The 110,127-nt window shown below is 36.3% G+C and overlaps 1 protein-coding gene across 2 annotated transcripts; it reads right to left on the reverse strand.

Moving 5' to 3' along the window:
- Nucleotides 1-24,580: 24,580 nt before the first annotated feature.
- Nucleotides 24,581-100,025, reverse strand: Jwa (PRA1 family protein Jwa). Of its 2 annotated transcripts, none has more exons than XM_090387596.1 (5): nucleotides 99,777-100,025; nucleotides 77,480-77,628; nucleotides 57,356-57,427; nucleotides 40,187-40,307; nucleotides 24,581-24,774 (listed from the first exon to the last, which is right to left on the reverse strand). In XM_090387596.1, exons 1-5 carry the CDS (start codon nucleotides 99,959-99,961, stop codon nucleotides 24,753-24,755), a joined length of 549 nt encoding a protein of 182 aa, XP_090243722.1. In that variant the 5' UTR covers nucleotides 99,962-100,025; the 3' UTR covers nucleotides 24,581-24,752. The 2 variants fall into 2 exon arrangements, with proteins under 2 accessions (XP_090243722.1, XP_090243721.1); XM_090387595.1 differs by lacking the exon at nucleotides 24,581-24,774 and adding an exon at nucleotides 33,109-33,404.
- Nucleotides 100,026-110,127: the final 10,102 nt, after the last annotated feature.

The following is a 110,127-nucleotide window of genomic DNA, read 5'->3' on the forward strand; positions in this document are numbered from 1 at the left end:
GGGCGCCACACAAAGTCACCATTTGAAAAACTCATTGCTGTTTTTCACTAATATTTTTTAAATGATTTTTATCGGAAACTGAACTTTCTACCTGCCAAGGTCAAAGAACTTTACTTGAAGATTAATTTTAAAATTACATTTTTTCAAAAATTGTTTTAGCATTCGCAAGGGCACATGATGCAAGGAGGCAAGCTTATATGGCATCAGCGAAAAAAAAAAAAAAAAAACACTTATTTCACCCATCCACTTGCTCCAAATGTTTGTCAAGTTCTGCCTTGAATCTATTTAAGCTATCAACTTCTACAATGACGGAAGTTTGTTCCAGCAATCAACCACCTGCTAAAGGCAAACTTCTGCACATCTATCCTACAACCTTCTTGACTCAATTTGAATTTATGCTCTCTCAGGCGATTATTCTGAGCAAGAGGAAGAATCCCATCAGCATTGAGCATGCTCAAACCATTCAAGGCTTTATACACCTCAATCAGATCACCTCGCAGGAGCCTAGTCTCCAGACATTGTAATTTGCAAAACTTAAGCCTTTCTTTGTAAGAGCAACTTTGTTCCATTCACTAATCTTGTTGCCCTCCTCTGTACTTGGTCCAACAGCTCTACATCATTCTTAAAATGAGGCCTCCAGACCTATATACAGAACTCAAGGTGTGACTTGACCATTGCCTTATACAAGGGTATAATCACCTCCTTATCCCTGCTAGAATAATTCCTGTATATATCATTGACAAGAGACCATGAACTACTCTTGTAGACCGTCTGCACTCCTCAGTAAACTTCATATCTGCCTGCACAATTACCCCCAGGTCCTTTTCATTCTCTACCACTGTCAGTGTGGTACTACAGAGTTGATACGTTACTCTGGGATTACTACTTCCCATATGTAGTACTTTACATTTGTCAATGTTAAACTTCATTTGACACCTCTCAGCCCATTTGCTCAACTTTTCTAGATCCTGTTGCAGCAGCGTACTGTCATTAGTGTTATTAACAACCCTGTCGACCTTCGTATCTTCTGCAAACTTGGACTTTAAGCCCTGATATACCATCATCAATAAATACAGAAAACAACAATGGACCTAACACTGAACCCTGGGGAACTCCACTAATAACATTAGTCCACGAACAGCAGTGTCTATTCATTACCACTCTCTGTCTTCTCCCACTCAACCATACCTTTATCCATAGCAGCAATTTGCTTCCAATGCCACACTGCTCCAATTTGTGCAACAGTATTAAAGACTTTTCTAAGATCCAAATATATGATATCAAAGTTATTCTTTGCATCCAGTTCCTTTCTGACTACATCATAGTATCCTTTTTTTTTTTTTTCTTTTTTTGAGAGTTATTGGCGCATCGGCTTCTGTGGCCATATTGCACCTCCCAAGGTTTTTGCAGTACTTTGATCCAAGCCCGAGGCGGGAATCGGACCCGCGACCTTTGGGTTGCCGGGTAGGTACTTTACCCACTCGGCTAGCCCGGTCGGCTTCATAGTATCCAATCAAATTAGTCAGACAAGACTTCCCCTTAACAAACCCATGCTGTGTCCGAGCTATAACTGAAGTCTTGTCAAGATGATTCTGCAATGCTTCATTAACCAGTGCCTCCATTAAATTTCCCTGGAACAGAAGTTAAACTAACAGGTCTGTAATTACCTGTCTCCTCCTTTGTGGATTAGGGTCACATCTGCACATCTCCAGTCCATGGGTACCTCCTCTGAGTCCAGGGAAGCTCTCATAATTATGGCTAAGGGTTTGCTTACTTCCTTTGCTGTCTCCTTTCATATATAACTGGATAGATCCCATCCATCCCAGGTGCCTTTCTTGTGTTTATCTTCAACAATTTCCCCTCCACTTTACTCTCAGTTATTACAAGATTCTCTAGCTTACTGCCAGAGTTGAATACACCTCTGGCATTCACCTCCCTAAATAACTCATGTATGAATGTCGAAGCAAAATATTCATTTAGTTTGTTAGCTACCTGAGCAGGATCATCAACAGTTGACCCATCGATATCAAGTGGGCCAATCTGATTCATCCTCTTCCTCCTAGAGTTTCCATAAGTAAAGAACTCTTTGCTGTTTTTCTTTGCATCCTTTGCCAATGATTTTTCATAATCTGCCTAACTTCCTTTGTAACTTTGTTACAGACCAGCTTATATCTATCATAGGCTTCTGTGTCACATGTTAATTTATATGTATCCCATGCATTTTTCTTCACTGTCACATGTCTAATTAGTTCCTCTGACATCCATTTAGGCCTAAATCTTGAACAGTATTTCTTTGTTGGTATGAAAAACCTAGTAGCTTCCAAGATTACTTCTTTGAATGTTTCCCATTTTGAATTTGGTAACATCATCAGTTGGTTCCACCGTATAGAATTTAAATACTGTCTCAGACCACCATAGTCACCTTTACGAAAGCAAAAAACCCTTCCCTTTACCCTTGATAGTAGTTACCTCTTTCAGTAAATCACACTTCAGCACACTGTGATCACTGCCACCTAGTGGTTCCTTTATCTGCAGATTCTTGATGCACGAAGAATCACTACTGATAATCAGATAAAGAGTATTACTCCCTTTAGTTGGCTCCCGAATATGCTGCTGGAGAAAACAATCATCCAATAAATCCACAAAAGCCTTGCTAGTGTGTGAATTACCAATCCACAAATTCCAGTCAATATCTGGGAAATTAATATCCCCCATTATAAGACACTAATTACTGGCCCACTATTTCTCTGCACAATTGCTCATTATACTTATCAGATTCTTTAGGCTTATAACACACACCTACTCTCATTTTTCCTTTCCCAGTGCTTATGTAACACCAAACAGACTCAACATTGCATTGTCCCCCCCCCCACATCAATTGGATGCACTTCCTTAGATTTTTGTGTTTCTTAACTAACAGCATAACCCCTCCTCCCTTCCTGTCCTGTGTATCCTTTCTGTACATATTGTACTCCCCAAATTCCAGTCCTGCACTGTTTATGTCTGTGTGACACCATGACTCTGATATCCCAACAATATCTGCCTTTGATGTCTTGACTAGCATTTCAAGCTCATCGAATTTATTAACTATACTCCTAGCATTGGTGTACATGCAAGTATACCACCTGTTTCTACTCTTAGTTACCCTAACACAGCCCATGTATTTACTTGTTCCACTATGACTCCCAGCAGTCCTGGAAATTCCCATTGCCTTGCTTTCCAGGCTGCTGCTCAATTGCATTTCAATAAAAGTAGTGCAAGAATCACTTTTATCTCTGCCAGCGGCTACTGTTAATCTATTAGTCTGTGTATCCCTCCAAGCTAGCAGTTTTCCGACCCACTTAACTCCGCCTCGATAGCATCAGCAAATATTCTTGCACCCTTTATATTAAATGTATCCCATCCCTGTAGAAGCCGTCTCTCCTGTTAACAAGCACAGACCAGGTTGAGGAAAATTCTACCCCTTGAGCCTTGCACAATCTCTTCAGGGCCGAATTGATCGAAAAGGCTCTCATCATATACTCCCTCTTATCGTGTCTGGGCCGAATTGCAGACACTTTCAAATTCAAACCCTAACTCACAGCTTTTTTTCAGCATTGTCTTATACTTGTTAAGTAATTTTGCCAGTCTCCTACTCTTAATATCATTAGTTCCAACGTGTACAACAATATCACCCTTTGTGCTCTTAAAGGATGATATCTGCCCTACAACGTCATCAAACTTTGCTCCTGGCAGATATACTCTGGTCCTGTTCCACCTATACTTTTTGCACAATATGTTCCCCGTTTCCCTGACAATAGACACCTACAACTAGTTCCTTTGCGACCAGCGCATTCTGCCTTGGGGGTTGCCACTGTGTTGCATGATGTGCAAGCTTTGGCATTAATGTGGGCAGTTGAGAGCTTGATGGGCCCCTCAATTTAAATCCTTCAAGGGCATCCACCATGTCCTTCAAGCTCTCATATAAGCCCATAACAATGCAGAGTTGGTGTCTGATTTCCTCGCACTCCTTACATTGTGCCCACACAAAGACATTCCTCTTGGCAATATCATGTCCCTTTCCTGATTGTCCACAAACATCAAGCAAGCAGTGCATTTCAAAAGACTGATTCAGAGGACAACCGCCCCCACCCCCTCAGTTCTCCCCTGAGCCACAGCACTTCCACTAGTTTGAACCTTTTGCTTTGCAAGTCTGGTCTGAGTCATGATTTCTATTCAAGTTCAATAAAATTCCAATACAAAATATAATCCTAAACCTATATCCCAATGCAGTTATAACATTATATATATGTATTTCGGTATCGAATATTATCTCCGAGTTACGTTATATGACTTTCTTCTCCCCTGTCAACTTATTTGTATTAATTTATGATGTTACGTTTGTAACAACTAGGTCGCTATATTTATTTAGTTAAAAAAGTACAATTCAATTGACAATGAAATTTAATAAGATTAATAAATTTTACTGATTAATTGATACTACTATACTCGCTATCTAGTTTTCCGTTAAACCTTCATTTTCTTCATCACCAACATTTTCTGTACTAGAGAATTTCTTTATATTGTTAACAGAACCAGTACAAGCTGTTAACTGTTCAGAGCTTTATGAATCTACAATTATCTCCATATTAGAATTGATTCTTTCTAATCTCTTGTGTAGCTCATTACTGTATACGGTAGTAACATTTTAAACGTGTCCTTTAAAAGGGCACTGCAGTATGTTATTTCAAATGTTCCAAACACATTTGCTAATATGTGTATAATTTTGTAGATATCCTAAGTTCTGACTTGATAAATACCAATGATTCAGCACCCATTTTTTGAATGCAATTTTTATCTTATTGACTAGCTTTTTCTTTTTATTACTGATTTTTAACTGTATAAATCTGTTAAATTTTTTAGCCATTACATAAGAGAACACGATACTTACACATTACAATGTTACATTGAAACTAATGCGAGTCGTGAAAATTCATAATGTAGAACTTTACTTCTCTTGCTTTTGTAGTTCTCCACAGATATTTGATCATGTAGCCCTTAGCATGTAATGTAGTTGCCATTTAAAGGAAGGAATATCCTTTAAAGATACTGCAGTACGGTTTAGTTTTTACTACATTCCAGATCTTCCAAACATGTTACAATACACATTGCCGGCCTGGCTAGCCGGGTGGGTAAAGTGCCTGCCTAGCAACCCAAAGGTTGTGGGTTCGAATCCCGCCTCGGATCAGAGTACTGCAAAAATCTTGGGAGGTGCATAATGGCCATAGAAGCCGATGCGCCAACAACTAAAAAAAAAAAAAAAAAAACAACACATTTGTATTTTAATATTTGGTAAAGTACACCAGCTGGCATCTGTAATTCCATCACTCTCCTTCAAGCTAGTCTGAACATGTACCTCAACTTATCAACATCCATTCACTGTTCAACCCCAACCACACAGAAAAAAAATTTTCCTCATTTATCCCTTTTACTTGATTTTGGGAACAACCTTTACACATATTTCCCAAAAATTACAATCAACAGAAATTCAAGTCTAATGTTTAACTTCTATATTATTATTATATAGAACAAGAGTGGCCAACTTAATTTGTGATGCGATCTACTTTTTTCCTTCAAAATGTGCTGCAATCTACCATCTCAAAAATTTTATTGCACAAGGTGCACAAATCGAGGGATGACTGTATATTTAAAATTCGTCGTGATCGACCGAAATTAAATCTGCGATCGACTCGATGGCCACCCCTGATATAGAAGATTAACATTAGACTTAACTTCTTATCATAGGTTCTTATACTTTCCATGTTTGGGGTTTATCATAATAAAATAAAGCATGTGAAAGCTAAGATACGCTTACTTAATTTTTGGTTCCAGTTTAAAATTAAGTCTTCTTGTATCTTTAACACCATAATGCAATAATGTATCAAAGCTAATCTGATTGTTTAAAATAACAAAAATTGTTTGTGAAAAGCACTGGCACCTTAATTTTTCCACTGGATTTTTATTCAAAATAGAAAAGCATTACATACATTACTCTATTAAGTATAGTTTGGCACATCATAATTAAAATAAATGTAAAGTACATTACTAAAACATGATTATTTCTGAAGGTTTACTGAACTTTTAAATTTAAAAAAACTTATTTCAAATAATGATAGCAAAGAATCAGCAAGATGCTCAATGTACTGGAAAAATGGCAGCTTTGACAAAATAAATTTTACTAAGTTATAGTACACTTAGCTGATTTAACAAAATAAAATATCACACTTAAAATCTTTGAAGAGAAGGAATTTTAAATGTAATTGCAATTCCTTCTCTTTAAGAGTTTAAAAAGTACACTGATCATGTGGTAACAATGTTCACTTTATGGGAAAATTTTTTTTTTTATATTACCAGCCAAATTATTATTACCACCAAATATAAAAATATTATTTTGATATCTAGTGCACTGCATTAAATGTTGCTTGCTGGTTTTAATTTTGAATTTACAGATAAATCATTCTCAGTAATAAAATTACTGTAACTATGGAATGCTAATGCTATAAACACCAAGTGTAAGCTAAATTCAAAATGAAGTTTTTCATATGAAAACAAAAATCACAGAATTGCATACAGAAATAAAAATCAAACCAGACACATTCTAATATAATTATTAGAAGTGTCTATTGCACAGTAGATTATTAAATTCAACAGCTGTGAGTTAAGTGATACTGGACATTGATTGTGACCAAGATTGGCTTTCCATTATTGTTTCTGAGGGAGATTTATTAAAATTCTTAGGGATGTTCTTCGAAGGTTATCACGAAGATTTTTTATTCTCCTGTATCTTTACAAAATTGGGATGTTGAAGATAAGATGCATGCCTAACAGTGGACTAGACCTACTGTTACTATTCAGGTTCTCTAGATAAAAAGTTCAACTAGTGCCTGTTTTTCTCTGCCTGATGAAGTGTTAAAGTAGCCTGAGCTATGTTGTTAGTTTCTCTGGGGGGCCTTTTGTTGATGGGATAAACAGCTTAATTATTTATAAGGATTGGTGGTGGGAGATAATGTGAAGAAAGGATTGTGTAAATCCACAAATGTAAATCCCAAAGACTAACTAGAGACTGATTAAACCTTCCTACAACAATGGGAGGCCAGTCCTGGATACATCCCAAAAATCCTCATCTTACCACCTGAATGCTCTAGGGTCCAATGTCCCACCAGAAGAGGAAGAAGTAATGGCAAATTCCCTTCACCCATATAAAGAAGGGAATTTTTTGTGAGACATTTCTCATCCAGCCAAATCCAGGTCTGAATACAGAGGAACATTTACCCCACCCCCAACTCATGCTTTTACATCATTACTGCATAACTCCAAACTGACCCCTCAATAATTTCAGTTAATCCTAAAAACGGGTCAAGTTAACACAGCCAAAACTACTTTAGCACTCCTCTACAACCAAGCAAAATAACTGGGCACTAGAATACCTTTTCATTTAGGGATAACCTAGATAGTAACAACAGATATAGTCCAAACTTTGAACCATGCATCCCATCTCTGGAATCTTGATTCTGAGAAAATTAAAGGAGAATTAATCAACTTCACAACCACAGCAATAAAGAAAATATCAAGTTGATCCCTAAAGGATTTTCTCTCAGATCTCTGAGGATTAATAAAGCTCCCACATACAACTACAACAGTTGAGAGCCAGCACTGATTACATCCCAAAAATCTGCATCTCACTACATGAATGCATAATTCTAATGCATAGTTTCCAACATCAAAGCAGAAGAAGAAAGAATGGCAAATCCTTCACCTAATTAAGAGATATAATATTAACTGTTACAATGCCCAGTTTGCATCATTACATCACAGCCACTAAAATTTGACATTGCTAATTGTTCAGCAAGTTTTTTTTCTACATCTAAAATTAAAACATTCAGACATTTCTTTGCAAAATTTCCTAAGTGCTCACTTACGTAACTATCCATTTATTATTTTTGCTTTTTTGTGTGAAAGAGACCCCAAAAGTGGGGCCATAACATACATTGTATTTTCTGCCTCCTTAAATGTATTTTTATACTCAGAGGGGCTTCTTATATGGTAAACTGTCCAAAGGTTTTAAAGAAGGAAGAACATTTTATATATTATATGAGGTGTGACAATAAATGGAAGTGATATATTGTAGTTCATACTTTCTCCAACAGATGGAGGTGAGATTGCCCTGTAGGCTGAGAGTTTGTAAAGTAACAACCAGTTTAAAAAAAAGAATGTTCTTGTTTATACTTCAGAACCACCACCAGGTCAGTGGAGTTTACAATAAATCATCAATACAAATGTTAATCATATTTAGTCACGGCCTTGAATCCCAGTCCACTCCAAGGGCATGTGCTATTGCACTCTCTCTCTCTCTCTCTCTCTCTCCTGACCACTTGGCTATGTCAGGCCTCTTTTGTTAGTAGCATTACTATTCTGTGTCCCAAATTTGCAATGGAGCAACAAACGAATATCAACTTTTGCTTTAAACTGGGAAAATCTGCAACAGAAACATATGAAATGTTAACTATTTATGGCAGTTCGATAATTGTAGATTACTTAAAATACCATTTATAATTGACTTAATATGATAGCATAGCTTAATTTATTATGGTACTCACCTTTTTTTTTATAATCTACAATTGATGTTTGAATAGGGTGGATGATAATTTTAATTAGGAGTAAGTTGGGGTTTAAAAACAGAAGTTAAAATATGCGCAAGGAAGTAGAAGTGCATGTCTTCGTCCTTGGTTGTCAATATTAAAGTTGAAAATAAATGTTTACTACTGGAGGCCAATAGCTATAACAAGTGGCTTTCGTTATCCATGTCTTCAGTTGGCAATGATGGGTTGAGAGTGAACGCGAGTATTTAAGAAAGCTAAGCTCCCATGATGCTCCTGGTTACATGTGGAAATCTCAGGTGCATGAGATTCCAAGCCGGTGCAATGTTGTAAGGTAGTTTGGTATTTAATACTTGGAGATTTTTTTTTTTTGGTAGTTGTTGGCACATAGGCTTCTGTGGCCATAATGCACCTCCCAAGGTTTTTGCAGTACTTTGATCCAAGCCCTAGGCGGAAATCGAACCCACGACCTTTGGGTTGCCAGGCAGGCACTTTACTCACCCGGCTAAACTTGGAGATTGCAATGGCGGTGAAACCATTCTATGACTAGGGCTTCATATTGGAAAATTTTAAAACTGGATTTTAATTTGATAATGGGAATGGCTGAGTCTACTAAGGGGGTGTTGATTGTGAGATTGAACATGTGATGCTAGTTCTGTGTTGGTTTGGCCTGTCTTAAAACTATTGTAGTGGTAGTACGCGCTAGTGTTTGATGTTTTAATAGAACCATATTTTGAAGTTGTACTATCAATGTAACATGCATTGCAGTTAGGTTGACATTTAATTAGGTAAATAATATTGTTCATATCGCTGATATGATATTTTTGTGTGTCTTTGTATGAATTAAATAATGAGCCAAGTTTATTATAAGTTGAGAATGTGAGGTTGATGTGGGTACCTTTGAATATGTGGCGGAACTGATTGTAAAAATTAGTATGGTAAGGTAGGATAATACGTAGATTATTATTAGAGGTGTGTTTAGGTGGATTGTTAATATTATTTTGGGCGGTGAAAATGGTTTGTTGAATTAATTGAGTAGGGTACCTCCTAGATGTGAATTTTGTTGTAAGATATTGAAGTTCATGATTGAGATCGTTTTGTGTAGAACTGTATTTTATAGCATTGTAAATCTGATTATAAAGAACGGCTTTTTTATGTTAAGGGGGTGGTTCGAATCAAAATGTAGGTACTTGCCAGTATGGGTATTTTTTCTAAAAATTCTTGTTCCTAGTTTGGTGAGGTTCAGAAAATTAATTTGTCCGTTTTCTTCAAATTCTATGGTGTATTTTAATCTATTGTGTACCGAATTAAATTTAATGAAAAAATCGTCTATTGTGGATTTTGGTCTTATTAAAAGAATGTCATCTGCATATCTTATAAATAATTTTATATCTGGGGGGTATGGTTATAGTACATAGTTTTCTATTGAAGCTAGGTAAATTTCAGAAAGCGGGGCTGAGATCCCCAAGCCCATAAGGTAATCCGTATATTTGCTGGTATATCTGATTGAGAAATCGAAAATATCTAGCATCTAATAAAAAGGTTTTATTAGACGATTTTTTCATTAAATTTAATTCGGTACACAATGGATTAAAATACACTATAGAATTTGAAGAAAACGGACAAATTAATTTTCTGAACTTCACCAAACTAGGAACAAGAATTTTTAGAAAAAATACCCATACTGGCAAGTACCTACATTTTGATTCGCACCACCCCCTTAACATAAAAAGAGCCGTTCTTTATAATCAGATTTACAATGCTATAAAATACAGTTCTACACAAAATGATCTCAATCATGAAATTCAATATCTTACAACAAAATTCACATCTAGAAGTTACCCTACTCAATTAATTCAACAAACCATTTTCACCGCCCAAAATAATATTAACAATCCACCCAAACACACCTCTAATAATAATCTACGTATTATCCTACCTTACCATAGTAATTTTTACAATCAGTTCCGCCGCATATTCAAAGGTACCGACATCAACCTCACATTCTCAACTTATAATAAACTTGGCTCATTATTTAATTCATACAAAGACACAAAAATATATCAGTGATATGAACAATATTATTTACCTAATAAAATGTCAACCTAACTGCAATGCATGTTACATTGATAGCACAACTTCAAAATATGGTTCTATTAAAACATCAAACACATGCGCGTACTACCATTACAATAGTTTTAAGACAGGCCAAACCAACACAGAACTAGCATCACATGTTCAATCTCACAATCAACACCCGCTTAGTAGACTCAGCCTCCCATTATCAAATTAAAATTCAGTTTTAAAATTTTCCAATATGAAGCCCTAGTCATAGAATGGTTCCACCGCCATTCCAATCTCCAAGTATTAAATACCAAACTACCTTACAACATTGTACCAGCTTGGAATCTCATGCACCTGAGATTTTAAAAAGGTAACCAGGAGCATCATGGGAACTTAGCTTTCTTAAATACTCGCGTTCACTCTCAACCCATCATTGCCAACTGAAGACGTCGATAACGAAAGCCACTTGTTATGGCTATTGGCCTCCAGTATTAAACATTTATTTTCAACTTTAATATTGACAACCAAGGACGAAGATGTGCACTTCTACTTCCTTGGGCATATTTTAACTTCTGTTTTAAACCCCAACTTACTCCTAATTTAAATTAAAATTATCGTCCACCCTATTCAAACATCAATTGCAGATTATAAAAAAAGGTGAGTACCATAATAAATTAAACTATGCTATCATATTAAGTCTATTTATGGCAGTGAATTTTTAAATTGGGCCAGTGTGTTCGAATGGTATAATAATTCAGATGGATGTGAGAATGTTTGCAATGAACCAAGAAGTGGGTGTCTGTCAACCTCTTGAAATGAGGACAGAGTCACAAAAGTTCAGGAAATTATGGTAAGAGATCGTTGTTTGACCCTGAGATGATGGCTGATGAGTCGGATATGAATAAGGAGACAATTCATCAATTTCTGTATGAAGATTTAGGAGGAAGGTGCAAAATTTGTCACATAGCCTCATCAGTACAAAGAATGCTATCATGCAAAGACTTCATCTAGACTTGTCACTGGGGGAAAGTGTTGGGTGTTTCAGTATGACCCAGAGATGAAACATCAGAGCATGCACTGGACTTCAAAATATCACCAAGGCCCAAAAAGTTCTGTTTACAGAAGTCCAGGATTAAGATGATGCTGATCATGTTTTTCTATAAATGGGGTGTATGATTCCCAAGGAATTTGTACCTGAAGGAGGGGGAAGAAAATGTGGCATTCTATGTATAGGTGCTTGAAAGCCTATTGAAGCACATTTCCTTCATCAGGCAACTGCTTCTTCTTGTTGCAAGACAATGCCTCTGCTCATTCCACACCTTTATGAAAACATTTCTAACAAAACATGTTATTGTACAGATCAACCATCCACCCTACTCTCCCAATCAAGTACCATAAGACTTTTTTCTCTTTCTCAAAGGAAAAAAGATTTCAGGATGTTGAGGAAGTAAAGAAAAATGTAACTGCCAAACCAATCCTCATCTCTTTGGGCACCTTCACTGACTCTTTTCAAACTTCTAGAATGGTGTAATAATTACATTCAACCACAGGAGGATTACTTTGAATAAAAATAAACCCATTTTTGAGCTCCTTTACTTTGTGTTCTTTTTATTACACCAGTCTGAACTTTATTGTCACACCTCATACATACATATATATATAAAAATTTAATTACAAATAACATTCAAAAAGTTTATATTTTTATTGCTAAGAAATTAATATAAATCTCCTTTAGTATACCATTTTTTGGTTTTCTTAATTTACTTTTTCTTTCATTGTGCAAGAGATGTCGACATAAAAGTACACAATATTTAGCAGATTAGCACAATTTAAACTGACTGAGCACCACTTTCTGGATCTGGAAAGAAATTTTGAGTTAGTTCAAATCATGCATCCTCTTTTCCAGGTTTCCCAATGATTTTCAATTGTTTCTGAAACTAAAGATACTCCGTGATGGGCAAATATTTTCTGGTGATGTGATGTAGTCTGTTATAAATAATTGCAGGACCAATACACAGAATTTGTTCAGAGTGGAAATCAAGTTTTAAACAAATGCTGGCAGAAGAACCAAGTTCACGAGACTACATTAAAAAAAAAAAATTTCCATACTTAATATACAATTTTTTAATAAGATTGTAATGCTGAAGTGAGATTTAGTATTTATGTGCATTTAAAATATTATATTCAGATCTAGAGACCATACCTAAAATAATGCAGAGAAAGACTTAAATTCAAAGGTGACCAAGATTATTGATGAATGTAAACCAATGAACGTTGATAACTAGACACAGGGAAAGGAAGGGGAGTGAAGGAGATCTGACTATATAAGATGCTAAAGGGATTGAGTAAAATGAATACGTCTCTCTCTCTCTCTCTCTCTCTCTCTCCCCCCCCCCCCTCATAGGAGAGAGAAAAAATAACAGAATGGATGTCATGAAGTTCACAAATGGATAGTGAGCCTGGCTAAGTTCAAAGTGGAACTGGATGGTTACCTTGTGAGAATGGGAATAATGTTTTTTTTTTTTTTTTTTTTGGCTGATGCTGTATGAGCTTGCTTTCTTGCATCATCTACTGTACTAACAGCCATACTACATGTATTATTTGAACATTTATTTTTGGCACTTAATGCAGAAACTGCTTCCTTGTATCATTCGACTTTACTAATACAGTCCATTCCTGTTATTTGGGCCACATCAGGACTAGTGCATTTTGGCCGGATTAAGCGGCTGCCCCAATTATCCGAAGTTTCACGTAAATAGTTAAAAATACAATGTAACCCCCCCCTTTACAATTGGTTCACTGTACAATCAAATCATGTTACGATGGAGTCACCATAGTGAAGTACTGTTTATTATATGATGTGCAAGTAAGCGCCGGTTATTGTGATCACGTTTGTGAATTGAATTTTAATTCTATTAAACAGCAATTCTAATTAACGAAAATAGGAGGAATATTATCCACAGGCTACAAAAGCAAAGATATTAAGCACAAATTCACCCATTATTACCATACCAATTAAAATGTTAAATGATACGTGAAAATCGGAAGAATATATCTGATAATCGGAATAATTAATACGTACTGTAATATGTACATACAAACTAGTTGATATTTGTGGGTGGGGGTTAAAATTTAAAAAGTAAAAAGATAAGCAATCAATAACAAAGAACACGGCACAAACAAATTGCAAGTAACACAACACGCGCAAGTGAGAACGGAGTAACGAGTTACAAAGCTTTAAAAATAGGAATGAAGAGAAGAGCTGAAAATTAATTTTTTTATATGATTGAAGATTTCATGGAAGTGTAAACACATTTCACCATAATAACCCACAGAATTCCAGCTGTCAGTATTATCACAAATCCAGTAAGATTGAGTTTACTGTCCGTTTATAATGAATAAATAAATTTTCTGCTTATACTCCGGGACGACCAAACGGTCAGAGGAGTTATAATTTCACTAACAGAAAAGCCCAATAAACAGGTGACTGCTAATTGTTTTATGGTCGTGACCTCCAGAATTTCGACCAAACCACATGGTACCGTCGGAGACAATCGTATGGTAATCTCCAGTGCTGCAGTCTCCTGCCCCAATTAAACGGCATGCTGTCCCAATTAAGCGAAGTAAACCCTGGCTATTTTCTCAATTGGTTTCGTTTTTTAAGATTTGCCCCAAATAAACGGCTGCCCTGATTAACCGGTGGCCCAAATAACCAGAATCCACTGTACTATGAACCTTGCCCTGGCATTACTTCAAATAATGGATGTGATCTTTATCATGTTTCTTATCAAAATATTCCACACCAAGTAATTTTAAATTCTCTATCAAAAAGATATTGAGCATTAAAACAATGAAAGCTGCAGCAGAACTAGGTCCATTAGAAATTACAAGCAAATGTCATATCAATACCTAGTTTGAGCATACTAGCAGGTTTGCTTATGCTACAGTTTACTTTGAAATCATTTCATGAAGTTAATTTAAGATAAATAATTAAAATAGATTTGCCAAGTCAAAAAATTATAGTATGGATTGTAAAGGGGATTAAAAAAAAAAAAAAAAAAAAAATTCAGTTCACTGGGGCTATACAAAAAAACCAAGGTTCCTTCGAAGTCATAATTAAAGAAAGGGGGTAGGGGAACCATTTAAATATAATGATGACTTTTCATACTCAAAATACAATAATGTAATAGGCAGTATGTAGCATATTAACTATAAATAAAATTAAAACAATTTCCAGCTGACAAATTAGTTTGAAAAAAAACAGTGACTTCTTATGTTTCATAAGAAGCCACCATTGACATAAGTTAAAACATTAACTTATGAAAACAAGTTAAAGATAAAAAAAAAAAAAAACAGCAACTACAAAAAAAAAAAAAAAATTGCAACAATTGAACTTAACACACACACTTCCCCATTATTGTGCATTTTGATATAGCATTCTGCCTGCTAAAGTACCAAGCTCTTCAAACTGCTTAACTAGCTTGTTCTCCCAACTAACTGAAAAGTACCTTCCAAGGAGTGTTCTGCTTTCAGTTAAATGGTGAAATTTTTAATATATAAATTTAATATTTAACCAATAAATAGGTGTATATATTTTAAAGTCTCTGTCAATCCCTGAAGTATTTTTTTTTTTTTTTTCATATCTTCAATAGAAATTTACATCTTTGTTAATAATTTAGAGTTTTGATGATTGCTTTGTTTGTTTGTTATTTGGTTTTTAGGACCATTAGCAACTAAGGCCATATTGCTCCGGGATATGCGGTGGTCATTTCCTGACCTTTCCGCATCCTCCGTATTTGGTGGTGACGGGCTTGATGATTGCAAAAGCATTTCCAGCAGTTACCATTACATATATGGCTGCTATGTGTCAGATTTTACTAGCATCTTGAGTCCACAAAGGTGAAATGCTAGTGGGAATTCAATGCTAGAGCACAAGAAAATACATTTGCTTGTCCCCAATACATTTGATTTTGCCCACTGTAGTGGAAAAAAGTCTATTTGTAACTGTACTAACTTCTAATTCTGGGAGCCTACCATATCACATCCATGCTAACAACCCTTTCAAAATTTAAAGGGTGTTTTTTTAAATAAAATCATTAGAGTATTTCTTCAATATTCATTCAACCAGATTTAAAAAAAAAAAAAATTTTCACTGATTAAACATGCTGTACATTCTATATTTAGCACATAAAAATCAAATTCAGCTTTAATTTGTTACAAATTTTTTTTATTAAAAATTACCAATTACAATATAACATTATAGCATTTATATAATTATTGTCCCTAGAAAAGATACGACGGGAAATGCTTATAAATGCCAAAAATATGGAGAACCTGGTAGACTCCACATATCTGTTAATGTTACAATATTTCATGATATTGTTCAAGTTTCTTGTTATATTTAATATTGCATTATAAGTTAACTGTGCCTTGTAATGGAGATGTGTTACTTTTGAATAATAATAATAAAAACCTTAGAATAGGTACAATTAAAAAAGTTGTATGCCCATCTCTTCTATCTACCAGGGAATTATCCCGTTGATGCTGGCTAACAATTACTAATACAGTTTTCTTCTTTTCAGAGCTGCTAGTAGTTGTTTCAGCTCAACCCAGTCAACATCCCTCCCCTAACTTTTTTTTTTTTTTTTTAGTACACTAGTAGCTTTATGGCTTAATATAATATAATTCAATATTAATATAATTCAAGTAGCTAGTAAAAATAATGTATTATTGATCAAGTTTAATATATAGCAAGTGTGATTATCACATTATTTTGCTAAGCTTTTAAAAATTAATAAAAAATTTGGATAACTAATCCAGTAGAATAAATATGTTCTAGCATGTCATGTATGATATTATGTAGTATACTTTTATATTAATTAATGAAAACTACTTTCATTCTTCTTTTACATATATATAATACATTGTCACCGACGTGCCATGGACATCAAAATTTATTAGTGTAATATTAACATCAATACAATAATAAAGTATTCACTTTACACGTTATTAAAGTATAATAAATTACTTTAAAATACAATATGTGCAGAAGAATGAGCTAACAAAACAGAAATACAGGTGGTAAATAAAATAATGGAAACACAAGCACCAAGTGTCTTACAACGTGCATATAAACCAGGATGATGGTGCACACAGTGTGACCAGCTAGTGCCATGTGCACATAGCTTCATCAGCATCTTCTGGCTATGGATTTGTAAAATAAGGAGTTTACTTCAATATAGTATGTAAAACACTTCCGTATGATACCTCCAGAAATTAAAACGAAAAAATCGAAAACTTACATTAGAGTAAAAAATAAATAATTAAAAACCAATTTAACACAATTCAAATCAATTTAACACAATTAAAAATCAAAAAAAATCTAACGAAGATATTCAAAACGATTTTCCTTCCTGAAGCTGCCAACGCTTTGACCGTATGTTGTGATCACAGGAATAAACGGCGCCTCTGTAGCTGGGTGGGCAGGAGCAGCAGTGTGTAGCGCACACTTCTTGATCAGACCGAGGTTCGAGCCCGTGACCACCAAATATGGAGGATGCGGAAAGGTCAGGAAATGACCACCGCATATCCCCGGAGCAATATGGCCTTAGTTGCTAATGCTCCTAAAAACCAAATAACAACAGGTTATCAAATTGTAGCAGGCTGCAACTGAAATTTAACCTTGACAAATGCAAAGTACTGCATATGGGAAGAAGTAACCCCAGAGAAACTTACCAACTGTGTGGTACTACACTTAAGGTGGTAGAAAATGAGAAAGACGTGGGAGTAACTGTGCAGTCAGATATGAAGTTTTCTGAGCAATGCAGACAGGCTGCCAGGGCAGGTCACAGTGTTGTCAATGATATACAGGAATTTTGCTAGCAGGGAAAAGGAGGTGACTGCCCCTCTGTCAGGCCATGGCCTTGAGTACTGCATACAGGTCTGGTGGCCTCATTTTAGGAAGGATGTAGATTTGCTTGAGCATGTACAGAGAAGGACAACAAGATTGGTGAGGGGAATGAAGGGATCCTCTTACCAAGAGAGGCTTAAGTTCTGCAAATTGCAGTGGCTGGAGACTAGGCACCTGCGCGGTGATCTGATTGAGGTGTATAAGGCCTTGAATGGATTGAGCACGCTGAATTCTGATGGGATCCTTCCACTTGTTCAGATTACGAACCTAAGGAGGCATAAATTCAAATTAAGAAAAGACAGATGTAGAAATTGTGCGGAAGTTTGCCTTTAGCCAGCGGGTGGTTAATTGCTGGAACAAACTTCCATCTGTCGTTGTGGAAGTTGATAAGTTAAATAAATTTAAGGAGGAACTGGACAGGCATTTGGAGGGAATGGTGCGATTTTTTTAAATTTTTTTATTGGCTGATACTGCATAAGCTCATACACTTGCTTTCTTGCATCACATTCCACTACTACTACAACAACAGGAATGAAAATTACCGAATAGGGTTGAACCTGAAACTTAAATAGTGATTATTTGTCTTCGCGCATGTGGGTAAAGGCCCACGCATCGGAGATTAAATATAACCACCAAACATAAACAAAATTCTCGTGTAATTTAATTTCTACGGTTTCTGGAATTAAGTCGCGTATAATTACATTGAACATTAAGTATTTTGGCCTCGTTAAATAAAAAATTGTTTTTCATTAATGGCATGAAGGGCTAATTCTGACGCTGCTGAACGAGAAGCACTAACTGAGGCTTCATGTTGATTTACACGAATATTCAGAGAAAATCGCATCACACCTTGCGTAGATGAGTTGCAATCACAGCAAGAAATGTTGTATACCAGATCATTAATGTGTTGTGAACACGGAAAGAACCGAGCGATTGTTCAGTATAGTGTGTAATTTCCATATTGGCCCGGCCACAATTTTAAATTCAGTATCTTTAAAGAATCTATTAAGCTGTTCGTGCCACTGTTCAACATATGGGACAGAAATAAAGTATTTTTTGATATTACTATTGTTGGTTGGTGTAGTATTTTGTATCCTATCCTTAGTCTGTACCTTAATTCGGTTTATTGTGGCCAGGGGATAACCCCTATTTAAAAACCTGCTAGTTAACATATGTATTTCTGAGCCCAAAGCAGATTCCGTCATTGAATATTTATAGGCATTTAGAAATTGATTAAGATAATTGATCTTTTGTAGGTGAACGGGTGATAGCTATTATAATGTAGAAGCATACCGGTGTTTGTAGGTTTTCGATAGATGCTAAATTGGATTTTATTCGAGTCCTGAGTAAGCGTGAAATTTAGAACGTTTAATGACTTTGTATCCGTATCTTCCCTTTCCAATGTAAATTTGAGTCTAGAATGAATATTATTAAACAAATGTAAAATGTCTTGGATAGTATACTACTATCAGTAATAACTAGAACATCATCTAAATACCTCCCATAGTATGTGATACGGGGTCGAAAAGGTGTCAAATGTATATGCTCAATTGTTGAGAGATAGATAGATCTCTGACATTAAGCCGCTGAGGCTCGAATCCACTGGCAATCCAAAAATTTGTTTGTACACCTTGTCTTGAAAGATGATATAGCTGGCCTCAACTAACAGTTTAATTAAGTGAAAAATTTCCTTAATAAGTAGCTTCGTATAATTAATCGGTATTGAGTTTTTATTTAACATATCCCAAATAATATCTAATGTGTATTCAATGTTTACATTTTTATATAACGAGGTAACATCTAGTGAGAATAAATTGTCATCGTCGCCAAGTCTAAGGTCTTTAAGATTATCGTAGTTCTTAATCCCAAATTGTATTATCTGTCTAAAGGGTTTTATGATTTCATGCTTACTCGGGACTCGAATAAAATTCAATTTAGCATCTATCGAAAACCTACAAACACCGGTATGCTTTTACATTATAATAGCTATCACCCGTTCACCTACAAAAGATCGATGATCTTTATCAATTTCTAAATGCCTATAAATATTCAACGATGGAATCTGCTTTGGGCTCAGAAATACAAATATTAACTAGCAGGTTCTTAAACAGGGGTTATTCCATTGCCACAATAAACCGAATTAGGGTACAGGCTAAGGATAGGATACAAAATACTACACCAACCAACAATAGTAATATCAAAAAATACTTTATTTCTGTCCCATATGTTGAACGGTGGCACAAACAGCTTAATAGATTCTTTAAAGATAGTGAATTTAAAATTGTGGCCAGGCCAATACGGAAGTTACACACTATACTGAACAATCGCTCGGTTCTTTCCGCGTTCGCAACACAAATTAATGATCTGGTATACAGCATTTCTTGCGGTGATTGCGACCCATCTTACCAAGGTTCGACATGATTTTCTCTTAATATTCGTGTAAACCAACATGAAGCCTCAGTTCGTGCTTCTCATTCAGCAGCGTCAGAATTAGCCTTTCATGCCATTAACGAAAAACACATTTATTTAATGAGGCCAAAATACTTAATGTTCAATGTAATTATACGCGACTATTAATTACAGAAACCGTAGAAATTAAATTACACGAGAATTCTGTTAATGCTCGGTGGCCATATTTGAACTCTGATGCGTGGATAGTATGTAGAACACTTCCGTATGATACTCTCCAGAAATTAAAATGAAAAAAAAAAAATCGAAAACTTACTATTTTACTATCTTATTATTTTACAAATATTAATAGCAACGTAGAACGTATTGAGTATTACAGCTCTAATTCATACTATCTGGCTATGGATATAAAAGGAGGCTGTGTCACATGTCATCTGGTAAAATGAGTATGCATGGACACACAAGCCTGTAACTTCTAACACGGCTGACAGGAGGAATCTAGACAAAGACAGTGCAACCTTCAATACCTTGAAGGTTAGTTAGTTAGTTATTTGGTTTTTAGGAGCATTAGCAACTAAGGCCATATTGCTCCGGGATATGCTGTGGTCATTCCCTGACCTTTCCGCGTCCTCCGCATTTGGTGGTGACTGGCTCTAACCCCGGTCTAATCAAGAAGCGTGTGCTACGCACTGCTGCTCCTTCCCACCTGGCTACGGAGGCGCCTTACCTTGAAGGTGATATTGGCATGAGTGAGAGATTGGAAGATGTCATCACTGAAAAGTAAAACCAGCTGACAATACCGACTCCACAAAAGAGATGATTATTCATTAAAGCACAGTAGACAAACTTGGAAAATCAAGTGTGTGCAGAATTCAACATAGGTCCTGGGCAACCTGTTTCAAAACAGTCAAAAGGGAGTTGCACAAAGCTCAATACCAGGGCCAGGTTGCTGTGCACAAACTATTCATAACACCCACTAATGTTCTTCTGCACGTACAGTAATACGTAGAAAAGCATTAGTGCCCATGGATCATGGAGCAGTGAATAGTTTTAATACAGTCTGATATAATTAACACACAAGTGAAGCACTGAAATCACCAAGAAAAGAGGAAGAGGAATATCTACACTGATGGGTTAGCAATTAACTGCACACAGTGTTAGACAATAAATCAGGTTCAGGTGAGTAATCATTCATATATAACGTTAGGTTTATATAAAGTAGATCGATGCTAGCTCTGATCAATGCTACAAAAAATATGCTGGAAGTAAACTGGCCTAAACTGACATATTCTGCTGAATAACAAATACAAGTTACAATGACTATATGACAATCATATAAATAATCTCTTTGAAGTGTTAGGTGATCAGTTCCAAATATATTCAGAGAATAAAATTCAACAAGAACTATGTTCCCTAATCATTATATTAGCAGTTTTCTTTTTCTTCTTCAGTTTTTCTTTCTTTCGTATTTTATTTTTTTTTTTACTAAATGCATTATGAAATAAGTTCAATTTTTGGGTTAGGAGAAACTACTTGTTTCAAACAGTAATTTTTATAACTATAAACTTTATCACTTGAAATAAGTATATACAGAAACTTACGTACAAGTTAGTGTAATTACATCATTTCTGTATGCAGCAATATCACAGTAACTCATTGTGAAGGTACTCACAATATGAGATATACTTAAACGATGCCAATTTTAAACTACTTAGTAGTTAACTGCATACAGAAATGATGTAATTACACTAATTTGTACGTAAGTTGACTTCTTTCGCAACCTGAGGCTATAGCCCTAAATTTGTGCTGTATATACAGAAATTACTTCAGGTTCTGTTATTGCTTTCAGGACGGGCACAAAAAAAAAAAAAAAAAAAGAATAAATAAATAATATAACATTCCTGTATATCTTTAACTGACACTAGCTTAAATCGTATAAGTGAACTGCAAGGAGTTTAAAACTTTATTTATTTTTTATTTTTTTTTTTCAGAAATAAATAAATTTTGTTTATATTCCAGGGTTGCTATGTACAAGAATAGTTAAGGATTTATAAGAATTTTGTGGTATTACGGATATGAGCATGTGATGAGTGCAACTATATTTACGTGATGAGTGCAACTCTATATTTAGATGCTGACTACTCAATATTTAATGGAATGATCTTTAAGTGAACTGACTATGTACTCCAACAAAATTTTATTCTACATATTATAGGGAGAGGACTTTATGAAGTGCACAACACATTTCAGAGGGTAAAGCTTTAGAACTTTTCATTTATATATACAAGTAAACAGGGCTCAACAAATTTTCTTGTCCATAAATAAAAAATTATGGCCAATGAATGGAAAAAAAAAAAATCATGTTTTTTTTTCATTAATATTCTCTTAGTCTTTTGATTTCTTCCAGATGCCAAGTACTAAATTTATAAGTAGAATGGGTACAAGAAACTCTAATGCAATGCTGATATGTTTTAACACTGGAATATGGGTAAAAGATTAGAGTAATATAATAATTCAGCAGCTGTTTTTAATCTTCATTGTGTGATCTGTCACTTTGTGAATCTTCACTAAAACTTTTATGTACTTAATTAAAAACTAGTAAATACTTCACTATAATTTTCATTTCTTAATAAATTTACATTAAAACAAAATAAGATAAAACAGCGCAGAAAATTCATCACAGTTTGTTAGTTTTCAATGCCATCATATATAAGGTAAATGTCACTAACTCTTTAAACAAATAGAAAAGTGGAATTACTATATACAGTGACAATTCAAAGTATTTTTGAAATCATAAAACTTAAACAATCTGACAACAGGTGAAAAAATAAATTTATATTAAAAAAATGACTAGAAAAGAAAACCAATTTACTTGCAAAATGTTAACAAGACTAGAAATTACAAAATGCAGAGAATTTATATAAAATTTTAATAAGTATAACAATATCACTCTAAAAAGAGGTACTGTGGAATTGTACAAGAATGTAAAAATTTTTATAATTCCACACACAGAAGTTGCCAACATTGTGAAACATCTAAAGATAAAAGTTTCACATTTAGGTTTTAAAAAAAATGCTTTTACCACTTTTCATAATAAATTTAAGAAAATCTCAACAATTAATTAATTCAAAGCCAGGCATGTGGGGTTGTGATATCCCCAGACAATATTTCAGCAATTCATGCTCTTCATCTACTCCATCCACACAGCTGAAACTCCTAAGAGCTGTTTTTGAAAATATTTATATGTTGAAAATTCCAGAAATCTCCGTTAATTATCACACAATGAAGAAAAACTCATGAATTAAGTTAAACCTAATTATGTGCATGTGCTGATTGGCATCTGTCACTTACAGTCATTGAAAGCAAGCTGACTTGAATTGTGTGAGCTTTCCTCTAATTGGTAATGCTGCTCTCTAGTATCAAGATATTGAGGAATTGTCTGGAATCAAACTGTTACTGCACGTGCTTCACTTTTTGTGCAGTGGGTGCTCCTGTTACTGACAAGCTGTCATCCAATCACAGCTGTCTGTTGAAGTGTTTTTAAATTTGCATTTTGGCATTAACCCTCAGCATGTGGGTTAATGTCAGTCTGTAAAAAATGAGCACTTCAATCTGTGTGGGGTGTAATCTACCCGAAACTTCTTAAAAAGATTTACATGTTATTCTCAGACTTTTAGCAGTACTTCCTGTACCCCTTCTTCAGTAAATTCTGGAAATGCTGTGCCTATGACACTGTCATCCTCACATGTGGGTATGTGAGGCTGCTGATGTCATAAGGGCAACATTACAGGAATTGACTGAAGGAGTACAGGAGGCACCACGAAATGTCTGAGAATAATCTGTAATTCTTTAAGAAATTAAAGGCAGATTACATTCCACATAGGTTGAAGTGCTCATTATTTCACCAAAATGCAGCTCTGCAAATTAAATATACTATTAATGTGAAATAAAATGCCAAATTAATGCTACTTAAAAATAAAAATAGTGAAATTAAAAGGACAAGTCAAACAAACAAAATGTACACATTCTTGAGATTATGTTCTGCCAAAAATTCATACTGGACTTTGTTTTCAAGAAGTGTTGGGGGCGGGGGGGTTCTTTGCAGTTTACACTACAAATATGTTTTGCCCACTGAAATCTTGTTTTTTCCTAAGACATGTTATGTTAATGTCATATCTGTAAAAATTACAAAATGCAAGTCTACTTCCTTCTGACAATATATCCTGTGCTCTGCATAGTAAGAGCATGCATCCCTACAAATAAATCTGTAAATGATGCTTCTTGCTGCTTATATACTATCCAGCCTCTTGTCTGTTTAATATAAGCATTAATAAGCAAATTTTATAGTGCAAGTCGATAACTTTTGTAGTAATAGTACACCACATAGCTTTTTTTAATATACAGAATTTAAAAGAAATCATATAAAATTACATTTAAAAAAGCCCCATAAGTTTGAGAACTTTGTGTTTCTTTCTCAGTGGTTAACTGAACTGCTATTTACTAGAAGTAAATTATTTACATACTGGAAGAGAGCATTTCAGACGCCACCAAAAATCAATTATGCTGTCTATTTTAAATTGTTATATACTGTCATAGTTGTTCTTTTTGTCTCCAGTCTACTGATATTCTATTTTATTTCCAGTGTTCTGTTTGGTCTGGGAAAGGTCTGTTTTAGAAACCTGGATACAGTGTTTTTGAAGAGAGCATACCACTGGGATTAATACTCAGTCTGTTTACATTTGCAATAGTTTTAATCTGTAAAACAAAAATAAGTTCTCTGTAAAACCATAAAAGTTATTGGTAGCTATGGTTACTAAATACAAATTTATTCCAACAACTCCCTTGTTCTCTAAGTTGACACTTTTCAAGATGTAACTGAAGCAGTGCAGTTGATAAAGTTAGTTTTGTCAGTATACATTCGACCTTTGAAAGCTCATTGAATTTGATCTTTCAACACTAAGCGTTTAAATATTTTAAGAATACTTTAACTGAAATCTGCTACAAAATAAATATTTATTTTACAGTATTTTTTTTATTATGACAATTTGCTTGATTTTCAAAAGACATTTTAGATCATTTACTTATCAAGTAACTATTATGCAATAAAAGACTAATACTTTTTATTATACAGCTAATCGTGCTGTAATGCAAGATACAGTGCATTACAGCAGGATTAGCTGTAAAAACAATGCTTGAAAAAACAGTGCATGGTAGAAATAGAAAGGCATACTATAACATCCATGCATATTTTCATGTAACAGCCAGGGATAGGCTCCATAAAAGATATAAATTGTCAATATGTTCCAAAAAACAGTGCAGAATACATGCTGCATATGCCAGTTATGGTATGGTTAGTAGAAACAGAAATGCACACTATAACATACCTACTTTCAGGTAATAGTTGGGGATAGGTTCCATAAAGCTATAAATTGTCAATACTTACCTCATTTTAAATTTTATTTTTATCATATTATACATATTATGCTATTACTGGTACATAACATATTATTAAAACACCAAGGTTATTAAATACAAATTTATGAAAATAAAACACCAGCAATATTGTTTTGTTTTTGATGGCAAACTTTTCAATCAAAAAAAGGGGGGGGGGGAATCTTCTAGTACTGAACTGCTCATCAACTCATTCATTTTTTTTTTTTTTTTTTATGTGTAGCTTCTTTCACTATCTGGATCCATATCAAAAACCATTTTTGCTCTAACTTTAAAACTTTTATTTTTATTTCAAAATTTGATACCTTCCATTTTTTTGAAACACTATTTTTTTTTTTTTTTCACTCATTGTTTGTAATATGGGTAGTAAGAATGAATGTATATATACAGGAACAGTACATAAATTTTTACACACAAAATATGTGACAAATCAAAATACACAGCATGCAGATGACAACCATAAATTCAAATGACACTACTGAGAAAGAGAAATATAGTGCAGCAAGCAGCTTTCACACATTTAACTTTGAATTTATGTACGCTTAAATGATGAACAAAGCGTATCAAATAAATGTGCATAATTTGAAACATACATTGTAAAATGGCACATTATAGCAGGATGAGCTGTAATTTGATATTAAAATACAATTACTCATGAGAAAATTCTCTCTAAAACAAAAAAGTCTAAAACAAATATAAAATATGTTGTATTCATTAAAAAAAAAACTATTCTTGTAACTGGCATACTGTCCACAACTTTTGAAAACGGCCCATTTCTTGAAAAAAAAAAAGGTAATTTTAATTGTATTCAAGCATATTTTTTACTATGTTAAAATTATAATACTTTAATCAAAATTATTATAAAGATATAGTATTGCATTACTAAAGCAATGTTAAAATTGGTGTTTTAAACCAACTGATATTCTTCAGGCACATATGGATTTCAATATGATTTTCAGCTTATAAAGATTGTTACAGATTTTGGCTTATAAATATACACATTTTCCCCCTCTCAAACTATACTGAGCAACCAGTTAAAATTATATCTTTTTAAAAGGCTAAAACATTAAAAAGATCAGAAGCTTCAAGGCTATAGGAGAGAGAGAGAGAGAGAGAGAGAGAGAGAGAGAGAGAGAGAGAGAGCATTAATGTTAATAACAGGACTACACTTTTATATATATATATATATATATATATTCTTGCCAGCTGCCACATGTAGTATGGTTTCCAGAGGTATAGGTTATACCATATTTTATTGAACTATATATGTATTTTTGAATTATCTGATGTATACCCATAGAGCTTTGCATTCCAAACCCAGTTTGCTGTAAATACCAGTTAAGTTAAAAGTCAAAATTAATATTCAGTCTCAAATTATGATCACAAAAACTTTATATTTGCCAATACTAAATATAAGATTAATTAAAATTAGTAAAACTGTTATTATTAGGATAACAGAAACAGGTATGCATGAACCATTCATTTTGCTTAGCTATCTATCCATTCCAAGCTCCTGATAAGTAATGGAGAGATGGCCATGTGAATGAATGGATTTTCTCTTTGTTCTCTTTCTATTTTTTTCTTTTATCTGTTCCTTTTATTTTTTTCTTTCCTTTCCTTTTGTTAATTCTAGGTAATTCGGATTTAAGTGCCTAGATTAGTATATATTTATTGAAGATTAAGTCTTTTAAATACAGGCATATACATCACCACTAACACTAAAATTTGTTAGTCAACACCATTAGGCTAAAAAATGTCTGAAATGAACCATATTATACCTACATCCATTCTATGAAATCTGATCCATAATAAATTACAGTTGGATCTCTCTTTAACGAATTTCCATATAGCAAATTTTTCTATGTAGTGAACCTTTTTGATTTCCCCTTGGTCATTACATTGAAAATAGTTTTCCTTATAACAAAGAAAATTTCATATTGGAAATTTTCTTTGTTATAAGGAAAGGATTTTGACAGACCTGGGTACGCATTGTTCGCACCTCTGGCCTTTAGGCAATAAAGCTGATGCTGTAGAAAGCACGAATTAAGAGCTAAAATGATTAAGAATTAATTCCTTTAGCTTTTGAGCTAAAGGGATTAAATACCACAAATTAAGAACTAAAACATTCTACAATTTAGTGGTTCCTGTAAAACCCTACAGGAGGAAACTGGCCAACTACAGCACAGGATAGAAAAAGATGGAAGATTTTGGGAGAGGCTTTTTTTACAGCAGTGGGTAGGCAATGGCTAAAAAGAAGTAAAACCTATACACTACTGTACCAAGAAGTCACACTGGTCAACTGCTATTTATATTATGTCCACAGCCATTGGCAAAGATTAAGGCATATTCTCGATGCGGACATTGGCTCTGGTCAACCTGTTTTCTACTGTAAAAAAAAAAAAAAAAAAAGAAATTGCTTTAAAATTTGGTATTTCTGCCAGTAGTGTGTTAACCATTCTGAAACTGTTTCAATTTCAAACTGTTTTGAGGAAATGGGACCCAGTCAGAAATATACAAAATTATGCCTTTGTGAAGATGTAGATAAAGAAGTTTAAGTGGATGAAGTTGATTTGAGACCAAAATGTGCTGATATCAGGGCCATTAATAAAAGAAAAGGCTATGGAGTATGCATATTTTCTGGGGTATAAAACATTCCAAGCCAGTTACAGTTGGCTGGACAAATTTAAAGAGTGCCATAGCTTACTCGAAAAAGTTATTTCTGATGCAAGTGGAGTTGCGATTGAAGAAGACTATACCCATTGGAAAGAAACGGTTTTGAAAAAAATTATGGAGGACTATGAGCCCAAAGACACATTCAACAATGATGAAACTTTTATTTTTAAATGAACAAGACAACTGACTTTTAAAGCTTATAAATGTTTAGGTGGTAAAAATAGTAAGGAGAGAATTGCACTCTTGGTTGGTGGAAATATGACTGGTAATGAAAAACTGAAGCTTTTGGTAACAGGCAAAAGTAAACAACCCCGATGTTTCAAAGGAGTAAAGTCATTAGAGTTCAACTACAACAAAAAATCTTGGATGACAGGTAAAATTTTTGAACAGTGGATTTTAAATTTTGATAGAAAGATGACGAAAGAAAACAGAAAAATCGCGTTATTTTCAACAACTGCCCTGCTGACCTTCACTCAGTAATTTCGAAACTTACAAATATGAAGTTGGTTTTCTTCCCTCTGAATACCTAGTCTAAACTGCAGCCAATGGGCCAAGGATTTTAAAATGCCCTATCAAAAGTGCATACTGAAAAAAAATTATACTGAGAATAGAAACCAACCAACCTATAGATTCTGTTATAGATTTGCAGATGTGCATATGACAGTTGGTAAAATTGTGGAGAAAGATGTGACAGAAACAACGATTAAGAATTGTTTTGCAAAAGCAGGCATTCATTGTTGTTAATTAGCATTTTTAGCAAAATGATAATTAACAGCATTGAGAGGGATGAACTACTACAAGACACTGAGCAATCTTGGGAAGAGTTCCAAGCGAGGTTTGATCAGTGGATAAATTGTTCTTTACGAAATTTTAGGAGTTGATAATGATGTCAGATAGCTGAATATCTGAGTGACTCCAACATTTTGGAGAGTATTCAAAGAACTAGTGACAATATTAACAATGAGTTGAATGAAAATGAGGGCAATATTAAATCTTCCAAACAAGAAATGTTGGCAGCATTTGAAACTTTGCGTCGAGGAATTCAGTGGGAAAAAAAAAAAAAGTTACAGAAAATATTTGAGTGTTTAAAAAAATGTAAACATTTTTATGAACGATACACAGTAAAATCCAGTGTATAACAAAAAATAACCAAATATTTTATAACAATTCTTAAGTGTACTAATACATTGTGCACATCATGTAAATAGTCATTTCTTGATATGTACATATTAATAAATTAATTATTTTAAAATGTTAGAAAATTTATTCATTCCCATTTACTTCTGATTTAATTCCATCTTTTACTATTTTTGAATTTACGGTATTTTTCATTGTTGAAAAGGTCATATTTCTTTATAATGAAATTTCTGTTTAACAAATTTTTTTCAAGGGAACAATCAATTTCGTTATATAGAGGTCCAACTATATATAGGATCCAATACATATGAATAAAATTGAATCATGCGTATAATGGTTATTTGTTAACTGTAAAATGTCAATAGCACATTCCTAACAATGCATAATATATAGGATTATTTAATTGTAATAATAAAAAATATATAACAAAGAGTGTGTGTGTGGGGGGGGGGGAATCAAGGCAACATGTGGCACTGACAGTGCAAACAAGAGATCAATGCCATTATGGAAAAACTTTTTCCTATTGTAGGGCTGTCCACAGAAAAGTTGCACTTCATTTGTCTCGTAGTAAATTTTGATCACTCAATATATGGCACAATGTTAATTCTGGTTCACTGACAGTGAGCAGTGATAAAATCAATATGAAAAGAAAGATGAAAAATTAACAAGGGAAACTGTTTGAAAAATTTTTACCTACTTTAAATCAAAACACAGAACTGCAATGAAGACTTGTGGTAAAGCAACCACAATACCAATTTGTTTAGTGTAAACAGTCTAATAAATAACCTGTGATCACAAATCAGGTAGGTCAGTATGTCGAAAACAATATAAATTGTGAGACACTTGAAAAGAAATGTCCAACGAGCTTACTGATGAGTGAGTAGTGACTTTGATTTTATTCAGTAAACTACAACAGGACTTCAGAGAAAAAAGGCATTTACTCTACTTTAAAAGAGTGAAAGAAAATAATCTCATTTACTGGCAATAAACAAACTTTTTAAAAATGATCAGTTAATATTAATCATTTTTAAAGAGTTCATTTGGCCAAATGACACTAATGCTAATTTATTTTCATAGTAAATCATTTTTTCTAATAATATATTACTGGAAGTTAGGCCACAAATACGGAAAGCACAATAACAAAGTTTTTTTCACTAAGCACTACGGCTCTGTTGTCCAACTCACTATATAAAATATCTCTGACAAATAAAACGTTTAACATAACTATGAATAACGTACATTTCTTTATTTGGTTAAAGATAGAGAAATGCTACACCCATTCAAGTGCCATGTCCATTTAGACACTAGTTCAACCTGGACATATTTCAGCTGATAAAAGTTACTGACTTATTTTATATCATGCAAGGACCAACTATACACATTCAAACTAAACAACTCTTGTTTCTTTCAAAAAATTCCTTTTCAAATATTTGATAGTAATTTTGGATAGGCACTTTTTGATGATGGGAATGAGTGATTTTTTTTTTTTTTTTGTTTAGCAGTTCACTTCTATGCATCATCATGACATCACTAATATTAATAGTGAAAAATAAATCCAGTTTAACATAATGGATGCCAATTGTTTTTAGTAGTACCTACTAACCAGCAATTCAGTCTTTTTTCTTATGGTAATTTGGCATACTATTCAGTTGATACTGAGCCTATCTTCAAGTCTTATCAAAAAGCAGAAATAACAGACTGTGATCCATAGATATTGCTATAACAGTATAACAATATCTATGGATCTATAAAAAGCAGAACTGATCTGACTATACATTAACATAAAATTAAGAGATATACAGATGATTCAAAAATAGTGGGATACACTAAATTTACAAATTAATAAATCTGAACAGATTTATAAGTTTTGCTACACAGTCAAGGCAGCATACATTAATGCAGTGTACTATATTAATACAGGGCATCAACTGGCACGTGTACAAGGTTGTATTAATACAGTACACAAAGATGCCATGCAGTTCATAATGTTATACCTATTTGAGGATAGTGGTTACTTGGCAGTAGCTGCATTGCTATGTGACTACTGCTCTATTCTTGTGAACCCATTTGGATACAAAAACACTGTCCATGCCGGAAAATTAACCTTAATTAAATAAAGAAACTTCAAAATTTAAGGATGGTAGAGAGTTGACACAATGACTACAGTTGTTTGTTTGGGGGTTTTATAGCGCAAGGACAACATAGCCAAAATACACCCAATGACTAAAGAAACCAAAGCAATGTAAAAAATGATTCTATAACTGAACAACAAGTTGAGCCTTTAGCAAGAACAATGAACAGTGAAAAAGACTTTGATAATATCCATGCCATCTTATGGCATGGATAGCATCAAAATATTTTTTCTTCTAATTCCCCCATTAGCTTATTTTTAAAAATCACTTAATTACATTCAAAATTCACAATTTAAGGTTAATGTTTGCTAATTTTAGCTTTAAAAATCATTTTAGTTATATTATCATTACACTAAAGTTATTTCATAAGTCATTTAATAAATGCTAATTTCTGAACTGTTTATGTCTTTTGTTATTGTTTCATAGACAATATATTTACAGCCAAACCAAAAGTGAACACTATCTGACCAGCAAAACAATACACTTGGTCATTGTGTATCATATGTTTTTTATCTTTTGCTTAAGTGAACTAAACTGCAAATTCCACTCCGCCTTTAGTCTAGCACACCAGACAGGACAACCCATTCTCTTATTAAATCACATAAATAACACGTAAAAAATTCTTAAGTTTTATGCTGTACTTCAGCAATTATAGATACAAAAATAGTTCTATAAATTAATATTTGGAATCTGAATATAAATAAGTATATGATTTATCAAAGATACTAAAGATAGTGAATAATGAAATGAAGTGAAATTAATGATGATAACTGTACTAAAATTGCAAATACACTTTTTGAACAGGTAAAGGCAACTAACTGTAAATATGTGCCCAAGCTTCCATTAGTTCCAATATACATTTAATAAATAAATTTGATAAATTTGATAAATTTGATTTTTTTAAAACAAAATTAAGGTCTGCCTCTGATAATATGCTTATTGTTAATAATAGAACAGTAATTCAATGGCAGTTATTAGAAAATACTTGAAAACACAATTGCATTTATATTTTCAGCTTCTTTCTGTCATTTTACACTTGGATATGAGTTCAAAAATATATCAGTGCATGTTAGACAATTAATGGAAAATGACTGCCACTCATGTATGAGTGGCAGTAAGTATACCCCTGAATATTTCAGACTGTTCTCTAAATTAATTTTAAAAATTTAATTATGGTTCATAGAAAAGATTGTTGGATCTTAAATACAGATACTGATGAATGGCAATACCTTGTTTACCTTTAAATTCTTCAGTGAGAAACTACAATCTTCTGCAACTTCTTGGCAAGGAGCATTTGCTTATCCACTACTGGTTCAGATTAAGGTTTGTTGTGAGCATTTCTGGATATGCTGACTTCTCAAATCTTTAACTTCTCAGCAGGAAATATTCACTTGTCCACCCATCAACCACTGTTTAAGATTTAGATTTTGCCATCATCATTTAAGGATTTGTTGATATCACAAAATCAGCAGAATTGGCAAGTTAATGTCCAAAACACATTCTAACACTTTAAATTCATTACAGGATTTGAAATAATATTACTATTTTGATTTTTTAAAGGTGGATTTAAAAGATCTAAATGTTATTCATTAAGAAATGAAAATATGAATAAGTACTTAGAACATCCTTTTGAATCAGCAAGTTAAAAGGGCATTTTATACACACAAAAACACTTGCTAATATTTGTAATTCCAAAAGGATTTCATCAACACATTCTGATTATTCTGTTACTGCAATGAGAGAACAACAGATTAACATACTTATACAACTTGCTATTTATTGCATCTAAACTGCTGCATACTGATATCATATAAAAATGGTGTAGCTCGTGCTTCACAACTAGCATTAGGTATCCAAGATCAAGGTAAGCTTCAAATTATGCATAGAATTTGCACTTCAAAGAGCTATCAATCAAGGTTGAAAATTATAATATAGTTCTGTTAGAGGAAAGTTTCAATGCAGAATTATCGTAATATCTTCCATCGAATGCACCTATTCAGAAAATAGAATACTAAATTAAAATAAAAAGTGAAGCTTTCTTATAACATATTTTGGTATATACATCAAAACAAAAACATATCTTTATATTTATCTCTAAGATTTTATTTATTGTAGTGACTGACTGGTGTAGGATCAATTTAACTTACCTCAAAGTTTAGACTGTTATATTATAATATGCACTCTACCACCCAAAATTAACAACCCAATTAATTTTCGAACTGAACCACCTTTGGTAAGAGCAATCTTTGCCCAAAAAACTGAATTACTAATTATTTAATAAACCCATAAATTAAACTGAAATATTATAAATTATATATATAAGCATAAATTAACCATCAAAAAGAAATTTACTGGCATGCATGCACACATACTTCATTTATTTTCCCACATATCCTATAATTTTTAACTAAACACTGTCAACTCCTACTGCAACACTCTTGCTTTTAATGCTCTTCTTCTTCTGGTCCCATACTCAATCCTATGAATCACTGTGCATTTTTAAATGGCTACTGCACTCTCATTTAAATGCTTGCCCACTTGTATCAATATTTTTAAGGTCCCAAGAAGGAACAAACCCATAAATAATCTTCCTTTGCCTTGATTTTTGGCTCAGCTCTTGGAATTGATGATAGAGACAGAAATTCTAGGAATCGTTAGTAGTACAGTTTTACTTCATGGAAATTGTTCTGGGTGGAGGGGAACAATTTATTTCTTTGAATGTAGATAGGTCACTCTCCATAGCAACAGTTTTTTTTTTTTTTTTTAAATTCAACATTATTTGTCTGCTTTCCTTGCTGGAACAGTAATTAGTATCTTCTGTATGTGCATGCACTCAATACAATATGCAATAAATATCTTTAATGACAGCATTATTATTATATTAATACAGTAATACTCAAAGTTTAATTTAATAAATTTTTTTAAAAATTTATTCTTTTTAATTAAAAAAAAAAAGAAAGCAAGCAGTATATTAAGGTTGCACTTTTTCTTAATATAAAATACTTCTTCATAATAACAGGAAGAAAATAAAGAAGAAGATAGCTAAAAATGTTATCTACCAAAATATTGATGGAAAATGAAAAACAACTTGTAAAGGTGGGGGGGAGTCACCACTTATGTTTCCTGCTTATAGTGCTCTTTGGGGAGAGCACTATCAGCAGGAAAAGTGTTCTAACAGGGATTTACTATAAGGGTGTGCATAAAATAACTTCTCATGAAGAAATCAAATTTTTTTTTAGGTTAAAATTAGCTACTCATCATGCAAAAAATCCATGAAATACCAATTTTAAAAGGGCAGGATGTTTATAAATAAACAAATAAGGGGTGACAGACTGAATTAATAATGTATCCACTATTTAACTTCTCTAAAATGATTAAAGAATCATTTTAGTACTCATCGTACTCATCACTTTATTATAAAAATGGGACTTCTGCCCTGGAATGTCTTAATATTTAGGAAAAAGAGATCCTCATAACTGCTTTACTAAAATACTCACTGCCCTCCTGAAATAAAAGGATGAGAAGTGGCAGGTCAACAATCACTCAGGTAGCTAGGAAATATATCTTGAACTGTTTAAAGGAACTGTTTGCAAATCAAGTTTAGGTACTGTTTGCTGTTTGAATATTCAAACAGAGGATAAAAGTTTAAAGGGAGGAAAATGAGATTTTTTGGCCAATATGAACAACAACAAAAAAAGGTTTATTTTTATTTTTTTTTTGAAAAAAGTAGCTCTTTGAAAAACATTTTTTTTCTTCAAAAAAATAGGAGGAGGACTTTAAAGTCCACACTACACTAGAATTTAAATTTCACTGATAACACACATTTTAAACTAAACTGCAGCAACTGGATTGTTTACCAATACGGTATGATTAGCATTAGTAGAGGCATATGATGCAAGAAAGCAAACTTATTCAGCATCAGCCAAAAAAAACAAAAAAAAAAAAAAAAAAAACACACCACTCCCATTTCACCCCTCCGTTCGCTCAAAATACCTGTCTAGTTGAGACTTAAATTTGTTTAGGCTATCAACTTCAACAACAAGTGATGGAAGTCGGTTCCCCCAACCAACCACCCGCTTGCCAAGGGCAAATTTCCGCACATCTATCCGACATCCGTCCTTCCTCAATTTGAATTTATGCCCTCTGAGCTGATTATTCTGAGCAAGGTGAAGAATCCCATTGGCACTGAGCATGCTCAAACCATTCAAAGCCTTATACACCTCTATCAGATCACCTCGCCGGTGCCTAGTCTCCGGACTCTGTAATTTGCAAAACTTAAGCCTTTCTTCGTAAGAGCAACCCTTTGTTCCATTCACTAATCTTGTTGCCCTTCTCTGTACCTGTTCCAGCAGCTCTACATCCTTCTTGAAATGAGGCCTCCAGACCTGTATACAGTACTCAAGATGTGGCCTAACCATTGCCTTACACAAGGGAATAATCACCTCCTTATCCCTGCTAGAAAAATTCCTGCATATCATTGACAAGACACCATGAGCTACTCTTGCAGCTCGTCTGCACTGCTCAGAGAACTTCATATCTGCCTGCACAATTACCCCCAGGTCCTTTTCATTCTCCACCACTGTCAGTGTAGTACTGCAGAGTTGATACGTTGGTCTGGGGTTACTGTTTCCCATATGTAGTACTTTACATTTGTCAATGTTAAACTTCATTTGCCACCTCTCAGCCCATCTGTTCAACCTTTCCAGATCCTGTTGTAGCAGCATAGCGTCAGTGGTGTCCTTAACAACCCTGCCAACCTTTGTATCATCTGCAAACTTGGACATTAAACTTGATATCCCATCATCAATATCATTCATAAACACCGAAAACAACAGCGGACCCAACACTGAACCCTGAGGAACTCCACTAATAACATTAGTCCACGTTGAGCAGTGTCCATTGATTACCACTCTCTGTCTTCTGCCTCTCAACCATCCCCTTATCCATAGCAGCAATTTGCCTCCAATGCCACACTGCTCCAATTTGTGCAGCAGTCTTCCATGTGCAACAGTATCAAAAGCCTTTCTAAGATCCAAATATATAATATCAAAGTTATTCCCTGCATCTAGTTCTTTTGTGACTACATCATAGTATCCAATCAAATTGGTCAAGCAAGACCTGCCCTTAACAAAACCATGCTGCGTCTGAGCTATAACTGAATTCTTGTCTAGATGATCCTGCAGTGCTTCTTTAACCAGTGCCTCCATTAATTTACCTGGAACAGAAGTTAAACTAACAGGTCTATAATTACTTGTGTCAGCCTTTGATCCTCCTTTGTGAATTGGGGTTACATTTGCACATGTCCAGTCTATGGGTACCTCCCCTGAGTCCAAAGAAGCTCTCATAATTATGGCTAGGGGTTTGCTTACTTCCTTTGCTGCCTCCTTTAATATAACTGGATAGATCCCATCCACCCCAGGTGCCTTTTTTATGTTTATCCTCAACAATCTCTCCTCCACTTTCCTCTCAGTTATTACAAAATCATCCAGCTCACTGCCAATGTTTACTTTACCTACATCATTCTCCTTCCTGAATAACTCTTCATGCGTGAATGTAGATGCAAAATACTCGTTTAGATTGTTAGTCACCTGAGCAGGATCCTCAACTGTTTTCAGAAAAAAATGATTTCAGACATTAGCATACCTAGGATTTTTCTGAATAGAATACTAGCAACTGCATACTAGTAATCATAATTAGATAACAACTAATTATGACTACTTCAAGAAAGACAGAATTACATACTTTCTTTCTTCAGAAATGTTGAGTCAAAGATGTGTTTTTAACAATGGCACTGCTGCTTAGATAGATGCCAAGAGCATTTCCCAAGCTTCCACATAACATCTGAACTAAGTCCCCCCCCCCTAAAACTGGCTGAATCTTACATTCAGCATTGCTATATGTAATTGTAACAATGCCAATCATGATTTTAAATAATTTGTTATATTTCAAGCTTCCTTGTGTGCACTTTTTAGTTTCCCCAATAAAAGACAACTATACATCAATTGTCACTGTGAGAATGTATTGTCCAATACATTCTCACAATGAACTGAACAAAAGAGCTATTTCCAATAATAATGACAAATATCAGAAATTTGCATATATACATGCATGTAGACAAGTTTTTGATATTTATCAGCACACTTTTTTTTTTGTTTTTTTGCAAAGTTGATTCATTTCAAGTTGATTCAAAAAGTTTGTCCACCAAATATTGCTATTGAATGACAAATTAGTTCTCCAAATAGAATTATATTTAAGTTAAATAATATTTTAATATTTAACAATTCTAAAAACTCTGTTGAAAACTTGCTATCTATGAATTCTGTTTGGAGCCACCAGACGTTTGAATGCTGTAAGGAAACAATTTGGTTGTACTATATTCACAACAGAAAGTCAGCTGGCCACCAGACTTATTTCCACAATTTACTAATTTTATTCACAAAATCATATAGCTTCCGTTATGAGTTTATTAAATATCTGAAGTTAATATTAGCAGTGGGGAAAGGGGGGATTACTTGTAATTCTCCTCTAACCTGTAATCTATTTTACCTGTAATTCTCCTCTAATAGTTTGTCTAGTTCTGCCTTAAATTTATTCAAACTATCCACTTCAACAACACCAGATAGAAGTTTGTTCCAACAATTACTTATTACTGGCTGAAGGAAAATTTCTGCACATCAATCCTGCAACATCCTTCCTCAATTTGAATTTATGTCCCCTCGTGTGTAGTCTGAGTAAAGGGAAATATTCCACCAGCAAAGAGCTTACTCAATCATTTAAAACCTTAAACACCTCAATCAGATCTGACAAGTACCTTGTCTCCAGGTGCTGCAGTTTGCAGAACTCAAACCTCTGTTAAGATCACCCTTTTGTTCCCCTTGCTAATCTTGTTGCTCTTCTCTGCACTAGTTCCAACAGATCCACATCCTAAAATGAGGCTTCTAGATCTGTATGCAGTACTCAACCATTGCTTCATATGAAAGGATAATCACTTCATCTATGCTGGCAAAATTCCTGTCTATCAAAGTTGCAATATTTCATTGAATCGTATCACTATGCAAATCAACTAAATTACACAATGTTGGTAAAATTGCAGTTCAACTCCCCCACAGTGTATATAAGACTTAAGAGTTAAGAGCAACAACTTCAGGTGCCACTAAGTGGAACTTTCTTTATTGCTTAAAAATTGTTTTTTTGCAACTTTTGATTTAAAGTTAGTACTGTAGTTATTAATTGGGCTTTTTTGATTAAATTGAATTTGTGCATTATTTGACCTTTGAAATTGTTTGAAAAAAAAATTTGACTTCTGCTGCCATTCTATTGTACCAATAAGAACATTATTCTGTATCACCATTGTTATGGTATTGATATAGGTCAGGGGTGGGCAACTTTTTTCGTCAGCGGGCCGAATGAAATTTTCGTATCATGATGCGGGCCGAATGAAATTTTCGCATCATGATGCGGGCCGGAATAGATTGAACGATTTAACAAAAAAAATCAGAACCTAAAAAATGTTATATTACTTGAATTACCAAATTATTAATGTATTTTAAAAAAAAATATCTGAATGTCCAATTATCATTGAAAATGCGGCATTCGGCATCAATTTTTCTTTTTTTTTTAATTGGCTCATTTTATGGGCTATAAATTATATTAAATTAAAAATTGTAATAATTAGAGAAGGCATAAAACATAAAATATCTCGCACCAATATTATTTTTTTCAATAAGAAGTCAAACCCAAAGGAACTTCGTTCGATCGATGCTACAATAATAATTAGGAAATAACTCTTTGACGCTGCGTAGAATCACTTGGTTACTGTAGTACTGGCTGCGATTCCCGATTGAACTGAATTAAGCCGAACGTTTACGGCAAGTGTAGTCAGGTATGGATTTTCTATATTTATGCATTTACCGAGGGGGCCAGATTCAACATCGTCGCGGGCCGGATGTGGCCCGCAGGCCGGCTGTTGCCCACCCCTGATATAGGTGATACTTGAAAATTTTCCATGTAGTTTTGTAGTAGAAGTGTAATCAGTATAAGAAGAAAACTATAAACTATAAATTTATAGTAATGCAAACATTTTTATAACATAAGTAGTACATAATTCAACCTAAAAAACAAAAGTTTGAATTTTTTTTTTTTTTTTTTTTTGGTAGTTGGCACATCGGCTTCTGTGGCCATAATGCACCTCCCAAAAATATTAGGAAGCAAGCTTATACATCATCAGCGGGGAAAAAAAAAGAAAAAAAAAAAAAAAAAGAAGCTAGTGAGGAAATTTTTTTGTCTAGCCCTTCCTTCTTGGATGTATTCAAACTATCCACTTCTATAGTATGACTTGGTCTGTCATACTATATTATCCATTTTTAAAAATTTTTAATTTTTAAATTTCATTTTAATTTACTCTTAATAATTTCTTCCTTTTCCAATGACTCCCTAGGATTGGAGATGTGCTGTTCTACTTCCTTGGGCTCATTTTAAAATCCGTTAAATCACCCTTAACACCCCCTTTAATTTCCTTCACTCTACCTCCTCACCAAAATGATTTAATTACCATTCTTTTCAAAAAAATTATTGCAGATTTATTCAAAGGTGAGTACCGTTTTTTAAGCACTTGCTATTTCATATTTTAGTCTGATTATTCATGGTATTATAACATTTCTATTATTTTTAGTAAGAATTTCCTTAGGTAATTCTATATAATTTAAACTGATCCCCAATACCCCCAAATATCTTCCCAATCCCAAAATAATAAAGTATTTTTGTTTAATACTTACTCTTCTTCTAAGACCTCCAAAAGTATTCCCATGGGAGTTCTTTTTAATCCAACTGTTTCCATTTTATTTGTCAATTTGTTTTTTAAATTTCTCAATCTCAAAGAGGCATGAAGAAATATGACTGTAAAGTTTTACAAAGAAATAGATTAAGCTTATTTTGCAATCAGATCAAAACTGGAACAGATCAAAAACTTTTAAAGTCAAGAAAAACAAATTAACAATTTACATTATTTGTATTTTATAGGAATACAAAACAAAATCTTTATGGTTAACTGTCTCTCCTAAATATAGCAGCCACCTGACCTCTATTTTTAAAAACACAACAATTAACTGCTGCTCTAGATGATGGGCTAAATTTCAAACATGAACATTTGAAAACCAATATGAAAAATTTAACAAAAGAATAGAGAACTTTCAGAAAATGACAACTATCCAAGTAACAGACTTCCCAAAGCTGGACAAAAGAGTTTTATCCAGCTTTGGGAAGCAATCCTGTAAATTATCACATCTGAATAAATGCAGGTGAACGTACATCATTTTAATTTAGAATGAAATGTTCACAAACCTCACTAGGTTTCTTGCTCAATAATTTATCTTACATCACGCTAATAGCCATGTCTGGTTTCAAACAATGATTCAAAAGAAAAGGAATGCTCAGACACCTATCCAACAACGTTTGTTCTAGACACTGGTATTGGGAAAGCAGTGGGGTAACAACAAGAATGGACAAGTTCAACACATGTGAACCAATGAATTGTTTTATTCATTATTTATTAACAAATGATAGTTCTATTAGAAGTGGCAAATGGGACAAGGAAGCAAGCTTATACAGAATCAGTAAAAAAAAAAAAAAAAAGCAAGCTAAGTGCATCATTTATCCATCTATTCTACTACCCACTTTTATCGCACCAGACGGAAGTTTGTTCCTACAATCAGTTACTCTCTGGCTTAAGTAAATTTCTGCACATCTATCTTACAATCACCTTCTTGCAATTTATGTCTCCTTACACACGTCATTCGAGAGAAGTAAGGATGCCATCAGCATTTAGCTTACTTGATCTGTTTAAGGCCTGAAATCAGGAAGTGCAACCCTTTTCCTTCAAAGGGCCATTTAAAAAAATTATTCTATATCCAAAGCCATAGGATGAAAGATCTGGATATTTTCTTATGTAATGAACAACAGTTTTAGAGTTTGGTTTGGTAGTTGTTGGCCCATCGGCTTCTGTGGACATATTGCACCTCCCAAGGTTTTTGCAGTACTTTGATCCAAGCCCGAGGCGGGAATCGAACCCGCGATAATGAACAACAGAAATTTTATTCAAAACTTTAAATTGTATTTATGTTAGTTATTCGGTTTTTAGGAGCATTAGCAACTAAGGCCATATTGCTCTGGGGATATGCGGTGGTCATTCCCTGACCTTTCCGTATTCTCCGTATTTGGTGGCTCACGGGCTCGAACCCCAGTCTAATCAAGAAGTGTGCGCTACGCACTGCTGCTCCTGCCCACCTGGCTACGGAGGCGCCTTTATGTTAGTAAAGCACAAAATAATATAATAACAGCTTAACACTGGTACAGTTAAACAAATTATTTTTAAATTGTTGATGGGGTTTTAAGTGCAATGGCTACTTGAGTCATATTGTACTTATATATTTTTAAATTATCAATAGTTAGAACTCATATGTGAAGCTGCACCTTCCCATCTGCAATATTTGTTACATTAGCATTACTAGAGGATTGGCTAGTAATGCTAATGTAACAAATATAGAATTTGTTAAACCTACACAGAATTAGCCAAAAAAAAAAAAAAAAAAACACTTTCCCATTTCACCTATCCATTCAATCCAAATGTCTGTCTAGTTCTGCCTTGAATTTATTTAAACTGTCAACTTCTACAACGACAGATGGCAGTTTGTTCCAGCAATCAATCAACTGCTGGCTAAAAGCAAATTTCTGCACATCTACAACTGTCTTTCCTCAATTTATGTTTAGGTCCCCTCAGGCATTGACATGGGCAAGAGGAAGAATCCAACACTTAAGTGTTGGACTTAACTCTTCGACACGGTCGAAGTGAGTGGTCCTTTAGGCACCTAATGGGTAAAATGGAAAGGGTTTTTTTTTTTTTTTTTTTTTTTATGTTTGTTGTCATGAAGTTAAAGTATGAGCAGGCAATTTGATAGATGCACAGACCAGAAATGTTCTCATTTTAAGCAGTGTGCATACTAATTCCTCCCCCCTCCCTCCCTCTAAGAAGCTTATTTTTTGCTATCAGTTTACTAAATATAGAAATCATGAGGTATATCAGCTTATTATATTAATCACAGCAGAAATATGAAAATTGTTATCAAAATTCAAGAGGAATGATGATTGCATACTGCAATCTAAGGCAGGGGTTCCCAAGCTATAGCCTGCAGATATTTCAATTAGATTGTAAAAATTAAATGTTTATATTAGATCACAATAAAATTTATGAAAAACACATTTTACAGATTATTTTAACAGAATGTTAAATTCTGTTAAAATAATATTGTTGATGCCTCTGTGCCATCAGCTTAGTCTTGTTAGTTATTAATTCTGTTATTTATACTCAAAGCTATTCTTTGAAACATGATTAAAATAATCCGTTAATCTTGACACTGTCATTAAATAGCAATACGCATTAGAGACAGTAATTAGGGATTTCGTAATCCCTTGCCAACCTGCACACCAACCCTGATGCCAGAGTATGGGAACAAAAGTCACTCTATGCTTCTACTATACAAGATTAAATTAGAAACTACAGCTGCTCAACTCAGATGTTTCTGGGTTGAGTGGTTATCAAAACAATGTTCTCTGCTGGAGTGCTTTTAGTTCTCCCTTAAAGATAAAAGGCATTGGCATCAATTTCCTTCTACACTTGATCAGGTATATATTTTGTCATTCTTTCTTTGTACATAAAAACTCTGTTTCCACTCCTTTACGTCATTTATTTTCAAAATTCTTTTCAGTTTGTGAGAGTGCTAGTCCAGTAAAGGAGACAAATCAACTTGGTTTCCAGGAATTTTTCACTTACAAATATTCTATTGCTTCATTTGCTTTGTACAAGGGCAGTCTTTAATAATCTCCTTTAAATGTCAAAAAAAAAGTTTTTTAGATTTCCACCTCCCCCTCTACATTCGGTCAGCAACTACTAGCATGTTCTATGTACCTTTTACTGACCTCAAAAAGGATTTTTGTAGTTTAAAGCAAAAGTTATTCTCTGCATGTGGATCAAAACGAAGAACATTTCCAATTTTGCAGCCACATCAATAAACATGATATGTGTATGGGGGCAATACGAATCTACACAAAGTCATGGAAACATCATTTTATCTTGGAAAACACAGTGTGATGTACAATTTCATCAGTGAATGACACAGTTAATGCAATTATTTTAATGTGAATTAAAATAACACAGCTACAGGGTTGTTTACTAGTACAGTACCTAGAATTTTTCTGTCTGTGGGTATCTGTTTGGATTGTTAATTAGACGTCAGCTGATTAATAATACTTCAAGGAATATACTATTGCAGACTTTGACCTCTTCAGAAATGTCGAGTCAGTTTTATTTATAACAATGGCCCTAATGTCTAGATTTGACTGTGAAGAGCATTTCCAGAGCTTCACCAGAAAGAGATTCGAACTTGGTTTTTTGTTTGTTTCATCTAGTTAAATATCCTATCACACTCAGCATTGCTATAAGAAATTGTTAAAATGCCAAACATGAATTGGGACAATTTGTTATATTTCAAGCTTCCTTTGTGAAGCTTGCCAGTTCTCTAACCATTATCACTTATTCAGCAGTTCTTTCTTCTTTGATAATAATGTCTGGTAGATTCTCACAATGAAACTGAGAGAAATAATACTGCAAAGCATCTATTTCTTTATCTTCAACAATACTGAGAAGTACTGCATTTTTTTGTGAAACTAATTCATTTTAATTAGTGTTCAAGATTACGCTATTTATTTTGAACACTCTTTGCTTGGTTAGATTAATTTTCGAAAAAAGAAAAATTCTAAAAACAGTACTCCTATCCCAAGGTTGATGGTTTCAGACGTACTGGTATCAAATTAAATGTGAAATCCATTTTTGCATTTCTTTTTAAAAAATGTACATTCTCCTTATGCTTATTTGTTTGCAAATGACTGATTACAAAGTTTCCCTCCACTAGAAATTAGAAAATCACACCTACACAGAGGAAATAAGTAACTCTGTCCAGATTTCACAATACGTGAAAAATCATGAAGAATGTCTTCTGAAATTATGCTGTATTTCTTTGGCAACTGGTTTATTAAAATAAAGTCAAAATGAGAACATATGAATATTCTAAAGGCATTTATATAGAGTTTTTGTTTTCAAAAAAATTGCCCAAAATAATTAGCTCCACAGAGCTCAGATTCGACTCTACATTTGTCGGGAGCAGACATGTCTTCACAGTATTCCAAGGAAGTCAGAGTGATTACAAAGGATTAGATCAGAATTAAGGAGGTTAGATTTAAATAATTGCTTTCAAATAATTTATTTAATATATTGCAAAGTTTATTTTGATATGTTTTTTTTTAATAGATTGTAAATTTAATTTTTATAATATTATAAATATGATTTTTTTTAAAAAGTTACTTTCTGTGTTATTTAGTAAATTTTAACAATGCTTGTGAAAAGATCCACTTTGAACACGTCATCAGATGGTATCATGACTCATACAGAAATAGCCAATCGTGATTTCTGGGTGAATCGTGATTGTCATTTGCAGAACCTGTAGCATGTATTCCAAGGTCAACCTGGAGGATAATCATAGCTCACCTGGCAATTCTTTTCTTTGTCACGTTTGTACTGATCTAAAGTTAAAATTCGGTGAATTTCTAGAAGAATTTGAGTCACTGAAAAAAATGGGGCTTGCCCTGAATAATGTAACAGTGAGCTTGTCAGGGACTCAAGACTAGTAACCTGCCAAGTGATGCAATTCTGATTCAGCCCCCAGAGCAGAATAACCAAGTGCTCAGAAGGACTTAGTTGTATTAGGAGACTCCATTGTCAGGGAAACGGGAAATATTTTTTGAAAAAAAGAATAGGTGGACCACAACCAGGGTGTCTGCCAGGAGCAACAATTAATGATGTCATCAACAGAATGTCAGATTTTAAGGTGGGTGGGGGGGAAGAGAATATTATTATTCATGTGGGGACTAATGATATTAAGCAAATATGATCTGACGATTTGTTAGACAAATATAAGAACATGCTGAAGAAATGCTGCGAGTTAGGTCAGAATTTGTGTGTCTGCAATTCTGCCAAGGCATGACAGAAGGGATTATATGCTGAAAGCCTTGTGGATTAACTCAAGGCTTGAAGGACTCTGCAAGGCTTTTTGGGGGAAATTTTTATGAGCTTCGCCTGCACTTGCAGGTAGAAGGAATCTGTTTTGTAGAGATGGGATAAATTTAAACAAAGGTGGTGCAAGAGTTATTGCCAGTATCATTGAGGATACCTTAGAGGCTCAAGGAAACTGCTAGTTTTGGAAGGGGGAAAACATAATATAGTATGCATTTATCTGATAATATTGGTCAAAGTAATGCTTGCACACACAAACAGAGTTTTTGTTTGTTACTGCAAAATATCACATTAGCAAGATGTTCTGAGAGCAGAAACGTTTCAAATGAGCAAGCAGCTAATGCCAGGGAAGCAAGCTTAAATAATTTCAAGGTGTGTGTCAGGGTAGTTAACTATACAAGAACACTAAGTCTTAATTGTCTAAACAGTAATGTCAGAAGTGTTGTCAATAAAATAAGTGAATTCGAACTGCTGCTTAGGACACGTAACGCTGACATAATAGGGCTTACAGAAAGGCGGGGCCACCTGGAGATAGGGGATGATGAGTTTCAGTATGGTATGTACAATGTATCTAGGAATGATAGGACAGATAGAAGGGGTGGTGGGGTCGTGCTTCTTATCAAAAGCAGCCTGAGCACAATGAAAGCCTTCCCAGATTCAGACGTTTATTCAGATGTATTTGATGAATTTGAGGTGTTGGTCAAAACATCAAAGGGATATCAGAGACGTGGTGTCACACAGATATAAGGAATGCAGAACTGGAATTTGGGGAGTACAATGTGTACAGAAAGGATACGAAGAGAGGAGGTGTTATGCTATTAGTTAAGAAATACAAAATTAAAGGAGGTATAGCCAGTGCATGTGAAGTCAGATTGGTGTGACATAAGCACTAGGAAATCAAAATTGAGAGTAGGATTGTGTTATAGGCCTAATGACTCTGATGAGTATAATAAGACACTGTACAGGGAAATAGAGTGGGCCAGTAAATCAGAGTTTTATAATAGGGGATTTTAATTTCCTAGATATTGATTGGAATTTGTGGGTTGGTCACTCACACACTAGCAAGGCTTTTGTGGATTTATTGGATGATTGTTTTCTACATCAGCATGTTTGGGAGGAAACTAGAGGGAGTAATACTCTTGATCTGATTATCAGTAGTGATCCTTCATGCATTACGAATCTGCAGATAAAGGAACCACAAGGTGGCAGTGATCACAGTGTGCTCAAGTAGAATTTACTCAAAGAGGTAACTACCATTAGCGGTAAAGGGAAGGGTTTTTGCTTTCGTAAAGGAGACTACAGAGGTCTGAGACAGTATTTAAATTCTTATATGGTGGGACCAACTGATGATGTTACCAATAGTAAATTCAAAATGGAAAGTATTCAAAGAATTAATCTTGGAAACTACTAGGCTTTACATACCAACTAAGAAATATTGTTCAAGGTTTAGGCCTAAATGGATGTCAGATGAACTAATGAGACATGTGGTAGAGAAGAAAAATGCATGAGATACATATAAATTAATGGCCGACATCAAAGCTTATGATAGATATAAGCTGGTCTGTAATCAAGTCACAAAGGAGGTTAGGCAGGCAAATGCAGATTATGAGAAATCCTTGGCAAATGATGCAAAGAAAAACAACAAAGAGTTCTTTACGTATGTAAACTCTAGAAGGAAAGGGATGAATCAGATTTGTCCACTGGATATTGATGGTTCAACTGTTGATGATCCTGCTCAGGTGACTAACAAACTAAACGAGTATTTTGAATCTACATTCACACATGGAGTTATTCAGGGAGGGTAATGCCAGAGGTGAACTAAACTCTGGCACTGAACTAGATGATTTTGTAATAACTGAGAGCAAAGTGGAGAAATTGTTGAAGTTAAACCTAAGGAAGGCAACTGGGGTTGATGAGTTCTATCCAGTTATATTAAAGGAGGCAGCAAAGGAAGTAAGCAAACCCTTAGCCACAATTATGAGAGCTTCCTTGGACTCAGGGGGAGGTACCCATGGCCTGGAGATGTGTAAATGTGACCCCAATTCACAAAGGAGGATCACAGGGCAACAAGTAATTATAGACCTGTTAGTTTAACTTCTGTTCCAGGGAAATTAATGGAGGCACTGGTTAAAGAAGCACTGCAGGATCATCTAGACAAGACTTCAGTTATAGCTTAAACACAGCACGGTTTTAAGGTAAAGTCTTGCCTGACCAATATGATTGGATACTATGATGTGGTCACAAAGCAACTGGATGCAGGGAATAACTTTGATATCATATATTTGGATCTTAGAAAGGCTTTTGATACCGTTGCACATGAAAAACTGCTGCACAAATTGGAGCAATGCAGCACTGGAGGCAAATTGCTGCTATGGATAAAGGGATGGTTGAGTGGGAGAAGACAGAGTGGTAATCAATGGACACTGCTCTTCGTGGATTAATGTTATTAGTGGAGTCCCTCAGGGTTCAGTGTTAAGTCCATTGTTGTTTTCTGTATTTATAAATGATATTGATATATCAAACTTAATGTCCAAGTTTGCAGATGATACGAAGGTTGGCAGGGTTGTTAATGACTCTAATGACAGTACACTGCTGCAACAGGATCTAGAAGAGTTGAGCAGATGGGCTGAGAGGTGGCAAATGAAGTTTAACATTGACAAATGTAAAGTACTACATATGGGAAACAGTAACACCAGAGTAAGACATCAACTCTGTGGTAATACACTGACAGTGGTAGAGAATGAAAAGGATCTGGGGTAATTGTGTAGGCAGATATGAAGTTTTCTAAGCAGTGCGGAAGGTCTGCAAGAGTAGCTCATGGTGTCTTGTCAATGATATACAGGAATTTTTCTAAAAGGGATAAGGAGGTGATTATCTCCTTGTATAAGGCAATGGTCAGGCCACACCTTGAGTACTGTATACAAGTCTGGAGGATGTAGAGCTGTTGGAACGAGTACAGAGAAGAGCAACAAGATTAGTGAATGGAACGAAGGGTTGTGCTTACAAAGAAAGGGTTAAGTTTTGTAGATTACAGTGTTTGGAGACTAGGTACTTGCGAGGTGATCTGATTGAGGTGTATAAAGCCTTGAATGGTTTTAGCATGCTCAATGCTGATGCGATTCTTCCTCTTGCTCAGAATAATCACCTGAGAGGGCATAAATTCAAATTGAGGAAAGACAGTTGTAGGATAAATGTGCAGAAGTTTGCCTTTTGCCAGCAGGTAGTTCATTGGAACAGACTTCTATCTTTTGTTGTGTCGGTTGATAGCCTAAATAAATTTAAGGCTGGGCTAGACTGGTATTTGGAATGAATGGAGATGAGTAATCGGAGCGGTTTTTTTTTAATTATTATTTTTGGCTGATGCTGCATAAGCTTGCTTTCTTGCATTGTATGCCTCTACTAATGCAATGTTTTGTGTGCTAGTTGGAAGATAGTTGTGTGAGACAGTTGGAAGCAAAGGTATAATGAGAGTGGGAGTAAACTACAAGCCAGCTGAGTGTGAAGATTATAATGAGAGCCTCTGCTCTCATTATAATGGGAGTATGCTGACGAGGCTACTAGGAGACGGTCGTGTTCAAAGCCGCTAAGTGGATTTTTCTTATTTATTGATTTGAAATTATTGTTTTTCTAAAACTTTTGATTTAAATTTAGTAGTATAACATTATTTTGTGATTTTCTGATTAATTTGGTGTATTTATTCTTTACTCGGCCTTGTAATTGCATAAAAAGTATCGGTAAGGGTATCCACGTGTTTGCAACTCAGCTGAACGAGAAGTCCTTTAGCCATATTTAGCCTCTTGATTGAATATTTTTTACATCGAATTATTTCTGTAAGTAGCTTATAGACCTAGTAAGGATCGTTAGTTTATTCTGAATTGAGACAGCGAGATTTGAAAGTTAATTAATACTTAAGTGTCCGTAGAATTACCGTTCTTAACTTTCCCGCCTTTGTGATACAATAGTTATATACCATACTAGATAGCGTTAGTTGAACTTCGTTAGCAGTTAAATTGTACTTTTAAATAAATACATATAACGACTTAGATTACAAACGTAATATAATTAATTATATTTAACATAATTAATAACATAACATAATTAATTATAATTAATTAATAAATTAATAGAATCATGACTCAGACGAGAGCAGCAAAGCAAAAGGCTCAAGCTAATGGAAGTGCTGTGGCTCAGAGCAGAACTGAGGGGGGAGCAGAACTGAGGGGGGCAGTTGTCCTCTGACTCACAGCCTTATAAAATGCACTGTTTGCTTGATGCTTGCAGAGCAATCGGGTACGGGACATGATACTGCCATGGGGGATGTCTTTGTGTGTGCGCGATGCAAGGAGTGTATCGATATCAGGCAACAACTCAGCGTTCTTCTGGGCCTATATGAGAGCTTGAAGGACAGGGTGGATGCCCTCGAAGAAACTAAATTGAGGGGCCCATCAAGCTCTCAGCTGCCCACATCAACGCCAGAGCTTGCACTTGGGCATCACGTGACACAGAGGCAACCCCCAAGGCAGAATGCGCTGGTCCCGAAGGAACTAGGAGTTGTTGGTGACTATTGTCAGGTAAACGGGGAACATGCTTTGTAAAAAGGATAGGTGGAACAGGACCAGGGTATGTCTGCCAGGGGCAAAGGTTGATGACGTTGTAGAGCGAATATCATCTTTTAAAGGCACAAAAGGTGATATAGTTGTACACGTTGGCACTAATGATATTAAGAATAGGAGACCGACAGAACTACTTAACAAGTACAGGTCACTCTTGAACAAAAGCCGAGAATTAGGGTTGAAATTGAAAGTGTCTGCAATTCTGCCCAGACACGATAGGAGGGAGTATATGATGAGAGCCTTGTCGATCAATTCGGCCCTGGAAAGATTGTGCAAGGCTCAAGGGGTAGAATTTTTTTCAGCCTGGACTGTACTTGTTAACAGGAGAGATTGCTTCTACAGGGATGGGATACACTTAAATAGAAAGGGTGCAAGAACATTTGCTGATGCTATCGAGGCAGTGTTAGGTGGGTCGGAAAACTGCTAGCTTGGGGGGAGACAAAGACGAATAGATTAACAGTAGCCACTGGCAGAGGTGAAAGAGATTCTTGCACTGCTTCTATTAGAATGAGCAGAAGCCTGAAAAACAAGATGCATGATATTTCAGAGACTGCTGGGAGCCATTGCGGTACAAGTAAACACATGGGTTGTGTTAGGGTAGCTAAGAATAGAAACAGGTGCAGGTTTACTTGCGTGTACACCAATGCTAGGAGTTTAGTAAATAAATTTGATGAATTTGAGGTATTGCTCAAAACATCAAAGGCAGATATTGTTGGGATATCAAAGACGTGGTGTCACACAGATATCAGGGATGCAGAACTGGAATTTGGCGAGTACAACGTCTACAGAAAGGACAGACAGGATAGGAAGGGGGGGGAGAGGTTATGCTATTAGTTAAGAAACACATATAAACCAAGGAAGTGAAGCCAGTCGACATCGCTGGACAGTGCAGTGTTGAGTCAGTTTGTTGTGACATAAGCATTGGGAGATCAAAATTGAGAGTAGGAGTGTGCTATAGGCCTAATGACTCTGATGAATATAATAAGAAACTGTACAGGGAAATAGAGTGGGCCAGTAAATCAGACAGTCTTATAATGGGGGTTTTTAATTTCCCAGATATTGACTGGAATTTGGGGGCTGGTCACTCACACACTAGCAGGGCTTTTGTGTATTTATTGGATGATTGTTTTCTACATCAGCATGTTCGGGAGGCAACTAGAGGGAGTAATACTCTTGATTTGATTATCAGCAGTGATTCTTCATGCATTAAGAATCTGCAGATAAATGAACCACTAGGTGGCAGTGATCACAGTGTGCTCAAGTGGGATTTACTCAAAGAGGTAACTACCATTAGGGGTAAAGGGAAGGGTTATTGCTTCCGTAAAGGCGACTACGATGGACTGAGACAGTATTTAAATTCTATACAGTGGGACCAACTGATGATGTTACCAACAGCAAATTCAAAATGGGAAGCATTCAAAGAACTTATCTTGGAAGCTACTAGGATTTACATACCAACTAAGAAATATTGTTCAAGGTTTAGGCCTAAATGGATGTCAGATGAACTAATGAGGCATATGGCCAAGAAGAAAAATGCATGGGATACTTACAAATTAACACATGACACAGAAGCCTATGATAGATACAACTTGATATGCAACCAAGTTACAAAGGAGGTTAGGCAGGCGAAGGCAGATTACGAGAAATCCTTGGCAAGGGATGCAAAGAAAAACAGCAAAGAGTTCTTTACTTATGTAAACTCTAGAAGGAAGGGGATGAATCAGATTGGTCCACTTGATATTGATGGGTCAACTGTTGATGATCCTGCTCAGGTAGCTAACAAACTAAATGAATATTTTGCATCGACATTCACACATGAGGAGTTATTCAGCGAGGAGAATGCCAGAGGTTCAACTCTAGCAGTAAGCTACAGAATCTTGAAATAACTGGGAGTCAAGTGGAGGAGAAACTGTTGAAGATAAACACAAGGCACCCGGGGTGGATGGGATCTATCCAGTTATATTAAAGGAGGCAGCAAAGGAAGTAAGCAAACCCTTAGCCATAATTATGAGAGCTTCCTTGGACTCAGGGGAGGTACCCATAGACTGGAGATGTGCAAATGTGACCCCAATTCACAAAGGAGGATCAAAGGGCGACACAAGTAATTATAGACCTGTGAGCTTAACTTCTGTTCCAGGAAAATTAATGGAGGCACTGGTTAAAGAAACACTGCAGGATCATTTAGACAAGACTTCAGTTATAGCTCGGACACAGCATGGTTTTGTTAAGGGGAAGTCTTGCCTGACAAATTTGATTGGATACTATGATGCAGTCACAAAAGAACTGGATGCAGGGAATAGCTTTGATATTATATACTTGGATCTTAGAAAGGCTTTTGATACTGTTGCACATGGAAGACTGCTACACAAATTGGAGCAGTGTGACATTGGAGGCAAATTGCTGCTATGGATAAAGGGGTGGTTGAGCGGGAGAAGACAAAGAGTGGTAATGAATGGACACTGCTCATCGTGGAATAATGTTATTAGTGGAGTCCCCCAGGGCTCAGTGTTGGGTCCATTATTGTTTTCTGTATTTATAAATGATTAATGTACAAGCTTAATGTACAAAGGTTGGCAGGGTTGTCAAGGCCACTACTGACACTATGCTGCTGCAACAGGATCTGGAAAGGTTGAGCAGATGGGCTGAGAGGTGGCAAATGAAGTTCAACATTGACAAGTGTAAAGTACTACACATGGGAAACAGCAACCCCAGAGCAACGTATCAACTCTGTGGTACTACACTGACAGTGGTAGAGAATGAAAGGGACTTGGGGGTGGTTGTGCAGGCAGATATGAAGTTCTCTGAGCAGTGCAGACGGGCTGCAAGAGTAGCTCATGGAGTATTGTCAATGATATACAGGAATTTTTCCAACAGGGATAGGGAGGTGATTATTCCCTTGTATAAGGCAATGGTCAGGCCACACCTAGAGTACTGTATACAGGTCTGGAGGCCTCATTTCAAGAAGGACGTAGAGCTGATGGAACGAGTACAGAGAAGGGCAACAATATTAGTGAATGGAACAAAGGGGTGCTCTTACAAAGAAAGGCTTAAGTTTTGCAAATTACAGTGTCTGGAGACTAGGCACCAGCGAGGTGATCTGATAGAGGTGTATAAAGCCGTGAATGGTTTGAGCATGCTCAATGCTGATGGGATTCTTCCTCTAGCTCAGAATAATCACCTGAGAGGGCATAAATTCAAATTGAGAAAAGACAGATGTAGGATAGACGTGCGGAAATTTGCCTTTAGCCAGCGGGTGGTTGGTTGGTGGAACAGACTTCCATCCCTTGTAGTGGAAGTTGATAGCCTAAATATGTTTAAGGCTCAGCTGGACAGGTATTTTGAACGAACAGAGGGGTGAAGTGGAAGTGATTTTTTTTTTTTTTTTTGGCTGATGCTGCATAAGCTTGCTTTCTTGCATCAAATGCCTCTACTAATGCTAATGCTAATGCCTCTATATGCAAATGGAAAGGGCAAGTAAGCACAAATGTCTTATTATGGATTTTTTTAATTTGCCTCTAATTGATTTGAGGAAATGGGAAGGAAACTCAACATGGAGGACAATTTTTTAAATTAATCAGATGACTGTTATTTGTATCAACATGTCAGGCAGAATACTATGGAAAAGAATATTCTAGACCTGATCATCCCATGAACTAGATGACATAATAGGACTGACAGTACACGAACCAGTAGCAGGAACTGATCACGGAGTTCTATGCTGGACGATGAAGACAGGTAGCAGTAATTAAAGGCAAAGGAATGGTTATAATTTCAGGAAAGGAAATTACGAAAGCCTGTACATAGCCTCTATTAACTGGGTAGATATCGCACCAAGAGCGAATACAATTGAATTATGGTATACCTTAAAATATTAATCACAGAAGCCTTGAATGCGTATATACCATTAAAAAAAATACTCTTCCAAGTCTGATGAATAGTGAAGTTGCCAGATTACTTAAGAGCAATAAAAAGTACTGAAGCCTGTAACAGCTACAAATTGAACTGTAATAATGCCACAGAAAAGGTTAGGCTGGCAAAGGCAGATTATAAGAAATCTCTGGCAAAGGTGGAGATAAGGAATTCTTTGCATATATGGATAAAGAAGGGAAGGACAAAGCCATTGGACCCTTATGTAATGGTTGTGGGATAGTATATAGTATTAGATACACCAGGTGATGTTGCAGATGAACTCAACAGTTACTTTGCATCAATATTTACAGAAGAAAACCCTTTATGTCAATGAGAAATTATGGGAGGGAAGTTGAAAAATATGTAATTAATGATATTGAAATTTCCCGATTATTTAATGAAAAAACTTTGGAGCCTACAGGCGAGTAAAGCTCCTGGAGTTGATGGCATATACCCTATAATTTTAAGGGAGACAGCAAGTGAGTGCATTGAACCATTGAGGCTAATTATGAGAGTATCACTGAACTCACACCTCAGGCCACACCTTGAATACTGTATACAGGTCTGGAGGCCTCATTTTAAGGATGTAGAGCTGTTGGAACGAGTACAGAGAAGGGCAACAAGATTAGTCAATGAAACAAAGGCTTGCTCTTAAGAAGGCTTAAGTTTTGCAAATCACAGTGTCTGGAGACTAGGCACCTATGAGGTGATCTGATTGAGGTGTACAAAGTCTTGAATGGTTTGAGCATGCTCAATGCCAATGGGATACTGCCTCTTGCTCAGAATAATCACCTGAGAGGGCATAAATTCAAATTGAGGAAAGACAGATGTAGGATAGATGTGCAGAAGTTTGCCTTTAGCCAGCAGGTAGTTGGTTGGTGAAACAGACTTCCATCCTTTGTTGTGGAAGTTGATAGCCTAAATAAATTTAAGGCTGGGCTGGACAGGTATTTGGAATGAACGGAGGTGTGAAATGGGAGAGTTTTTTTTTTTTTTTTGGCTGATGCTGCATAAGCTTGCTTTCTTGCATCATGTGCCTCTACCAATGCTAACTTAGGAGAGATCCATTGATTTGGAAAAGTGTCAACGTATCTCCAATACATAAGGGTGGTTCTAAGAGGTAGTGGGAAATTACCGCCTGGTCAATCTAACTTCAGTAGTAGGGAAAATCATGAAGGCAATGAACAAGGGTGAAATTCTGGATAATTTAGATAGAAATGGAATTCTGAAAGATACCCAGCATGGTTTTGCAAAGAGAAAATCATGTTTAAAAAATCTGGTTAGCTATTTTGACAGGTGATTCATGAGCTGGATTTAGGGAATAATTTTGACATTGTTTATTTAGATTTCAGCAAAGCATTTGACTCAGTCCCACATGGGTGGTTGCTTTATAAGTAGTAACAAGTTTGAATCACATGGAAAATCCTTAGATGGATAGTAGGTTGGCTTCAGGGCATTAGGCAGAAGGTTGTGATATATGGTTATTCTTCAGATTGGATTAATGTAAGAAGTAGATTGTTTGTCTGTTATTTGGATTTTAGGAGCATTAGCAACTAAGGCCATGTTGCTCCGGGATATGCGGTGGTCATTCCCTGACCTTTCCGCATCCTCCGTATTTGGTGGTGACGGGCTCGAACCCCGGTCTAATCAAGAAGCATGTGCTACGCACTGCTGCTCCTTCCTACCTGGCTACGGAGGTGCCGTAAGAAGTAGAATTGGGGTTCCTCAGGGTAGTACAGTATTGGGACCATTGTTGTTTTTGATTTTCTTAAATAACATCAATAAAGGGATAGACGGCATGATGTCTAAATTTGCATATGATGTAAAGATTGGTAGAGTAGTTTATGATCACCACTAAGCAGAGCTTCTTCAGCGTGACCTAGATAGACCTCAGGGATGACCAGAAGAGTGGCAGCTTTGCTTTAATCCAGCAAAGTACCAGATCTTACACTTGGGAAACGGTGATCTGATTGAGGTGTATAAGGCCTTGAATGGGTTCAGCACGCTGAATTCTGATAGGATCCTTCCACTTGTTCAGATTATGAACCTAAGGGGGCATAAATTCAAATTAAGAAAGGACAGATGTAGAATAGATGTGCGGAAATTTGCCTTTAGCCAGGGGGTGGTTAATTGCTGGAACAAACTTCCATCTGTTGTTGTGGAAGTTGATAGGTTGAATAAATTTAAGGAGGAACTGGACAGGCATTTGGAGGGAATGGTGTGATTTTTTTTGGCTAATGCTGCATAAGCTCATACATTTGCTTTCTTGCATCACATGCCACTACTACTACTACAAACAAACTGCAACTAACACAATACGTGCAAGTGAGATACGGAGTAACAAGCTTAAAAAATAGGAATGAAGAAAAGATTCTGAAAATATGTTTTTTATATGATTGAAGAATAAGGGGAAACCCATTTCGGCATAATAACGTAAAAACCCACAGAATTCCAGCAAATGGTATTATCAGAAATGCAATAAGATCAAGTTTACTATCCGTTTATAATAGATTGCACTAACAGAAAAGCCCAATAAACTGCAAACTGTTTTCATTGTTTTAGGTAGTGACCTCCAGGAAATGTGCTTTAGAAAAATATCGTAAAGGTGTTCAAAATTGATTCTTATAACCAAACATATGATAATGATGAAAGGTAATGCCTTTTAATGATTTGAATTGGGTTTTTGAAATTTGATTCTATGAATTGGCTGATTCTACTAACCAGTGATCATGTTAACTGATGCCTGCTTACTTCACTTTACGACGGGCTTACGATTATTTCCAACTGAACTACATGGTCCTTCCAATAGCAACATTTGTAAACGTGTTGGCGCATGTTTTGTTTTTGCATCCTTTAGTTGAAGCGATTTTTTGTTGTGCTTTAATCAATTTTTTTAATCAATATGTACAATTTCCATTATAAACATCACCATTTAGAGATAAATAGCTTAGTTATATAGTGAAAATTTTAACTTCTCTGAGGTTTTGGAACAAATGACCAAAAAACAATGTTATTGGGTTCACATTACGATATTTTCACGATACAATGCTGTCTCTAGAACAGATTAACATCGTAAAGCAGAGATCCACCGTAATCAATTATGAAAATTGTCATAATTGATTATTTTGCTAACTCTCGATTATGCCATCATTAGTAAAAACTTCTGAAGTTCCCAGGTTATATATCATCCAGTAATAATGTATGGATAAAAATTTCATATTAAAAAGAAAATACTTTTCATTATTATATTTTCATTAAGTATTCATGATCATATATAGGAATAATATTTATAAAATACTTACCCAAAATTGGTACAAGGATTCCAATTAGAAAGATTTTAGTATTACTGAATGTGTAATATATGAAGAGCACACCTAATTATTTTGATAAAACAAATATGTAAATTATATTTTCCAAACTAAAACAAGATATGACTCAAAGAACTAATTATGTTATTGCATATTGAAAAACAAGTACAGTAGACTGTTGAAATAACGGCACCCCAAATAAAGTCACATTGAGATTGGATGTTTACAAAGTACTGAAAAAAAAAAAAAAAAAAAAAAAGAAAGAAGAAAATGGCAAGTTATGTGATAACTTTTTTTGTTTAAATTCCCCTTTTTGAAAGTGAATTCTGTACTGATATCACCAATTATAGTGCTGTTTTACATTTATTTTAAATTAAAAACCTCTCACTATGGCTCCTAAAGTTAATAAACCTCATACAGAGAAGAAAATAAGAATAATTAAGAACATTAAAGTTTAGTGGCAAACTTTATATAATAATAGAAAATAGAATGGGCGTAAGTAGATGTATTAATGGCAGAATATAACGTTGGATAGTCAACATGTTTATGTTTTTTATGTGCAGTTAATAAAATTCATTCTTAAATCTCTCTATTTGTTATTTAGCCTGATTATTTCTGCATTAAATATATTAAAAATAAAACTTTCTAGATAACGGAAAAATCGAAATAATGACATCTTGAATCCCCGAAGGTGCCGCTATTCTGAAAGTCTACTGCAGTAATAACAGTCAGAGTTTCTTTTACATTTAGCTGTAGTATGGCATTCAGAATGAAGGTTGTGAAATACTTGTAAAGGTCACTTCTGTGTACAAAACTTATTAGAAAATTTAGACTAAATGCATTTTACAAATGAACTTAATATTAAACATATACACAAACTTATGAGTTTATATCTCTCTCCCCAAGTTCCGTCCTCAGTAACAATGTTAAAATTCCTAAACACTGAAAACTAACAGATCTTACATTCTAGCCAAGTTCTGAAAATGGGACAAAAAGAACAAAGTTCTCTGTGATATCTGTACTGGATGCTGAAATAGGAGAAAATGAATTTGCACATGGGACAGGACAAAGGATCAGACTTTTCTGGGCTTCTAATGATTAAAATTTCATTGGCACTGCTGTAAAAATTAGTCTGGAGGGTAGTAAGGGTAGAGACATTTTCCTATTACAGAGTTTTGTCATGTAACAAGTCTGGCTGAGCATCATGTCAGGTGATTTGCTAAAGTAGATTGGGTATAGCCTTCATTCCTGCTATATCCAACTCAATATCATTCCACACTAACGTATCTGAAAAATAAGACTATTGATGAGTATCCAGTACATGCCTAGATCCAAATTTAAAATTAAAAAATGACTGAACACAGGATTCAGAAATAATCCAGAAACATGGCCAGCAACCCAATTTCAGAAATCTCTTGCTAGCTACTAAGATCTGTACCTTCTATTTTATGATACAATAAAATAAAAGCTTAGCTATGAGGATTGCCATCCAATCTGAATACTATGCACTGTTTGTTTCGAAGATAGTCCTTCCCCAACCCCAAGAGTAAGGAAGAAACTGAGGCATGATAACTTCTTAATATTAAAGCTGTGACACAATAAAAAAAATTCAAATCGTACCTCTTTTAAAGTTTTATGCAAGAGCAAGTGCAAGGCAGTTGTGTCAACTACTTTCTAACAAGTTGGAGCTAAAATATAACAGGAAAAAAACATGCATCTCATAGTGGTATTCTTAACATATTGGCATAATTCTTTATCTGCCTTCTGCTGCTTTTTAAACAAAATCCTGCCATTTACCCGGTATAACTTACCAACCTGCCTAACCAAAATATGATAATGGAAAACTTGGCCCAAACTCTGGCAATATCATCTACAGCAGCTGTCATTAGTGCTAAATGCTGTTCATTCAACCTCTTCATTTGTAAATGATGCAGGTAATTTTCTTTTAACCAGAATGCTAAAAGCTTGAGGAAAATGCTTGATTCACTGAATCAAATTTTTTTCCAGTGCTTCTAACCAGGGGCATATTCAGGGGTGGGCAGAGAGGGCATAGTCCCCACCAACCAAAATTTTTAAAATTAAAAAAACAGAATGCAGGTGGTGTTCTTAAAAAAAAAACTCAAAAGCCTGGTTGCCATGCCCCCCTTACGATGACACCTGGATACACCACTGCTGCTAACTGAACATGTGACAGAGAGAGAGAGAGAGAGATTTGGCTGAATCCCACCAACACCAACCATCTGACGTGCACCACAAGAGAAGGCTACATAATAAACTGCAATTCTAGAACTCGCATGAAATGAGTGTCAACTGTCACTATAATCAGTGACAGTACTTACCAGTCTGTTGTAGCAGTTCTTATAACCAAAGAAATATAAAGAAATATGATTTCCAGAGTTAATCACCTAGCCTAATGCAGTTGCAAGCTACATTCCTCCAGTCACTGACTCTGATACAATAGGCAGTTTTTCCAGTGGCTGACCTGTGAAGGATGAAACCTGCCTCCTTTAAAGAACCTATATGCTTCATGGCTCCTTTTCATGCAATCTGAAATTTGTCTGTCTAGAATTTTGGATGTTAATGAAGGGCCAATTTGAGGGTTTAGGGTCAAACAACATTAACTACAAAATCATTTTGTAGTTACCTTTTTTTGTAATTAACCAAGAAAAACTCATTTGAGATTTTCTTGGTTTACTAGAAATGTGCTTACAGCCCAAGCTAACTTGTAAAATACTAGAGAGATACAGTTCTATGACATTATATGCATTATTATTTGTACAAAGCAAAACTAAAGTTATCTCAAAAAAAAAAAGAAATTGTAGCTAATGTTTGACACTAAACCCTCAAATTGTCCGGGAAATAGAAAATATATTGTATGAAACAGATAGGTGGAATAGGACCAAGTTCTGTCTGCCAGGAGAAAAAGTTAATGATGCTGAAGACGAACTGATGTACACACTGACACTAATGATATTAAGAATAGATTTCATAGGGCAATGTTCAAAAAAAAAAAAAAAGTCAAGTTAAGATTAAATTTGAAAATGTCCACCTAACCACACAAGGTAGGAGGGAATACACGATGAGAACCTTGTCAATTAATTCTACCATGGAGAGACAGTGCAGCAAGACTCATGAGGTAGAATTTTTTAAAGTGTCATCTGTGCTAATAGGAGGAACTGTTTTTACAGGGATAGGACACACTGAAATGGAAGGGGATGTTCTATTAGGAGGGATTTGTCACCCTTTTTTAGGAACTGGCTGGATATGAGCAAATTTCCAAGCTGAAGGAAAAACACCTTTGGAATAAGAAAGTGAAAAAAAGGCCGCAAAGAACAGGAGTAAGTTCAGGAACACAGGTTTTGAGAACAAGTGGAGAAATACCATCAGGACCTGGAGCTTTCTTAGCATCGAGATTTGTCAAAATCCTTCTGACATCCTTTTGACGGAAGACCACAGGAGGCATTGAATGGAGCAGGTTGGGAATGGTGGGAGGTGTTTTACCAAAATCATTAATACATGAGTTGGAAGAAAAAAGGGATGCTAGCAGGTCAGCTTTATCATTGGCTGAAGTGACAAGAGAACCATCTGGTTTTGACAGAGGTGGAAACAGAGATGGGCAAAAGTTACAGCCAATAGCTTTCGCAAGAGACTAGAATGCTTGGTTACCATTAGGGCAAGAAGCAAGTTTTCTACTCACAGCCTGTTCAAAATCTAGTTTGGACTGATTAATAACTGCTTTACAACTGTTGCGAGCTTTGGTGTAGGCAGATAATGAAATTGAAGAATTGGAAACAAGCCAATTACGATACACAACGTTCTTCTCTTGAACAGCCTTAACACATTTATTGGAAAACCAAGGTTCAGATAAAGGGCGAGATTTTAAAGTGGAATGTGTAATAAAGGATTCCATTCCTACAAGAATAATTTCACTGACATGATCTGAGAAAATGGTGACATCAGATGTTTTGAAACAGTAATCCAACCAAGCAAAAGAAGAAACGAATTAATGAAAGTCATCCCATTTTGCATTCTTGTAATGGCAACAACATGAAGTTGGGAATAGCCATGAGATAAAGGCTCCATTGGAGAAGAGAATCACCAAGTTGAGATCTGAGGTGCCTAAAGGACCACTCACTTTGACTGTGTACTTAGAAGGGTTGTTTGTGAGAAAAAGATCAAGCTTGTTGGCTGTATGGTTAGGATTGTCTGGTATTCTTGTAGATAAATGAACAATCTGTGCAAGGTCATTAGTAATTGCAAAAGCCTCAGCATCTCAACCAGTTCAGTTGGTGTGACTAGAAAACAGATGCCAGCTTGAGTTGTGAACATTAAAATCACCAAGGAAAATTACCTCAATGTTAGGAAAGTTGGACTGGAGAAAATGAAGTTGAAAAGAGACAAAGTCAATGAGTTCCAAGTGATTAATGGAATTGGGAGAATGGTATAGAGTACAGATGAATTTGACAGAATGAAGTAGAGAGATTTTAAGCCACAGAAGATTGAAAAGAGGAGATTTCAAATTACCAAGTCTCTAACAGGGAATATCAGAACAGACATATGCACAAGTACCACCTTTGATACGAAAGGAATCGTACAGCGAATATTTTGGGCAACTGAGATGAGCAGTATTTGAATCAACTGATAACTGAGATTCTGTCATAAAAAGTACATGGGGTGTTGCAGATTGCAAGTGGAAATGGACATCGTTGAGATTAGAATTGAGGTCACATATATTTGTAAAATGAACTAGGAAATATTTTGGGGGTTTAGATCTTTTCGCAAAAAAGCTTACTCTTAGTTTGACAATTCATAGCATATTCAATAGTAAGAAAATGTGGGGGGGGAGAACATGCTGTACGAATTAATGAAATTTTTGGATATGGCATACACAACTCAGACAACACAACTCTTACACATGGTAAGAATATACCCAGATCCTTGACATAACGTGGCATCGATAATGGCCCCTGCATACACACAACTCAGACTCCCTCCGGCAGAGTAGTGGTAGCAAGATTATACACTAGCTGATCCAGAAGCATCGTAAAGAGTTACCAATAGGTTCAGTCCAGTGTACTAACTAGCAGCCGGCCTGCAAACACCGTTTTAGAGCTGTGCCCTCGAAATGTAAGGAAGATTGGATCATGCCATGATGTTCATCAATTGGAGAAAGACAGTCTGAGAAACAGCGACTGAGGTTTAACATTGGCAAATGCAAAGTACTGCACTTGGGCAACAATAATCCCAGAATAACAAATCAAATGAGTATCCCTACAGTCAAGCTGATGGGGAATGAGAAAGACCTAGGGGTAGTTGCACAGTCTGACATGAATTCACTGAGTAGTGATGATAGGCTTCTTTGCCAGCTCATGGGATTCTGTCAATGATATACAGAAATTTTGCCAGCACAGACAAATGTCTTGATTATCCCACTGTATAATTAAATGGTTAGACTGTATACTAGTTTTGGAGACTCATTTTAAGAAGTAGATATCTTGGAACAGGTGCAGGGAAGAGCAACACGATTAGTCAAGGGCACAAATTACTTCAGTTCTGCAAATTGCAGCACTTGGAAACCAGGCACCTGTGAGTAGACCTTACTGAAGTGTTTAAGGCCTTAAATGGATTGAGTAAATTAAATGCAGAAGGAGGCATCCTAACTCTTGCTCAGATGACACACATAAGTGGACAAATTTAAATTGAAAAAGTATAGGTGCAGGATACATGTGCAAAAATTGCTTTAGCCAGAGAGTAAATGATTGTTGTAACAAACTACCACCTGGTGTTGTGAAAGTGGAGTTTCAGAAGAATAAGCACAAAATTGCTTATCCGAACCTGGATTCAATGATGATCCCAATCCCTCAACATTAGCAGCACGAGAATTCCAGTACCTCCTCAGCACGGACTAAATTATACTGCAGACCATTACATCAGACATGACTGCAAAGAAGCACATATGAGCCAAGAATGAGTAGTATACAGTATAATGTTCCATTAGTGAATCCAATTAAGATTTTCCACTTTTTTTTTTTTTTTTTTAAATGATGGGTGAGATGAATTTGAGGGTATTTCATTATTTAAGAACCTTCCAAAGATCAGTGCTGTGAAAGGGAGAATTATTGAGGGATCCCAAATGAGTTTCTACAGGATGGAAGCTTTGAAAAATGCCTCAATATATTAGAACTAAAAGCATGGCAGGCTTTCAAATGATTTTGTAGAAATCTTTTTGGTTTGTAGAAATCTTTTTCCCCCCTGCTCAATATTATAGAATGGGATGTTGTATGCAGCTGAAACTATTTCTTGTATTCACATTTAAACTTCTTTCCTAAAAACCTAAGCATGGTGAGTAATGAGCAGGATGATTAAATGAAGACAGTCAGTGGAAAACTACTGTCAAGATTTCTGAAACAAATGTATGTTGGGAGACTTCTGCTGGAGGTTGAACTGTGAAATTCTGGACCAAAAGATCCACACAACATTTTTAAATTGTACAACTATGTGTATAAAGTGTATTGGGTTTTAAACTGTAAAAATTATAAAAATGTAATTGTAACCAGTCTTGTGTGTTTTGTAATGAAAATTGTCTTAACTTATACTGATATTGTCACCATTTGCATTACAAAAACATATGTTAAAAAAAAAAAAAAACCATCCGAGAACATATTTGAAATCAGTACACAATTGGTTTAGAAAAGCATGTATACATCTTTAATGAAAAAAAAGTTTCATTAAATTTTGTTGACCAGTGTAACTGTCAATATAGATTCTGTCAGTATTGATTCACTCATAATATCTTGGCTTACATTACTCACCTTTGGACAAATTGAGGAAAACCTTGAGGGACCTCAAATCAGAGAAACTCAAGAGTTTCTTCCAACATTCCTACGGAATGTATTCCCTAGGAATGTTAGGAGCAACGTTTGGCATAAAGGTCTTTTGAACAAGCTTTCATCTTAAGGTCTGCCTTCTGTTTATCATAATTGGATAGCTTGCTTTCTTTCACCACTCAATGCATGTGACAGTGTAGATGGCTATCTAACTTCAACTAATACTCTATTCCACAAGGTTCTGTTCTCTTTTCCATTTATTTCCTTCTTTATATACTATAGGAAATAAATTAACAACATTCTTCCATCAACTGTAAATCTTATCCATAGTTTTTCCTGATGATAATACACAGTTTCACCTTCCAGTTCAGCAAACCCTGCTCTGCACAAACAGCTGCAACTGCCTGAATATCCACCACCAGTCCCTTAATTATCTGGTAGGGAAAAGAAAGCTTAGTTAACACCAATTCTAAAACAGTCATATTTTATATCTTGCAAAAAGAGTGTACTCTTCCCATAGCCCTTTTCAACAACACTCAGATTTCAAGAAAGGTAAACATTCACTTGTCTTGAAAAAAGCCTTTCTTCTCATAGCCACATCACAAAATATTGCTTCTTAGGAATCAAATTAGGCATGCGCTCTCGCTCTCTCTCTCTCTCTCTCTATTATTCTTTTTCTAAACAATTGCTAATTGTATATAAATCACAAATCTGTCCTACTAATGAATATTATTCCCATATCCAGGATGGTGCCCCCAAAACTTCTCAAACTTCTATATTCTATCAAAAAAGAGGAGCAGTCAGGTTAATTAATAATCTCACAAACTCACTCCACTTCCTATCACATATATTCAGTTTCTGCTGCATGCATTTTCTGTAGAAATTTCTACCGGCACTTCTATTTCATCCCTTATTCCAAACCACTCTGAACATGTGCCTTAACAAGTCAACATTCATTCACAGTTTCAGCTCCAAGCTCACTTCTCTTCCTCATTTATCCTTTCTACTTCTCTTCATTGGAACAATCTCTTAATGTTTTTTTTCCCCCCTTGAAAATTACAATCCATAGAAATTCAAGTCCAATGCCAACATTGTCTGCCTTCTCAACCATCAACCTATATGGAATCTTTAGTACTATGGGTTCTATTGTTTGGGGCTATGAAAAAAAAAATCTCCTGGGATTTCACCCAAGTCCACTTATGCATGCATTATATATTTAAATATAAAAAAAAGTCTGAAAATCTATTTTGATTCTTCACTGTCATTGGAAAGATCATATCAACTAATACATTTTTCCCATTCAAGCATAATTTCTCTACCAACAATCCATTTTCAGTGAAGATACAATCATGTAGGTATTTATAACTGTTACCTGGGCCAATAGCATTGCCAAGCCTAAAGAGAATACTCATGTGGAAATATTTACACAATTTTTTTTTTTTTTTTTTTTTTTGTTTCTCTGTTTGGAATGTTCCTTCTTTTCACAAAAAGAAGTCACTTCTGTTTGTTGTTCCATGTGGTCAGAAGTCGGTCCACACAGTTCTGCCTGTGCATTTTCTGGAAAGGTGGCAACAGTTGAGAGATTTATTGAGCAGAACTTTGTGAAGGTGAGCAAGTGATTCTGCATTTTTTCCTTGGCCAAAACAGACCTTATCAACCATTTCACCAAATGTTACACAGTCTTTGTCAACTCATCCACTTCACATTTTCTTCTATGATGGTGGCCTTCTTGGTTACTCTGGAATTTTTTCTTCATGACAAGTTAAATGTGATGAGTGGTTCCCCATTTTTCATTTGTTTGGAGGAACAGGTTCAAATTTTATCAAAGACTGAAGGAATTCCTTTGGACTGAGGCTGCAATTAGTTGATCTACTTTGGGCAAATACAAATTTTTTTGAACCCCCCCCTAATGACTGCTTGTTATACTTTTTAATTTCAGAAGTGCTTATATGGCTCTTCTAACCTCTTTATTAAACTGACTTGTCAGAGTCTATTTAAAGAAGAGGTTATAAGAGTTAAAAGTGGTATCCTAGTCTAGTTAAACATTTACTCAAAGACAGCTGATGTAATAGTAGTAATAGTGGCATGTGATGCAAGAAAGCAAGCTTATGAGCTTATGTAGCATCAGCCAAAAAAAAAAAAAAAAAAAAAATATTCAAACAACCATTCCCTCTAAACATTTGTCCAGTTCCTCCTTACATTTATTTAACCTATCAACTTCCACAACAGATGGAAGTTTGTTCCAGCAATTAACCACCCGCTAGCTAAATGCAAATTTCAGCACATCAATTCTACAGCTGTCTTTCTTCTCAATTTAAATTTATGCTCATTTACGTTTGTAATCTGAACAAGTGGAAAAATCACATCAGAATTCAGATTGCTCAACCCATTCAAGGCCTTATATTTCTTTGTAAGAGCAACCCTTTGTTCCATACACTAATCTTGTTTCCCTTCTCTGTACACGTTCAAGCAAATCTATATCCTTCCTAAAATGAGGCCTCCAGACCTGTACGCAATATTCACGGCGTGACCTGACCATTGCCTTATAGAGAGGGACAATCACCTTTTTCCTGCTAGCAAAATTCCTGTGTATCATTGACAAAACCCCATGACCTGCTCTTGCAACTTGTGTGCATTGTTCAGAAAACTTCATATCTGACTGCACAATTACTCCCAAGTCGTTTTCATTTTATACCATACAAAGTGTAGTACCACACAGTTGGTACATTCCTCTGGGGTTACTTCTACCCATATGCAGTACTTTGCATTTCTCAATGTTAAACTTCAGTTGCCACTTCTCAGCCCATCTTCCCAAATTTTATATATACTGTTGCAGTAGCACACTGTCATTACTGTAATTAACAACCCTGCCAACCTTTGTATCATTTGCAAACTTTGACACTAAGCCTGATATACCTTATATAACAGTTGAAGGCGATCGACTCTCTTTAAAAATTACAGCAGTGAATTACAGGCTCCGAAAAAGCGATAAGTGTTTGCCATTTTATTTACCTAATTGTTATTTTATATTGAACTTTATAAGTAGCCATATAGTTCTAGATACGCTGGTTATTTTTATTTTAGATAAGAGTTTTTGTAGATTACTACTTAATATATGTGAAACCGTTGTTTCATTCGAATATTGCAGCCATTGTTTTTGTATAGAGTAGTAATGAATTCAAATTTTTAATTGTGGTAACTAGGTAGCTCTAACATAAAATTATATAGTGTAATTCGCATCCCTGCATTTAGTATTCTATTAGATAGTGTAGTATTGACAATTAATTAAATTTATTGATCTTATTAATTTAAAATATCATGTCCCAGACTACAGCGGCAAAGCAACGGGTACAAAGTGGCAGGAGTGCTGTGACACGGGGGAGAACTGAGGGGGGGCAATTCTCCAATGCATTGCAGCCTAAAAAAATTTGCAACTTGTGAAATGTTTGCCGAACTCTCTGGAACAGTACATGATCTAGCCAAAAGGATGTCTTTGTGTATGCCAGGTGCAGAGAGTGTCTAGTAATTAGGCGTTAGCTCAGCTTTCTGATGGGCGTCTATGAGAGCTTGAGGTGTAGGGTAGATGCCTTTGAAGAAATTAATATGAGGGGGCCCATCAAGCTCTCAGCTGCCCAACTCAACGCCAGAGCTCACTTCTGGGCATCAGGCAACACAGCGGCAACCTCCAAGGCAGAATGCACTGGACCCACAGGAGTTAGTTATCGTCGGTGACTGTATTGTCAGAGAGACAGGGAATATATTGTGTAAAAAGGATAGATGGAATAGGACCAGGGTATGTCTGCCAGGGGCAAACGTTGATGACGTTGTAAAGCATATATCATCTTTTAAGGGCACAAAGGGTCATATTGTTGTACACGTTGGCACCAATGACATTAAGAGTAGATCTGCAGATTTACTTAACAAGTACAGATCAATGTTGCAAAAAAGTCATGAATTAGGGTTAAATTTGAAAGTGTCTGCAATTCTGCCCAGACACAATAGGAGGGAGTACATGATGAGAGCCTTTTCAATCAATTCAGCCCTGGAGAAAATGTGCAAGGCTCAAGGGGGTAAAATTTTTTACAGCCTGGTCTGTGCTTGATAACAGGAGAGACTGCTTCTATACGGATGGAATACACTTAAATAGAAAGGGTGCAAGAATATTTGCTGATGCTATTGAGGCAGTCTTAGGCGGGTCCGAAAACTGCTAGCTTGGGAGGATTAACAGACTAAAAGATTAAAAGTAGCCACTGGCAGAGGTGAAGGTGATTCTTGCACTACTTCTATGAGAATAAGCAAAATTGAGAGTAGGAGTGTGCTATAGGCCTAATGACTGATGAGTATAATAAGAAACTGTACAGGGAAATAGAGTGGGCCAGTAAATCAGAGAGTCTTATAATGGGGGATTTAATTTCCCAGATATTGACTGGAATTTGGGCGTTGGTCACTCACACACTAGCAAGGCTTTTGTGGATTCATTGGATGACTGTTTTCTAAATCAGCATGTTCGGGAGGCAACTAGAGGGAGTAATACTCTTAATTTGATTATCAGTAGTGATCCTTCATGCATTAAGAATCTGCAGATACAGGAACCACTAGGTGGCAGTGATCAGTGTGCTGAAGTGGGATTTACTCAAGGAGGTAACTACCATCAGGGGTAAAGGGAAGGGTTATTACTTTCGTAAAGGCAACTACGATGGCCTGAGATAGTATTTAAATTCTATACAGTGGGACCAACTGATGATGTTACCAACAGCAAACTCAAAATGGGAAGCATTCAAAGAACTTATCTTGGAAGCTACTAGGCTTTACATACCAACTAAGAAATATTGTTCAAGGTTCAGGCCTAAATGGATGTCAGATGAACTAATGAAACATATGGCAGAGAAGAAAAATGCATGGGATACATAAAAATTAACATGTAACACAGATGCCTATGATAAATATAAGTTGATCTGTAACCAAGTTACAAAGGAAATTAGGCAGGCGAAGGCAGATTACGAGACATCTTTGGCAAAGGATGCAAAGAAAAACAGCAAGGAGTTCTTTACTTATGTAAACTCTAGAAGGAAGGGGATGAATCAGATTGGTCCACTTGATATCGATAGTTCAACTGTTCATGATCCTGCTCAGGTAGCTAACAAACTAAATCAATATTTTGCATCTACATTCACACACAAGGAGTTATTCAGGAAGGGGAATGCCATAGATGAAGTAAACACTGACAGCGAGCTAGATGATTTTGGAATAATTGAGAGTAAAGTGGAGGAGAAATTGTTGAAGATAAATACAAAAAAGGCACCTGGGGTGGATGGGATCTATCCAGTTATATTAAAGGAGGTAGCAAAGGAAGTAAGCAATCCGTTAGTCATAATTATGAGAGCTTCCTTGGACTCAGGGAAGGTACCCAACAGACTGGAGATGTGCAAACGTAACCCCAATTCACAAAGGAGGATCAAAGGCTGACACAAGTAATTATAGACCTGTGAGTTTAACTTCTGTTCCAGGAAAATTAATAGAAGCACTGGTTAAAGAAGTCACTGCAGGATCATCTTGACAAGAATTCAGTTATAGCTCAGACACAGCATGGTTTTTTTAAGGGAAGGTCTTGCCTGACCAATTTGATTGGATACTATGATGTAGTGACAAAAGAATTCAGGGAATAACTTTGATATTATATATTTGGATCTTAGAAAGGCTTTTGATACTGTTGCACATGGAAGACTGCTGCACAAATTGGAGCAGTGTGGCATTAGTGGCAAATCGTTGGTATGGATAAAGGGGTGGTTGAGGGGGAGAAGACAGAGTGGTAATTAACGGACACTGCTCATCGTGGACTAATGTTATTAGTGGAGTCCCTCAGGGTTCAGTGTTGGGTCCATTATTGTTTTCTGTATTTATAAATAATATTGATGATGGTATATCAAGCTTAATATTCAAGTTTGCAGATGATACAAAGGTTGGCAGGGTTGTTAAGGACGCTACTGATGCTATGCTGCTGCTGCAACAGGATTTGGAAAGGTTGAGCAGATGGGCTAAGAGGTGGCAAATGAAGTTTAACATTGACAAATGTAAAGTACTACATATGGGAAACAGCAACCCCAGAGCAATGTATGAACTCTGTGGTACTACACTGACAGTGGTAGAGAATGAAAAGGACCTGGGGGTAATTGTGCAGGCAGATATGAAGTTCACTGAGCAGTGTGGACGGGTTGCAAGAGTAGCTCATGGTGTTTTATCAATGATATACAGGAATTTTTCTAGCAGGGATAGGGAGGTGATTATTCCCTTGTCAGGCCGCACCTTGAGTACTGTATACAGGTCTGGAGGCCTCATTTCAAGAAGGATGTAGAGCTGCTGGAACGAATAACAGAGAAGGGCAACAAGGTTAGTGAACGGAACGAAGGGTTGCTCTTACGAAGAAAGGCTTAAGTTTGGCAAATTACAGTGTCTGGAGACTAGGCACCGGCGAAGTGATCTGATAGAGGTGTAAAAAGCCTTGAATGGTTTGAGCATGCTCAATGCTGATGGGATACTGCCTCTTGCTCACAATAATCACCTGAGAGGGTATAAATTCAAATTGAGGAAAGACAGATGTAGGATAGATGTGCGGAAATTTGCCTTTAGAGAGTGGGTAGTTGGTTGGTGGAACAGACTTCCATCGCTTGTTGTGGAAGTTGATAGCCTAAATAAATTTAAGGCTCAGCTAGACAGGTATTTCGAACGAACGGAGGGGTGAAGTGGAAGGTTTTTTTTTTTTTTTTGGCTGATGTTGCATAAGCTTGCTTTCTTGCATCATATGCCTCTGCTAATGCTAAATTTTTGAAGCAATTAGTGCATTTTCACGGACACTATGGTGGATTTTTTCTTCCAATTTCTTGATTGATTGTACCGTTGACTCATTGATTTTATAATGTTTTGCTACTGATGCAACACTTTCAGCATTAGAAATTTTGTCTAATAACTCAATTTTACTCATTAATGTCATCACCTTTGATCATTTCACAAATCCCTTGTTATTCATAGCTATATTTTCATAGGGGTTAGAAAAGAATTTGTCCACAATAAAGTCACTTTCTTTTAACCATGAACACACTCGAAAAAGTCTGTTTACTAACAAACTGCAAAATGGTAGATTTTTCACTTTTGTAAGGATATCTATTAAAAGCAAATGACGAAACCTTCCATGACAAGCACATAATATATACTGAATAAGGATTAGCGAGAAACATCCATGCTTGCGATTGTGTCACTCCCCCCCCCCATCCACTGAGCGCTGTTTTGACCGGGCAAGATGATTTTAGCCATGCCCATATTTTTTATGGCAGAAAATGTTCATGGCACTCACATTTATTTAGGTTTAATTTTAAATTAAATCAGTGACCGCAAACACGTGAAACCATAAAATTTACACAGATACCGTGAATAGGGGGAGGTTTACTGTATCTGATATCAATGGCTACTCAAAAAAGATTTTAAATAACAGAGGCTATATCTTTTAATAGCTGCAGACTTTATTAAAAGATGGCATTAATCAATAAAGAGTCCTTCTCTACATCCAATAATTTTGAACTTGAGCACTTGAATACTTTTAATACAGATTTTTTAAAAATATCTGCTTTTTGATAAAAATTTAATTTCAACCTATGGATTTTATATTAAGCTATAGTCAAAGGATTGTTTACAAATACAGTATTATTTGAAACATTAGCACATCCAGGATTTTCTGGTTGTAGATTTCTGTCTTGAACTGTTTGTTTAGGTACCACCAAGTAATTATCACTTCAGCAATGAAGATTTTTGGACTTTTCCTTCTTCAGAAATGCATTTTAAAGTCCACACCGTATAGAAATTAAACTCACTGAACATTCACATTTTTTGGGAAAACCATGGTCCTATGATTAGTGTATGCAGCCAATGAGTAAGGAGTTTGTGAGTTTGAGTCCTTATGCTGTGCTATCACCAAAATGTACAGCCACTGTGACTTTTTTTTATTTATTTATTGTACTAAGCATTCTCTGCAAAATTCTGGCATCCCACCATAAATTACAATACTGCACATACAATATGTATTACAATTTACACTATTATACAGAAAATGTGCTACAGCTATTCAAAAGTATGGAACGATGCCTGAAGTCTATCCAGTTCTCTCAAAAAGATAACTGCAGTTCACCCACACATTTTGACAGGACAGGACAGCACAAGGAGCTGCCCAGTTCAGATTGATAGCAACCCAGCACAACAAGGAGATGCTTATAGAATAACAGCTTTCCTCCTTTCAGACATCAGGAATGATGTTATTTAAGAGTGAGCAACTTATTATTAATCAGAACAGTACTGCACATTCCATACCTATCTGGGGGGGGGCAGCAACCTGTGGCTTACGAGCCGCATGCAGCTCTTTAGCCCACATGTACTACAAGCGATGTATTTCTGCGAGCAAATATTTTCGAACATGAACTATATTAAAAATAAATGAAGAAACCATCCGAACAAAGAGTCTTTCAGCATGTATAAAGATGAAAATTATGGCATACTTGCCTGATGTTGGAGACTCGTTCAAGAAGTTCGGCAGCAAAAGTCACATTAATTCATACCTAATTGGATGTTTAAGTTTTTTCAGTATTAATAAATAATATTTCAAAAAAGATATATTTTTTTTATTAAAATAATTTCCCACTATTCCATTTCTTAAAAAACTCCCCCCCCTCATCCCAGCTTGAGCTGAGGTGTGGCTCTTTAGATTTTTTTTTAATTAGATCAAAAATAGCTCTTCACTCAAAAAAAGGTTGCCAACCCCTGGCCGCCTCTAATCAATTAAGACCTCCATTCTGATAACTAGAAGCCAACTTACACATGTTCTGACACTGACCTCCAATGTAGTTCTTAAAGTAATCAAACCGATGTCAGTCACTTTTCTCTATCCTATCTTGCGTCTGTTCCAACTGCAGGAATGCACATCCTCTTCGAAAAACCTTCAAGGCAAAGGTTTGGAATGCTAAAAAAGATTCCTTTGTTGCAACAAGACGTGCCTCACATCCTGGTGTCAATGACTGAAGATTAGGCACATTACCCACTAACTCTTCTCTCAAGCCTTGATACTCATGGCAATTAAAAGATATGTCCCCAGGCACATTGTGTGCTCACTGACCCCCCCCCAAGGGAAATATGTACATTTATTTCCTTTGAAAAAGAAATAAATCATTAATGATATTAGTTTTCATAAAGTTCTTTTTATTAATCTTTATTGTTTTCTAAATTGAGAGAGAGAGTATCATCCCTGGGGAGTACAGTAGCACATGCTCTTTGAGTAGACTGGGGTTCAAGCCCCTGACTGCTGAATACGGTCGATCTGCCAACCCGCACTGGACCAGCATGGCAGATTATGGTCCATTTCCCTCAGCATGAATTGTTGAGGAGGCTTCCATCCTGCAGTGGGTTGATAATGGCTGCACTTTACCTTTTTTTTTTTTTTTTTTTTTTTTTTTTAATCATCCCTGGGCCTACTACATGCACCATGTTGGTTGTTGTTGTTTTTTGGTTTTTGAGGAGCATTAGCAACTAAGGCCATATTGCTCCGTGAATATGCGGTGGTCATTCCCTTGACCTTTCCGCATCCTCCGTATTTGGTGGTGACGGGCTCGAACCCCGGTCTAATCAAGAAGTGTGTGCTATGCACTGCTGCTCCTTCCCACCTGGCTACTGAGGCGCCTCACCATGTTGGAAACAAAAAATCCTCCAGAATAAAGTTTGCTTTTTTTATAGCCAACTGAACAAGCAAACTATTCTGAGGAATTTATTACAGCTGTAACTGTTAATGAAAATATGAGATTTGCAAAAGTTTTAAAATATCAATGTTTTTCAAAAAAAAAAAAATTATAACACTGATTTTAATGTAGTTTTACTATTTTTCTGCAAAAATAAAGAGAAAAACTGTTCCTAATTATGTTACAACAGTGAGACAGATAAAGGTTCAAATCGAGTCAAAAAGATTCTCCATCAACTGACACGCATTCAGGTTGGCACTTGAATACAGTTAAACCCTGAACAAGAATAAATGAAAAAAGGAACAAAACTATCAATGCTGGATGCAACTTGATTTGCAATGAATATATGGATCTGCTAAATGGATATTTATAGTATGTGGAAATGTACCATCCACCCCAAAAAATGAATTTTTTTTTGAATAACTGTATTTAAAGAATATTATGGGTTTTTTTTTTTTTTTTTTTTTAATAAGGGCAGCAATTATATGAGGCAGGCATGAACAACTAAAATTCATACTAAAAAAAATTAATGTAATCTTTATTTATAGAGAGCCACAAATTTTCCACTTATTTCTGTTATATTAAAAAAAATGATTCAATTCATTTTGAACTATTATAACTGGACAATGCCTATGCACCCAAATTTCATAAAATGAAACTAAATCATTTTGGTATAAAAGGATGAAGCGAGCTGGAAAAATATTGAGCAGGAACTTTTCTCTTGACCATTTTCTGTTATATAAGCCTTTCTCTGATTGGATACTATGATGCAGTCACAAAAGAACTGGATGCAAGGAATAACTTTGATATTATATACTTGGATCTTAGAAAGGCTTTTGATACTGTTGCACATGGAAGACTGCTGCACAAATTGGAGCAGTGTGGCATTGGAGGCAAATTGCTGCTATGGATAAAGGGGTGGTTGAGGGGGAGAAGACAGAGTAGTAATCAATGGACACTGCTCATTGTGGACTAATGTTATTAGTGGAGTCCCTCAGGCTTCAGTATTGGGTCCATTATTATTTTCTGTATTTATAAATGATATTGATGATGGTATATCAAGCTTAATGGCCAAGTTTGCAGATGATACGAAGGTTGGCAGAGTTGTCAAGGACACTACTGACACTATGCTACTGCAACAGGATCTGGAAAGGTTGAGCAGATGGGCTGAGAGGTGGCAAATGAAGTTTAACATTGACAAATGTAAAGTACTACATATGGGAAACAGCAACCCCAGAGCAATGTATCAACTCTGTGGTACTACACTGACAGTGGTAGAGAATGAAAGGGACCTGGGGGTGCTTGTGCAGGCAGATATGAAGTTTTCTGAGCAGTGCAGACGGGCTGCAAGAGTAGCTCATGGTGTATTGTCGATGATATATAGGAATTTTTCTAGAAGGGATAAGGAGGTGATTATTCCCTTGTATAAGGCAATGGTCAGACCACACCTAGAGTACTGTATACAGGTCTGGAGGCCTCATTTCAAGAAGGATGTAGAGATGCTGGAACGAGTACAGAGAAGGGCAACAAGATTAGTGAATGGAACAAAGGGATACTCTTACGAAGAAAGGCTTAAGTTTTGGAAATTACAGTATCTGGAAACTAGGCACCGGCGAGGTGATCTGATCTGATAGAGGTGTATAAAGCCTTGAATGGTTTGAGCATGCGCAATGCTGATGGGATTCTTCCTCTTGCTCAGAATAATCACCTGAGAAGGCATAAATTCAAATTGAGAAAAGACAGATGTAGGATAGACGTAGGAAATTTGCCTTTAGCCAGTGGGTGGTTGGTTGGTGGAATAGACTTCCATCCCTTGTCGTGGAAGTTGATACCCTAAATAAGTTTAAGGCTCAGCTGGACAGGTATTTCGAACGAACAGAGGGGTGAAGTGGAAGTGGTTATTTTTTATTTATTTATTTTATTATTATTATCATTTTTTTTTTTTTTTTGGGCTGATGCTGCATAAGCTTGCTTTCTTGCATCAAATGCCTCTACTAATGCTCTCGCATCTCATAACTGGCACAACGTAGGAAGAATCAAGGTTTTTCACGTCACACATATGGAGGCATCTAATACTTTGAAACAACACACACACACTAAACAACTTCTGCCTTTCTTACCTATCCCAGTAGGTTATAAATTGGAGTTGTTAGGAGTGCTCAATTCCTATAATTCTTTGCACACAGTTTATCACAAAATGGATTTCTCTCCAACAGCTCCAAACTGAAAAGCAGAGTGCTATTAGGTTAACATGTTTCTTCTTCTTTTCTGAGTATTTCCTGCTGAATGTTAAACTTGCTGTCAGCCTTACATTAACTACAAAAGGGCCGCATAATTAAATAAATAACAAGTTATTAGCAGTATTACTGATACTGACAGCAGCAGCATTAATTTTTTTCCTATCTTATCCACTGCCACAAACACATTATAGTTGTGTCTAGTCCTTAAGTAGGCCTAAAGAACTGAATTTATAGAATGCTAATGACCACTATAACTATGTATGAAGTTTTCCATTCAGTAATGTTTTATATTTGTAGCCTTAACATACTTTAGCAATCAACACAGGAGAGCAGTAGCACACATTTGAACTGACCATGGTTTTGGAGCCCACATGATGGCTAAATACAGTTAATGATAATATTCTTGTCAAAAGTGATTGGTTGTAATTCTAATGTAATTCTATAGGCTGTGCTACAGAACAAATTGGTAATTTTTTTTTTTAAATTATCAAAATTATAGTACTACCAGGGTTCTCTGCTTCTGACTGCTTAGATTGCCTAATTCTGTATTCAGTAGTGCATCAAATGAACAATAATTAAAAAAATAAATCAAGAAAAGTAAAAATATATCAATCATTCTTACCCTGTAGATACATTGCAGAAAACTTCTTTGTATACAATATGGCGCAACATATTGGTCAGCTACAACTTCTTTGGCATCTGTAATCTGAATTTTTTACAAAGACCATAGTTCTACATTGAGACAGAGCTACACATGCTGACTGATATCACTGAATGCTTGCCCCTGATATTTGTTGATTACTACAGTGAAAACTAAACCATATGGGAAACTGTTTTCAATTGAGAATAAAAGGTAAATAATGGTCATTCTATATATTTAGCATTATGTGGGGAATAGTAACAAGAATCTTTTCCTTGTTGATCAAGATCAAAACAGTAAGTGACTGCTTTGTAAACGTTACAAACAAGTGCTATTATAGAAGTCGTCATTAATACAGATATATCATATCAACATTATTCAGTAGCACTGGTCTTTTTAAATTTATCTTTTGATTAGTATTTGATGACTGACTGAATACAAAATTTACTCTAAATCATTCATCAAGATTCAAAATATGTTCATTGTTAACATTATGGTTCTGAACTTATTGTCAGCAGCTAATAAGTTTCTTGAAATATTATTAGTTTGTGTCACTGAAACCTACACCCATGCCTCAGCGTTAAATACTAATGCTAAGAAAAGCAGAATATAGGGGGAACAACAAAAAAAGTTATTCTTACCAAGAAAGTTGATGCCTAAATTGATTGCAGGATTATTATATTTAAAGCTAACAACTCTCACATGTGTACTAGTAGTATAATAATGTATCAAAACAAATACTACAGTCACTGCTGCCATTCCACTTAACATTCTTGCTGGAGTAATCAGTCTGAAAGAAAGAAAAAAAAAAAAAAAAAAAAACATTTAATTTTACAAATGCTATCTCTTTTTTACATTCTAAAACTGAAAAATAAGTTAAAACTCAAAGCAATATTATCAATTTCAAAAAAGCAAAAAGAAAAAGAAAAAAAAAAAACATTCTCAGAACTAATATAAGGGCAAATCACTTGAAATTAAGATAAAAGAGAACAAAATATCAGAAATAAGATTTATGATGAGACTTACTTCTCAAAACTTATTTGTAATTTACTGTTCTGGAATGAGAGTAATCAGAAAATAGTATATTTTTCTTGTAAAGTTCTATTCTGGATAATAAGGCTAACTGCCATTTATAACAGATGCTTAATATGATTTACCAAGAGTAGGGTTTTTTTTTTTTTTTTTTAAACATACATCATAAGAAAAAAAACTAAACATCATATTAAAAAAAGAACAATGTTTATTTTATCTTTGTATTACTCCCTGGACTGTCCTTTGTTTTTCAGGTTCATCTCAAATGACATTATCATTTAAAAATTCATTCTATATATTTGCCAGTTTGAAATTCCATAGCTGCAGAGTGAACTACATGTTCAAAGATATCTCATTTAAAACAGTGTATATGAAACAATAATAGTGTTGTACAGTAGTTTTGTTGTGTGCAATATCCAAAAATTTCATAAGTTCCTCCCTCCTAGGGCTGACAATACCAGTCAAAATCTTAATACCGGTATTTCGGTATTTTTAATTTATGAAACCGGGATACTGGTATTCCAAAAACAAACGTTTTTCTCAATAAATTTTGATGACAATTAATAAAGTAAGGAATAAACAAGTACTATAATTACTTGAATTCACGTTTTAAATAAACTTTTATGGCAATAATAAATATTATGAAAAAAAAATCATTAAAATATAGTTATTCTAAAAACAAAAAAATACATATTGTTACTGCAAAGTTTAGTTATGTTTAAGCATCCACACTACCTGTACAAATAAAGTGAGCTCTTAAGAAACATAAGCAATCAATAGTACGATTGTTTAAAATGGATCTAATTTTGGTACATACAACATTTGATTAGCGGCAGAAAACACCCTTTCGGATTCTATTCTGGTACTACTGTACTGAGATAATTGTAGACGATCTCAGTCTCAGTTCAAAGCTTAGAAAATATTTCTAGGCTTTGAACTTTTTTTAGCAAAAATAGTTAAGTATTTCATTAATTTTAGACTCAAGTTCATCTTTTAAAATCTCATTGGAGTCAGGCAATTTCTTATTTTGGAAAGAATTTGCGGAAGACTGATCTGTTCCATGTTGGTCTTCCACGGTTGAATTATGTTCATCATTTTCTAAAGGAGAAAAATGTTTTATTCAGCAAAGTATAATTTTCACTATAGTATCTTTACTGATTCTGGGAGAGAGCAAAGAGTGGGGATAAGGAATAAAGAGAGAAAAGAGTACACAGTTAAGGAATTCTTCACATATATAAATGCCAAGAAGAGAAGGCCAAATTAGATTGGATGCATATGTAATTGCATGGGATAGTATTATATACCCCAACCAATGTTGCAGGTGAACACAACAGTTACTTTGCATTGATATTTACAGAAGAAAAACCCTTCACATCAATGAGAAATTATGGGAGTGAAGTTGGAAAAAAAAAAAAATGTAATTAATGATGTTGAAATTTCACATGTTGATTTAATAAGAAGCTTTCGCATCCACAGGCGAGTAAGGCTCCTTTAATCTCCCTATAATCTTAAAGGAGGCAGCAAGTGAGTGCATTGAACCATTAAGACTAGTTATGAGAGCATCACTGGACTCAGGAGAGATTCTGTTGGATTGGTGTAAATTAGAACATAAAGGCGGTTCTAGGAGTACTGTTTAACGGTAAATTACCGACTGGCCAGTCTAACTTCAGTAGTAGGGAAAATCATGGAGGCAATGATCAAAGGTGGAATTCATGATCATTTTGATGGAAATGGAATTCTGTAGGATACACAGCATGGTTTTGTAAAGGGAAAATAATGTTCAACAAATCTGGTTAGCCATTTTCACAGGTCACTCGTGAGCTGGATTTAGAGAATAATTTCAACATTGTTTATTTAGATATCAGCAAAGCATTTGACTCAGTCCCACATGAGTGGTTACTTTAAGTTGGAGCAGGCTGGAATCATAGGGAAAATCCTTAGATGGATAGCACGATGGCCTGAGGGCACCATGCAGGGGGTTGTGATAAATGGTTATTCCTCAGATTGGGTTAATGTAAGAAGCGGGGTTCCCCAAGGATCAGTATTGGGACCACTATAGTTTTTTATTTTTTAATGTATAGTATCTTATGTAGGACTGCACCTGAACATCAGTTCATCTCTGCCTTTGTACACTGTAATGATTAAAGCAAGCACTGTAAAAGGCCAGAAATGTGTGTAATATTATATTCATGCAGTGTGTGTGTTGTTGTTGTTGTTATGTTGTTTAGTTGTTTCTGGCCATTTTGTCACCAGGCAGGCAATCACCTGGAAGGCCTGCCCAGTGTCTGTCTACACCACGGGGAGGTAGGCCACAACTATGCATGTATCGCGGCCGCCCTCCGAACCCTCTGGTTTACCAGCTCTTATTGCCCTAATATCAGAGCAAAAAAAAAAAAAATACACACACACAAAAAAAATATATAAGTAAATAATAAAATCCAGTCCCTCAGGCAGCCCAAACCCAGGGTAACAGCAAAAAATAAATAAGCGAATAAATAAAAATACAAAGTGAGAAAAATAAATAAAATTTAAAAAAAAAAAGAGAAAAGAAAGAAAAGAGAGGGAAAAAAAAAAGAAGAATATATATCTGATCCTGCACTGGTCAAAGACCAGTGCCAGCAGGAGTCTCCACTAGGAAGACTAGGGATATTCCATAGTTGAGTGAGAAGGCATCTCTGGCGATCAAAAGCATGACGAGCAAATTCTTGCAGGGACTAAAAATTTTCTCTGGTGCTCAGGAAGTCCGGCTCCTTTCCAGGGACAGTGATACTAGTGGAAGGAAGAAGGTTCTGTCAAAGATCTAAGTATTGATGGCAGTGGTATAAAATATGTTCCCAGTCTTCTGCGGCACCACAAGAACAGAGAGGTGATTCAGTAAGGTTGAAAGTTGCTAGTTTGGCATTATGGGAGCAATGACCAGAGAGTAAGTGGAGAGTGTACACATCAGGGCAAAACCATTTCTGAGTGGACTCTAACATGGCAAAGGTGACGTTATGGATGAACTTTAAAGTAGCAAGACCCTTAGAGGTAGCAGACCATCTGTCTTGCCAACAATGCATAAAAATATTCCAACAGTGTCTTTTCTCTGCCTTACATCGATAGTAATGCCAAGGAAGGTAACAGGGACAGTGTGCCTAATGGAGCAGCACAGGCCTCAGTACAGAAGAAAGAGATTGAGGGGCAGACAGCCGTTAAGAACCTGCAAAGCAGGAGTAGACAGTCCTACAGGCCCTGCACATTGTTAAAAGCATTTTATGTTGAATGCTATGAAGGTCAGTCTGTACTGAAACCTTCTTAACATGCCAGAACCAGGCAGCTGTGCCATAGGAACAAATTGGAAGAAACCCAGCTTTGTAATATAACAGTAGAGAGCAAGAATTAAGACCCCAAGACTGTTTAGGGAGATGCAGAAGTGAGAAGGTAAGTTTTTTTACTTTCTCTGAGAGATCTTCCATTTGTTTAGTAAACGTTAGTTTACTATCAATGATCAGACCAAGAAATTTTAGAGAAGAAACCATGGAAAGTGATTTGTTTTGAAGTTTTACAACAGGTGGCCATGAAATATTAAGCAAACCCTTAACAGCATCATTTTAGTTTTAGTGGAGGATATGGATAATTTATTTATGGTGGACCATTGAGAGAGATCTGACATGACTAAATTGGCAGTACTTTCAAGAGCGGCACGGGAATTGCCCTGGATCAGCAGGGTGAGATCATCTGCATAAGCCAATTTGAAAGTATAAGGAATAGTTTTAAGGAGCCATTTGTCAAGAACGATGTTCCAGACGAGTGGTCCAAGAACAGAGCCCTGGGGGCAACCCCTAGTGACAGAGAAGGAGATGGAGTTAGATTCAGAAATAACAGAAACTGTACGATTTTCAAAATAACTTCTTAAAAGGTTATAGAGTGGAAGAGGACAATCAGCAGCACATAAGCAAGCAAACAAACTCGACCACCATAACAGTTCAAACACCGCAGAGAAATCAACAAAAATGGCAAGAACGTATTTAGAGTTTTCAGAGTTAACTCAAGAAAGGAATTCACCGACTGCTTCTTCAGTTCCTCGTCCAGTTCGGAAACCATATTGATCATCTGATACAAGAGAAGTGTTAGTGAAAAGAGAAGTGAGTCTTATAGCAATCAACCTTTAAAGTGTTTTGGCCAAATGCAATAAGAGCAATACAATGGAAGGACTTGCCACTCGGGGTGTTTGAAAGTTTAGGAATTAGTTTAAGAAGAGCTGTCTTTCAGATAACAGGGAAAGTGCTTTCATTCAGACATTTGTTGAATAGAGTCGGAAGAACCGTTAGACGTAGCTTGTGGAATTGTTTGATAAAGATGCCCTATGAAGGTCGAGGCCTGGACAACCAGAGTTGTTAATTTTTAGGACAGCTGTGTCCACTTCCAGCTGAGTAAATGGCTGAGATTCAGAAGTAGTAGTGTAGGAGTTATTGAGCTGTCTTATTTGTTGATGAGTAGTCAAGTCATCCTCTGGGCGATCAGAAGGAAGCAGATTTTCCAAGATAGTGTCGATGGTGTCCTTCCAGTTGAGAGTTTCGGTGCCGTTTGCAGGTACCAACCAATAAACAGCAGGGGAATAGAACTTGTTCCTGGTGTAGTTTTTGGTTATCTTAAATTATATCTATGAAGGGATATAGGGTGTGATGTCTAAACTTGCAGATGAGTAAAGATCAGTAGAGTAGTTAATGACTGCCGCCAAGCACAGCTTCTTCAGAGTGACCTATATAAACTTCTAGGATGGTCAGAAAAGTGGCAGCTATATGCTTTAATTCAACAAAATGCAAGGTCTTACACCTGGAGAACAGCAACCCCAAAATAACTTATACATTTGGAGTTGAACTAAAGTTAGTAGTGGAGGAACGGGACTTGGGAGTTACCATACGGTCAGACATGAAGTTGTCCGAGAATTGTGGACAAGTTGCAATGTTGCATGGTGTCCTATCGATGATTTATCGAACATTTGCTATTACAGATAACAACGTCATAATCACATAAAGGTGATTTTATAACCTTTATTGTGATTAAATTATAAACTATTTTTTTAAAAATTAGTACTGAAAAACTGGTATTTTTGTATCAATACCGGTATCTGAATACCGGAAAAAAATGGCCGGGATTCTGATATTGTAAGCCCTACTCCCTCCCTCTACTTTATCTACTGAAGGGCTCCATGAATCTAATAGAACAAATTTATCTGCAAAAACACCTATATCTCCCAAATGCTTCCTCATTCATTTCGCAAATATATGGAGTGTTGAGAATCATAGTGGTGTAAGTCAGTAATTTTATATATATGAGCTGTTCATATTTCCTGCCTTCTCTAGGCATCCACTGTTTAGTTTCATAATAAAGGAAGTCAAAGTTGCAGTTCTAACCAAGATATGTCAGCACTATTTTGAATAGTTAACAATATGGTCTGACTTACACCATTCTGTTCCTAAACAGCTTGTATGATGGAGTAAACAGATTGTATGTTTCAAGTTTGTATTGTTGTAGCAAGATGTCTTTTCATATTTCGTATTTTCATGGAGCAAGATGTCTTTTAAATTGAAATCTCAATAAATGGAAGATTTTAAGTTGTCTTTTAAGTTGAAATCTCAAGAAATGGAGCATGTCAAGAGGCCAACCAAGTATAAAAAGCATGCCAGGAAACTTCCTTCAGACCTAGAAAATGTAAAAGGAAAGAGTCAAAAAAGAGCTGTAGCCAGAAGACTTCACAATTCAGGTCAGGCATATGTGAACTCAAAAGGAACACAAGTTGAGTGTAAGCAGTTTGAAAATTTTGATTGTGGTTGTAAAAAAATATGCAGAGTCCTTAACAGAAGAGGAAAGGAGAAAGCAATGTGATAATTTTATACCCATGGCCGATTTTTCTCGACAGAATGCATATTTATGTAGTCTTATACATCATGAACCTAAAAAGCAAAGGTGGACTCTGAATGGCAGTTAGGGAGGAAAGCAATGTAGAAATCTGTCTTACATTAAAAAAGAAACCACAGTACATATTTGTAAAAAAATTCTTTCTCGACATTTTGTTGTATCTGATGGAAGGGTGACAAGAGCTTTAGAAAAAGTAAAGAAGGGGGAAGTCTGCAGGAGAAGATTTAAGGGGTAAACATAGTGGCACAAAAGATAACTGACAAACAAAAACAGTTACTTAAGGATCTCAATATTTTCCCAGCATTTCAAAGTCATTACACTCGAAAAGATAATCTGAACAGGAAGTACCTTAGCCTTGACTTGAACGTAAGAAAAATGTACGTGCTTTATTGTGAATGGTGTGAGCAAAGAGAGACTGAACCTCTTAAAGAGTATTACTATAGACATGTCTTCAACACAGAATTTAATTTACATTTTTACTTTCCTTGAAAGGATACTTACAAGGCCTGTGGCAAGTATAAACAGTTGATTGATGTAGAAAAGGACAAAGAAAGGACATGTGATTTGGAGGGGCAACATGTTTTGCATTTGGCAAAAGCAGAGAATGCAAGAAATCAACTAAAGGGCTGATGGGAAAAGGCCCGAGGAAATTCTGACAGCTATACAATCATGGTAGATTTACAAAAAGCCCTGCCATTCCCAAAATTAACAGTTTCTGAGGCCCTATAGGTGCAATATGTACTGCTATAATTTAGATTTGCATGACATCATAAATAATCTTGGCTACATGTACATTTGGAATGAGACCATTGCATCCAGAGGTTCACAAGAAGATTGCTACTTACCTGACTAAACATATTAAGTTGAAAAAAAAAAAAAAAACCCATGTGATGATATACAGCGACACATGCACTGGCCAAAATCAGAACATCAAGGTATCCTTATTGTTCATGAAACTGATTCAAGCAACTTCAGTTGAAGTCATAGAATTCACATGGTTTCTGGTCGCTCTTACCTTTCACATGACTCAGACTTTGGGCTGATTGAAAAAGCTGGGAAAAACAAGATTATCTCTGTTCCGGATGGACGGTATAATACTATGAAGTCTGTCAGAAGACAACAGGTTTATGATTGTAAAGATGCAACAAGATTACTTTTTTGAAAACAGAAGCTCTTGAAAAAGGCATAACAAAACAGAAGAAGAATCTTGAAGGCAAAAATGTAAACTGGTTGAAAATACAATGGCTCCATTATGAAAAAGGAAAATCCATTCACGATTTTCTACAAGTGTATATTGGATGAAGACATCCCTTTCAGGGAACTGAATATCAAACCCAACAAGGAGGGTCGACTTAAGGGCTTGAAAAGTACTGAACAAGAAAAGTTGTATGATGGTCCCAGAGTGCGAACTTTCTAAAGAAAAGAGACATGCTATACCTTCTCAAATACATCCCTCCAGTTCACAATGCCTTCTTTAAAGGTATTAGAAGCTCAAAAAAAAAATTTGCGATCTAGGTCACTTATCTGACTATGAGGAAGAAGATGAAACAAACAGTAGTTTGTTTGTCGTGACTGTGTTTTATGATTATCGAATTAGTGATGACTTTAATTTCTTTTTAAAACAAAAAATTAGACCATCAATAAAAAGCAACTATAATTTTTTTTTTAATTTTGCAACCATCTTTTACATTATAATTAAATTTATTATGTTCATCTTAGCTTTTTTATGATCTTTCTGCAGAAAATAAGACAATCTTAACTATTTTGACAAAAAATTCCCAATGTGCCTATTGCTCAGGTTTTTTAAAATTGTTTATAGTGTACTTTTTACAGGGAAAAAATATAATCTCTTCTGTATGAAATCATAGTTTTGATTACACAGTCATATCTTTCCAGTAATTTAACATTTTAAAATAGGTAAACTACTTAGAAACATAATGGTGTAGGTAAATTATATAAACACTGCTGTCCAATATTAACAAATATTGTCAAGCTTTGTAAATTTTTAAACTCCATGTGTATCACAATTCATTAAATTAAATTTTTTGAGTTTTTTATGAATGCAAACAAAACATCTTGTTCTCAAAAATTAGAATACACTGATTTACACCACTATGAACCTCAAACCCTCCATAAGTCAATTCGAATTCAATGATGTCCACCACTTACAGTCTGCCAGGTCCAATTCTGTAAAATCTGTCTGTTGCCTTTATTATTCTCCAAACTGCAATAATCACTTGGAACTCTGACTTTCTCCGATCCAACTTTCCTAACAGTGAAATATTTTTCCTTGGTGATTTTAATGTTCACAACACCAGCTGGCTTCAGTTTTGTAGTCACGTGAACCTAGCTAGGTGAGATGCTATGACTTTTGCAATAACTAATGATCTCGCACAGACTGTTCATTTACCTACAAGAATACCAGACAATTCTAAACACACACTTAATACTCTTGATCTTTTTCTTAAAAAGAACCCTTCAAAACACAGGTTTGAGGTGAGTGGTCCTCTGGGCACCTCAGATCACAACTTGGTGATGGTCTCTTCTCCAATGGTGCCTTTCTCTTGTAGTCATTCACGGCATCATGTTGTTTGTCATTACAAGAATGCAAAATGGGATGATCTGCAAGATTTCTAGTCTTCTTTTCCTTGACTGGATTATTTTAAATTTCCTGATGTTAATGTTTGCTTAGACATGCCAGTGAAATTGTTATATTATTATTCTAGGGATGAAATCCTTTATTCAACCTTAAAATCAAGTCCATTACTTAAACCTTGGTTTTCTAATAAATGTGCTAAGGCTGCTCAAGATAAGAACGCTTCACGTGGAATTTGACTTCTATCCAAATCTCCACACTCATTTTCTGCCTAACAAAAGCTTGCAACAACTGGAAGGCACTTATTAATCAATACAAACTAGATTTTGAACAGGCTAAATATGGGAAACTTGATTCTCGTCCAAATGGTAGTTGAGCATTCTGGTTTCTTGCCAAAACTATTGGCTGCAAATTTTGTCCATCTATACTCCCACCCCTGTTAAAACCTGTTAGTTCTATTGCCACCTCAACTAAAGAAAAAGTCAACTAACTAGCACCCTACTTTTCTTTTAAGTGTTGTATTGATGATCTTGGTAAACAACCTCCTACCATTCGCAGTACACATGATTTAATACTTCCTGTGTTCTTCCATCTTTAATGGAGACTACAGGAGATATTGAATGGAGTGTTCCATCTTTGATGGAACACTCCATTCAATATTCACTGATGGAAGAAGTTTAGATACCAAAATGTTTCTGATCTTGCTCCTGTTCTGTGTCACCTTTTCACACTTTTATTCCACTGGTGTTTTTCCTTCTTTTCATTGCATTTACCTCTACTCTTTCCAAAGCAATGAAGAACTCCATTAACCACCAACTCCTAAACAATCCTGAAACCTTCCATCTGATTAATGATCACCAATATGGATTCCATTGGTGTTGATCCACTGGTGATATACTGACTTATGTTACTCATCTATGTACAAATTCAATGGAAAAGTTTTATGAATCTTAAGGTCTTCTAAACAAGCTTCCATCTTATGGACTGCCTTTTGCAACTGGGTATTCAGTTTTCTCTCTGACTGCTTGCTGCAGGTAATGGTAGATAGCTCTCTCTCTCTCTTGTCTAACTTTTTCTACTAATCTGGTGTTCCCTAAGGTTCAGTTCTTTCTCATACTCTTTTTTGCTTATATGTTAATAACCTTTTACTGATTGGAAATCCTATATGTGGTTTTGGTAATGACAGCAGCTTGAGAAACCGTTCCCTGCCCAAACAGTTTCACCTTCTCGAACAATTACTACCACCACTTCCTTAAGATTTACAGGTAATTCTCCAATGGGGCAAAGATAACTTAGTAATTTCAATCCTTCTAAAACTAACTTCTGTCTTATTATTATTATTAGCTCTATGGTGCAAGGAAGCCTGAAGCTTTTGCTTCACCAGCCAAAAAAAAAAAAAAAAAAATTCCAGAGTTACGCTGAGAGAGAGTCAAAGTAGAAGGGAATCACCAAGAAAGAGAAGAATGATGATATCCAGCTCAGGACCCTGGGTTGACCAAGCCCATACTCACCAGATGTGAGCACCTGGGGTTATATCTCGCAAAACAAAGTCTACTGCTCTTATGCTTATTTTCGATGACACTCAGATCTCTAGACAAGATCATATATCTCCTTCAGTATGGTGCCTTCTATTAGAAAAGGGATGACAATGAAGAAAAGTGGACAGTGACGTACCCAAATATACCATCTGCAATTTGTCCCATGCCTCACGGTGAAGTACTACCTATTCCTGAACCACCTGACTGTTTTCCTGTACACTCTGGTGAAGACGAAGACACTGATGAACGTCAACTTGATATACACAAAGTACAGCAGCTGTCTACATCAAGGAATCCACAATTTTGTCTAAACCTTTATCCTTCTGAACCACATACGATCACAGAAAGTGAGCTTAATAACTTCGTCAGGGATCTCGAACTGTCAAAGAATGAGGCAGAGCTTTTGGCCTCGAGGCTACAACAGTGGAATCTAGATCATTCTGTTAAAGTGACATTTCAGACTCGAAACAAAGACCATGATAAATTCTATCGAACAGAAGGCGAACCCACTTTTTAAGGATGTTGATGGTCTAATGGCAGCAATGAACATGAGATGTGTTTCCAGAGAATGGCTATTATTTATAGACGCTTCTAAGGTTAGCTTTAAGGCTGTGTTATTGCACAATGGAAATATGCTGCCTTCAATACCTCTGTGTATGCCGTTCACAAAAAAAAGAAACATATGCAAACATGGAGAACATCCTCTTAGGTGTACACTATCAGAAGTATGAATGGCAGATGTGATGATTTAAAAGTAATCGACTACAAAAGGGTTACACTAAGTATTACTGCTTTCTCTGTGAGTAAGATAGTCCTGCCAAGGATATGCACTGCAAGAAGAGGCATTGGCCTCAATAAAAGTCATTAACACTTGGAATGAAGAACATAGCATTTGAACCTCTGGTAGATCCAAATAAAATTTTGCTTCCACCACTTCACATCAAACCGGGGCTCATAAAAAATTTGATGAAGACTTTGGAAGTGAACAGTCGCACATTCACATACTTGCAAGAGAAATTCCCAAGACAGAGAATTTACAGAGAAGATTAAGGCAGGTGTTTTCATCAGTCCACAAATAAGGCACCTTTTCAAGGACAAACGGTTTGAATGTGTCCTTAGTGATAGCGAGAAATCAGTGTGGAAAGTCTTTCTAAATGTTTCGATTGGTTTTCTAGGAAATGTCAAAGCCAGCAACTACTGGCAGCTTGTGGAAGATCTCTTTACTTCTTATGAAAAAAATGGGGTGCAACATGCAATGAAAGGTGCATTTCTTGCACTTGCGCCTGGATTTCTTCCCTCCAAACTGGTGAGCGCTTCCATCAAGACATCACAGCAATGGAACAAAGATACAAATATTGTAATTGGCTTGTTTCCGAATATTTAATTCCATTTTCTGCCTACACCAGAATTTGCAACAATTGTATGGCAGTTATTATTCAGTCCAAACTAGATTTTGAACAGACTAAGAGTAGAAAACTTGCTTCTTGCCCTAAGGGCAGTCGAGCATTCTGGTCTCTTGCCAAAGCTGTTGGCCGCAACTTTTTCCCATCTCTTCTCCCACCTCTATCAAAACCAGATCATTCTATTGTCACTTCAGCCAAGCATAAAGCTGACCTGCTAGCATCCCATTTTTCTTCCAACTCATGTATTAAGGATTTTGGTAAAACACCTCCTACCATTCCCAGCATGCTCCATTCAATGCCTCATATGGTCTTCCGTCAAAAGGAAGTCAAGCAATCTTCATGCTAAGAAAGCTCCAGGTCCTGATGGTATTTCTCAACTTGTTCTCAAAACCTGGGCTCCTGAACTTACTCCTGTTCTTTGCCACCTTTTTTCATTTTCTTATTCCAAAGGTGTTTTTTTCTTCTACTTGGAAATTTGCTCAAATCCAGCCGGTTCCAAAAAAGGGCAAAAATTAACTTGCATCCAATTATCATCCCATTGCAATTACTTCTAATCTTACTAATGTAATGCAGAAATCAATTAACCGTCAACTCAAACTATCTAGAAACCTTCCTTCTGATCAACGATCGCTAGTATGGATTCTGTCAGTTTCGATCCACTGTTGATATTCTGGCTTATGTTACCCATTTATGGAAAAATTTTATGAAAAAGTTCATGAAACACAAGCAGTAACTTTTGACCTCTCAAAGGTTTTTGATTGTGTTTGGCATAAAGGTCTTCTAAACAAGCTTCCATCTTATGGTCTGCCAACTGCTTTTTGTGCAGTTGTTGTTTTTTGGAGCATTGGCAACTAAGGCCATATTGCTCAGGGAATATGCGGTGGTCATTCCCTAACCTTTCCGCATCCTCCGTATTTGGTGGTGACGGGCTCGAACCCCGGTCTAATCAAGAAGCGTGTGCTACGCACTGCTGCTCCTTCCCACCTGGCTACGGAGGCGCCACTGCTTTTTGTAATTGGTTATCCAGTTCTCTCTCTGACTGCTCACTGAGGGTGATGGTAGATGGCTCTCTATCTTCTAACTTCTCCACTAATGCTGGTGTCCCCCAAGGTTGTTATTTCTCCCACTCTTTTCCTCTTGTATATTAATGCCTTCCTTCCATTGAAAGGAAATCCTATCCATAGTTTTGCTGTGATAGCACATTGCATTCCACTTTCCAGTTTGAGAAACCTTGCTGTGCTCAATCAGCTTCAACTTCTCAAATATCCGCTACCAATTCCTTAAATGCCAATCTCCAATAATTCTTCAGTGGGGCAAAGACAACTTAGTTTATTTCAATCCTTCTAAAACTCAGTCCTGTCTTATCTTTGGTGACACTCTGATTTCTAGGCAAAATGATATATCTCTTTTGGGGATTACTCTGACTTCTAATCTCTCTTGGCACAAATATTGCATTCTCTGCATCTAAAAAACGTGGTTTTCTCTTTCGCTCTCAGTGTTACTTTTCTTCCAAACAGCTGTTCACTTTGTAAAAATCCGCCCTACCATGGAATATTTTTCTCACATCTTGGGTGCTGCCTCCAAAACCTCCCTCAGGCTCTTAGATTCCATTCAGAAGAGGGCAGTTAGTTCAATTAATAACTCATCTCTAACAGAGTCTCTCCACTGTCTGTCTTACAGATGTACTGTTTCTGCTGCATAACTTTTCTACAGATACTTCCATGGGCACTGTTCTTCTGAATTGGCTTTATAATTTCCGCTCTTTCTTTCAAAACAGTCTGAACACGTGCTGCCACCAACCAACAGCCATTTACTGTTCAACTTCAAACTCACAGAACCAACTTCTCATCTTCCTCGTTTATTCATTCAACTGCCGTTTTCTAGAACAACCCTCCTTCATACATATTTCCTGAAAATTACAGTCTACAGTAGTTCGAAGGAATTTATCAGGCGAAGGAATTTATCACGGATTATATTAAAATAAAGGGGGGGGAGACTTTAGAACAAAATGGGGTATATAAGGATTTGATCAGTGGGAAAGAGAGTAAGTTGGTCGTTTAGCGAGCGAGTTGGGTAGTGAGTTTTTTTGGGGGAAGTGTAGTGGCAATCTTAAGAGATAAGCGGTAGTAGTCTACTAGGAATATGTCTAAAGGGGTATAAATCAGAAAAGTTTAACTGGAATAGGAGCAGCATAGGCAAGGAGGGAATTTAGCTGAATGCGTGAAAGATGACGACAACCAGATAGTCCGTTAACACAGGATTTCAATCTGATAGTAAAAGATGGGGAGAGGAAGTACAGAATAAAGGAATGCCGAAAATCAAAACCCGAATGGAAAATTGTCCTAAACCCAAGGAGCTGGCCCAACCTGGAGAAGGGGACAATTAATTGTAAGTACTCTCTATCATTATTATACCTAGTCCAAGATATAGTTCGGGAGAGAAGTAATGTAATGTTGGGACTTTTTTTTTTTTTTTTTTGTTAGTTGTTGGCGCATCAGCTTCTGTGGCCATAATGCACCTCTCAAAGTTTTTGCATTTTACTCTGATCCAAGCCTGAGGCGGAATTCGAACCTGCGACCTTTGGGTTGCCAGACAGGCACTTTACCCACCTGGCTAGCCTGGTCGGCAATATTGGAACTAAAGAAAATGACAAAATAAGGCACTCTGTATTCCTGTCTGCGAATGACTTGATTAACCTGTGCGATGGAAGGAGAACACCCAACTGATGTCTTTAAAACTATTGAGAACTGTAATTATTCCTTGAGTAAATGAGATTTATATAAACTTTGGTATCTGTGCATACCTGAGGAGTTTATTTGTACTGGACAATTAGTTGTGAAATTAACCCTTATTATTAATTACAATAATGTATGTACATAAGTTTGAACCCTTATATTAAACATGTTACAATTAACTATGTGTATTTGTCAGTTTGTCTCACTATTCTAGATAATTCAAAATCCCTGGACTTGTATACGTAGTCAGAGGCCCAAAGGTAACATATAGTTACCTAAATAAAATAACAGTAGGTGGTAAAAATATATATATAAATTAATTAAATAATTATATATATATATATATATATATATATATATATAGTACAGAGAAAAGGTATACGCCTACAAACCCTTTATTTACCTCACTGATCTCGTTGCCCTTCTCTGTACTCGTTTCAGCAGCTCCACATCTTTCCTAAAATGAAGCCTCCAGACCTGTATGCAATACTCAAGGTGTGTCCTGACCACTGCCTTATTCAAAGGGATAATCACCTCCTTATCCCTGCTAGAAAAATTCCTGTGTATCATTGACAAGACACTCTGGGCTGCTCTGACAGCCTGTCTTGCACTGCTCAAAAAACATATCTGACTGCATAATTACCCCTAGGTATTTTTCATTCAACACTACCCTGAGTGTAGTACTGCATAGTTGGTATGTTAGACTGGGTTTACTGCTACCCATATACAGTACTTTGAATTTGTCAAGGTTAAACTTCAGTTGCCACCTCTCAGCCAGTCTGCCCAACTTTTCTAGATCCTGTTGCAGTAGCACACTGTCATTAACAACCCTGCCAACCTGCATATCTTCTGCAAACTTGGACATTAAGCCCAACATACCTTCATCAATATCATTGATAAATATAGAAAATAACAATGGGCAGAACTCCGAAACCTGGGTGAATCCAATAATAATATTAGTCCATGAATAGCAGTGTCCATTGATTAACACTCTGTCTTCTCCCACTCAACCATCCCTTTATCCATAGCAGCAACTTGCCCTTAACAACTTCTCATCTTCCTACATGTTGCTACAATTTGTACAGTAGTCTTCCACATGCAACAGTTTCAAAAACTTTCCTGAAATCCAAGCATATGATATCAAAATTATTTTTTGCATCCAGTTCAAAATTATTTATCAAAATTATTTTTTGCATCCAGTTCCTTTGTGACCACATCAGAGTATTCAATTACATTGGTCAGCCAAGACTTCCCTTAACAAACCCATGCTGTGTCTGAACTATAACTGCAGTCTTGTCTAGATGATCCAGCAATGCTACTTTAACCAGTGACTCCTGGAACAGAAGTTAAACAAAGAGGTCTGTAATTACTCTTTATCGCCCTTTATTCCCCCCCCTTTGTGAATAGGAGATACACGTGCATATTTCCAGTCAGTAGGGAGCTCCCCTAAGTCTAAGGATGCTCTCATAATTATGGCTAAGGGTTATATTGCTACTTCTTTTGCTGCCTCCTTTAATATAACTGAATATATCCCATCCACCCTATGTGCCTTTATTATGTATAACTTCAACAATTCCTCTTCCATTTTGCTCCCTGTCAGAGTTTGATAAGCTTTTGGCCTCACTTCCCTACAGAATTCATCATGCGTGAATGTAGATGCAAAATACTCATCCAGTTTGTCAGCTACCAGAGCATGATCAAGTGGACCAACTTGATTCACCCCCATCTTTCAAGAGTTTAAATAAAGAGGTCTTTGCCGTTTTTCTTTGTATGTATTTATTGTATAAATGTACTCAGGGCAGTGGAAAATGAAAAACACCTGGGAGTAATTGTGCAGTCAGATATAAATTTCTCTGAGCAAATCAGAGAACTTCATATCGGACTGCACTACATCTTGAGTACTGCATACAGGTCTCGATGCGTCATTTAGGAAGGATATATATATCTGCTGGAACAGGTGTAGAGTAGGGCAACGAGACTGGTGATGGGAACCAAAGGGTGATCTTACCAAGACAGGCTTCAGTTCTAAAAATTGCAGTGTCTTGAAACTAGTTACCTGTGAGATGGTCTGACTGAGGTTTTTAAGATTGAATGGATTGAGCAAGCTCAATGCTGGTGGCATTCTTTCTCTTGTACAGACTACACACATGGGGTGTAAATTCAAATTGAGGAAGGTTGTTGTTTGGTTTTTAGGAGCATTAGCAACTAAGGCCATATTGCTCTGGGATATGCGGTGGTCATTCCCTGACCTTTCCGCATCCTCCGTATTTGGTGGTGACGGGCTCGAACCCCGGTCTAATCAAGAAGTGTGTGTGCTACACACTGCTGCTCCTTCCTACCTGGCTATGGAGGCGCCTAAATTGAGGAAGGTTGATCGCAAGATAGATGTGAAGAGGTTTGCCTTCAGCCAGTGGGTGTCTGGCTGATGGAACAAACTTCCATCTGGTGTTGTGGAGGCGGGCAGTTTGAATAAATTCAAGGAAGAACTAGACAAATTATTGGAAGTGGGGGGACAGGTAATGCGGGAGTTTTTTTTTTCCTTGAATCATATGCCAACAATAATAATAATACTCATTAATGATATTTATGATACTCATTGATATTTATGATACCTATGATACAATGACATTAATGATACTCATTAATGTGGGAGTTTTTTTTCCTTGAATCGTATGCCAACAATAATAATAATACTCATTACTGATATTGATATATGCATCTAAAGTTCAATGTCTAGTTTGCTTCATGAACTGATTGGCATACTCTTATTAATGATAGTAATCAGGATATTCTACTTCAACAAGACTTTGTTAAATTATTTGGATGGGCTGATAAATGAGAGCTGAGATTTGACACTGGGAACTGGAAGGTCTTATATGTGATTGGAATAATTCTAGATAACATTCTGCTTGTGATTAAAGAATAGTAAATAACAAAATGGACTATGGAGTAATACAATATGGTATGAAATTTTCTGAACAATGCAGGCAGATTGCTAGGACAGCTCATAGATTTCTGTCAATGATATAAGGAACTTTTCCATAAAAAAAAAAAAGACATGATTATTCCATTATGTAAAACAATGGTTGAGTTTCACTCTGAATATGGCAGTCTTTGAATCTCCTCTTTGGGAAAGATGTGGCCCTGTTGGAGAGGGTGCAGAAAAGAGTAATAAGACTAGTTAAGGGAATAAAGGTATATTCTTATCAAGGGAGACTTAAGTTTTATAAGACACGGAAACTAGGCATTGGCAGGAAGACCTAATTGAGGTGTCCTAATTTAAAATCTTGAAAGATTTGAGTAAACGAAACAGAATTTTTACATTTAGTCACATATCATACACAAGGAGCACATTTAAACTCAGAGGGTATAATTGTAGACTAAGATGTCTCAGTTTTCCTTCAGTCAAAGATTGCCTAACTGTTGAAATAAACTTTCCTCTACTTGTAGAATTTAGAAGCTTATCTAAATTTAAGGAGAGATTGTATAAATACTGGAAGGAAACAGATAAATGACATGAGAGAAGGTGACAATGGTTACTTGTATTTTTTTTTGGCTGGAGCTATATAAGCTTGCTCTCTTGCATCATTCTGCCAATCTGAGTGGTCAAGAGGTTGTACAGCAGTACATGCATTTGTGTTCGCTGTGGTTCAAACCCATGTGACCAATAAATATGCTGTGTCCTTGTATTTTCCATCTTATAACCTCTTTCTCTCCTCTTTCTCCATGTGGCTATCGCAGAGCTCTCAGCTATATTCTTGTAATAACTTTATTACCATAGTGGTCTTATAACAAGAAATACTGTCACACAGAGTCAAAGGCCCTTGCTTTAACAAGTCTGGTTCCTTTTTCGGCAATGCAGACCTTAATTTTTTTTTTTTTTTTTTTATAAATGAAATGCAAAAATTCCTTTACTGTCTGATCTTGAGGAATCTGATGAATGTAAAGAAAACCTCAGGAAGCAAAATAAAACCATTTGTTTCATTTTGTTTGGTTTCCATTTAACTTTCCTTGAGTTGACTGATGTTTTCTTTAAGGTTCAAACCATACATCAATAATTTCAGTTATTCAATGTTAAAAGGATGGCAACCACAATGCGGCTCACTGATAATTTTTGCCTCCAGGAAGAAGGTGGAGCAGCAAACAAGCAATTTTTAGTTTACCAAATATTCCATCAAAATATAAACTGTACCATGGTTAATGTTACCAACACATGCAATCTTATCATAAGTCAATCTTAGATCTTCTTGAAAAATTTATTGAATTTTTTTTTCAATAATTTTGTTAATCCTCTAACATATTGGGGTCTTCCAGATTAAGAAGTGTCTTCAACACTGGATTCCCAATGAAAAAATGTCACCACTGAGAAATCAAGATGTGTGTAAGCAAACCTATTGCAAAGTTTGGTGGATTTCACATTCAGATTTGCCACAAGTTTTTAACTTTCCAAAATTTTCTCTGCTCCTCCTCTTTTGTCTATACAAATGACAAACATTGTTCCAAATCCTTCTTAGAGAGGCCAATCTATCAGTTTTAGCCTGCAAGTGAATTATACAGTATTTGTGCTATGATGCTTATCTAGATGCTCCAGAACCTGGGTAATGATTGTTCTGCCATCTGTTTTTTTTTTTTTTTTTATGAAAACCCCAAACACGAAAGGTATCAAAACCTATAGTACTTAGTACCGTGCATGGGTTGGAGGAGAAGTATTGGGGGGGGGGATGCCGGAAACTTTGCTCTAGAGACTAAACATGGGTTTCACCACTTCAAGCCTCCAATAAGCAAAGTGGTGGTATTTCACCGGTTGATGAAAGTCATCTACCATGCTATCAGGAGACTAGCTGCAGCTGGCCTCAGCAGCTCTCAACAATTTTGTTCACCCTTGCAGCAGTAACATACTACAAACACTACTGGCCTTGGCTGTAATCACTACCTGGCTAGGTCTTTTCCTGGATTCAGCCATTAACCAACTGTCCTAGAATCTCAACCAACATGAACAGTAACGTTCTGGGTAAATCAATCAATGAGTGACAGGTCCAATGAAGTCACGGTATTACTAAACAGGAATGAATTAAACATTAAATTGCAAGTGCTATCAGAACAGCATAAAACAAGTGTGTATTTGGGGGGGGGGGGTAGTTTGACTGAAAGCATATGCCCCCTTAACCAAAAATTTGAAATTAAAGGAAAATTACACGGGATGCATTCTAAAAAAAAAAAAAAAATTCAAAAGACTGGTCACCATGCCCCACCTTACGATGGTACCTGGATAAGCCACTAGTGTGAAATAATGGCAAATAAGTAATCAACAATTGCAAAGAAAGCTGCTCATACATGTGATATAAGCATCAATTAAGTCTTTCTGATAAACTGATTTGAAATATTGTCTTCATTTGTAACAAATAATAGCCCATGTTATATAGGCCGCACCAAGGGAACTGCATCCTCATTATCTTCACTTCCAACTTAGATTGTTCATCAATTAGCATTAATAGAGGCATATGATGCAAGAAAGCAAGCTTATACAGCATCAACCAAAAAAAAAAATAAAAAATTCCACTTCACCCCTCCTTTCGTTCGAAATACCTGTCCAGCTGAGCCTTAAATTTATTTAGGCTATCACCTTCCACAATAATGGATGGAAGTCTGTTCCACCAACCAACTACCCGCTGGCTAAAGGCAAATTTCCGCACATCTATTCTACATCTGTCTTTCCTCAATTTGAATTTATGCCCTCTCAGGTGATTATTCTGAGCAAGAGGCACAATCCCATCAGCACTGAGCACGCTCAAACCATTCAAGGCTTTATACACCTCTATCAGATCACCTCGCCGGTGCCTATTCTCCAGACACTAATTTGCAAAACTTAAGCCTTTCTTCGTAAGAGCAACCCTTTGTTCCATTCACTAATCTTGTTGCCCTTCTCTGTACTCGTTCCAGCAGCTCTACATTCTTCTTGAAATGAGGCCTCCAGAACTGTAAACAGTACTCTAGGTGTGGCCTGACCATTGCCTTATACAAGGGAATAATCACCTCCCTATCCCTGCTAGAAAAATACCTATATATCATTGACAATACACCATGAGCTACTCTTGCAGCCCATCTGCACTGCTCAGAGAACTTCATATCTGCCTGCACAACCACCCCCAAGTCCCTTTCATTCTCTACCACTGTCAGTGTAGTACCACAGAGTTGATACGTTGCTCTGGGGTTGCTGTTTCCCATGTGTAGTACTTTACATTTGTCAATGTTAAACTTCATTTGCCACCTCTCAGCCCATTTGCTCAACCTTTCCAGATCCTGTTGCAGCAGCATAGCATCAGTAATGTCCTTAACAACCCTGCCAACCTTCATATCATCTGCAAACTTGGACATTAAGCTTGATATACCATCATCAATATTATTTATGAATACAGAAAACAATAATGGACCCAACACTGAATCCCGAGGGACTCCACTAATAGCATTAGTCCACAACGAGCAGTGTCCATTGATTACCACTCTCTGTCTTCTCAACCACCCCTTTATCCATAGCAGCAATTTGCCTCCAATGCCACACTGCTCCAATTTGTGTAGCAGTCTTCCATGTGCAACAGTATCAAAAGCCTTTCTAAGATCCAAGTATATAATATCAAAGTTATTCCCTGCATCCAGTTCTTTTGTGACTGCATCATAGTATCCAATCAAATTGGTCAGGCAAGACTTCTCCTTAAGAAAACCATGCTGTGTCCGAGCTATAACTGAAGTCTTGTCTAAATGATCCTGCAGTGCTTCTTTAACTAGCGCCTCCATTAATTTTCCTGGAACAGAAGTTAAACTCACAGGTCTATAATTACTTGTGTCAGCCTTTGATCCTCCTTTGTCAATTGGGGTCCATTTGCACATCTCCAGTTTATGGGTACCTCTCCCCTGAGTCCAAGGAAGCTCTCATAATTATGGCTAAGGGTTTGCTTACTTCCTTTGCTGCCTCCTTTAATATAACTGGATAGATCCCATCCACCCCAGGTGCCTTTCTTGTGTTTATCTTCAACAATTTCTCCTCCACTTTACTCTCAGTTATTACAAGATTATCTAGCTTACTGCCAGAGTTGAATACACCTCCGGCATTCCCCTCGCTGAATAACTCCTCATGTGTGAATGCCGATGCAAAATATTCATTTAGTTTGTTAGCTACCTGAGCAGGATCATCAACAGTTGAACCATCGATATCAAGTGGACCAATCTGATTCATCCCCCTCCTTCTGGAGTTTACATAAGTAAATAACCCTTGGCTGTTTTTCTTTGCATCCCTTGCCAAAGATTTCTTGTAATCTGCCTAACCTCCTTGTAACTTGTTACAGATCAACTTATATCTACCATAGGCTTCTGTGTCACATGTTAATTTATATGTATCCCATGCTTTTTTCTTTTCTGCCATATGTCTCATTAGTTGATCTGACACCCATTTAGGCAGTTGGGATGGCGCCTGGTACTCCTCTAGGGTCTTGGGCAGGGGTCACTGGAATTTGACAAGCCTTCCTTTCGATGGTACAGTGGGAAAGGAAACTTTCCGTAATTTTTCCTGCACTGTATTTAGAAGCCGGGAAAAAACATCAAAATGGTGCCGATAAACACAGAACAGGACCAAAGCACCGAAATAAATCGGCAGTAAATTAATTTACACAGAAAAAAAAACTAATTTTTTTTTATTATATACTATCACATCGAATGGCGGAGAGTGAAAGGAAACTTACCCAACCAGCAAAAATAGCGCTAACGCAGCAAAAAAGTAATTTGTCTGATAGTACAAGAGGTTATTGTGTATTCTCTTCATCCATTTATCCGGTTCTTTAAAATTTGGAATCTGAAATCTTGCTGAATCAAGAAAAAAATCATCCAATGACCGGAGAGGCGAAATTTCAACATCATTCGTAGCCATCTTACATTAGTCAACGCAAATAAACGTAAAGTACTAAAGACATGCACGGCACAAAATACCCAATTTTCTTGAGAATAACAATTACAAAATAATACGACGTAATTCAAGAAATCCAATACCACACAAGACAGCCGAGTGGAACCAATATATATATTTCAAAAATGTCCCTAGAATGCTAAAACTATATCCCTCTCTTTTCCCTATACTCGCCCAGAGAGTATTTTACTCGGTGACATCGCCCACATGATTAGCGCATTGCTTACGAATACCGTTTCTGGATACCATGCGTGGAAAAGGCCTGCGATCTATTCCCATAAACAAAAAAATTCATTTCTTGTCCTTACAAGTGGAAATTTTTTTTTTTAGCCTTTTCCACACCATTTCCCACCCCTTCAAACTCTTAACATTCCAGACTGTTGTTGGTAGATCTTTTTTTTTTTTTTTTTTATGAAAGCCCCAAACACGAAAGGTATCAAAAACTATAGTACTTAGTACCATGCATGGGTTGAAGGAGAAGTATGGGGAGAGGGGGATGCTGGACGCAAATGTCGTAGATCTGAAATGCTATGCCTGTGCTAGCGGATTTTAATTCGTAAACAAGTCTAGGACGAACTCCTTGTCCATCGGGAGTGGGGTGGAGATACCTCCTTGCAGAGCAAGTTCAAAGTGAGTTGCATTTCTGCCCTCCGGCTCGAAAGTAAATTTTAAATTGCGGCCCTGGCTTCAGTTTGGTATAAATGCGTGCTTTCTCCTCACGAAGTATGGCTTGAGGTTCAGACTGGTTCAGTCTGAACCTCAAGCGAAGGTTTGGCTTGGTTCCGCTGGTCTGTGTCTTCACCGGTCTTCACATTTCTCTCAAATGTTATAATTACTTAAATATTAGATCCGAATTAGAAAGAAGTAGTATTGTATTAAATGTTGGTTCTCTTCCAGAATTATTTTTAGATAAAAGTTTATTTAAATTGTTTTTAGAGTTTATAAATAAAACTTTTAAAAGAAGAGCCAGGATTCTATCTACAAATGGCATATCACCGCGAGGTCTGGAGGAAACTGAACGCTTTGGACAGCGTTACGCACTGTTCATCTTTAGACTAAACCACAGAGCATTACTACTGTGTTTGTAAGGTGTGTTAGTTGTCTGACGGCACCAGGGGTCTCCCCTATCTCCGCGTTGTACTCTGTTTGTACATCACAGTACTCTGTGGAGGCCAGAGATTTAAAAGGGTGTGGGGAGTGAAATGTCATGTAGTGTTTTTTTCTGTTGTTCTTCTGACCATTTAATGTTGGGCCCCTAATGGGACCCACCGTTGCCCACACTTTGACACGATGAGGCAGGTCAGGCACACAGTAGATTTTTAATTACTCTGGTAGGCCCTACTACCTAGTTTCCGAAGATTTCAGTTGCAGAGACCTATAGAAAAAAAAAAAAAAAAAAAAAAAGAAGCACTACGATCAATTTACAGCCGAACTGGGGAGAGGTGTAAGTGATAGGGTTAAATTTTGCGCTAGTTCAATTAAGTTACTTATGAGCATATTATGTTAAGTTTGAGTAGGAGGAGAGGCTGAAGGCTGGGGGGGGGAACAGACAGAGATATGGTAACAATACGGAAGGCATCCCCTTGAAGATCAGTGGGGACAGGCCCCATCGGGAGAAGAGTGGAGAGGCAAGGGAGGGGAGGAGACGGGAACCGTCCACTCTCCTCCTGCCAGGGAATGGGGATTTAAAGAAACCAGGTTAGGGCACCTGGTTTAGATCGCCAAATGGCAGAAGGTCAGATTCAGGATGTGGTTCTTCCTAACACACCGACTTGGGAACTAGAAGATCGTTCCATTAGTTGGTATTTGTCATACTTCAGTTGTATTTCCAGTTCTTCCATTTGCTAGTTTCGGTTTTGGTAGGGAATATTGTACTACTACTACTTGGCGCATTGTGGGTAGTCAGTTCTGGTCCATCAGACATGAGGCTGATTTGGGACATATCCATCATCAGTGTCGTGTCGCCATAGGCATCCTCATCTTCGTTCATTGCCTTTTCGATTTAGTAGCGCCAAGTTTAGGTGTCATTTCTGGGTGTTCAGTCAGTAAAGTTTTGTTGATGGGGGCACCATTCCCTAACTTAGGTTCTTTGCTGCTCTTTTCTTGCTCATTTGGTGCGAGTCTAGGGTCTACTTTGTTAATCTTCTGCATTGTTGTGCAGCGCAATCAATGTCCTTCTCCTTGCGAAAAGATCCTGCGCAAACTTACTGAACGTTTTGTATTCTTCTTCCGTGTACAGTAAAAGGTGTTCCAGATTACAAGGACGGTGTGTAGTCTTGGTGATCAGGATGCTTCGGAGATCCTCATAATATTCACATTCATACATTTTGTGTTGCCAAGTCTTTAACTCTCCGCATCCACAATTTGGGTCGTCTACAATTATCATATTATTTAGCTTGGAATTTATGACATCATGACCCGTCAGTAGGTATGTAGTGTGTAATCGTGGGAAGAGTCAATGTGGGGTTCTGGAGTAGACTCTGCTGACTTGAAGTATGACTTTTCTCCTTTACAGGAGTTGGACCATCTCTCTTGCCATGCCTGCCGCAGGTGCAGCACCAGCCGCGTTTTTTCCTGTTTCCGATTATTCGCCGGATCTGTTGCGTATCCCTATGAAGGTCGTTTGGATTCCTCTAGAGAGCAGGTACATTAGCCCACACCGCACCACCTCTAGATCAAGGGGAAGCACGCCTGCCAGGGTCTGTAGGGCATAGGTGCCCACCGTACAGCAGGCACGAGTTATGGTGAGTAGAATACTACTGTGTGAAGTATTACTACTCTGTGAGCAGAGCCGTGCCGAGGGTGAAGCGAACGAGGCTCTTCCCTCAGGTTAAAAGCTGAAAGGGGCGCCAAAAGAAAAATTAAATAACTACCAACGTTGCCATCATTAACAGTAGGGCGTAATTTTTCATTCTTGCCTGAGGTACTAAAATGGCTCGGCTCGGCTCGGCCCGGTGACTGTGCGGCTAAACTGCAGTAGCTCTTCTTTGATGGTCATGCTACGCACTTCTTCGGTTTTATTCAAAATTTTAATATTGTAGTTTATATTGTGATGTAATTATTCAAAATTTAATAATTATTGTAAATGTAATTCATTTTATCATATGAATGAATTGTAAATATTGTATACATATAGATACAATATTTACATTTACGTATATTATTACATATTTATTATATTAATATCTTTTGTTGTACTGTATTTGTTTCATTTTTATATATATATTTTTAAATTTATAAACTAATCTTTGGGTAGTAATAAATTTTAGGAAATGAAATTAATACACATGATATTAATTTCATTTCCTTCGCTAAAATGCGCCACCAGGACTTCTGTCCTAAGTCCTGGTGGCGCATTTTAGCGAAGTGCCTATGTACATGAATATGTCCATTATCAAACATGTGAACATATATAATGAACATGTCCATTATCAAACATATCGTGTTCCACAGGCCCTGAATACATGTGGAATCCACTTTATGGACGGATTTAGGACCTAAAAACAATGAAAAAAAAAAAGAGTTCACGTAAATATAGGACTGATTTCGCCTTGTTTCCCAGTTACAGCCAGTTTTGTATCCCAGAAACGATTTGCTTACGTTTCGAGGAAATACTCAAATGACCGCCGTACGCCTGTATATAAGCCTTGAAACGCCTCATCATAGCACTCCTCACCTGCTCAAAAGTTCCAGGTGTCTGTTTGATTTGCTCTCAGCCTTGTTTCACACGTAGGCAGAGCATTTCAATATTGTCAATTGATGTAGAAAAAAACAATGGCTTTCAGATGGTCACACAAGAGACAATCCAGGGATTCAGGTTCGAGGAGCGGGCAGTACAGGAAATGGGTCTTACAAGACCTATACGTTTACTAAGTACTCATCATCCAAAAAAATTCTAGCAACATGCATAAAACACGTAGAGCAGAGAACCATCTTGCATAAAACCACATGCGGCAAAAGACATCAATTGTTACTTCTTCCAACAACTCATTTAAATGTTCTTTTAAAAATTGCAGTAGGATGTTCCTGTTCCTCTTCCAAGTAGAATAATAGGTCCGAAGGAATTGTTACTGGTCTCTTGATTGAACACAGGCACGAGGATTTTCGACAGCCCATCGATGAGCGTTGTGAAAATTGACCACACTATTATTAGTCAATACAGTTTCATCAGTAAACAATACAGCAGATAAGAAATACTGATCACGAGCACACATCTGCAGAAAACAAAAAGCTTCTAGTGGCGGGAAGTCATCCTCAGTAACTCCTTTGTAGTCTCTGAAGAGAATATGAATAAAGCTGTTGGTTACGTAAAATTCTTCACACAACCATGAAAGTGCGTTCGATACACAAAGGTGGGGGGGGGGGTGTCCTTCGTTGTCTTAGAGTTGCAAATTACCCTCAGTTATTATAACATCTCATAAAGGAATGCTTTATTAATCGCTCTGTCCAAATACAAACTAAATACTTGCCTGAATCCAGACATATTACTCGAGGCTGCTCACAAAGGTCTATACTTGGAGCACTAGTGTGGAACTTAGTCCCAAATGATTGGCTTCTCCTCAATGATGACCTGACCAATATAAATAAAAGAGCTTACGCCATTCTTATCACGCAAATTCCAGAAGGAATCTAGAAACTTCCTCAAATAATATTCTCTACAGACTATCTGACTGAGCCACACAAAACAAGCTCACAGCTTCAGTGACATAAATAAAAATTATGACCTTTGTAAGGAAAGACAAAATTATGTCAGGTCGACAGTCATAAAATATCAAGTCAATTCGATTCCTTTTGTGTCCACACACAAACATCTTGGTATTCTCCTAGATGTCCGTCCGGCCTTCCCTACGCAAAGCATCTCTCTAAAAAGATTAGGAACATTACAGCAATACTCTTCAGAATTTCTTGGAAAGAATGAGTAATAAAACACAATACTCTCCATAGCTTGTATCGTACTGTCTTTATCCCAATTCTTTCACAAATCTCCTCTACTTTGTTTCAAAGGGCATAGTGACATAGTGTGACATAGTGTTTTTTTGACAAGCGGCACCGGTGCTTTCGCACAACTCCGCATTTGAATCTCTTGTGAAGTAAGACAGTACAGTACTGTCAAGGCCAGATAGCATATGTTAGTGTATGTTCATGTTTGCTTAGTGCGGGTTATGTTGTTCATCTGGCCACTTGGCCTAGGGTTCGTGGAACACCACAGACCGCTAGTTACCGTCACTGGCACTGGGAGTCGGACCAGGTATGTGGGAAGAGAACTCTGGCTGGCCGACCCTGGGGTTCGCCTGAGCTTCCCAGGGAGAGAGAGCCAAAAAAAATAAAAATAAATAAAATAAATTTAAAAAAAAATAATAATAAAAAAATAAATATAAAAAAAAAATAATAATAATAAAAAATTAAAAATAAAATAAAAATAAAACAAAAAATAAAATAAATAAATAAAAAATAAATAAATAAAATTAAAAAAATAATAATAAAATAAAATAAAAATAAATAAATAAATAATAAAATAATAATAATAAATAAATAAATAAATAAATAAATAAAATAAAAAAAATAATGATAAAATAAAAATAAAAAAAATAAAATAAAAATAAAATTTTTTTTTTTTTTTTTGAAATAGGAGAAGGGGTGAGAGATTGAGGTGAAGAAAGAAGGTAAGCAGAAAAAAGAGGGCGAGGTAGGGTGGGCTCCCACAAAGGGGGGGGAGCCCACCCTACCTCAGGAAGAAGAGAAAAGATTGTGAGGTCAAGTGACCCACAAAGTCAGATTGCCTAATAGCATGACCCTGCATTTGATGTCAAATGCCAGTCCCACTCCCAGAGGAGTATTTATATGAGTTCCTACACAAGTAGGAAAATCGGATATTGTCCTACAACTTGAAGAGAAGAGGTGCTGGCAAGGAGTGGGTCCCACATTGGGCAAGGGGCCCAGTGTCAGCAATTTAATCTTCTTCATCCAAGGGTGACTTGTAGGCAATGAGCAGTGTCCCACACTGGGTAGAGGACTTGGATAATCTTCTCTTAGGGGATGAGAGGAGGCACATGGATTCATGAAGCTCGAGGATTGCTTGGAGTTCTTGTGTCTATTGTAGAAAAGTAATTTTTGGGTTCGTGGGTTTGTCAGATAGTTTCCTTTGTGAACGTCGAGAGATTCCTGTTAGGTCAGGATAAAGATCAATATCCTGTTTGTGTTTTCTTTGATTCCATTCAGGATATGTTCTGTGAATTGAGTTTTGGGTTCATTATAAGATGGGGGTGCGTTGAACAGTTTCCTGTAGGTGAATTTGGCGCATTTCAAATACACTCTGGGCAAAAGTAGTGAAGGCTTTGTAGTTGGTTTCATCAATTATGTAGAGATGTTCCTGCCCACTTGGTATATTTCCAGTTCTGGTAATTAGGAGACTTCTGGGTAGATCATAAAGAGGGCAATTATACATGAGGTGAATCCAGTCTTCATTGTCACCGCATGTGCACAGAGGAGAATCGGTGAGACCCAGGGCATGCAGCTTGGCCCGAAACGATCCATGACCAGTGAGGAAGAACGAGACGTGAAGGCCTGGTGAGTACCACGGAGGAGGTTTTGGTGCAGTTATCATAACTTGTGGAAGAAATCTTTTAGTTGTTTCACCTTTGGTTGTTTGCTCCCAAGATCTTTGCCAATGCTGGAAGAGCTTAGAGTAGATCTGTTTCATTTCGTTTTTTGGATCATTAGCAAGATCGAGTGTTATATCCAGAATGGTGGTGGAAATTCCTCTCTTTCTTTTTGAATTCCTCAAAGCCGCGACGAATAACCTCCAGGTCCAGAGGAAGAGTACCTGCTAAGACCTGCAGGGCAGGATTACTGACTGTGCGGCAAGCTCTAGTCACAGTGAGTAGGATATTGCATTGAATTGTATGTAGGTTTGCTTTATTACGGGCAATGATGGCACGAGGGAACCATATGGCTGCACCATAGCACACAGCTGGTAAGAAGATGGGTTTTTTCCCCAGAGATGACTAACTTGTGGTTGTTTGCCCAATTTTGGAGGATCGTTAAGGCAGGGGAGGCAATTTGCTCAAGCTGAGTTCTAGAATTAGCTTTTGGTAAGGAGGAGCCATCTTATTGTAAAATCACAATTAGAAACAATCAAAAGGTCTTTTCTCTTGGCATTCTTATTAACATGCTGTGCCGTCTCCGCACCGGCGCTACAATATTAGGTATTATATTAGGAAAGGGATACATATTACCTTCCTAAGCCCTGGTCACCTTCCTGGTGACTCTATTGTCAGGGAGACGGGGAATATGCTAGGCAAGAAGGATAGGTGAAGCAGAACCAGGGTATTTCTAACAGGGGCGAAAGTGATGACATTGTAGAGCAGATATCATCTTTTAAGGGCACGAAAGGTGATATTATTGTACACTTTGGAACTAATGACATTAAGAGTAAAAGATCTGCAGATTTACTCAACAAGTACAGATCAATGTTGCAAAAAAGAATTGAAACTGTCTGTAATTCTGCCCAGACACGATAGGAAGGAGTATATGATGAGAACCTTGTCGATCAATTCGGCATTGGAGAGATTGTGCAAGGCTCAAGAGGTAGAATTTTTTCAGCCTAATTTGTGCTTGTTCACAAGATGGGGGACTACTTTTACAGGGATGGGTACACGTAAATAGAAAGGGTGCAATAATATCTGCTGATACAATCGAGGCAGTGTTAGGTAGGTCGGAAACTGCTAGCTTGGGGGGGGGGGGTTACACAAACTAAAAGGTTAATAATGGCCGCAGGCAGAGGCCAAAGTGATTCACGCATTGCTTCTATTAGAATGAGCAGCAGCCTGTAAAGGAAGGCAATGGTGAATTCCAGGACTGCTAAGAGTCATAGTGGGACAAATAAATACATTGGATGTGTTAGGGTAACTAAGAGTAGGAACAGGTGCATATATGCTTGCATGTACACCAATGCTAGGAGTATAGTTAATAAATTTAATGAGCTTGAAGTGGTAGTCAAGACGTCAAAGGCAGATATTGTTGAGATATCAGAGACGTATTCTGCACTGCTTATGTCACAAAGACATAAGCAGTGCAGAATTGGAAATTGGGGTGTACAATGTGTACAGAAAGGATAGACAGGAAGGGAGAAGGGGTTATGCTGTTAGATGAGACACATAAAATCTAAGGAAGTGCATCCAATTGATGTTGGTGGACAATACCGTGTTGAGTCTGTTTGGTATGACATAAGCACTGGGAAAGGAAAAATGAGAGTATGTGTGTGTGTGTTATAGGCTAAATGAATCTGATGAGATAATCAGCAATTGTGCAGAGAAATACAGTCGGGCAGTAAATCAGAATATCTAATAATGGTGGATTTGAACTTTTCAGATATTGGCTGGAAGGTGTGGATCGGTCACTCGCACATTAGTAAGATATTTGTGGATTTATTGGATGAGAATTTACTACAGCAATATGTTCGAGAGGCAACTAGAGGGAATACTTTTGATCAGATTACCGGCAGTGATTATTCATGCAGTAAGAATTTGCAGATAAAGGAACCACTGGGTTACAGTCAACACAATATACTGATGTGGGAATTACTCAATGATGTAACTAACATCAAGGCTAAAGGAAAGGGCTTTTGCTTTCGTAAAGGTGGCTATGGGGGGTCTCAGAGAGTTTTTAAATTCTAAATGCGAAGCCTTCAGGACTTAATTTTAGAGGCTACTCGGCGTTTCATTCCAACTAAGAAATAATGTTCAAAGTTTAGGCCTAAATGGATATCAGATAAACTTATGAGGCTCGTGGCAGAGCAGAAAAATATATGGGATGTTTATAAATTATCAGGCGACACAGAAGCCTGATAATTTATATGTTAGGCAGGCGAATACAAAATACGAGATATTTTTGGCAAAGAATGCAAAGAAAAACAGCAAAGAATTCTTTACTTATGTAAATTATAGAAGGAAAGGGATAAATCAGATTGGACCACTTAACCTAGATTGGTCGACTTTTGATGATCATGCTCAGGTAGCTGATAAACTGAATGAGTATTTTGCATCAAAGTTCACACATGAGAATTTATTCAATTAAGGGAGTGCCAGATGTTTATCAAATTCTAACACGGAGCTAAGTGATTTTGTAATAACTGAGAGCAAATTGGAGGAGAAATTGTTAAAGCTAAACTTGAAAAAGGCACCTGGGGTGGACGGGATCAACCCACTTATATTCAAGGCAGCACAGGAAATAAGCAAATCCTTACCCATAATAATGAGAGCTTCCTTGGATTCAGGGGAATCCTCATGTTCTGGAGGTGTGCTCATGTATCACCAATTCACAAAGAGGGTTCAAACGGTGACACTCATAACTAAACACCTGTTAGTTTAACATGTATTCGGGGGGAAATGCCTTTACTGGTTAAAGAAGCATCGCAGGATCATCTAGACAAGTCTGCAGCAATAGTTAAGACACAGCATGGGTTTGGTAAAGGGAAGACTTTTCTGACCAATTTGATTTGATACTATGATGTGGTCACAATGGAACTCATTGTCAAAAATAATTTTGATATCATATACAGTACTTAGTTTTTAGTAAAGCTTTTGATACTGTTGCACTTGGAAGAGTACTGTACAAATTGGAGAGGTATGGCATTAGGGGTAAGTTGCTACAATTGATAAAGGGATTGTTGAGTGAGAGACGACAGAGAGTGGTAATCAATGGACACTGCTTATCGTGGACTAATGTTATTAGTGTGGTTCATTAGAATTCGGTGCTTGGACCGTTGTTGTTTTGTATACTTATCACGGGTATTGATGAAGATATATCAGGTTTAATGTCCAAGTTTGCAGTTGAAACAAAGGTTGGCAGGGTTGTTAACGACAGTAATGACAGTATGCTACTTCGACTGGATCTAGATACGTTGTCTAGAATGGACTGAAAAGTGGCAACTGAAGTTTATCATTAACAAATCCAAAGTACTGCATATGGGTAATAATAACCGAAGGGAAACATACCAACTGTGTGGTACTACACTCCGGCAAGTGGAAAGTGAAAAATACCTGTGGGTAATTGTGCCATCCAATATGAAGTTCGCTGAGCAGTGTGGAGGGGCTGCCAGGGCAGGTCATGGAGCCTTATCAATGATATAT

This window comes from Mastigoproctus giganteus, chromosome 13 (assembly GCF_048544385.1).
Source record: "Mastigoproctus giganteus isolate SK-2022 chromosome 13, ASM4854438v1, whole genome shotgun sequence".
NCBI lineage: Eukaryota > Metazoa > Arthropoda > Arachnida > Uropygi > Thelyphonidae > Mastigoproctus > Mastigoproctus giganteus.

Coding starts and splice junctions, on each gene's coding strand:
- Jwa (XM_090387595.1), bottom strand. CDS start 99,961: ATGGCTACGAATGATGTTGAAATTTCGCCTCTCCGGTCATTGGATGAT. Junction 77,629..99,776: donor GCGCTATTTTTGCTGGTTGG/GTAAGTTTCCTT, acceptor TCTTTCTTTCAG/ACTGATTACTCCAGCAAGAA. Junction 33,405..40,186: donor TTGGAGGTCTTAGAAGAAGA/GTAAGTATTAAA, acceptor TTTTCTGAATAG/GTGCATTCGATGGAAGATAT.